Here is a 144,179-nt window from a genome sequence, read left to right on the forward strand (position 1 = left end):
TTAACCAAGTCAGCGAGCATGATCATCCGATCCCGTTAGTCGCCCCTTACGACAATGTAATAAATTTACTGAGGCCTTGAATGCCTTGTCAAACATCTGAAGAAGAGGGACTTTTTGAAATGCATGCAGAGCGAAAGAGAAACTGAAACTGAAATGGAAACACGGAAACCTGGAGCTGTTTAAATAAAGGTTGACATAATGAGAAAGGTAGCTATTTGAAATTTGAAGGTGAATTAATATATATATACCACTTGACGTTTCACATACAGTCGTGTTTAGAGCGAAAACCACAAATACAACAAGCACAAAGACTAGTAATAGAATTGATATGCTAGTAGTAAATGGATCATATACCGAAACAATCTGTACCAATACGCAAAACCAACATCTACACTTACTATAGTAAACAATTAGTAAGAAGACGTTAATACTAACGAGGAACTAGGAGAACACATACAACGTTTACATGCAGGTATGTTCACTCCGTAACGGTGACGTCTTTGTCATAAAAAACATAGCTTTTCCTTTCAATGCCATGCGATACTTCGTCAAGTCAGCCGATCCTAACATGATCGCTTTCGCCTATGACTGTCCAGTGCAACTGCAATGGGATCTGTGTTCGTTTGTTTCTTTTTCTTTTTGTTTTGTTGTTGATGGTTTGTGTGTCGTCGTGCAACTAAAGTCAGTACAATTCCTGTAAGCTAACTCCTCTCCCATGGAGGAAAGGTTTTTCATTAGAATATCGAATAGTTGTTTGATGTTAGAGCCTGAAACACACCTCTCAAAAGCACGTATGATAAATGAGTGAATGACATGACCATGGCGCACTCAGAGAGTGACCCGGCAGCTGCTGCAGCGCTAGGTGTAGTACTGATGCAGTATCTGCAGTCACAAGTAAATCAGGGCTTGTCCAGTCAATAGAACAGTCAGTTTCATATAGAGAGTTTATGGAGCAAAAACTAATATTGTCGTTTGTTGGATTCTGCTCATTACAGATGTATATTGATTTTCTCGACGCTCAACAAGCGTAATGGGTAAAGCATTCTGAAAAAACGTTCATAAAGAGTACATTCCCTTGCTGCGGTTACCGAAAAGGGTAACCTGTGTAAGGCTGTGTGGTATGGTTAGCGAGTTCGCTTCATCTGTTAATCTTTTACACGTTATAACAGCAGGATATGTGTCAAGTTTGTAAGCACCAAGTAAAATTCAACAACTAGCATTACGGCATATGTAGGGCACACAATGGTTCACGTGTTCAAATTTTTAATTCACTCCTGCTCTGAATGTCACCTTTTGGTTGAAGTTTCACAAAAGGTTTCAGACGGCGCGTCATTTCCGCTATATACTCTCACGATAAACCATACGTAACCAAGCTACATATTCAGATCAGATCAAATGTGATTTACCTATGCCATCTTGTTTTGACATCTTAGTGTTGGATCCATTTAATAATTCAGAATGGATATACTGCAGATATGACCTTTCGTTTCCTTGTATGTGAATTTGTTGTTTAACTTCATTCTCAGCAATAACACTGTTATACGACGACCTCTAAAGAATCGAGTCTGAAGCAGACAATCGAGTCTGAAGCAGACAATCGAGTGATTAACACCGTGGGCATCTGCGAAGTTAGATGAGGTGCCATGTGTGAAAGAGTCTATTCATCTGCAGTCCGTATTCGCCAGTTAAGAAAGGCTTTCGTTGCTGAGAAGAATATAGGGGGCGGAGAGGGTCGGCGAGGGTGGGGGAGAAAAGATGTGAGACCATAACCATATAGATTTCTTAAGCCTCGTTTCACACACCCTCAAAATGTGTTATATACTTGATCAATCCTGTCTATGATGGCGTGGTTTTCTTGCCTTTTACACAATTACCGCCATAAAATGACCAACGTATCAGCCATCGTCCTGTAGCCGCGGTAATTGGCATAAAAGAACACTGCTGCACTTGATTCCCTGCGTTGGCGGAACTATGGATAATGGTAATTGGGGAACGGTTGGAATGATTCCGCTCTCATTGAGGATTTCTTCGAATGCTCATTTTAACCGGACTACTTTAGATGTACCGGTGATATATATCCATGATGTTATCTGAAACAGATAAAGTAGTTTTCGTATTTCAGGAATAATAAAACTATTGAATATATATTGATTTAAAGTATAACCTTGGCAAATACAGCAGTTAATAAGAAGTGCCGAACTGTAGCAGGCACAGTTCTCAGATTACATTATGAATTCGGACTTTTTAATGGAGAGATGACACTCTTGGTTTAGTTTAATTCATTCATTGGAATAAATAATGAATATAGAAAAAGTGAACCGGGTCGTTTGAACTTGATGTCAAATCCGATGAATGAAATTGTCTTTTTTCTCTTACTACTGTTTTGCCAGCCGGTTCTTGTCACTGCCGGCACAACCTTGATCAATGGAGGAAAACAAATAAAAGCGTATAAATAGCAGACAAATGTCTTCAGGTTTTGAATAAATCAGAGTGGAAGAAAAATCAACATTGTTTGGTTTCATACTATACCTGTAGCTAACTTGAAAATTTCAAGTTTTCTGCTACTAGGATGCTTCTGCACTGTAAACACGCGGTAACTCAGGGCTACAAGAAACTTCTGGTGGTTGCAACGGATGTTGTTCTCCTCAGCATTGCCATGGCCTCTTGTCTTGACTGTCAGCTGTGGGTGAACTTTGGTCATGGTGCCCATTAAAGATACATTCCTTCCCATCTGATTGCTCAAAAACTTGGACTCATTATATCCAGGGGTCTACTCTTCTTCCATGGCTTTACAGGCTGTGACACAGTGTCCACTTTCTGTGGGATTCAGGCCTACTGCAGTAAATGTAGCAAAGCGGGACTCCTGTGCACACACTTGCGTTCATGTTCTGGACAATGTGTGCAGTAAATAATTATTTTAATTAAGCAGTTGTGGTGAGTAAAATCCTTGAAGTACTGCCCAAGTATGCTAATTTATGATCTTAAAATTAGGATTTTCCATTTAACTCACATAATCATTCTGAATTTAACACCGAAGGTTTTTAATGCCTTCGTACAAAACAGCAATATGCAAAACACACAATTTTCGCATTTTTGTCCCGAAAAGTAGATTGCATTTTCCCATAACTTTCCTCCTGCTTGTTTTATGATTATGGGCAATTAGGCTATGCCTGTGCCAAATTTCAGCTTTCCTGCCAGAAGTGAACATAAATGTCACCAAACAGCTCCACTATCAACATCACTTCTGCTATAGATGTGATTGATAAAACTGCAATGTGATTGAGAAAAGGGTATTCTTTTGAAACATGAATATGAAGTTTCTTGTAAAGGCAATATCCAGGTTCAACACATAACATCTTTGTAGTGATTAACAAATCAAATCAAATCGACTTTCAGCAGTGTTCGCTTTTCTAAATGACTATTTCATTTCATAGACGTAAAAGATTCGTGGTATTGTTTATCACCAATTCGAGGTCGAACCACACTAACGATTATAGAAACAATAATTAATTTCTCATGTCTGATCGCTGATTTCACCCACAGATGTGGGACAAAGTGTGCTACTTTATCGTTCGAGACCTACTCACAAGTTGTCAGCTATAATTGATATGATATTACTGATCAATCAAAAACACCTCCATCACAAATGCTTCGTCAAAATGAATTGTATAACTCTACCAAGATGGCACACAAAAGTTCACAGTAACACAACGCGAATTTGTGTTTTAGCTGGAATACGTCGACAGACATTCACAAATCATTCATTAGCTGTTAAATAAATGATTTTATTTATTCACATAGGTAAGAAACTTTACTATCTCCTACTTTGTTAAATCCTAACAATATGCCATTATATTCAGTTAACTACTCCTGCAAGTACCGGCAAATCTACTGACAACAGAAAATGTCATACACGAGTGTACATCTTTGATCTTACATAGAAGACTGTGGCAATTCTGCGTGGTTCACAGTTTTGTATAAGTATTGTGGCTGAACTAGAATGTATCTTGCGTGAAAGACCACTCTCGTATTCTGCTAAACAGAATTTGCTGTTCATGGAAGGTGTTGTAGGTGTAGGTGTTGTTGGTGTAGGTGTAGGTGATTTAGTTGTAGGTGTTGTAGGTGTTGGTCTATCAATAATAATAACACGCAATAAAACTTGATTCTATATCTGTTGTTATATACTAATTACTTATGATGATTTTGTGACTGTCTGATACTTGAATTTGATTATTTACTCAGGCCTTGTGTGTTGTAATGGTTGGTAGTGCACATTTGTACCTCACCAAAGCGAGATGTGAAAATTCACTTATATGCATTAAAGAAATTTCTTGGCGTAAAGTTAGATACACACAGTGTTATGATTTATGTCAACATTGGGAGATTTCCATAATATATTTACTCTTCAGTAAATCTCACATATTGGTTAATACTTTTAGACATGATAGAATATCACAAAATGTTATAATGTGATGATCACGTATGATAATAATGGAAAACAAAACTGGGTTACGAGGGTAAGACAACTGTTCTCTATGTTGATGCCAGTCCGTGCCGGTCATAAACAATACTCGGCACTCCGAATCGACAATTTTTCGGAAAGTAAGATAAATAGTTCCTACGATTCCTCAAGTTGAAACTTCGAATTCACAATATCAATAAAGTTTCGTCATGGATGACTAATAAAAAACGATAGCTGATGGCTAGACCCTTACATACACTGATGGAGGATTTCCATCGACGCTGGTTGAAACAGTTCAACACAAACACACGCAAATCCAGTTTCTGTTTGGCCAAATATACCTATACATGATGTATCCTGAAATGATATATTTCGTTTTTCGTTCAACAACATTTGAAATTCTACTCTTGACTTCACCACTGTAATCTGTATCGCCCGTCTGTGGATCCTTAAACATTCCCCAAATCGACAAAGTAGACTAGTTAGAAGAATAATGTTACAGTATCATTTACCCAAAGTTACCATGTCATTGTAGTTCGGCCTGATGATAAATCTGACGATAGTCGGCGGACGCTGCTGAAGAAATGACACGTGAAGCGGACGATAAATATGAACTTTCACTTACTACGGCTGAAATCGTTCGTACAGGAGAGTAACGCGATTTCGTGTTTTTGTGCTCCAGAGATTGAACGTACTGGCACAGAACAGACATCAAAGAGACGCCTATTAAATGAAAACAAAACATATTTCATTATGAATTTGTAACACTCGACCGACAACAATGTAGTTTTATCATCATATTAATGCTTGTTATCCCCCGCAACGCGTTTTGCTGGGGGTATTAACATGCACCCTCCCCGTCCGTGCGTCCGCGCACATTTATTTTTTCCGGAGCAGAACTCTAAAACCGTTCAATATTTCTTCACCAAACGTGACACATAGATTGGTCTAGTGGTGTACTGGTGGCTTTTGATGATTTTGGAATTCTGAATAAAATATGTTTGGCGTTTCCATGGCAACAAGTTTGACTTCGACTGAAATTGGAGGTAATGTAGGGGATATTGATGACTGTGTCTTGTTACTTTAACTACTACTGTGTTACTTTAACTACTTCATTATCTTACGCCACGCCAACTGTCAGCTGTTTCCCAGTATAGAGTTGTTTGCAGCTTGAAACTATTCACTGTTTGCGGGAAAAATCGTCGCTTTGTTTCACGAATACATCTTACCAAGCGCATATCTGTGTTGTAAAACGGCCTTGTAACGATGGCCTGTTTGTTACGTCATCTGTCGTCTGCTTTCCTTTCTTATTTATGTCAACTATCCAGTAGGTTGATTTGTTCATGAGGCTGTCCGTGGCTTTGTACATGAATAAAGACAACGCCTTTACATCACCATTTATCTTGTTAGCTTTATTTGTTTCGTCAACAACCCCGGCAGATACTTGTATTTTTGTCTGAGTTGCGTGTGTAGAATCAATCAAAGTTCCAATAGTACTCTTATGAACAAATAATTCATTAAATCAAAACATCAGGTGATTAGGAGGCCGTGCAGCAATTCTTTGATGTGAATTGAAACACGACCGAACTTTAAGTTTTAATAGCCCCAGTTACGTGTTTTAAAAGAGACGCAAAAAGAGTATTAAAAGGATAAATTGGGTTACACGTTTACAATTGTTTAAACAGGAAACCAAATGGCTCACACCAAGCGTCCTTGAATAGCTTCTCTATAGCCTAATACCAGATGTCCGGAACATAATCAATGCAGATTACATTTATCATTAGTTCTTATTAGACAAACCGTTTGTTGTATCACCCAGTGTCAATTACCCTTCTCTCATGTTCGAGTAATGTAAATCCTCGCACAGCTCAAACATTCCCGACAAAGCAATTTTATGTAACTTTGATCGATCTACCTTCAACAAACAGTTCAATTTCTGATATGGAGTTCAGCGCTCATTCATAAACTGCGCGTATTACCATGGGGGATAATGCAAGTGTTAGTGTCTGTATACAATAGCATACAATAATATACAATAGCATACAGTAGTAATGTTGTTTAGTGCTGATGAATGTCAAGCAAACCGGCACGGTAAAGAGGGTTTTAAGTCAAGGTTGGAACAAATTCAGTTCAATGATATCTGTTTGCTCACAATCTCATGATAATTGCACCGCATTACTGTCACTTCTTGGGTGCAATTATGTAAAGCAATCATAACAGCTAGTGTATATAGTAGCTAGTATACCAGGTTTATAGTATAGTATACTATACCATGTAGTTTGTCTCTTATGAGTGAGATGTTGCAATCGTGCCTGTAGTGTACATTCGGGCATGCTTGACTCTTGACTCTGTAGTGCATGTTCCATGTATTCTGCCGTGCCTTGATACTGATCGGAGAAAGAGTGCTTTCAAAATCACAATAGGAGGTTGACGACCACCCATACCACCACCGTTATACCGCGCATATGATTAACAATACCGTTCTCTTCATTAAACGGCATTTGTCATCATACAGTCATCATACCAGGCCATCAGACCAAATCATAATCATACCAAACACGACAACCAACATTATCATGTCATCACACCTGTCATGATTGTCATTCCCCGTGGTCCCTAGTAGGGTGATCTACCATCAGTGGTTAGCAATCACAGCAATATAAGCCCATTTTGATATTGTATTTTCTTCTATAGACAAACTGTTTTAGGTAGAATCACTAGTTATACATTCTTTTCTGTGATATACTAGTCGTTTTACTGTCCCTTGTCGACAGGATTTAATAATATACATATATTCCATTTCGTCGATATGACGTTAAATATTAACTCCCTCACTCACTCATGATTGTCATACATATAGGATACAATTACTACCCATGGAATCGGCTGCTGTACCAGGAATTATCAACATGTACAATCATCAGCATTCCATAACAGATCCCACCATTACACTAGCAAACCTTCAAACCATTGTACCTATCCACCCATCACACTCACATAATGTCGACGACTAAACAGAAACATTAGACATCTTCATGTTTCCTACTGTGCTTGTGCAGTCAACAAAATCCAAAGCACAATACAGCAACGTGGTTCTGCACGTGTAATCATGCCGACAATTTCTATATACCTCCTTCTGGATAGGAGTTTTGTCTCCTTTCATCCACACTTGTCATTTCCGTGAATCAAAGTCATCATCGTTCTGTTCTTGACATTCAAGTCTCTCGTGAATTTGGTGAATCAGGACGTTGCCCCAAAGGAGGAATATAATCCTCTCTTCCGTTTGAAAATAAAGTCAGCACAAAGAAAACAATGGTCATAATGAGGGCATAATCATTAGGTAGAAGGCTAAATGAAAACACGACATTGGGTTATTACCGAACGGCGTGTATATTCACTGAAGCACAACATAACCAGACACTACTCGTCCATGGCATCGGAATTCTATGTCGATCGCTTAGTTCCTCTGGCATGCCTGTGCTCTAAGGTCATTGCAGATTTACCGAGATAATGGTTCGTGTACAGACAACACCATGTTCGTGGGGTAACAGTCGCCAGACTGACTTACATGATACCTTGTGTAAATGCCGTCAAGAGACCAATGTATGAATATGACCCGAAGGAGTCGCTCTATCTCGTGTCCTTGTCACTGCTTGGCGAATTGTATCGCGTCTTCTGAAAGTAAACAAATCAATTGGTGCGAAGTCTCACGAGGAAATCAGTAATACTGTCTGATTGACTGAAACCAATGTCCCATCAGTCAAGTAGACTTAGACCCACTACTGCTGCTAAGCTGATGCACTGAATGACATCGGGGGCAGGTCATAACTGAGACAACGGCGGTTTTATATCTGTACTGGTGGTGTTTGCATACTTCACGCTTGTGCGTTTGTAAAGAGAGTTTCTTTATTCATGAATATGTTTATTTTTAGAACTTGGATGTACTTTTCTCACGTAATGAAGTTTGGAAATGGGTCTTAAATTCGTGTTCGTTTCATAAAACGAAAAAGTAGCAATGTTACGAGAACCGGTATGAAAGGCATTTCCACTAATATTTTTATAACAGGGCTTTGCATGTCTTATGGTGTACGATCGAAACCTGCCGGATGCTTCGGTGCAGTTAGACGCGATATATAGCCTACGCGTTGCTGAATCTGTGTGAAAATGAATCAATAAGCGTCTGTTGTGCTGTTGTGGTGGAGATTTCGCTAGAGAAGTAACGTCAAAGACCTGCATTACTTCGAACCAACCTCCTAATTAACTAATTATACATACTCCTATATTGCACCACCGAGGTATATATGATTACAACCTGGCGATCTGTAATTCATAGAGCAATCTGATATAGTGCATCGTATATAGCATGGGTCTACTTTACGAATCATGCACCAATATCAACAATCGAAGTGCACAATGCGAGGTGTTCCTTTCCTTTATTGCCTTGAAGTAGTTCTATAATCCAATCAGAGGAGTGGATACCTGTTATACACAATAGTCAACCACTTGGTCAGCGTTTCAATATCTTGACGTTTGCTCATGCAGTGCCGTGTGTTAATGTGCTAACCACGATCCTTTCCGGTCTGCATTCCACATGGTAGAACGCCGAGTTGTAACGCTAAGTCTTCAAAATCGAAACCCCTGGCTCCAACGAAACCAGACATGAACTCTACATTAACACTAACTGCATTATTTAATAGTTGGTTCACACTATCTGTGTCTAACATAACCAATCCCTTGAGCCAATCCAGACGTCCAGGTACCTGCACACCTAACAGCTAATCGTTGCGTCAGGCACTCAGTTCACTTCCTTACTAATATCCATGATTCTATTCATCACAAACTTTCGAGCCAGTTCATCACCAATAGCCAATATATTAATCAGAAAAACACAGTCCTCTACAGATAATATAGCCAAACCTTAATTCATAAAGTACCACCAAGTATATACTGGTGGTTGCTGGGTATGAGTAATTCAGCTGTGTGTGTCTACTCTACGGGTGTAATAATTCCATTGTTCCAATGTCTAAATTATCTCCATAACTAGTCATCAGTTCATCCCTGCATTTTATCATCGAACACAATCCAGGGGAACACTTACATGCCAGATGAACAGAAATCGCTGCGGGGGATTATGAAAGGCGATATGTGCTTACAACAGTTAAAAGATTGTTACACATTAGGTGCACTTTTGCAAGTGACGTTTTGACATTCCGGATATTAAACACGATCTATTTGTTTAAGAAAGAGTTAATGCATGTCATAACCATCAACAAATGAACAAGTTAAGATGCTGTGTTATATATTTCTGCACAGTGCCAAAGAAGTTTGTTGCCTGAGCAGGCAGATCAATGTGTCCGAACATTCTATATCTAAAACGTGTTTGATTTGTGGATATGACAAGCGTGAATGTAAGGCGACAAAACTCCTATTCAGGAGGTGCATAGAAACTGTCGACATGATTACACGCACAGAATAACGTAGCTATATCCTAAATTGGTTTATGTTGACTGCACAAACACAATAAGAAAATATGAAGATGCCCAAGGTTTCTGTTTAGTCATCAAATCATTCTGTCTTGGCAATCGATCTGCGTGTTGTGTACATATAACTTAATTAATTCCGCTTGACTACTGGTCAGTCTAGGCGTGATCGATAACTGGACAGTTTCGTTGCTTACAAATATCGGAACGTGAGGTGTCATGCCTATGAACGCGACCTCCTGTCAAAGTGATACATATTACTGGTGAATATTAGTGTTGACCTTGTCAGATATGACGGCTGTACTACATGAGGAGGGTGAGGGAGCTATATTGCTTTTCATTTGCCTAGTCTTTGAAAACATTTCATGGCCGCAATCCCGATCGAGGCCATTGGGACGTCTTGAATTGAATTGTGCTGCCAAGTAAGCTGGAAATGCCATTTTATCGACGATACGACCAATTATTATGAACGATCATTATTAAGAATATGACACCAGATCACTAAAAATTCATTGCCTACAGTCAGAGGAACACCACTTAGACCAGCAAACACCAAGGCACGTTGACATCCACTCAGCCCAGTTGCTGAATCCGACAATACAAATCCTTACAGGACAATGCCACAGCAACATGAAGTCATCAACACCATCAGAACAGATATATTAAACTGTAATCTTTCTCCCTGAAGATAAATAGATAAATGTGAAACACGTTTGGTATGTATGTGCATATATATATATATATATATATATATATATATATATATATATATATATATATATATATATATATATATATATATATATATATATATATATATATATATATATCTGTGTGTGTGTGTGTGTGTGTGTATTTATATTGATATCACGACCAACAATAAATAAAACAAACGATGCATATGGGTAAACACACCAGTTACGGTAGTAAAAATCTAGAGTTGACAAAAGGACGCAACACTAAATGTGCAATATCAACACAAACGTCACGATCCAGGGGAAACTGAACTGGAAACACGGAAACCTGGACCCTCTTGAATAATTAGAATGGAGACTATTCAAAGCATGACATCTCTTTTCACATACAGTCGAGTTTATGACGAACAACACAACAAAAGCAAATATTCCAACAAGTGAAAGACATGGAACATGTACCGAAACAATCCATGCCGACATACAAAACCAACACCATCAACACATACCACAAGAGCCAATTAATAATAACGACCAACACAATAACAATATAAACAACGTTTACATACAGGCATGTGCACTCCATAAAATCGTTCATAAGAAAAAGATGAATCTCATGGAGATTTCTTTTTCATCCCCAAAACACCCCATACCTGAAATAACATACGATAATTCGGTCCTTACAAGATCGCATTCGTCAGGTAAAAGGTATGTTTTTGGTCTTGGTGTAACCAGAATCACCACAATTCCAGTAAGCTAAATCCTCTCCCAAGGAGGAAAGCTTTTCATTAGCATATCGAACAGTTGTTTGATGTTAGAGCCTAAAACGCTATCCACAAATGCACGGATGATAAATGACTCGGCGACAGCTTCATTACCATGGCATACTCAGAAAGTGTCCCAAGTGCTGCAACGCTAGGTATAGCATTTATGCGTTGCCTACAATGACTAGTAAATTATGGCTTGTCCAGCCTAGAGAACAACAGTCTGTTTCATCTAGAAGGTTTATGGAGCAAAAACTATTGTTTTCGTTTCTTGTATTCTGCTCGTTAAAGATGTATATTGATTGCCTCGGCGCTAAACAAACGAAATGGATAAACCGTTCTGACATTAACACCATGTCTAGAAGGCCATATTTTAGGAACATTATTGACCAGATTTATGTTCAGCTGAAAGCGTGCCCAATCTTGCTGGGGTTACCGATACGCGTGGACTTCGATATGGTCTGTGTATTGTGACGTGTCTGCACCAATTGGATTGTTCGCAACCTCTACTTATTTCTATGTTTAAAAATAGTTTGCTTCATCGGATAATCGCGATTGTCTCTACAACCTGTCGTCAAAGTCTGAAGCGTCAGACATACTTATGAACCAGTGTAATAAGAGAATATGATCAAATGTACGACACATACATTTATAGCATCAAGAAAAGGGCTAAGTTGTCATAACTAAGTAAGTATGTGTTAAATCTGTTAGTATTCCGTCTTCAAAAACACACTTCATTATTACCTATGTCCGAATACAGGGTAGTTTTAATAATTCAGGGTGGATATACCAGATATCGGACATAGGCATTCTTGACTTATGAAATAATGTTTGAAGGCTGGAGAATAATTTATCTCACCAAATATTTTCGATACATAAGCACCATGCTGTTTGTTTTGTTTCTGTCTGTCTGGCTGTGTTGTTCAACGTCATGATCAGAAATACTACTGTTATGTGACTTTAGCGAACGTGCCTTGACCAGACAATCGAGTGATTCATATCACGAGCCTCTGAACTGCACAATTTAGAATCCATGCATTGAAGAGTCTATTCACCCTATCATCTTAATCGCCAGTTAGGAAAACAAGCATTGTTTAAAAGACTGTCTGAGTAGGATCTTCAATGAAAAGGGCCAGGACAGTTCGTGTGGGTGGGTGAAGACAAGATGAGGGACAGCAACCATATTGATTTCATAAGCCTCGTTTCACTCACCCTGAAACGTGGTTATATGCTTGATGAATCTTGGGTATGTTCACGCGGTTTTCTTGATTCTTGCATAATTAACGCCATAAAATGACCGACGTATCAGCTATCGTTCTGCGTTCGTTATAACTGGTATAAGAGCCTGCTTTGCCCTGCAAAAACAATACACCTAGTTCCACTAAACTCCAGCAACGGGCACTGCAACACTTGATTCCCTGCGTTGGCGGAACTATGGATAATGGTAACTGGAGAACGGTTGGAATGATCCGGGCTCACTGAGAATGTCTTGGACAGCTGATATTACTGAAACAACTGTAAATATAGCGGTGAAACATATTCATGAAATTATCTGAAATTTACTTTCCTCTTGAATAAAGAAAATGGCTTTAAGTATTTCAGGAATCAGAATAGGACGTATTACGTAAATGTATATTGATTTTAAGTCTTTATATTGAGAAGTATCGCCCTGGCACATGCAACAGTTGATAGGAAGTGCCGAACTGTAGCACACGCAGTTCTCTCATCATATGAATTTACACTTGTTAATTCAGAATAGAAACTGTTTGGATTACCATTAGTTGTGGCAACCCGATTAAACACCAAACACTCCCTTTGTAGTTAAATATTCATTCGTATGATTAAAAACAACAAAGGAAAAAATTAACCAGATCGTTTGAACTCCAATACATGTACATGAAATTGTCTACTTTGAATCTCATTACAGTTAAGCTCTTCTCGTAGGCATTAGTCATTGCCAGCACAGAGACTGGATGGAAAGAGGAAAACAAATATAAGTGCATCAATAGCAGATAAATTACTTCCGGCTTTGTATTAATCATAGGAGAACAAAAATCAACACTGTTTGTTTTCATACTAAGCGTGCAGCAAATTAAAATGAGTGAAAGTGTTCTGCTATTAAACACGAATGCTTATTATAAACTAACAATTAACTCTAAAACCACTTCTACTATAGATCTACGCGCACTCATAGTATTCTTCTGAAAAATAAATATGTCAGTAGTTTTTAAACAAATTCATCGTCAGAGGAGAATGATCTATATAGTGCCGTGCAAATCGAATCGACATTCAGCAGTGGTCGCTCTGATAAATGATTATTTGGTTTCAAAAATGTTTAAAGACTGGGGAAGAGCGGTATTGTGCATCCCCAATAAGAGGTCAACACGTTAGATGCATAGCATTTACTTTATGAAGGAAGCGGGACAAAGGCGTTCTCCCTGCAGTATATCCCTCTGAACCCCAGTTACCGCTGCAGGAAGTAAATTCCAAACATATTACTGGTTTAACCAGAGACGTTACTGAGTAAGTGTATGCTTTTACGTCGAACCCAAATCTTCCGGGTGATGAACTTCTAGCCTAGCCCAACGTTTAAACATAAACATACTTTTCAATCATAAAAGTTTCAAAGATTTGTGCCGGGCGGTAGGTTATCCTAGTGGTTAAAACGTTCACTCGTCACGCCGAAGACCCGGGTTCGATTCCGCACATGGGTACAATATGTGAAGCCCATTTTCTGGTGTCCCCCGCCGTGATATTGCTTGAATATTGCCAAAAGAGCGGCATAAAAACTAAAGTCACTCACTCACCCAAAGATTTGTGAACAAGTATTCTCTTAACCAGATTTATTGTATTGCTTTGCAAACCTATTTAACTCAGTCGTGAGTGACTGACACATTAATGTGAGTGTAAAAGCAAATCGTTGAGGTTAACAACCCGACAAAATCCATTTAATGACGGATTGATAATATGACCGGAACCGGTTATCTTAGATTCTAACCTGGAGTCAGCTAAACCGAATTGTGGAACCTTATATCACTTGAGTGAGCGAGTGAGTATTGCTTTACGTCTGTATTAGCGATATTCCATGGATATCAGGGCCGGGCTTGTGTATGGAATCGAGCGCGTGTCTTTGGTGTGACGAGTGGACGCTTTAAGCAGTAGGAAAACGCTTATATCAGTCAAATACACACGTCACGTATTAGCGTGATGTGGGGGATACTGTCACCTAAGCTAGCAATTTAAATACGCGTTTTTGTGCCCACGTTATTGCTAAGGACACGTGTAGTCAAAATCTGAATGTTTCTAACAGATCCGCATGTAACGTCATCAGCCGGCCCTGACTACCATCAGACGTCCTGAACGGTGAATAAAACTGTATCATGACGTCAAAGAAGACTCAGCGTTATGGCTTCGATCCTTGTATGCCAGGAATCACATCTGACAATTCTGCTGTAAACCCGACGTGTTCATATGGGTCTGGTATTGAAGTCTTCAATCTGCAAGTCAATGTCAGGTTAAATGCAGACGGTGCGAGGGAGGGGGGAGGAGGGAAGGCAGAGAAGGGAGGTAATGATTTAGAAGGGTTGAGAGCCGAGAGACAGACACTGCTTAGGGTGAGATGGTAGGGGAGAGAGAGGAGGAGAGAGTTAGGGGAGCAAGAGCTAATGGTTGAGAGGGGGTGAGAGACCAGAGACAGACACTGCGGAGAGTGAGACGGTTGGGACGAGAGAGGAGGTGAGACGGCCGGGGCGAGTGAAGAAACGGGATGTGATAGCTAAGATGGAGTGAGAGGCGAAAGACAGAAAACGAGGACCAGAGAGGGAAGGAAACAGGAGAGGAATGAAAAAAAAACTGAGAATGAGGAGGAGGGAATAACAACTGCAGCATATGCATGTCCTATTTATTTACATTGTTTCCCGATGAAAGCAAGTGTTTATATAAATCACATGCATGTTCGGAAATAATATTGCTGTGAACAAACACGTTACACACATTATACACGGCTGCTCACAGCTGGTAGGCTTGATGTGATTCAAGTATAATTGTACCAGATGAACCAAGGGAGGGATGACAGATGGAGGCGTCTGATGCGTTTGATGCGGCAGCCTTTCACTTACTGATAGTAAGTTTCATATTCTTATCGTAAGCTTAGGGGGGGGGGACCAGAAAACCCAGTGATCAGCTGCATGTGGCAATCGGGATACGATGACATGTGTCAACCAAGAGAGCGAGCATGAACACCAAATCCTTTCCGTCACTTCCTGAGACTAACGTGTGTTCCCACAGATGAGTTCTAGCCCCTTGGAATTGAACGCTTTACGAACTGATCTACCCACCGCTCATTTCCACATACTGCTGTTGGTAGTACCTGAGAAACCAAACATACCTAATATAAGCCTTGAAATATCACAGCTTCAGGGAAAAACGTTATCTTTGACCACGAATGCACTCATCTTAGGCCGTTGAAGTTTTTTTTAAGAATATGAAATATTTCATTTAGATAGAGAGTGAACCGAATTCAATTACAAAGCATCTGAAACAGACTGAATTTTGTATCCGATAGATATTTGTTTCCGATAGTATTCCAAAAGGGGCATGTCGTTTCAGACGTCTGGTTTGTTCTGGGGTACACCTATATTCAAAATTGGTTGGTTGGAATGTTCTTTTACGCCGAACCCAGCAAAATTCTAACCATAAGGCGGTGTGTAAATAATCGCCTCCGGACCAGACAATCCAGTGATCAACACCATGAGAATCGAAGGATGTAATTAGGGTACATGTGTCAACCCGACCATCCGGTTATTCGCCTCTTACGACAAGCATGGTTTACTGAATTCTAACCCAGATCTTCACAGGTCTAAGTTCCCGATGTGGACTAATACGCGTGTATGTATACTCTTCCTGTACCATAAGTGTATGCTACAGACGTGGATCCCTGATGTTCCAGTGATGTCCAGGGTACCCCAAATGCCGACCAATATGGATGAAGTCGTTATGATAAACCTCAGGTGACATGGCCGATTGTTCGATGTCATGACTCGCAGTTTTGATTTACATAATTCACTAAAGTGTATACTCTGACTCCGTACATAAAGTAGACTGATGTTGACAACTGCGTTACAACACATTTTTTAGCCCTCATATGAGTAGACAAACTTGTCGAAATGGTTTCCGTGACAGAGAAATGAACCTCTGTCGTTTCATTCGACATGATCACATTTACTAGACACACGCATGCACATACGTACACACACATACACACAAGAGCACGCGTTTACATTTCATAGAAGAATTAAACATTCCCAGCCAGAATATTTGTTCTTGAGTACCAGAGAGGTGTACAACCATTTAGAAGTAAATGTCTGGATTTGTAAAAATATGCATGGTAAATCTTAAAACTGAAGCCAAAGATAGTCCCTTTAAAACGTGTTGAACTGATGTTTCAGGCTTTGATAAAGGAGGACTATTTTAGGAATAGTGAGGTCACTTCCGGGTCCATTTTACTGCGGAATGCGCATGTCCCTTGACCCCTGTCAGATCCTTTTGATGATTACGGTATAGATTTTACGTTTGAATCAATGAGTTTCATCACATTGATTCTTCTTAATGTCTCGTAAATTGTTGTTAACACGTGGCAGGTCTTGAAAAATTGATATTTTACAATAGAAAGTACAGAGTCCCCGAAATTATTTATTGACTCACATGATTGTGAAGGAGTATCATGTGTGGAACAGCCATCGAGGGAGTCAACATTGTCGTTTGTTGGACGCAAAGTAGAACTAAATTGACCATAACTTGACCGTATGACCATTCGTTCAAATTGGACGATCTAGATCATGCGTCAGTTTCGCGATGAAACAAAAAGCACTGAACGTGTAATAAATGTTTAAAACAGAGTCCGTTTTACATGTTCGCCAGTATCCAAGGCATGTGGCCGTGATTAACAATCAAACAGTAATGATTACTGATGACACGTATTCACGAAAAGCTGAGCTAGTCCTGACCTACTCACCTGTTAAACACGTGTTTAAACACGTGTTTAACAGGAGCAAATACGAACACATATTGTACGAAGTGGGGAAACGATTATACCAGTGAAGAAAGCAACACTGCGTGTCACCTTGGCTCATCCAAAATTTGATAATGTTCCTTTCGATAAATGTTATTTTTATACTAATGGCTCTCACGTCTGATAATTTTATTTTGCGTGACAGATTGAATATAGCGAGTACATTAGTACCATATATATAGCATTAACGTCAATAAATCAGTGGTATGACATAGCAGCTACAGTAGTCAAATAGGTGGCTTTCACATCTGTTGTTAATGTGCAAAAGTACTTTCCCGATTATGAATGGTGCCATGTGTTTCATGTCATATACGTGTTCCATTTATTTGCATTGTTCATCGTTGGTGGTGTGTGAAGCAGCCCTATGAAACAGAGTACGAACCGGGATGGACATACACTGTATAATGCAATGCCTTTAAGGAATTTATTACCGATAATGGCACGATATAGGGGAAATTTGTTTTAGTTATCACTACGCATTATAACATTGTTCCGTTCTTGATATGGTTTAGGAAGAGGTCAACAGCAAGGTACATACCACAATATATACTTCAGTTCTTAAACTTACCAGAAAAGATAATCTGTAATTCTGAATTATAAGAAGGTTAGTTCTAGATAAAAATACTTATCTGTCAACATAATCATCAGTACTGTACTCAAGCAATATTATGCAAGATAATATACAGAAGAAATTGCCGACTTGAAGAGCAAATATGATTACCAAAACTGACCATTAAATATGATAATTTGAGTTGTTTAATCTGCGTTGATCACAAACTAAATCCAAATATCAACTCAACAAAGATCATTATACATGTGAACATGAAAGACAATCTGATCTCTGCCCGATTCCCACAACAAAATTACTGGTGATCAATGATAGTGAACGATTTTCGAGGGGAAAGCGATCGTCGCAACAAAACAGATGATAACCAGATCCAATGTTTAACTGTTTTTATCAGACATAAATAACCAACGGTGGTCCAATGAGAGAGCAACGTTACCACATGGCACCCAGCGATCATGAACGGATGTCTGGTGTATCCGGGGTCGTCTCAACAAAGTACATGGCGTCCAGCGCTCATGACTGGATGTCTGATGTATCCGGGTCGTTACAACAAAGTACATGGCGTACAGCGATCATGACTGGATGTCTGATGTATCCGGGGTCGTTACAACAAAGTGCATGGCGTACAGCGATCATAACTGGATGTCTGACGTATTCGGGGTCGTTACAACAAAGCACATGGCACCCAGCGATCATGACTGGATGTCTGATGTATTCGGGGTCGTTACAACAAAGTACATGGCGTACAGCGATCATGACTGGATGTCTGATGTATCCGGGGTCGTTACAACAAAGTACATGGCACCCAGCGATCAGAACTGGATGTCTGATGTATCCGGGGTCGTTACAACAAAGTACATGGCCTCCAGCGATCATGACTGGATGTCTGATGTATCCGTGGTCGTCACAACAAAGTACATGGCGTCCAGCGATTTTGACTGGACTGTAGCCGCCACAACGAATTAGTGGCACCAAGGGATCGCGAAAGCCTGTCTGATGTACACATGCTCAGCATAACGAAATACTCATGGACCTTGAAATATGAGGATACCTCCTAAAAAGTGGATCTACCCAGTTCGTAACAAAGTGTGTTATTTGAGACAGTTATTACTAACGGGAAGTAGCCCGTGCCTAGTTAATAACACAGACTATCATCTCAAACACATAATTCCAGGCGATAAAGTATATAACAAGCCCATGTGTCTCCGAAAACAGATTTGTTCCACGTGAAAGGGACCAACAACAGTTCAAGCTACGTATGAGATTTTCGTGTAGAACTAGTCGCCGGAACGCTAAGTAGACTCTGCCAAGAGAACATTAAATGCCATCAATTTGTTTCAACAATGCCAAATCGTCACCAACTCTGTTCGAGTAGGTTCATCCACGCTAATAAATCATAACCTTATCCATTTATATTATGAATAATTCATCAACCATTCTATCAAAATGATCGTTATCCATCAAACTGCTCATCAGTCAACACTCGCACAGTAGTAGTGTCTAATAGCCGTTGGGTAACACAGAGGCAATGAGTTGTTAGTAATTAAAAGGCATGATCAGCACTACAACGACCTACATGTGCAATGAGCACAATAACACGAGTAATAACGTTATCTGTTCCAGCAGGAGTAAACAGAATGGGCTACTTATGCAGTTTGGGTTGAGTGAGTGAGTTTGCAATATTCAAACTATATGGCGGCGGTCTGTAAATAATCGAGTCTGGGCCAGACAATCCAGTGATAGCATGAGCAACGATCTACGCAGTTGGAACCGACGACATGTGTTAGCGAGGAGAATATAGAGGTGAAATATATGCTCATATATTACAAATATAATCAGTTCTAGACGACTTCAGAAGGATACAGATACCCACAATATGTAAAAAGATCAAATATTTTGAACGGCAAAAGAAACGCAAGTTTCGAAAAATGAAATCTCATAAAAGTAAACGTTCATTTTTATGTCCTCTGTTTGAAAACTTGAAAAAAAACCAACGTTTCTTTTGATATTCAGTATATATGCTCATGTAGGTATCTGTTCCAATAGGCATACAAAGCCTTACGTGTACAAGACTAAAAAGGTCGACATTTGCTCATGACGTAAGGAGTTCCAATTACTGTGTGAAGACATACATGTCAAATGAAAACTGATGAAAGTGCCGAATATACCTTGTTCAAAGGGGCCTCAAAAGGTACTCACACAAGGGAGTAGGTAAATATCTAAAAACCCATTATATGCTCCTGAGGGTATCCGTACCATACATGAACAACGATGCACGGTAAAATGTCAATAATATCAGTATGAAATTATATGTCCCCGGTCATAATGATACAACATATCTCAGTGTATAGTACCGAAATCTGAGAATGTTCAACTTGCAACATTTTCAAACTATTTCATAATTGGAAAAAAAACAACAAACAAATCATTTCTGTCGTGAATTTTTTTTTCTTTTGACCTTATGTCGTATGATGGTTACAAATTATATACATTCAAAGGTAGAAAGTCGCACATCAGATGAAACCTAACGTGGTCTTTGTATAGTGTGTAATGTTGTTGTTTTTTCAAGAAAGTTGTACTATTGACATTCAGCAGAGGACTGGCGCTATCGACAGTTAATATTTTTTTTTTTAATTTAATTTTCTTTTACAGTGTCTGTATGTTGCGTGAATCAATTTGACTTCAGTGTATTAATATCAAAAGACCAGAGTAGTGGTACTACTTTCACGAAAAATGAATGAGCGGCGAGAGTTACCTGAAGGCCAGAACATGGAAACCCTTTTTTGCTAACACCCGGTGTTATCAATGATATTCCGGGAGTCGCTCATATAATCTTCACGGGGTTTTGCTTTATCCAATGGAATCGGTTTCGCAGATACTCCAGACATGGTGTTCTCTTGTGCTGAGTTTAATATTTCAATCAGGGATCCGTCTGTGGCCACCATCGTACAATTAACAATCGTCAATGATGACGAACTCTGGCCACTCAGCCTGAATTGCCACATACTCTGGTACTACTTCAGTAAAGATTCGCTTAACCAATAGTTTTACGACTGCCTCATAGATCAATATTCGCTTACACAAGTTCGAACAAGTGACACAGTATCGTGTTCGTCTCATTTCGTCGTAGCTGTTTTTCAGCTTACTAACACCCATGACCAGCTTCGTACTTCGGACTTCGGGTAAATATATCTCATGACATGACTGAAATATTATTTAAAACATTCTTACTACCATGTCGTGACAAACACGTGATTCTGTGGTCCGTATATTACTTCAGTGACACTTCAGCTTGTGTATTCGATAGAACGACACCGTATAGACCATTCGCTGCCGCAAATGTCACTTCACTTAATAGACTTGAAAAATTATTTTAAAAAACGCCTGACAATAGCATTTTTTAACATTAAGTTCAGCACAACCTCTAGGTAAGGCGACCTTATGACACAGTTTGTTTGTTGATATTTTGTTTTGTTTTGATTTTTATATATATACTTTCTTGATTTTCTTGGGGTGTGTGTGTGTGGGGGGGGGGGGGGGGGGGTCCTTTACTAGAAAATGCGGACTAAAAATCTTACTTTTCCATCATTAACATCTAATGGCCACGTCCGTGTTAACTTATCACAGTAAAACTATCATGGATTTAATTCCTAAATACATTGACTACGATTTCAGAGACATTCAAACGATCACTGTACAAATTCAGTGAGTGAGTTGGGTTTTCCGCCGCTTAGCAATATCCCAGCAGTATCACGGCGGGGGACACCAGAATTGGGCTTTACACTTCCTACCAAAGTGGGGAACTCTTGCTTTTGGCGGGACGAGCGAACCCATTAACCAATATCCTATGCGACCGTCTCTTCTGCAAATTCATATTACAAATCCACTAACATTGAGGACATTATTAATCAATCAATACATTAAAGGTTAATTACGGAAGGTACGTATACATTATGTAAGCCGTAAAATACTTTTTTTTGTCGTAGTACATCATGGCAAGAAGCTGTCTTTCCGAGGAACGGAGTCCTAGCAAATAGTTCTTGTGGGCCTGGTAATATTTTGCAAGCAGCTGGTTTACAAAGTAACTGATACTAGTCATGGAATCGTATCGGAATATTTAAAAAAATGGTATAAAAAGAAAAGTGATGCGAAGAGTAGACGGAACAAATGAATAATGTGTTCTAGTTTAACGCACTTATTTTTATAACGTCACTGATGCTGCAGTTAAAGTTACTGAGAATTTGGAAAAATACGATCAACCACATTTCATTCTGCCTTTACCGACTTCGGGGTTTGTAATAAAAAGTGAATAATGTTTTAGCTTGACATAGAAAACACGTTACTTACAGATAACTGGTACACTAAGAATTAGCTTGCCACGCTGTAAATTGTTGTTTATACGCCGAACATGCAGATCCTGGCACCTTAATCGCAATGAGAATATAGTACAGGTTCATACGTTCTCGGTGTCTTGGACATGAACGTAACCAGGGCAAGATCGGGATACATTATACGTAATGCACACATTAATACTTCTAAACAAAAGCGACTCAGGTCAGATCCTTTGACTAAACCATACTAAGGACAAAGTTTAAATGCCATATCGATCACACATCCTAATGGCGTTCTCCAAGTCTCTAAACCACTCCTCTGCGTAACAGGTCTAACAGGTGCCTTACATCAGGCCCGTATTGTACTCGATGATTGAATGAATCTGCAATTTAGTTCATACATCAATACCTGCGTTGCCATGCTTCTTCTTCAAGTATTTATAGCGTATTAGCTATTCTATTGCGCTTACGACCAATTCTGCGACCAGTTGCTTCCACGCACACAAGCCAATGGACGCTGGCTATCGACGTCCACTTCCCACCCCTGTCTGACCGCCGAACGGCTGTCGATATACACATGTATCGATCACAGAGCCAGGTGCCTCGCGCTATCCGTGTGAGGATTCAGCGCCAGCCTGGGTATGCGAGTGCGCTCCATCCTCCAATCCTACCAACACTGGCTGGCTGGCCGCTGCCTTCATCGGCTGCGACTCGTCAATGAGCAACAACCGGATATATTGGCAGTTGAGGAGCGAGTTCTACTACAGCCGGCACTACTGTTACGTCGCTCGGAACTTAACGATTGTATAAAGATCCTTGCCTAAGGAGGATGGTTTTAGGAAAACGTATTGACGTCTCTTGACAAGAAAGTTTGTTTGAGTTATAAACTTTCGTCAAGCGATGACTACAGGCGCTATACTCGCTACCTCTGATGTTTCTTCATTTGGGTGCGGTTCACGAGCGACGACGTCATCGACGACGCGAGGACGGTGCCAACCGAGGTGACACCCCTGGATGAAATGTTCGCTATCTTGATGTTACTATCCGCGAATCTTCTCACGGATACTTCAGCTGAAATTTGGAACTCAGCCTCTCAGGTGGCTGTGGTGGTGGTGTGTGACGCTACCACCTCAACCCACTGTGCCAACAGCGTCGATCTCCTGGACAGCACCGTGGGCTTTCTCAGACAGGGTTGCGAATACAGTCTCAACGGATCACTGTACGTTAAAGATCGGTTGGTTCCACAGGATTTACCCGACTTGGAAGCGTACATCATCACTACCAGAGCTTCTTTTGTGTTGGCGTTTGGGGCCACTGAAACTATCCAAGCAGTATCTGTGTTAGCAAAGGGTCTGGGTCTACCACTGCTGGGTTACATCACGGCTGGCGATAAAAGAGGGGTAAGCATCGTTTCTTTAAAACATATTTTACATAGAAAACATTTTTTCAGGTGCCAAACGGTCCTCATAAGCATGGTCAGTGTTATGAAATGGAACAAACAGATGAAATAATTTGCCTGATATAATCATTTCACCTACGTTCTTTTCCTTGCACTTGAAATCATTTTAAAAAATCATTTCTCAACAAGATGCAGCATTTGGGGATATACAGATCTCCTAAACCCTATGGCAATATCGTAATTTATTCCATGCGGTTAAAACGTGGCAAGCTACTAAAGTACACTATACATTGGACAGACGACTGTGATAAGCGTGACGGCTAAAAGTCCAGTTCCTCACAGACGTTCCCAAAACACGTTGTCGGAAGGGGCATTGTTTGTGGAACAGTACACGCTAGGCCTAACGAGGTGCTGTCTGTTTGGGGCCTTGACTGGCCTCACAATCATTCTAATGTACCTATTGTACACAGCTGTTTCCCGAGGCAAACAATATCAACCTTAGTTAATGCTTTGACAATACGTGATGCTCTCACACCATCACGGAGTAACAGGCGGTGCAAACACTCGTGTTATTCTAGTTTTATGACACAAACATTTATTAGGTATATAGGTGATGAGAGACAAATATGGCGTTATTTTAATATAGACGTCTTGTAATGAGAATATGCCTTTCAATTCAGTATCATCATCAGCAGCAGCAGCAGCTGCAGCATTTTGGTGGTGGTCGTCGTCAACTGCATCCGTATCCGCGTCAGTGTCCGCGTCCGCGTCATCATGACCATGTGCTGATTTTTCGTTTCATTTTATGCATTTATATTTACAGGGTTGGTTGCAGTTAACTGTTTAATATTTATCATACTTCTCCTTAAAAAGTTATAATATTACAATCCCGAAGCGATTAACAGTGACCTCAATGAAACAGTCATCCAAAGTCGATAGTCATTCATACCATTAATATAATTATTCAATTTCACCGAGAAAGACGTTTAATTTTCTTGTTCTAAAATAGAGTAAAATGCATAGGTTGTCTTCATATGTCTGGTTTCACAAAGCGACCTTAACTCTGATAATTAAACTAAGTTCACACCCAACAGATGGCAGCGCTAAGATCGCTTTGTGAAATGAGCCCATTGAACAGGTTCCTGTATGTCACTGCATGACACCCTGTAACTGAACACCTGTCATAAACAGAAGCAAATCCATTTTGGCCATGCGTATTGCCTATTAACAACGGAAATAACAGATTTATAATGTGGTATCAAAAAGAAAAATATATTTATTAGAGAAATAAGACCAAAACTAGAGAAAACATGCGTAAGCCCAAACGAACTAAAACACGCTACAGCATGTATTCAAACGGGCCGCGTGATTTATTTGAAACAGTGTATACTTGAAAAATCGATTTAAAAGCGCAATGTGATATTTGTTAACAAAGTACAAAAAATGATAATGAAAAATAGTATGATTGTTATCATCCCACCGATGGCTCCTTGTGCATAACAAAGCAAATGATATATAGATGTTATTTCACTGATCCAATGTTCCCATGTATCTTCACAGCTGTCAGGAGTAATGTATCGTTATACAACACCGTATCATTACTTCCCTATCGTTCCTAATATCCTTACATGTAAATTATATTTTTCGTAGATGGTTAGATGGCTTAAGCCAACGGCCAAATTAATTGGAAAGTTGTAGTTTTAAAAACATGTTTCTGCATCACAAGGAGAGCCAAAAATCGATTTATTTCTATTCCCCAAAAGTCTTTATTCCTTGATGCTCATTGTGGAACATGTGGGTTCTAATTACTAGTAATCGTACGTCCTGTCGAATCTTTATACCGATATTTTATGCGTCGTTATAAACGTTTTGAGGAGTTCCAATGTCCTTCAGACGACTTTGCTGCGTCTGTCATGAAAAATGATACTTTATGACTCTGTGTGTATGATATCATTACAAAATGATATCAATACAGCATGATGTCAATACAACGCTATTCCAAATCATTGGAACATTGTTGAATGCCGCGTTAAACGACAAAGCAAGCCACAAATCAAACGTCATATATTTACTGCAATGTTCTGGACTTCATTATATTATTAAGGAAGGGTCCCGTGAAGGTCACGGGGTGGTGGAATAGGCCTTCAGCACCCCATGCTTCCCATAAAAGACGACTATGCTTGTCGTAAGAGGCAACTAAAGGGATCGCGTGGTCAGGTTCACTGATAGATGTTGACAGATGTCATCGGTTCCCAGGTGCGCAGATCGATGCTCATGTTGTTGATCACTGGATTGTCCGGTCCAGACTCGATTATTTACAGACCGCCGTCATATAGCTGGAATATTTCTGAGTGCAGTGTAAAACTCAAATCAGTCACTCACTCATTAAGGAAGGTCAAACATAAATTAGAAGATGTCAAGACATTAATCGCGATGAGACGCCATGTCATGCGGATATTACCTGATGTCAAACACGTGACTCGTGCATTACACGGTCCTAATGGCTTTAATAATTTGTACACGACATTATAATAAGTGGTGTCAAACATATATTACATGACAAAAACAACGATCTAACATGATCCTGTTGGACGTCATTACAACGTGAAGTAAGGTCAAACAGATCCAGAATGAATTACATGATATCCAAACAATGATTCTGCAAGACTATTTCATTATGATGATAACGCAAATTAAAAGACTTTATCAAAATATGATCTGGCAAACTACCATTAGCACTAAATCGATACATGCCATGGCGTCACAGATTTATGCATGACATCAAGCACTGGTCCACCGTCAGTCAAACCGTTATTTATGATAGCACTGGGATTAAACGACAAACAACGTTCAACAAATGGGATGATTAGAACGGAACAGTTTCACTGCATACGTGCAGTACGTCTGTGTGTTGATTGCTGTTGCCATAGTGATGCGATGAGGAGACCTGACAATGTTTAGCCTTGGATATTTTACGACACTCATATCGTTATACGTGCGCGTCATTCTAACGCGCAGATACAGGAAGTGGAGGAACGGTTATAAATACTAATGCGGTTATATACCACAGGTTCTGTGCCTTAATAGATCTCAGTCATGTGACACAAGGCAGACTCAGTGGCATCAATCACTCTCGTCTTACGCCACTGGAATGAATTGTGAAATAAAACTGTCATTTCCAGATTGAGTTAAGTGGTTTAAGTTTGCAAGTACAGCGTGTGTTGATTGTATGTTGACGCTGCAATGAATGCAGTTAACACTGGTGTTAATCGTCGCGAACGTGTAATCTGACGCTCACGTGGACACGTAAGACGTCATGAAGACATTAATCACACCTCGGTACTTAAAGCATGATGTATGGCGTCTCAAATAGTCGTCTCTTACACAAACCCTACACACTTGTCAGTGACGTGTGCAAACACACTTGTCAGTGACGTTTGTAAACATGTCAAAACTAAAAACATCTGTGTAAATGCTTAATTCAATGACAAGTGAAGGGTGACATGTCAGTTTCTCTTTGTTAACAAACCTGGACAAACTAATACTTTTTGTCTACAGGTAACCGAAGGGGTGTATTGGTGGAAAGGTGATATCCAAGAAATGCATTATACGGTAGGAAGCTAAATAGGGAGAATACCGTAAGGAGTTGTAAGATAGAATAGTGAGTAAGTGAGTTAGAATTTATCGTCACATCGGCAATATTGGAGCCATATCATGACGAGAACAATTTAATTTAATTCACAGTTTTAAAATCAATACACTGAAAACGTAAAAAACCGTCATCGAAGGACAGTAAATATACTTGGCTATCACAGATATGAACATAAAAATAGCATTGAAAGCTTACGATACAAAACACGGCTTAGAGACCGCCAACAACCGAAGGCAGATTACCATAACAGGGTCCATGAGGACTTACAGTACCTTTGCTACCTGCATGGACCCTGGATATATACCATCCCTTCAGCCATTGGCAGTTATACTGAAAATTAGCCATTATTAAAAACAACAAAGATACTACGATTAAAAGTTTTGCCGTGCTAAATTTACATAGAATGTTTTGGGACTAGTTGAGGACTATAATTTTACAATACTTCAACCCCCTTTGAGGGTACAGCCACTAACAGTCTTAGTTACTAATCTAGACTACCAATAATAAAACATTTAATTATTTACAAGTCATTCAACAAATCTAATTCTTTTAAAAATGCAATGATTAAATGAGCACTTGCATTACTAAAAAGATCCTTCATAGTTCGTGATTGAAAATAGCTATCCCTTGTGATGGAATATTCAACACAGTCAAGCAAAATGTGCAGTAGGAAGTAGGGAGAATACCTTAAAGAGTTGTAGGATAGAATATCTTAAGCTGATATAGTTTAGAGTAGGTTACCTTCCGGCGATGCAATTCTATGACAGGGTACCTTAAAGAGTTGTAGGAAAGAAGATCTTGGGCTGATGTATTGTTAAGTAGGTTACCTTCATGCGATGCATTCACTGGCAGAGTACCTTAAGGTTTGTAGGAAAGGATACTTGGGCTGATACTGTAAAGTAGGTTACCTTCAGGCGATGCATTCTATGGCAACGTACCTTAAACAGATGCATTGTAGGATAGTGTATTGTTCAGTAGGTTACCTTCATGCGATGCATTCACTGGAAGGGTACCTCAAGGAGATAAATGATTGGATGAGTACCATAGGAGTATGTACTGTAGAGTAGGTTACCTTAAGGACATGGACTAGGGGGTGAGTACCTACGGAAAGGCCTTGTGTCCGAGGAAACTGGCGAACCATGGACTTCTTTGAGGTCCTATCCATCTTAGGGTATTGGTTGGAAAATATTTGTTCAGTATCTTTCATATGTCTACTTATGTGGAAGATCCTTGTTATCGAACGACCATGTGAACGCTAAGAGCATTCATTACCTGTCACTCATTACCTCGTCACTCATTGTGTCTTTTAGCTCTTTAAGTCACATTTCGTTCCGTGGCTGGTGGTATTATCTATAAATGTTTATTAGAAAAATACGGGAACGCAATGGGAGATTTTCCGTGATTCTTCTCCGTCGAGGTCTGTACTCGACGATTCCTGCGCGCTGCCGCTGCGAAATACACCACAGTCCCTGCTACTCATCAAATGTCGACGAAGCTGGAAGGTTTCCATTTCTCTATTTTTCGGGCAAGTTGAATATTGACACAGTGAGAGGCATATTTCTTTCATTGACTCCCCTCTCCGATCCATGTAAATCAAGGGAGCTGTCCCAATCACTAATAATCAGACTATCTCAAGTAGCCCTATGCCTTATGGGCCGCAGTCTCGGTGACTAACAAAGTCTATAATTGGCGATTAGACAAAACAGAAAATTGCAAGAAGATCTAATAAGCCTGTCATAGATCGATCTCTCATCTCAAACCGGTCCCAGAAACTATATCGAAGAATCCGGCTTAAAAGTAGTCCTTCCTGTCCCACGGCTTGAGGGCGATTGAGAATTGAGGTTTTGGACATACTCATTGCTTGGCTGGATGGGATGGGTGTTTGAAAAGAAGACCCCCTCTAGTGTAGCCGCTCTGTGGATCATGCGGAGAACATGTTCTCCTTCTCGTACTCCATTATACTTCTGCACATTCTATGATGAATCTTGCAATGACGTCGGTCCACTGTGCTTAATACACACGGGCATAGATCTCTCTGAACAAAATAGATCTAGCCCGAGGTGGGGACCAGTTTACAAAATATAGTTTCAAGAATGTGTCTAAAATTGGATTGCTGGGTTTGGATAGGCCTAGGGGAGCTGTTAGCCAGTGGAGGAGCAGGCAACGAGAAGGGCTCTCAGAAAATCTCGATAATGGGGAAAAGACTAATTTCGGATGGGATACGGCGCCTTCGTTACACTGCTGACGTCGGGAATATTAAAAGCGACATTTCTACACCGCCTTAAATCTCTCAGTAGTGACAGCCATGGCTTAGGGTTGTGCGATAATCTTCCCAGTGTGTGTCATCTCGATGTAACGCGCGACATCCCTGCTGGCAATTTTGTCGGATTTCCATCTGCTTGACAGTATGAAACGATATCTTAATCTCATATGGGATCTCATGTGATCTCACTTCGTGCACTCAGATGTGATATGTAATTTCAATAAAGTACGATTTAAATAGATCGGTTGTCAGTTATTGAACCGGAAAATGCAAGCTGACAAAATGTAAGAAATTCAAAATTACCATGTCACATACACAAATACCTTATAATCCATGACTGATTTTTGGAGACACCAAACATACATTAGTTCTCAGTGAGTACGTGACATAGATATGGCCACAGCACTGGTACACATTATGAGATAATGACATAAAACACACAGAGCGCACACAGTACACATACAGTACACATACCTTACACACAGAGTACATTTACAGAACACATACAGAATACAACGGTACATCACATACAGAACAAATTATATTTATGACATCACGTTCACGAACTGCAATCCTAGATTTACACAAGTCTCTAAGGTAATAGTTAATAGTTTAAATGATGATTTCTAAAACATATAAATATTTTAACAGACTGATGAGACCACTTATCTTAAAGAATGGAATTATCATTCAAGCGTTGGTTCTGCATTCAGTTCGGCCTTGGAGCAAGGATGTGTTAGTCCTTCTGTATCAAATACCTTACGTTCCCCCTTGGCCAAGATCATTTGCCATCATGTGTACCAGTTCCTTTCTTGAGATGTTGTTTAAGTGGTAATGCTGTACATCCACACACTACACATATACTCAGCAATACACATACGTTGAAACACAACATCATGAAATAAATATTTTTACTTTATGAACATTATGTTTTGTACCATAACCATTAATTCACGCTGGTCGGGTGTAGAGGATTACAGCGTGCGCACAAATTGCATTCAGGTTTGTCCTTTCCACAAATGCTGAGCTAGAAATATACTACTCAACAGAATATAACGAGAAGACAGTTCGTCTAAAATGCAATGACCTTTCAACTACTGTATATGTGAGAAATTGAATGGTCTCCAACTTCTGTTCAGTGGCCTTAACAAACATTCCACCGAAACACTCGAGCGAAACTCCCGCACAATGTACTAGTGTCATCAAAAGTATAAAACCGAAGCTCTGACCTTATTTTCACTTTATAATCACAAAGGCAATATAGTTCCAACTATGAAATGGCAACAAAGACGGGAATTAGATATAATCCCATCACACGGAGATTGCTTATAATCTTTGAAAATACGGGCACATACTCGGTAGCAGGGCTTAGTGTCCTTCTGGCGTTGTACGAACACACTTGTCCAACATCCCACTCTCTGTACGTTCCAGACGTTTTACATTAAGCTTGCGTCCATTTTAGGCTAAAGATGGTGTTACTGAGTCATTGACCATAATGTTACTCCAGTACTTAAGTGCTTGCACGTCGGACCCTTCATAAGACTGATAACCGGGGCTTGTGTTTGTATCCGGGTATCTAAGGGGGATAGCTGCCTGCTCTTAGCTGGTGATGACGAGAATGGCCACAGACATGTTTTACACCTGGCTATGTTTTGAACTAACTAAATTATTCCACGTAGCTTTAGCCTTAATGGTATGGTTGTACACACCACACACCACATGTACACGGTCCACTGTACACGTGAAAGGCGCACAAGATTGCTCTGAGGATATGGGTTTTGTTAATTAAAATGTAACTGTTACATTACTTATCATTTTGTTTCACAAAAGTTTATATTGCTTGGTGTTGATTTGAACTCGCATCTTGAAATTTGGCTATGTACGTTTACCTGTCAACAGTAAGCGGGACTTACCTCCTCTCTGTTGTTTTGCTTCCGGCGGAATTTGGCGTAGAATTTGTTAGAAATATCTAGAACTGAATAATAGGTATATATGCATGAGGGATTGTTGCGGAGATGTACGGGGACTATTGACGCTTTGGGTTTACGGTGTTCTGTCTGCTAACATCGACGTTTTACCACGCAAGAGATCTATCACTCGTCCAAGTTGGACTTTCACATCACACATTACACGTCACGTATCACACATCACACATCATTGACCACAACGTTCCACGCTGACGTCACACGTCAAACTTCACGGCACAAAACACACCCACATATCATCTGCCTTGTATCCCAGTTCAAACACATCAAACATAAAAGAAAATATTTACGTGATACGACACGCGTCATTCGTTGCCCTTCACAAATCACCAAATGATGATAATATTACATACTTAATTTATAAGGGGTATCAGACGAGAATAAAAAGGAGATGTATTCTATTAATATTAGATGATATACTATCAAATCGTCTAAATAATCTGATCTTATGACCTGCATGGTGTACTGGGAACCTGGTCAGTCTCGAAGTTACAAAGAGAGTTTGATGAGAAGGCTGTGTCAACGTGGTGTAGTCTGTTATTTAATTGCTATAGGCAAACAGCTAAACTGAAACATACTGTATATACAACCAGAAAAAACGGCCACTGACCTACAGCACTAGCGGGGAGCCAAAACTATGTCACCGACAAAATCAGATGTGTCATCTTGAGTTTCCGTGCAAAATCTCATAGAAAATGTCAGTAATATTAACTTCTTCTGTCCCTCTGTGACCCGACCCCATCCATTCAGGGATCCGTTACACAACAAAGCTTGTGCTAGGAAGCTATTATTGATGAGGTCAATCACAACGATTATTCATCACTGCCGATAACACCCACCTGGTGCACTTGCGCCATGTTCTCCAGGCCTGATTGGCTCTTTGATAGCATTATGGCCGTTTCTCAATAGAGGGAAGCACTGATTATTTCACAATTTCCTCATTATGGAAAACGTATGACCCTGAATGAATAGCAGCGAGTATAAGTATCAGGTATACTATTGACGATGTGATAATACTGTCACACACTAACCTGTATTATTGAGTTTTAGGTTGATAACATGGCGGTGTATGCATATTTACAAATAAATTCTCTTTTTCTCTCTCTCACTCTCTCTCTGTCGCGCGCACACACACACACACACACTAGAAAGAGAGAGTATGTGTGTGAGTGCAGTATGCGAAACAGGAGAGAGTGGTACATTTACAAAATAACCCCATGAACATTCATTGGCCAGTCACTGTGGAGATTTACTGGCCCGAGTGGATTTTTACTAGCCACTGGTTTGCGGGCCAGTGGTTATTTCACACGCTGTGTGCGTGTGCCTGTGTGTTCACTGTTCAAGTATCAGCTGTGCATATACAAGATTTTCCGGGGTTTTCCGGACACCGAATAATAAGTCCTACGTTTCACAAATGAAGTTGGCCCAGATACATGTATGTCATATTGTCAGTCCCATAGCACGTCAAACTGAAATGCTGTTTGAGTTTATTCAACACAACTGTAGGCTGATTTCCTGTACATCTCATAGCAGAGTTTGTGGTGCCAATGGTTTCTTTCTTCAAATCAAATTCTGGAATCGACGCTAAAGGCTTCTGTGTATTGCAATGAAAAGACTTCAGTAAGATTAAGAGAAATGAAAGGAAGCGTGTGATCTGTTTGGCCACACCATGGACACCTTGATTCCCCAATATACCTGTTACAGCATTGCAGGTGTTTCTTTTCAGAACCATCTGACCAATGGATCCAATAACACCGAAACAACCGACAACTACATGCATAATCCGTTTCACGTCAACATCCATACATACGTGGTAAAGACATCTTCGACCACAACTATTATTGTCAATGTTTGGCCTTTGCCCTGTCAGTGAACGCTTGGTCAGTTCCTGTTGCTGATGCCAATAAGTATTAGGACAGGTTGAGGTCCATATAACCTCGGAGGAAATGGATACGAAGATCTTTCTTGGATTCTCCATGCTTCTCATTTCTTGTCACACAGTTGTATACATGACTGTTTTTATTGTAGTCACCACTTGCCTCATAACGATGTTTATCCATACACCACCGAAACATCGCCCTCACTGTAATATAGCAGCTGTTCATCCATAGAGTTATCCTTCCAACATGCTCCAACGTTTCAATGTTCCTCATCATACCAACTTCTAATCTGCCACTTAAAGAAGGTCTTCGAAAATGTTGACTTAAACGTGTTGGCCAATGTCCGTGATAATGCAACACTTCACAATGCATTCTGTGAAGCTCTAAAGGTTAACCCGTTGCGTTCAGGGTGCATAGTTAAGGCATGTGTTTATTTCGATAAAGACAGTAATTACGTAAACGAGACAAACATGTGCTGAATGATTATAGTCCTCTCAAGTACATTAAGAATATGTTGTTGTTTGGGAAAGAAGATATCTTGTTCCTTTAAAACAACTTGCAATTCCTTCTGTCAATAATGGGAGTTAGAGCCCAAGCTAATGCATTTTAATTCTTGAAATCTGTTTTGTATCGATTAACTTAACTTGAGAAACAACGCTGTACTATTGCATTTACTCCCAGACGGTAAATAGATCCTTCTGGTCTCGGGGGAGCTGTTGTATCTCCAGCAGACACACGACGAGACCATCATTGAAATGGGCAGGATATAGCATTCATTGAGCTCATGTAAGTTTATATCAATTGATGATTGGCTTCGAAATACGACCAGTGTGTTCAATATCAGTTTCGATCAGTCCCAGGATCAATCGTCCATTATGTTCAATTTCAATGTAAGCACTCAATTAGTTTTAAATCAGATTACCTTCAAACGTTACTCAATAATACATGCCTTGCGTTGATCGCGTTAAGCCACAAGATTGTCAGAGATTGATCACGGTTCTTCTTGCAGTGTCTATCTACAGTCGCTGTAATTGTCCTAAAGTCATTATGTGGTGTGATTGTCCCCAAAGGGGCACCTGCTGTTGCCTACTTGAATAACCTCTTGCCCCATGATCAAGGCCTGTCTCTTGAGGTCAGCCAGTTGTCCAGACAGGGCGGACTGATTTATCACAGGCTTTCTCCATAAAATTTTCTCAACTCAGATAGAATTAAGGTCCTGTTGTCTATATGGAAGGAAGCCCTTGGTCTCAGAAAACCCGGACCCTAATACAAATGTGCTAACACTGAATTTTCCTGGAATCTGATCATTTAGTCAGTGGAATATGCTTGCTATGGTCAATATCAGATAGATATTTTGATTGCAAGAGTTTGACCTTTTTATTTTATTTTTTCAAAACAAACAACATGCACAGTGTTTCTTGTGTTACGGAAATGTTACCAGAAGTTAATGGTCATGCATTCGGAGAAAGTTTGTCTATGGGGATGGTTATTCCTATCTACTGAGAATCCTCGTCACTATATGATTGGAATACTGCCGATGGGACGTAAAGCAAATCTAAGTTCAACTTTTCGCTGTAGAGTAAATGTCTTCATACAACGCTGTAGAGTAAATGTTTCTCCAAAGAAGGTCGACACGTTACATGGGCGTTGTCCAAACAAGGTGTCCCCCCCTACATGTTATGGTGTTTCCTCAAGGTTGGCGTTTGAAAACAATCATACAAATAAAACAACAAGGAGGGGGTTCTCTATTTTAAAGATGACTAACAGCAGATAACTGTAATAGATGCAGTTAGATGCACGTTCTATTCAAAATATACCTTTGCCAGTATCTGTTCCGTCGTGAATCATGATTCGATTTGTTTCAGTTGTATTAATTCCATTTAGTCGTAATTCAACCAAGTAATCGCCGAACTTGGCATGACTGCGTGTACATTCCCTGGTTCAATCAGTAAATCAAAGACATCAGTTCCCATCCCATGTGCACATGAATTAATTGGAATCTTTCTTCAGGCCGTTTTCGTGGATTGGGGTTTAAATAGTGTAATATTTCGGAATATCTTCTGAATGTCTCCAATTAGTATTTGTAATCTCAGTTACATCTGTATGAAACATTACATTTTTTTCATTTTAGATATATGATGGACGAGTAAACAACTTCACATAAAGTTACATTATGGATAACGTGTATTATGGTTACGCTTGCATCAAGTTACAATTAATTGGTATAAATGAACACATATATTTACTCATATTGTACATTTACAAAGGCGGAGGTCTCGTTAATCATGAAAAAGCCGTAAAGAAAAACACCAATCTTGCACTCAACCGTTGCCGTCTTGCCCGCATTCATTAATCCAATTACTGAAGCGAATGCGTGGGTTTCTTGTGTAATGTCTGTTATTCAACGAATGGTGAGAATGTTGAATGAAGTAAGAAAAACGAACATTACTGACCTAAATACCTTCTTGTATCCCACTTGCACTCATTGGGAGGAAAGTTTCCAAAACTATTCAACAACTGATGATCACAGCCGGATGGGGATATTTCTGATTAAATACAACCATTCTTTCAGGTTTTCCTTTTATACAGGGAGTCAAAGTAATTGTCTGTAATTTTACACCTTCATAGTTTGTAGTTGCATTGGAACCAAGGAACCAGTGCTAACTGCATGTAATGACAGTGTTTACTGTGAATCGGTTCTGGCAGGAAAGGCATACTGTTCCATTAAGAGTAAAGCATTAGCAAACGAAACGTAAACGGTTACAGTGCGTTATTGAAACGAGAATTTGTTTTGTTTACAGTACCAAGTGAGTGTGTGAATGGTGTTTTACGTCGCATTAGCGTCATAATATCGTGGCAGATTATAGATATAGATTGGATTTATGTTCTCATGTGTTGAACCACAATCATACCCCCATTTCAGGACTATCGTTGCAAAGAAGGGAATGGTTGTAAACAGCCTATTCTCAGTGAGTTTCAGGTTTGATCAACATTTTTAAAGTTCATCGATATAGAATACGAAGACTTAACAGATCATTTAGAAAATAGGGAAAGAGAAACTGCTGTATAAGGTTTCCTCATGATTAACACGAGCCAAGTACGATTACTGGTACTTTCTCAAAGATAAAACGCATACCAATTTCCGACGTTATATTACCTCCCTAATCATAGACTTTGGCGATCTTTCACAATAAAAAGAGCATGGATCGTTACAAGTTCTTGAAGTCGTAAGCGAATATTTCATCATTAGCTTGTGGTTTTCAGCAGTAATGTAAGATGTGCAGAGTCCTGTTAAGACGTACATAGCTATTTCTTTCTGGTGTTTAAAGTTTAGAGGGGATCTAGTCAGAGAACGGAATATCAAAGTTTAACACATTAAATGATGGTATTTATGGTTTCCTAACTGGTTCTCGCCCTTGGTCGGATACATCAAGGACTCAACAGTTATTCAGTATTCAGACTACGAGTGCTTGTATAATTAACAGTTAACAGATCAAACTGATTAATAGAGATATCAAGTGTCAAATTAATAACTCTCTCTCTCTCTCTGTTTGTCTCTCTCTCTCTGTCTCTCTCTCTCTGTCTCTCTCTGTCTCTCTCTCCCTGTCTCTCTCTCTGTTTGTCTCTCTCTGTCTCTCTCTCTCTCTCTCCCTCTCTCTCTCTCTCTCACACACACACACACGTGGAATAGGTGTGATATCTCTAGAATAGGGTGCGAGTTATCCGACATTTCAATACAAGTGGCATTTCGATGTACAGTTTATACCTTCAGTCTCATGGGATGTCTCAACTGGAAATCACACCGTCTACATATATTATGTCGACTTATCTGGAATTCCCTTCTATCAGTGTGCCTATGTAGAGCCATGATTCCGACAGGGCATTTATTGCCATCATGATGTTACACCGTTCCAGATAATATATCGCGTTGCACATCTGTGTTAACGATGCTTGACTATCTATTACGCTTAAGATTATAAACTTCTCTGTCTGCAATTCCAATGCCTCCAAGATCAGAACGACTATCTGTAGAGCTAAATGTGTGCCGCTATATACATATCAAGCTTATACATGGAATCCCGGTACTGTCGATTTAATCATTGCAGTTGAATGACCTCACTGTTCCCTCACACATAATGGTGTGGGTTTCATGCTTCAGTGATGTTTAGGTCGCAAATAATGACTGTGGGGAGTCATTTAGGCGGTGTTGGTGTAGGCGGTGTAGGCGGATGTTGGCATCACTTGGGATCATATCTATATATAATACAATTGTCATAAATCAAATTAACCACCGAATCGCTGGTTTATCAGTGAGGTAGGATTCTCAATGTAAAGAGACACGGCAATGTTTCAGCCATATTTGCAACTTAAACAAGCTATAGATCTATAACGATTAAAAATTAAATTATGAACATCTGTCAACGAAGTGCAGTAAAACAACTAGATTATCACAGATAGATATTTAAAACTAGCAATTATATCTAAAACAGTTTAACTATAGAGGACGATACACCATAAAACGGGTACCGGTACCGTTATAGATCGCCAGCAACTGAAAGTAGACCACCATGGGGACTTACAGTACCTTTCCTACCTGTATGGACCCTAGCTGGATTTACATCATCCCTTCTGCCCCTGGCGATTGTTACGGATTGTAGGATAATTTAGTAATAACTAAAATTCTGGTATATCAACCACTTGATTGTCTGGTTTGTTTTACAACCCAATGTCGCTTTGCAGATGATCTTCAGTAACCTATAAATACTTACCTTGAGTGAGTGGCGGGTGTTAATAGTACATGTTTACCTTTTCGCAAAGACCTGGTGTCATTGTTGATATTTGGTGGATTTTGAGAACTTCCTGATCCTTTATGCCAAATGGAATCTGTTTCAGGGGATAGTCTAAAATGGATTATTATTTTTATATGACGTTAAATATTATATTTTAGTGGCTTATATATTTAGTATATGTGTAGCTTAATGTTGGAGGAACGTGCAGGGAAATCTGATGAAATATCATCTCATTTAGTATCTCTGGTCACCTTTAAAGTTGGGACTATGTATTTTTGGCGTGAGGTCAAGAGTACTATGTTCATCTGAACTCACTTAGTCACCTTAAGTGTAGTGGTAAACGACGTTAATGTGAGCTATGAGAATTACAAAAACAATGAATGAAAGGTAGAGTGAATGAATGAGTGAGTGAGTTAATTTTTAAGCGGCATTTATCAATATTCCAGGAATATCACGACAGGGTACACCACAGATTGGCTTCAAACATTGTACTCCTGTAGGGAATCGAACCCTAGTCTTCAGACTGACGAGCGAACACTTTACCTCAGGACTACCTCATTGCCCCTAATGAATGAATGAATGAATGAATGAATGGAAAATTCCCGAAAACAACTTATATTAATGAATTATTTCATTAAGTGAAATATAATATCCAACAATAAATATTTCACCCGAAAACGTTAGACGTTATCACGGCTGTAAACACGACACCGGCTCCAACATACATCTGTGCTATCAAGGTCAGGTACATCACGTTGTCAGTATATTCTTCTGTTTCATTTTTAGCCACAATTTAACAGAAGTAGAACAATTAGCTTTGCTAGACTGTTTTACATGATTCACGCTACACCAGGATACATGTTGGTATGCGACGGGTGCGCTCATGATCCGCTTAGCATGAGCACCTCACAAGGTTCTTGCGCAAATCTGTCAGCGCCCGCGCATCTCTCCACAGGTGTAACCATGTTCACCTCGGATAGGCTCTAAACTAACCTGCTGACAGACAGTGACCAGGTGTGGGTGGGGTCAGGGGGTGGTCTGCATGTTGCCATGTGTTTATACAGGAATCAGTACGGTAATAAACTGCCTGCTGTGGGTCCTGACTAGGTACACGGATGTCCGCTCCCCTATTGGATAAACATGTTTCTTGTAGAATCACAACAGTGAACCGTTAGGAATGTCATCGTATTAGCGTCACATAAATAAAGCGTTCCATGTCTGCCCCGCTCCTTAGACGTGTTAGATCGGACTGAGTCTGACAAGTGGCTTCAGTGTAAACAGGATCTGTCTTATAGTCCGCTCATTTGAGAGGTGACCTACATTCATGATATTTTTGTTCTTAAATCAGAAGTCATAATGTAAAATTATATGATCTATTTAGCAATATCAGTCCGTCCGATATTGTCCCAAACAAGTTTCATGATTAAGAAGACAGATCGAAATAATTTCACAAATATTTGAGTCTCTGGGATTTCAGGTTTTAGAAACACTATGCTAAGCTCAATATCCGCGATGTTTAATAATTCCATGTTTGACACGGCAATTATTTGTTCAGCTGCTGGTGTTCGGCTATTGATATCAATTAACCTGACAACGGATATTTTCCTTGCCCGCAGAACAAACTGTGTCATAATGAGAGCTACTGTTCATAACGAAACCTTTTGTTTGAGTTCGACTCCAACTGGTAAAAGAAGGGCCGAATTTGTTTTTATTATTCTATGTGCCCTGCAATGACAGAGTATCTGTAGCCAAATGAAACAAGAGTGTATATTCTTTAACCTACCAAGCAAATGTATACTTCGGCTTGTACAGAAGAAACCTTATACAAGTCACCGAGTAACACATTTCCAACCTCAGGCAGTCGTTGTCATAACATTGGTTGGTCAAACTATTTATATCTAACGTTGTGGTATCATTTCGCAGTGTATGACTGTCTACAATTAGAGTTGGGTATTCATATCGGTTTTCAATATCGACAATTTCTCCAGGACTATTGCCAAGACCTGGAGACGTTGCGCCGAGCGTGGGTTAAGATCGGTAACATTGATCTTCGTTTTCTTTCAAACACCTCGTCCTAGGTCCATGATGTTCACAGATACATTCAAGCATATAGGTCATACCTTGATGGAGTTTTGTTTGTTTGTTTGTTTTATATCAAATAGAAACTTATTAGATTTGAAACGTGTTGGCGTTTCTTGTAAAAGTCAACCCGTGAAGATCCGTGTTAGAACTGATCTTCAGTAACCCATGCTTGTCGTAAGAGGCGACTAATGGGATCGGTTGGTCAGGCTTGCTGACTTGGCTAACAGATGACAAATTGCGTGGGTCGATTGTCATATTGTTGATCATTGGATTGTCTGTCCCAGACTCGATTATTTACAGACTGTAGCCATATAGCTGGAATGTTGCTGGGTGCGGCGTAAAATTAAACTCACTCACTTGTAAAAGAATCTAGAGATCTGAATGACTACTTGCCATTTTCTGAAATGACACAAGCCAGCTTGTGCAGTTAATATGAAGTCATTTGCTTGTAATGACACAACCAGTCACATAAACAAATGCAATATACATGTATGTTAATACTTGTAGGCAGGCTATATTTACCCTCCCCTAAAACACCTGTGTTAGCATTTATTACCAGCGATCACTGATATTATTGCCACCGCTCTTTGCCTTTTACTGCCCACGGAGTCGGATAATCGGGAATAGTTATTGCCGGGCGTTTTCTACGTACATGTTGTAAATTGGTTAAAACACACTAGTCGTACCAAGTATGTGAGATACATCTTTCGACCATGTGGTGTGAGTGAGTTTGGTTTTACGCCACTTTCAGCAATATTCCAGCAATATCTCAGTTGAGGACACCCGAAATGGGCTTCACACATTGTACCCATGTGGGGAATCAGTCCCGCTAGGCTATCCTACCGCGCCATGACCATATGGAAGATACCATTTTCACACGTCACTATGTAACCTATTCTCTGTTCGGCATTACACAATCTCATTTGAACAAGTTGTTGATTTTTAGTTTACTATCCGTATAATTTTCCCTTTACACCAAACGGAATTTGTTGCTAGGCTAGGGAGAATCGAGGCTTTGGTTTTTTTTGGTTTTTTTTGTTGTTTTTTTTGCATTTACGGTCTATATTCACATTACGCGATGGTATATCAACGTCGAAACGCTCTTCGAGTGAAACTGATTCAAAAGTGTCGACGTAGATTAATAAGTGAAAGAAACCCATTTATACTCTCCCAGAGAATGGACTTTTGGATACGCAGGAAGTTCAATTATAAATGCATAAAGATAATTTCCAAGTGTCATTTTATTATTAGAAAACTCATACTGAAAGCTTTATGAACGCTTACTTGAAAGGGCATCACTTATACAACTTCTGGGGTGGGGTGAGGTGAGATGGGAGGGGTGGGGATGGGAGGAGATACGACAGAAGAATGAAGACAACATAACAAGCTAATATCCCGCTGAACATGCCGACACGGAACTCTATTCATGTGATCTAAACGAACATGTCTAACCAACGCAATCATAAAAAACATGTCTTTACCGTTTCAAAGAAATTATACTTGGCATGAAATTCTCCAAACCGTCGTTAGATATTGATTCTCTTTACAAGTATCAACAATTGCGTTACTGCTAGTTGTGATTGTTCTCGACAGAGCTATGCGGGGTTCTCATCATGCCTAGCTATTCACATTTCATCTGCGTCAGCCACTTTGTCTCTTTCATGTTACTTTTTCTACAGCAAATTGAGAAATGTGTAATGAATGACGGCAAAAGCTGCTGTGACAAAGACTAAGCGTGTTTATGCTCCCGCTACTGCTGATGGACTAATACTGAGTTCGGTGGCACTATATCTGTGAAAGCAGATAGAAAACAGGGCTTTGATTACAGCACTCAGTGTAATGACTGGACAACCGTATCTCACATGCTGCGTGTGAAATATGAGTTGCTATTTAAATGTGACCGTTATTGATGTGGACCGAGAACGCAAAATCGCAATCTGTGTTGCCAGACTTCTGCGGATTACAAAACCAATGCTTTTGTTCAGTCATAACGCACACCACTGTTGAAGAACAGTTTCATCGAAAAGGGATAAAATGATATTCACGAGGATATTATTACTCTTCGTGGATACTCCTGATGCAGTGACCTTTTTGTGCCGTCCTAATGAGCCATACTTCTTATAGGATTGTTATGCCTGTTTGTTACTGGCTTGGATTTGGGGTTATAAATGAAATTACAGGATTGTGGATTTAGCCAGTGATTCCAGTCTTTAATATTCATTCTCACGCAGAGGAGAGAAGGAATGAATAGAAATGTATCAGATTCATTGACAGAAGTAATGAGCCACAAGCGCTAAATTAACGCAATGTGATTATTGATGCTAAGCAATCAACACCAACACACATGGCTTGTCATTCGTATTCATACGTTGTTACACGTATTGTCAAGTTTTCATGAATATTTGTAATTCTCCAAACACTGGCATTTCCTTTCATTTCAATCTATACGCTGTTAAGTTAGTATGCACGATTCAACATAACCTTTCAAGTGCTTTATTAACAATCATAAATATTGCAAAAGCTCTCATAATTGTGTGACTACATTAACCAATGTTACACAGTTCTATAAACTAGCTCATTTATACTCACATTCTCATACAGTTACATAAATACACAAGTATTCCGGTTAAAATTGCCGTGACAAAAGGTAGAAGAAATGCATAAGAAATCCCATCAGAACCAGCAAAATATAAAACTGAGGAGTCTACACTGTTCAGTATTTTGTATTGACCAAAAACAAAGGCAAGATACAAAGATTCACAATAGTGCTTTCATGTACAATGCAGCTGAGTCAAATCTAAAGTGATGGGTCACAAATATAACTCACCCAAATCTTGGTTTGAGAGTGAGCAACAGTTATACTGAATGTTACAAGGCGAGCGGTCAGGCAGCGGTCATGTATGTCAAGCGTTGACGAAAGCAGACAGGTTGATGCAGTCCAGTTAATCCATGTGTGTCCGTTTCCAACATGATAACCAGGCTTTACATACAAAGTCTCCGATTCCTGAACATTCGAGCACGATACGACCATCGTCATTTACATAGAACCTTCTCGTAGCGTCGTGTTTACGTTTCTCGTAGGCGTGTCGCTCAAAATACTAATAGCACTGAATACTTACGATACGAAATGTGACCCATAATAAGTATCACGAAAACTCTAAACATTGTGGCCAAAGAATAATTATCACCCAATCAATAATACAATGTACCGAAAATACACTCGTAACGTAAGAAAAGCGTTACAGGGTGAGGGTTGCATATATCCATATACTAACCCAAGCTTATAAGTACCAATGCATAACAATTCATTGTTACGCCTTTAAACACTGGGCGTCTTTCATGAATAGTCCCACGACTATAACATTTGTGAAGGTTTGGAGCCTGGACCAGACAAACCAGTGATCACCAGCATGAGCCTCGACCTACCCAGTTGCAATACGATGACGATGGCATGCGCCATCTGAAACTGATCAACCGATCAAGTTGGTTACTTCTTACGACAAACGTGGTTTACTGAAGATCCATCCCACCCTGGATCTTTACGGGTCTGGACTACAACTAGTAATGTGGACTAGCTATAGCTACAGACATTGGTAAACATAGGCGATATTGACTACCTGCTACAAAGACCAATAAACCATTATTCATGCAGATTTATTTCTGGATTTCCATTCACTGACTTGTTACCTTTCCTTTCCAAAAACAAAGATACACCATATATCACTTACTTTGATATGTGCCCGAACACTCACCCATACACTGTTACACGTATTAGTTTCCTTCTATCAAAAAGCCACTCTATCAATCATTAACACATTAATTCCACAAACACTTCACTACACAGCATATATGCATTGCCTCGACTTCATGTTACATTCCAAACTGACAACTGTACAAGCACCTGTATCATAAAGTCGCACTCACAAAATAAAAAGACTGTTTTCCATAAAGTTTGTCTCAATGAAGTGACACATTCTGTCAAACATATAGAACAGAATTCCTCCCTTCAACATCGACACTCACGCTGTCATATTTCTACATGTACCGCCCCCGCCCCCCCCCCCCTCTCTCTCACACACACACACACACACACACACACGCACGCACGCACGCACACACACACTGCAACCCTTCATTAGGCACATATGCTTCGGCATACATAAGCAAATCTAGTCACTCTGCTACCTTGCCGTCCTATATTAAAGACATGGTACAACTAATGCAAACCACAGCAGTTGGACTGAACAGGACTGAACATGTATGCCATTAACACACATTACTGTATCAGTCCTCGTCAATATCATTACGAGTAGGAAGGGATACATTGATGTTTATGTATGAGGTATGTGTTGCCCCTTGTCTCATTTTGTATTAGATTCCAAGGAGTTCAAATTACATCAACCATTTGTCACAAATGATGGCAAAGGTATCTTAAATTTGGTGGTATCTGAATACAGTCATCATTTTTGAATAGAACATATTGGCAAGAAGTAGGCATCCCCATGTAAACTAAGTGAACTCCCTCGTTCCTTATTCTGTTTAGTTACGCATAGGAAGACCTTTTCTTGGAACGGCAAAGTTAAAGCAAGGGATTATAGCCAAGACGTTTAACTTAACCTTCAGGGACATCGGAATTCTGATATCGTTCGCTAAGGTTAAAACGCCAATAACTTTCCACCTGACATAGGAATAAAGGAGATTCTGATAGATCCTCATCTGTAAACTGCTCCTTTTTTGGTCCAGCAATCTTCCAGCAAGTTTGGAGGACGCCATTTCTATGAAGATTCAAAGAACTTCATACAGCTCTTGCTGCAGAATTGTTTACTCAAGACAGGTTGGCAAAATGACAAGGTAATTTGGCAGGAAAGCTTAACGTAAGCACCAAGTATGTCCATGTTCTAATATCGTTCAATAACCATCAAACAGCCACTTCGCTTCCATGATATAGAAATAATGGAGACATGTGAGTGAGTCTCATTTTAGGTTCCGTGCATGAAGATCCAGTATGACAAAAAATCTTCACAAGACTGTATGACACAAGGGATGATTTTAACTATCCAACAGTCTACTTTCCATCATGTCAAGCAATATTGCACAGGTACAGTCGAGCATTCACTTTGAAGCGAGATTTCAAAGAAAGTCATGCCACTCAAGGTTACAATATTCAAGGCCTCGGGAAAACCTTCAAAATAGTTGTGGTAGACATGTGAAGGATAGTTTGGAATTTGACAAAAATGATGTTCCCCTTTGTTCCTTCTTTTGACTCGTACCATACATTCCTGATCTCTGTTTAAGGTATAGAACTGACTAGTATCCTCTGCTTAAATCATCCCCCAAAATCTGTTAGCATATGCTCATTATATAGTCGGCATTGTCAGTCGACTCTGTTTTAGAAGAGTTTTTGACAGCATGCAAGGCCCCAGCAGTGCTTTTCATACAAGTGGAGGAATTTCCGGAAGAGATGCATCAGTTGATGATGACGGATGTTGTTCGGATTTGCAAGTGTTTGTGACGGATGCTTCTGGCGGGCAGTGTACTCGCATCTTCATCGCTGAGTATCAGCAGTATCTGACACAGTATCTGAGTCAGAAACACATTCCCTTGGTTTGGTCGGAATCGTAGGCCCTGCATCTTATAGGGATTTCTTTTAAATTATGGCGATGTTCTCTGAATTAAAATAGTTTCAAAAATAATAATAGCCCATTTACCATGCGCATTACTCCATACACAAACCATGCTCGAAGCGCCCAAACAATCTGATCTTTATTACCCCGATTAACCCAAGCAACCTGTTACGCGCTAGAAGATTAGTGGTTACAGGACTTATTCCATCGGGTACCCATTTTCTGCTGGGTGAACAGGGGCAATTTTGAACAAACTCACTTGCCTCGAGTGACACCACATGTATGATGCGCTTCGTTGTGGGACAAGACTGAAGTCCTAGAAACTCTCAAGCTGCCAAACACGGTCATCCATCCAAAGACTGTCCGAGCTCGATGGTGCTTAACTTCGACTGATTCGTGACCTGAGCTTCGAGCGCATGACCACACGTCAAATATCGGACGAGAGGCAGCACAAGGTCAAGTAGACTGATTTATACAAATAATTGTTCTCTTAGATATTCGAAAAACAGTATGAACAAGTCCCTGTCTAGAAATATGTTTTATTACATATAGGCTATTTTCTCACATGAAGCCATATGTCTGAAACTATCTAATTAAGAATACACCTGTCAAGTTTTTGAAGAAAAATATTTTACATTTTGGAATAATTTGATTTGCAACTTCCTTGGGAGATTTCTCTCATTATATAGTTATAACATTTGCAAATCTTATTCCCTGGTGGCATCTACCTTGCCTCTTCCAATTATTGCATATGTTCTTCAATAACGATATGGTCTAAATATACATCCCACATTTCTGAAATAGACCTATTTTACAGAAATACCATATGAGATATATCTAACCTTATTATCTCAAGCCAATTACTCGTGCCATGGACGGGCAGGTCTTACTACAAGAATGAAGCAGTAGCCCGAACCTTCTCCTTGTCTCTGTTTCATCTCGCCCTACTCCCTCTTAATCCACGCGAAATCATCAAAAGATGCCGCAAGGGATATGTTTGTATCTTAAGGTGCAACCGGGAGGTGATCTCGCAATAAATGAGGCCAGTGTAGAGATGGGAATAATTGCTGTCTATAAATACGCCGGTGTGTCTGTGCGCATTGTTCCTCTGCCACCGGTGTCATCAAGCAGAAACGTACAGCATCAGCCGTGGGGAAGAGAGTATTCCTGGAGCAGCATGCCGCCAGCCATCATCAGGTTCTTTGTTATCCCAGTCACAATTATCTCTAACAAAACTTTAATTCAATTAAGTTATCAGTAGCTGCAGCGTCAGGCCATGCGTCATTGGTGTTCCAGGCTCTTGTTTCTTCATTTAGATTGGATTTGAGGAGTATTTGGGTCTGGACGGGCACCAGAGATGTTGTTCTACCAGATTTGTTAGTTTTTAAGGCCACAGTCGGTAATAGTGTGGAATCCTGGGCATAGTTGAATGCGCGGTGGTGTAGCCTGGTGGTTAAAGCGTTCGCTCGTCACGCTGAAGACTCAGGTTCTATTTTCCACATGGATACAATATGTGAAGCCCATTTGTGGTGTTGCCCCGTGGTGAAATTGCTGGAATATTGCTAAAGGCGGCGTGAGACAATACGCACCCTCTCACTCGAAAACAGACAAATATGGCGGATACTGATACAGGATGTTTAGCAAAGTACACAAAATATGGTGTTTATAACAGCATGGAACATACAGATTGTTTCAATGAAATAGTCGACATATCAATGAGCGGTACATGGCCATCACTATATTTCATTTGGCTTTCTATATTTATGTTCCGTTTGGCTCAAAAGCGGACCGGTAAATTGCAACGTAACTCGAAAACTACTGAACATACCATACTCAATGAAACGTAGATCGTAATCAGAACATCATACCAACTCTATGGGATTTTTGTAAAATGTTTTTCCTTAAAATAAAAAAAGTTGTTGAACAATCTATCATTTAAATATTGACACAGTTCCCTGTTCAAATAACTTTCTCTGCGCTTGTGCACGTGGTTCTCGGACACCTGGCTGTGCCTTTCCCTGCACTCTTCCGTCGAACCTCGTCAATACTTTAATGATGTTAAACAACTATTTTATTATCATGACAAAAATTCTGCAGAAAAACTCACCGAGTTGGTGTGATGTTCTTATTATGATCAGCGTTTCACTGAGCATGTTATGCTGATTAGGTTTCGAGTTACATTGCATTTTATCGGTCCGCTTTTCAGCCAAACTGACTATACAGTATACAGTAATGTAAGGTAATACAAATATTTCCGTTTGCTCATATGTGTAAATAGTTTGAATAAATCACATGGTACTACTTTTGTAAGTTATTTTTTTTTGCAAAATAAACGCATGTTCAGTCTGTGATAGCCAAGCATATTGAGATTTAATACGGTCCACGGGACGAAATATTCACATGATTAAATAGAGATAGAAATATATTTGTTAAATATTGCCCCAAAGTATGCGTCGAACATATGGTTCGTTTATGAGGCCAGATGGGATCTTCAACACGATGCCAAACACCATCAAGCTTCATGCATTATAACACTAGTAAAACATATTATGTTTGGAATTATTTCAGGAAAAAGAGCTCTAGAATTAGAAATACAGTGAGGAGGATATGAAACAATCTATCATTAAGTAATGTTTTGCAGTTAAAAGACTAAGTGTTTACATGACATGTCTTACAGATGCACTTAGGTGTGCCGGTGTCACAGGAAATAGATACTACTGATTACAACCATGTGATTACTAAGTCCAAGAATCGTTTTGGACATTTTCCATGTACGAAGGACAATATTCACCGAAGCGGTTTGCATTGGATTTAGCGTTGGTATACAAGGGACATTTTGCGAACTACTTTTTAAAGTGATCTTCAAATATTATTTTAGATGGTTAATGATCAGTGTTTCGCAAATCAAACAATCTATCGATTTTTTTTCCGTTGAGACGTTTTGCGTTTATTTTATCAAGTGTTTACTCGTGCCTGTTCCTCGCTGCCTTAACTTATTTGTATTGAGGTACAATATAGAATTATTAAAATACGCAAGAGAGAAATTATATCATAAGGCCACGCTATTGATACCGCCAGTTACATACCTGTCGCTATGTCTACGAAAATAACAAACCGAATATTCGCCTCCTTGTTTGACATATATGTAGGACAGGTTTCCATTAATGCATTAATTTTTAACTATTCACTATTTGGAAATAAATTACAAAGTTCGTGAAAGAGACAAATTGAATCTCTGTTTTTATGCTTACTCACGGTTTCTGTGTCAACAGCATCCGAGTCAACAGGTGTATAATATTTCAAACGTGCATCTATCAAATATGTCACTGGCATATGGCTAAAACGCGGTGTAATCTCCTATGACTGTAATGCATGAAAAGAATTACCTGTATTTGCATTATTATTATTTTAATGAATTGAAGTTTTTTTACTTTCATGCCTGGGACATTGGGGACACACGATGGGAATTTGAAACGTCAAGGAGAGAAAATCGAATGGATCCATTACGGATCCAATCAATCTCTACCGAAACATGTAAAGGAGAAATGGAAAGGAAATTTTTATGATTGGGTCACTGAAAATTGTATCAGGTGTTCCCGAAACGTGTTAGCCCTGAGGCACGACATTACGAAATTCTTATTTCTAAAGTGATTGAGTTAGTGAGTTTAGTTTTCCGCCGCTTTTAGTAGTATTCCAGCAAATCGTGGAAACCAGAAATGGGCCCAATTTTCATAGACCTATCATACAACTAATACAACTGAAGTCAGTTGGCGGAAGCGCAGAACGTAGGTAAATGCAAGGGTGGCTGAAGAACGAGTCAATATATTTGTGATCACCATATAAAGAGGTGACCATTACGATAACCGTCTGTCTATGAATAATGTTAAGTCATGAGGTACATCGCCTCTCAGCGAAGGTGAAGGCTGCTGCCGTGATAGACACTGGCAGATCGCTGAACTGGATTATCGAACACACCGGAAGTCATTTCTGCTTCTGGCCCTTCAATATCCGGCAGAAGGAAAAAGCTAACTTTGATTATTTGATCAACTCTCGGATTGTTTCAACCGATTTCTCCCTTTCCTGTGTGACAATGGTGTGCGCTTGAACAATTTCAATATCATGCGGTAACAACCGCAACCTTTCCGATAAATAGGGCTTATCACCAGACCAGATCCATGACGTACTTCCTGTAACAGCGCTCTGTTGTGGATACTGTTACATGTAATACGGCGATAGCACCCTAACAACATTTCATAGGATTTTGATGCCATTACTTTGAAAAGAATCAGGATTACAAGACACAAAGTCGACATCACGCAATGTCACTTCAGCTTTAATATTTGTGACATTATTTAGTTACAATATTTCACATCGATTTGGATGCTACACTGATATCTGCCACTGTAATGAAAATCATGATATGTTTTGTTACCTGATACGTCACTGCGCTAAAATCGGAGACTTCACAGGAAGAGCTCGGATTAGGCGAACATGCCCCAGTGTCGACGAGTCGCATCATCACTTTCTAGGTTACAACATCAAAACGGCCATCAGTGATAAAGTAGCAAGCACTGTAGCGCTAAAACTATGGATGGTTTAAAGTTATTTTAGTGCCTTGAGTCATATTACCTAGCTTTTTCGATGTTTGAATGGCAAATCGCACCAAGTGGGCTAGTAAATATTTTGTTTGTTCAAAATAGGAATTAGACAGGTCAAGGTAATACCTGATATCGGTAATGTGAAGATATGTATTTACCCTTACAACTATAATTACCATTGCTATGTGTGTTTGTTTGTTGTTTAATACCACACTCAGCAATATTTCAGAATATGGCGAGAACCTGCTGAATGTGGATGTATAATTCACACTCCCATTGACCCGTTTCATATAATCAATTTACAGTTGGTTTGGGGAAATACGCAAAATGTCCACAGCACTGATCAACTACATAAAATCGTTTACAGAAAATGGAAGATCCTTTGTTACATCCATGTCCTGAATGCGAGCGTTATTCATCTCTAAGATGTAAGTATTTATATGTAAGGGACACAAACCACATGAGAACACCGCCTGAATCGAGTGCATGATCCAGGTTATATTATGAGCATACGAGTATGTTTAGAAATTACCATCAAAGGGCAATGATACCAGGTGTTCGTGAAATAGTAGCATCATGAGCTATCGCCGTCACCAGTAAGAAACAAATGGCCAGTTGAGTGTTCACTTGAAAAAACGAATGGGGAAATAGAGAATGGGTATCATTTTTGTCAGATTTTGGCATTTCTACCATAAAACCTTAAGAGAGTTTCACTGAGGTCTTGAGTGTTTTAACCTTGAGCAAACATGAACAGAGGGTCTCATGGCGCTCTTTGAAATTTCGTCAAAAGATCATTCTCGATTGTAAATCAAAGTTTGTGAAATGCAAACACCAAAGTCTTAATATTTTGATATTGTTCCATACAAAGGTAAAACAGACAACTGGAAAATTCCAATTATCCCTCTTGTCATACAGCCTTGTGAAGACGTTTTGGGTTCTTTGAATTTTATGTATAGATGTAAATATGTAGCACATGAAGTGATCTCATCGTTTTGCTTTGTTACAAGTGGATAGAACAATGGAAGAGAATTGGCTATTGATGGCTATATCAGTTCATCGGTATACCTGATGCCTCAGTCAGATTTCAGACCGAATTACCTTGTCACGTTTTTGCCAGTTGTAATTCTGATTCATTTGCACCATAAACCAGATCAGCACGGATGGAAGCATAATCATTCCCATGGAGACCATTTCTTGTGAAAATATTTTCCCCGGAATTTACGTGGATATTATAATTGAAGAACTCCACCATTTTCATATTGTTTTCATAGTAAACGTCAATTGACATTTTTTTCATTCTTGGCAAATTGTTTTAAAAGTCTGACGATATTCAAGTCTCAGAGTGTAACATCGTTTACTTAAACCATTTAATCTGAAACATTTGATGTTGTATATCTATGACACACTGGCATGTGCAGAATACATGAGGTCAACGTCTAGGAAAATCTAAATCGATTACTTCAAAGGCATGGGTCATTCATGCAAGAAAACATTTCTTACTGAATATATTGTGTCTTGTGTCTGTGTCTGTCTGTATGAACCTTGGTTATTTATTAACATAACATAAAATAACTGTCCCATGTAAATATTAACAAAAACCGGACACGAAAATATGTGATACACCTACCAATCCTTTCAAGTAAGTTTTAATCAAAAGTATCTGTTGCTGAAACAAAAGTTTCAATACATTCATAAACGATACCAAACCATGTACAGTTTGACAATCCAGCGTCATTTGTGTAATACCATGATAGAAAGTTCCTAGGAAATCCTCCCTGGGCTTCTCGTTACGGGATTTTGTGGTTGGTGACCCCTTGCCAAGTGTCGATAATGAAATTATTCCCCAGCATCCCACCGCCTCCTCACACTGTACTTCTTCTCCATCCAGCTTACGTCAACGTCTACGGTACGGTTATATAGTCGCTCTCTCGACTCGGCAATCCACAATGGCAAAACGATGACTTCGTTTTCTCGTCACATTTGGACATCACTAGAAGATAATTTACCTCCCTAATGTGCCCGCGTTTAATTCTGTATAATATTATGGAAACGAGCTCGGGTATCAATAATAGCATCTGACATGTCACTGATCTGCAAAGGAATATGAGTAATCTCAGTTTAAGTGCAGACAAATAGTTTACTGCTTTAGAGGCATTATCATCCAACAAATTACTAAACACAAATTGCTATACACAATTTTCAACTCATGGTGTATCGTGTATTGACGCTTGTGTGGACACTTGGGGATAGCCATCACCCAGACATCAGTTTCCATTTTTTAATCCAATGTATGCTTATACTTAAAGATACACATGGCAGTTTAATGGCGTTCCGTGACACTTTGTAGATATTAAAGATAAATGACCCTAGTGGCAAAGAACCAGAGTATTGATGTTTCTTAGTTTGACACTTTTATCCCTTCCATGAATATAAAATAAAGGATCCTAATTTAGGTGGAAAATTACAAGATTAGGCTTTTTGTCCCATGTTTTGGGAAGTTAAATTTATGAAATGAGACTGAAGCCACAAATCCCGCTGTATCCCAATGAGTGATCTTCGATAAGATGAAGTTTAATAAAGTCAGTTCATCAATGATTCCCCGAAGCTATGTTAACGCCGAACACTTGGCTCCTGTGCAGCTTAACCTCAGATACAATATTGATATGTTCAGTCACGCGGTTTATTAATGTGTTCAATGAAACTCACACAGAATATTCAATAAAGAACATGGCAAAAATAGTGAGTCAATATAAAAAATTAGGATTAGACGTGCAAATAAGGTTTAGGCAACAAAGGAACGTCTCTCCAAGTATCAGAGAGCAGAATGGTGTCAGGGGGCTAACATTAAATGTTACTAGGTCGTTGTTGTTTTACCAAATAAATGCTTGGACTTTGGCAAGGCGACGTAATTTGTCAAGACCAGATTCTTGACAAATAGCGAAAATTGCTTAGTCTGCAATGCGATCACGAAATTGTAAGTTAAACAGATCAAAAGTGTTTACTTTACTTTAATTTGTTTACGGCATTCACTCGGAAAGCCACGAGTGTAAACTGATCCTGAGACGTTGAAGTACCAACCTATTCCAATAGTTTATTTGTTAAACGGAGGGCACGTGCAACTAATCCTAGCCATTTGAAAAGTTGAAAAGGGGACTGTGAGCACGAATACCTTGCTTTCAGTTGCCATCACTGATTATGTGTGATCTACTCGTATTTTCCACTGCTACGATAAGATGATAATGGAATGAATATCATATCAAAAGGGTGCAAAAGTACGCGGCACTTAATCCGACTGTATATAGTGAGTGAGTTTGGGTTTATGCCGCTTTTAGCAATATTTCAACAATATCACTGCGGTGGACACCAGGAATGCGCGAGCCTGCAAATAATCGAGGCTAGGTCAGACAAAATCCGTGTAATTAAAAAAATATTAAGCGCAGATCACATGACGAGGAATGTAGAGTCTAGGAAAGATATAAGCATTGAATTGTGTCTTAGGAAACCGTCTAAACATCCCAAGCCGTCTTCGTGTGAAATAGAAATTCATGCATTTTTCTGACTGAATAAAATGGAGGGATCTAACCCGATTTCACGTTTCCTAATACGAGGACTATATTAATGTTTAGTCGATATGCAAATATGAGCGTCCAGTATTCTGAAGCCATACATGAAAAATGGCTTTGTTGTAAAATCAATGTAATCACAGACAATCGCTGCTCATGCTGTGGTCATATTGATATCAATAATAGCGGTGAGTGAAGTTAGATTAGAATAAAACGCTCATTCTGACTAAACCCGATGTCAAGCGCTGTTTGACGAGCACACAGTAAAGAATAGAGACGCATCATCCTGTCTTTGTGTGTAAACCTGAAAAACACAGAACCTGGCGCGTACAGACACGCACGTATGCAGGCAATAATTGTTCCATCTGAAATTGTCGTTAACCCATAAATCTGTGTCAATTAGGGCTATCAGAATGAATTCGTTTTTCAATCATTTCAGCTTTTCAGAAAGAAAGCAGATAACTGCGTTTGTCTAACACGGTTGTATGGATATATATTGTGGTGAAGTATGCAATAAAGGAAACCCTATTAACAGCATGGAGGCTTACTGAAACATATTTCACACAAAAGAAGTTAAGAACACATCACATGGCAGATAAACTCAGTTAATATGTTCAATGACTTCCCTTGAGCAGAGTTTCTGAAGGTTCAGCGGTACAAAGAAAACGGGAATCTTCGACCCTGTTTTTATCTAAAACTAGTATATACATATCGTAACCTTCCAATCACAAATATACATTACAAATGTCTTCGCTCCAACCAGATCAATATTTGATTTCACTATCCAATCCAAGCTTCCATTATACAGTTGTGTCTCGTGGTTATTATCTTGGACTGACATCTTGGCTTCAAGTAGGCCTTGGATTCTCGGCAAAATCCTTGCAAAACAGACATTCAAAAACTGGAATGGCCAGCAGTACCGAGCCTGGGGTGACAAGTGGTTGCTGAACCTAAATCATACGACAACATTGTCACAGTTGTGGTAATGCATTACAGAAAGATATCATTGTACAAATTGTTATTTTTATTTCTGAGAAAGTTCTCGCGGAATTAAATTCTGGGAGACAGAACGTTTGTAGAATTCAGTTTTTCTTCTTAACATTTGCATAAAATCGATATTCCGCAATAATATTGATGGAACAAAGGAACATATATCTGCCTGTTGTCTACTGGAGTTGAAGTGTTTGGTATCAAAATACAATGCGAATCCTTCAGTCTATATATCAGAGCCTTTATCGAGATCGTATATCTAGATGAATCACATCGTCTGACACTCACAATGACAATGAATGGCGTCATTCCATTAGGTTCGTGCGTATGAAGCCGAGTTTCTTAATGCGTTTATGAAATATATGGGGATACTCAAATAAATCTTTGGAAATTACATCTTTTCACAGCCAACAAGGTTTTCAATACGTCCTGTGGCTATCGTTCTGTGGCCAAGTGCCTGCAGCGAAAGCTTTGCTCGTGTCGTTAAACTGATGCCCATGTTATGTGGAACTTCAGCACTTCAATGTCTTCTTGGATCAGTTAGTGTTGTCACAGTACTGTTGAAGGTTTTGCAGACAATAAAGCATTACGCACAATATTGACCATTCTCCATAACCTCAGCCCTTAGCCTTGTGCGCATAAGACATCAGACCTGTTCTTTCTTTACGCCTAAAAGATGGAGGCGTGCTCAGCCATCGGGTCTAAAAGAATAGTGATTGCATACCACTACACACGTTGGGTAAAAATTCAATTGGGCTTTCATTGTGAAAGTGTATAATGAACACTCTTGTTCGCTGAAGTCGCGCGAGGCTACTGGATTCAGATGGATTTCGTTTGTGTGAGCCATTTTGGTTCAAAATAGCTCAGTCGCTTCAGAATCTTTTCTGTCTTTCGCCAAGTAGAAAACATCCAAATAAAAAAGCCATGGGAACAATTATGACCAAGATCTCGAGATAGGACAGGACGTTGGGAAAAGAAAACCTAATGCATATCCACATAGGCTTACATTGTATTGTAGAACGAGGACATTACCAACCTATCGTGTGTGGCTGTATTACTAATTTTTTATATATGTAATTCAGCGTGGTGTTAAAGTGCCCCAAGTAACGGTAACTATATTCACATGATCATAAAAAGTAACAGATCTTTCATAGTCACATCTACACCTGAAAAAACAGTGTCACAATAACTGATCACCGAGTGTGACTGAATTACAATTCAGTAAATAACATTTCTTAACATTATAGACAGCGTTTTAACACATGGTTTTCGCATTCGTATTGATGTTGTTTCTGCACCTTGAAGCTGACACTGCACTTTTTATCGACACGTCGTTGCAATAAGGAACAACATTCTAACCCAAAGTATAAAAAGCCTAAAACTCTCTTTAAGGTCGTTGTGTAGTGACATTCACGACAGTAATGAGTTGACCTTTAAAATGTTCTATATTTCCTCTGCATTTTTCTTCAAGAACGTCATGTGTCTAGCCATACAATCATGCATGAATTGTAAGAATATTTCATCTCAGTAAGCACAACAACCGTGGTATTGTGTCGAGGGAACGACTGTGAAATGTCTCGAGTAACCGTACCTGCACCCAGGAAAGTAATGATAATTGAAAGTAAAGGTGGTGTTCAGTATGTGAAGGAGTATAGACAAAAGGTCAAGTAGAATGTCGTCCCTGTACCTAAATATGTGACACAATCGCATCAGTGTAAAACCATGACGCCATTCATTTCTACATTTGCTTCTCTCTTGTACATTATGTATCAGACAACAAGGTTATCCATACTGATATTTTTTCTGATTGTTTTCTGTTGATGATATCTTCACCGTTGTTTAGCCGACAAACACAGTCCGTTTCGGTGGCTAATTGACCGGTCATGTCGCCTGAGTAATTACAGAAACGATTACTAAATAGTATGCCATAATAAATAACAGTGAAACAGCAAAAATATGTGAACATTTGAGTAGTCTATCTGGTGTTGCGTAGAATCCCCTGGTCTTCATATTCATACTAACTCCGATATTGATCTTTGGCGTGTTCCCTAATCACAGTGCTAATGGATTTTCACAGGTATTTTTGAAGTTTAAACATTGTTACGTGGTTGCTTCCTTCTACATTGTACCCGAGAGGGTTCGGGTTAGAACTGATCTTTGGTAACCCTTGCTTGTTGTAAGAGGCGACTAACTGGATCGGGTGGCCACGCTCGCTGACTTGGTTGACACAAGTCATCGTATCATAACTGCGTGCAGAATTGTTGTTGATCAGTGGATTGCTTGGTCCAGTCCCGATTGTTTACAGACCGCCGACATGTGATTGTAATATTGAGGATTGCGGCGAAAAACTTAATCAATCAATCAAAACCTACATTGTAGAGCCTACATTGTAGAGCCAGGGCGTGATGTGGATGAACTATCCCATATGTTAAGAGTGTCTTGCTGGAGACAGAACTTTACCATGTGGAAATCGGGATCTTTCACTATTGAATTCGTCTTTTATGAACCTCCCTGTTCTCCCGCATTCTCTTCCCATAGAGGTTACTTGTCATATCTTCCTACGAACGACTGTTCTAATACGGCTATAATTCGCGTTTCTCATAAAAACCCCTAGCGGCAAAAAATGGCAGCAGATTTATTTCCCTTTTTTCTGTCCAATCAGAACACATGTTACATCGACCTAGATTCAACTTGACAAATGCAAGCAATGTGGAGAAACAAATATGACATGACTGAGTTCTGTCTAGAAGAAACATTTGAGTATCGCGCTTGGGAAGAGGTTCTAGTTTTCACGATGCATCCGGAAATTACTGAGATCTTTCGAACGATCACTTTTGAAACAAGGTCGCTGTTTGCACTACTAAATCTGATTGCCTCCAATCACGAGTCTTGAACACTCGCATCATGAAAGAGTCGTATTAGAACAGAGGTTACGTGAGAAGATATGACAAGTAACCACTGTGGGAAGAGAATGGTTCTCCCGATAAGTCTCGCAAGGCTTAACCAGGATGCGTGAAATGGTGTTCCTCACGGCAAGTCCTTAAGCACAGTCGTCAGAGACGCAAACTTTGGTCATCATCACACCTCACCGACATGCCTGTTCAACACACAGTATAATAATACAAAAAGGCTTGTTCAATTTTACATACTGATTATGATATTACGTTAAGACCTTGAATTTTGGATTCATTTACACATGCATGTTTCAACATACAGTATAAAAGTACACAGAAATCTTGTTCAATTTTACATCTAATTTTGACATTTCATTAACACGTATATGTTGAGTGTTACATTTGTTTGGACATGCCAGTTGTACATCTGATTATGATATTACGTTAAGACCTTGAGTTTTGTATTTGTTTACACATGTCTATTTGAACACACTGTACAATAACACATATTCAAATTAATCTGGTTAGGACACCATTAGTGCCATTGTGTTACGTATTGTGATGCCCGCTTCATCACACCGTATAATACTTACAAAAAAGGCTTGTTCACTTTTGCATCAACTTTTGACATTACATTACGTTCTGTATTCTGTTCAGTTTTGTATTTGTTTAACCACTTGTTTTTTCAGACCTTAATACTAAGAGTTCTATCTCGTGGTTGAAGACTGTGTGAAACTATACGTTGTTCATTACATAGCGCCAAGATGTTGCATGAGCTGTCCAAGAGGAGAGAAAATAGCTTCAGTTTATTGATTATGTAATTATTTCATTGTTGGTACGAAGAAGGTAATTACATCCAGGAAAATGGTTCCACTAGCAACGTGGTGGTTTGTTGACTACGTATTCAAGAGATAAGTGTGTTTTTGTATTAAGCTGGCAGAGAGGGTCGTATTTATAATATGTTTGGGAATTACTTCCTAGAAAGCTGCAACAACCTAGCTGTAGCCTTCTTCCAGTCATATCAAACTCTCCGAGGTAAATACCCTGTCAATCATTCGTGGTTTGGTCAATCGTTTTAAACTTTGTCAATATCATTATTTCTGCAGCAATGCAAGAAAAACCGTCGTCTGTACGTCCATGCCTCCGATATTAGTGGGATCAAATTTAAGCTGAGTGACATGTCGACGAAGGCAGTCAATTGGCCATAGGCTGAAGAATTCACCGCAAACGAAGCGCTCGATATTGGAGGAGAACGTTTTTGTTCCCTCGCGATCCCATCGACAAATAGTTCAATACGAATTTCAGAAGCTGACACATGGAAACTCTAGTTAGGAAAACTTCACAGTTGTGTTGACTTTTCTAGTTTGGGTGTATGGACGTAGTAGAAGACGGGGCTTATTATGGGATTACGTCCGTCTGTGGGAACAGGATATTGAGGCAATAGATCGAGCAGAGGATTAGACATGGTAAATGGTCCCAGCCAGTGCTCATATATGACCTGGGAAATATTCTTGTGAATCATCACAATCCGACGTCCAAACGTATGATTAGCATCAGTGCAAAACGTATGCATCCGACTTTGAAATTGTCCTATTACCTTTTTAAAGTACTCTTCATCCACCCAGTGGCCCACCCATCTATCACGTAATTAATTGTCCATCCATCATTCGTAAGCTTATTGTATTGCCCTGTTCATAATTCTATCATCTAATCCTCCACCCATCTTCCATAAATCCATCATCCATCCATCCATCCATCGATCTGCATGTCGGCAGTCCCATTTTTCCATCCTTCACTTCCTCTCATTCGTTTCGCTACATCCATTCATTATGTATCATCTATCCATCCTCCATCTGTCAGTTTTTCATGGAATTCCGTCACCCATCTATCCACATGTATGTCTGGCCTCCATCTTTCTGGTTAGATATCCATATATCAACCAACCATCCGTCTATATATCTGGTCATCGAGGCATCCGCTTATACATCACCAAACCCTATCAACTAGTCCTGATAGGGTATTATTAAAATCGGTTATCAGCGATTGTGCTTAATATAGCGAGCTTACAGTGAGCGCCATGCATTGATGAGTTTTGACATGATATCCTCATACGCCTTAGAGAACGCTATGAGGAGCCACACTAACAAGTTGGGGAGCTATAACAAACCTGTAAGACAACGCCATAACCCTGACCTCTGCTCCACAACGGCCACGCACGCCGTCGTTAGTTGCCTTGGATGTTGAGCTCTTTAGTGTAACGTGTTTTGTAACTGACTAACCTGATTGGTTCTGTTTATCCCTTGCTGTATATACATTATATCAGGTTTCTCTATCGCGTTAAGGGCACTGGACTTTTGGTGAGTCAAGTATCTCAGAATGACGCAACGTATTTTTTTGTCCGGAAGATGACACAAACACCATCCTTGACTGTTGCCCCGAGTGTTTGCTTCCTCCTGGCGTTGACTGGCTCTGCTGATGTAGAGGTCACTGTTGCAGAAGCAGCCTGTGAGGATGCTGTAAACATCCTCCGTTTCCTAAAGGGGCGCCTGAAGAGGCAGATCGAGAGTCAGGTGGTGCACAGTTCCACTAATGACCTGCTTATGGACGCTTCTAGTCCTCAAGGCGAATAGCGACCATGCTGTGCACTATATATACTATGGATGTTTTTGCCCTTTTAAGTGTGAAATGTTTGCCTTAACGTTGAATGCCTGTACGGAGTCAATAGAAATGATCTTTCGTGTCACGCCTATGGGTTTAATGGATGTTCCAGATGTAGGCTAAAGTCACATTCTTTCCACCTCATATATGTCGTAGATGAGAGCACTAACCAAGCATGTGACCTCCATAGACATGACATATGTGGTCAATATTTCACATGTATGGAGATAAAAGGCAAGCATGTGACCTCCATAGACATGACATATGTGGTCAATATTTCACATGTATGGAGATAAAAGGCAAGCATGTGCCGGTAACAACCTTTAATTTTTTGATAAATAAACTTAACTAAATTTATGTGTCCTTTGTCAACATGGATATAAGCGGTCAACGCCTCGCTTGTCATCTATCAAAATAAGCATATGTGGAAAACACCTAGTACACGTATGTATGTAGATAATGCTATATACGAGTCCTCTTGAAACACAACGCCCTCACATTAATCCTGGTTTGCCGTGTTTATGTAATGCTTGCGACAAGGCAGTATTTCATCTAGATACTATGATGAATACCACAGCTGTTCCATATGGATGTGTCGAAGGTGCAGGGTAATATTTTTTTCAATATTTTTTAACCCTTCAAACTCACTGTATCCCAATCTAGTACGCCCTGCTCTCAGTCCTTGTCATTCAAGTATTCGAACAGCCACATACCATAATCAGTCACATTATTTTCCCCTCTGGCCGTCTGTATAACCCATTCTGCAATGATAAAGTCTCCTTTTCAATTATAAAGAAACTGTTGGCTTCTATCAAACTTACATATATTCAGAGACTCAATCATGCTTGGTGAGTTGTCAAGCTAGGCTACAAATGACTGTCACAACGTGTTGGACGGATAAGTCATCTCATAGTCCAAGCAGTTAATGCGAGCGACCAAATCACCAATAAGAATTCTTCTATTGGCTTCTGAAGTTTTGTCCATAGATTTTAGGCTCCAACTCTAAAGAGTTCGCTAGTAAATTACCAAGTTAAGCTAGTTCCCATCGGGTTTTTCATCGGGTTTTTCTGTAGTTAAAACTAATTATACGTTATCGCATGTCCCAGAACCTTTACAATCAGTGCCAACGAGCGGTGCCGGGAGAGTCATTTGTCCCCTAAACGGTGATATATTCCATCGGAAGGGTCCCTCTCGCACGGTTCAATCACGATACAATCTTTCAACATGGCCATAAAGTGTTTAACCATGTTAACACTGCCATAAAGTGTTACCGATACACACTAGAACACCAAAACCCGTCACAACATGTTTTAACTCGTCCTTTTGCAAGAGTTATTGCCGCGTCTTCTTCCACTGGCAACAACAGCTCTAAATATCGTCGTCCGCGAGACTGTTCTTATCGCACACAGTTACAGATGGAAAGTCGAATATGTCAGACTTGTCTGTGCTGCAATAATAATGCGAATGATTTTGAATATGGAAGCATGAGTTGTGGTTTATTAGCAATCATACAGTTCGTTGCGTATTTTCACCCTTTGCTTGTTGGATGTCATGATGTGGATACATGTCAGTTTCAAGTGTCGGTTTTCTGTTATCCCTGTATTTGAGTGGAGTATTCTGAGCACATACTCCAAAGGGGACGGGTGCGTCGTAGATTGAAAGACTCAGTGAGACAGGTTTAACGTCATTTTTAGGATTATTCTGCTAATGTCAAGACAAGTATGACCTTTGGACCTTGGATTCCTGTGAGAAATCAAACCCAGGCTTTCGAAGTGTCAGGTCCTTGGTAAGCAAACGGCTACCAAATTTCACACTGTGGGCACGTGGTGGCCAAAATGGCAGACGACGCGATGTTTGTCCAGCTATCAGTTGTGGTTGTTGTAACCAGACTGTACCGATGCTCACGATGCATCAACCACACGAAAGCGTCATGTCGTCACTCCGATCTCAGTATGTAAATGGCGACGGCCTGAACAATTGTCTATATTGTCTATTTTTTTCGAGAAATTGACCACGTAAAACTGGATCACTGTCAATACTTTCCTGTCCTCTGGCCACCGAAACATCTAATAAGACAAGTTATGCACCTTGAAGTGGGTGGGTTGGAGTCCCGATACTGTGGAATTATGTTTGTAGGTTTGTCAGTACCATCCCAGTGCTCAGAGCTTTCATCAAAGTGACAAACATATTAGACGTGTAACCACTTTTGGCGTTCTCCACATATAAGGCTGACATGTCGTGATAGATCTGGAGTACTGCTTAGAACAGCATTAAATCTACTCACTCACTCACTCACTCACTCACTCACTCTCTCTCTCTCACTCTCTCTCTCTCTCTCCAGCCCTGTAGCTTCGTATTACCGTATTGCCGTTGGCTTCGTAAAGAATATTATAACGCTGCATCATACCGCTCACAGTAAATTGATCAGATGAACAGAAACTGCTGTCAGGCTATACCATACCATACAATATGTGCGATGATGAACTGGCCGAACACTTTGTTGCGCGAAATCTGATGAAACCTCTATTTGGCTTGTCAGCTATTCAGCAATATACTGCTACATTGATGTACTGTTATGAGTTTGGCCTAACGTATTTTTCGTATGTATGTCAGTTGTTTCTCATGCATATAATTCATAATCTTCCCGATCAGAGACGCTTTAAGATGGCCATTTTGTTTTTCCTCTCTGTTTACGTCGGTCAAAACCAACTTTGAATAAGAATGCCGTTCTTTAGAGGAAGTCACCAAACGTATATCCTATTGTTAGCAAAATAAAATGAAATTAATCTTAGTACTTAGTACTTAACTATGAGCTAATCAAACACACCAATGTCATATATTCACACAGTCATCAATCGTTTTCTGCGAGTAAATATGATCGAATTTTTGTGTACTTTAAAAAGTGGATGGGCAAACAGTGCCCCATGGGCGAGGATGTCTAGTACATTGTTACCAGTAAGGTTTGTTAATATCCGGTAGACTTAGTGTCATCATCTCAAAAGACATGAAGTAATTAACACATCTCTCATTAATGCTCGCAGAAGTGTACCGGTAAGCCAATGCTGACGGTGGTAATCTGTCACTGTTATTTGTCATGTCGAGCGACAGTAAAACCAACATTAATGTCATCCATCGAAGGAATTTGTTTACGCAGCAATTTAGGCCATCAGATTGTTCTCATTGCCTGACGACACCAACCTCGCCGGACAACATGTCCACGCGTTCCACTGACCGCTGAATCAACAGACCAGCTTAATCTGTACATGGTCTGTCACATTTTAAAGGGGATTGGGTTGATGAACTGATAGTATGTGACGTCATTGGGCGTTCTATTTAATCCTTTCATTAACATGTATTCTAGTTGAAGGTATAACGGGAGACTATTCTGAGGTTGTGAGTTATATTCATTCTACGAAAAGGTTAAAATATCACATTCAATGAGGCAGCATTCACATCAGTTTAAATATAGCAAAAATGATCACAAGGATACCTACATGATTGGAATGACATATGCAAAGTCCTCTTAACCTCCACTCTATGAATAACTACGAGACTGGTATAATATAGTCTGGTTCATAATTATTGAGAATTTTTCTTCTTACTTTGAGCTATCCTAACACCTCAACTGATTCACCGATACTTAAAACTAAGTAATGGTATAAGGGAGGTAACTCATCTTGGCCTACTGAGTATAGTACAATTAGAGTTACCTCCCCTGAATTTGTAGCAGACGTCATTTTCCTCAGCACTGTCAACAATGTCTGCTGAAGATAAAAGAAGGTTGATTTTTGAGTTGTGTAATCAAGGAATTGATGATGTAAATACATTGGCAGAGAGAACAGGAACTCCTCTTTCTACTGTGTATAGGATTAGGAAGAATTTTAAAGAGGGAAAGGATTTTGGGCACCAGAAAGGAGCAGGGAGACCCAGAAAATTGGACTTCTCAGATCGCGTCCGGCTGGGAATTTTAGCGTCTAAAAAGCAAAGGGCAAGCATCTCCAACATCAGGTATGAAATGATAGAAAGGGGATCAACAGTTGTATCAAAATCTACAGTTAGAAGAAATTTTATTGATCTTGGATGGGAGAAAAAGACTGGAATTCCTTCTCCTCTCATGAAACAAGAACATAAAGACAGGCGTGTTGAGTGGTGTTTGGCACATGAAAACTTTGACTGGGAAAATGTGATTTTTACTGATGAAAGCTCAATATGGGTATATCCCGATAATGTGAAAATATGGACAAAGTCTGCGTCAGCACCGTTGTATCGACGACCTAAATACAGCCCAAAGTTTCATCTATGGGGAGGGATATCCTTATTAGGAACGACCCCGCTGTGTGTGTTTGAGGGAAATCTGACAAGTCAACGCTACACTAACATATTAGATAATTTTCTCCTTCCAAGTGCACATGTGTTTTATGGAAATGACTGGATTTTGCAGCTAGATAATGATCCTAAACACACCGCAAAACATGCCAAGCAGTGGTTTCAGGAGAAAAATGTGACTGCATTACCATTTCCTGCATATAGTCCTGACTTAAATCCCATTGAGAACATTTGGGGGATGATGAAGGAATGTGTGAATCCAAAGGGGTTGACAAAAATTGAAGACATGAAGAGAGAAGTGGTCCGATACTGGGACAGCATAACTCACGAGACACTAACCTCTCTGATAGGAAGTATGCCTACCCGTCTTAGACTGTGCCGTGAAGCTCAAGGAGACTTGATAAAATATTAAATTGTTACCTACACAACATGAAAAGGTCAGTTCACTTTCACAATACATTCAATTTTATCTGATTTGTTCTCGTTTAATAATATGAAATGCTTTAGCTATTCTCAATAATTTTGAACCATACTGTATGCTTTCAGATTTACGGTGGTTATTCGATGTTTGACTCTCTGATATGTCAGAAATTTTAGGACAACCATTTTTAAAGGTGAATACATGTGGAAATATATCCATTATTATTCAGATGATAGGTAGCAAATACGTCTGTGAGAGTACGTGTGTCATCACAGATTTTTATTCCCTGCAAAGCGTTTTGCGGGGTGTATTAAAATGCACCCCGTCCATCCGTGCACACTAATCTTTTATCTATCAGTGAGTGCAGCCAAGGATGAGCGTGCCTTTTGTCCTGGCGTCTTATATCACTGACTAGACTTGGCGAGTACAGAGGTAGATGTCCTAGGCTAAAGATTACAACGGTTAAAAAGTAACTAAAATTACTTGGTGCTCCTGTTTCAATGAACCGATCAATCTTTTGTTTCGAAAGTGCCAAAGAGCGATGGATCGTATGATCGTGATAGAAGACAATACCATTCCTACAGCATCGAAAAAAAACCTCGTTCCCATATGCCAAGTTTTGATGAAACGGAATTCGAAAAAGAAGTAATTAACTTTGTTGTAGTAATATTGATATCTTGTGATGTTGTGGACCTCTAAACCTTTCTGTGGTTGTGGATCAATGGGATCAATGTCTCCCAGACATACAACACACATTTTTTTCTGCTTCGAGATATCGGAATTATATTTTTCAGTTGTAAAACCTACTCCCTCAACACAGGTACCGTTTACGAATTCTGAAAACACTCACCACATCCCTTGTTTGAGAATTCTTGATTTCTTTCTTGACTACGGAGAAAAAGCGACTGGTTTTGATACGATAAGGCTTACAATACTAACCATGCAGAAACAAGGAACTGTTGTCAAAAAACATCCTTAAAAGCCCTTGAACTGCTTGGCGTAGACATCAACTGCGCGTGCGCTAAAAACTTATTTCCGGTATCAGTAGTGGTGCCTCATTGATCTCGTAAGAGGTGGATCTCCTTTACAGACTGCTTCCACTCTGCTTGACAATCTCTCGTTAAATTGCAATACCCCTGCATTTTTTTCAGCAATGATTTAAAAGGAGGGTTTGATGTAATTGTTTATCTGTTCCACATCACAAAATAGGAAATGTTCACTTGGCTTCCGGAGTTGAATATGGCGCCCTCTGGCATCAGGGGAAGTAATCGGGCAGATAGTTCCTCTATTTAGGTTCAGGAAGCATTGTGATATGAAGCTGACATCCATGGTTCTTTACACGGCTTCAAGTTTGACGTTTCATCTGCATCTTTTAACAACTCCGTGCCTCGGGTAGCGAGCAAGCCATAAGGCAGGGTAATAAAGTAGTTGTCCTCTGAGGCTCTGGGCAGAAGCCGCTTGCCTCAATTCTGCTTTTCATGTTTTCATTCAGTTCTTTTTATTCCGCCTGCGGACATATCTGATTAGTGAGGACAAAAACAGTTTCAGATACTGATGTGACCATTTCGGTATTCATTGAAAGCCACCATACATTCTAATGACTACATTACTGATATTCACCAGTTTACTGAGTACTTCTATCTCTGGTGAACTGAAGAAGGAATTCGATTTGCTTATACATTGAAATTAGCCATAATACGTTGGTCCTAACTGTACAGACGAGATGTCATATTCCCCATCCAGGACACTGCTCTGTCGTTCTTTCATCTGATGTGAGAAGCACGAATGGAGTACAAAGGTTCAATAACAGCCCAGATTGATGAATTAGAATACCCTCTAGCCACTGCAAGGAGACGTTACATCATTTATCTGGTTTGGGCAGAAGTCTCTCAGTCGCTTTAAATCCTATGGTTACTATGGAGTCCTTGGCAGCTGAAGAATAATATGACCGTGCGTGGTGAAGTGTTAATAATCGCCATCTATCATGAGCTTTAATACTGGGGTCCATGAAATTCCCGAATTGGTTAAATGTTATTAGAGTCAGTGTAGTTTCAGATAGACAGGAAACCGAACCACCACCCTTCTACACACAATGACAGGCGTAAAGAACTCGAGTTAATTCATCTTTTACTTTAAACTTAAAACGTTCCCAAACTACCCTGTAGGCATCATACCTGCATCTTGTGGCAATCTTGTTAGACAAAAAATCACCATGGTCATTGTTAAAGGTCATAAGGGACACTTGTATTTCAGTCACTGTCGAGTGGTTGACTGAAAAAAGTTCGATTTTTGTAGTTTTCGCCTACGCTGTGACGCTGTCAGGGCTTGTCTGTCCTGTTTCTGTGGAAGAAATCAGCTGAAATTCAAGCTGACATGGTTTTGTTGTGCCAAGTAGCAGATCAGAGCACATGTGTCGCAATGGTATCTTGTACTGAGTTGTCGTTTTTAGAACTTTCGAACAGCCTAGGTGCACATATGTCAGAGGGTGTTTCTTGTGTAAGAGGAACTGGGATAAAATACGAACAGATTGTCTGAGAAATTTGACTACAATCTTTCTTTCATACCTTTCATCGATTTGTTCTTTCTTCTTGTTGGAATTCCGTAAATATTTCATGTTAAAGACTAGTGAACTCAGGCCAGATGTTACAAAAACAAAAGAGAAATTTTAGACGACATCTGATGAGCTTCTCGCAGTATGAGGCCAACATCACCTGTGGGTATACTCGGCATGTATGTCATGTATATGCTAGTGTAACTGTGATATATATATATATATATTGCCATGACCATTTATAAAAATACACAATTTTGTTTATTTGTTACAGGTTGCATACTCCGATGTTTACGTGTCTCTTAATGCCCGGATGTCTACCGAGGGCGCCGCCATGGCCCACGTGATCGGCGAGTACAACATGCCTCAGACGGTAGTGTTAATTCAGGACAAGTTTCTCAATGATGGATTCCTGACAGGGTTTGAATCTGCTGGAAAGGGTACAGACATTGGTTCCTTTAAGTACGAGGTGATATGGGACACCATCACGGATGATAATCTGGAGAGAATGCTCACGGAACTATCTATCACAGGTTGGAAAATCATCGTACTCCACTGCTCCCCGAAACTTATGCAGACTGTCGTTCATGGCGCCATAAAGTACCGGTTTTTTGGCACTGGGCATGCCTGGTTCATGACTGAAAAAGCCTACACAGATAGTCCAGAAATCTTATCCTCCCTCCCAGAGGGACTTCTGTCTTTCCAGAGTTACAGCCTGACGGGGATCTCGGGTGTCCTCCTCAGCGCTCTAAAGACTATTGCCCATGCGTGCCTTTGTCAGCTCAGTGAGCTGCGTTCATTTATGGATGCAATCCCTCTTGTGAATAGTTCTGATTCCTGTCCAGTTCTAGAACCTCAGCTCGCCACAAATCAACTCCTAATGAGGTGAGGTCTATAGCTTGCAGCCACTAATATGTCCAATAAGGAATGAAAGACGTAACAGTAATATCACATGTTGCACCGACATTATGACCCTGAGTGGTCTTCCTACCAGATTACCCAGTCTTGGGGTCACTGGATTTATGTCAACCGCAAACAGATTATTTCTCCATATCAGTGGATAAATTATTCGCAAAGTTGCCGTTTATTTACATCCACAACTTCATAATTACACACTTTACATAATCATTTTCCGTGAAAGGTGCACCGACGCGGCTTTTTATCACAAACAATTTCCAAACATCATCATATTTACCAAACACTATTTAGTTATTTAACATATTTGAAGAATTTCAGCACTACTCCAGACCGTCTGAAGGGTAAGCTTCCCTTATGACTAACCTGAGTATGGCTCTATCCTTCTGCTTGTCAGTGCAGGATTTGTTTGATGCGCTGAAACTCGTAGCAGATGACGCAGTGTAATTCAGTGATCAAACGCACGCCATCCATTTTCATGCAACAAATTCAACGGATACCTACAGCTGACTCTGCTCTGCTAATAACTATTTCACATAATCGACTTGCGTTGCCATTACAGGAATGTCAGCTTACTCTAATTGTAGTTTCACTAAATCTATTATAACATTCCTGAGGGTGATGCACAGTGACGCATACACCTGTGGAAACGGATGATGATGTGCAAACACTCTCCGTCACATCTCACTGGACTCTTACGTCAGAGGAAAGAATTATTCTGATCTTATTTCATGCACTTTGGATTTACACGTTAATGTGGATCATGTTGTTTGCTCAGATGACAAGATTCTGTTAGGTAACGTTAAACCATGGCAGATACAGATTCGTCCATCAAACAACCGGTCATACATTTGGATATGTTGAATATGAAGGTAAGTGCTATACAGGCGTGAATGACAGTGATTTGGGTTCAATCCTAATTTTGAACTGTAACAGTTATACTACGGCGTGCTTGCTTAATGTTAGAGGAAAGTGATGTAGGACTCTTTTTGAGAATCCTTATAGCACTTGCTTCGAACTCACAAACAACTGCAGTGGTGCTCAATCTTGAAGTTTTATGTTAATGTCATGTCATTGTAACATTTTAGAAGTGTAACTGAATATGGACCAATCATGCTATCAAATATGCACATACCCCATCGTTCGATGCTAGTCTATGTGTTTCAGGGTACAGCACGCAGATGCAATGATACAAGCGTCATTGCAGGTTCCTACGACACATTCTAATCCACGAACTCGAAGAAGATTGAATCAAACTGAAAAACAAGAATAAACTTTTTTAACCAACTACAAGAACGTTTTTCTTGGTGGCTTTTTAAAAGACATTTGATCCCTTTGAAGTGTGCTTAAAAGGAAAGTATGAAAGAAACTCGACTTTCTTAAAAGCCACGACCTTAATTCAACATCTAGACGAGGACAAAGCGGTGATTCGTCCGCGGGCAATATCAGATATCCACCTCTGGTGACCTCATCGTAGGCTAATATTTACTTAACGATGCTAGTATAGCAACATAGACAGTTATTGTGTTTAACAACGACGAACTGAACATAACATGGTATCACCGAAGAGTTTAACCTCGGACACTTTAAACTCATTTTTTTGTATAGTGTTCAAGTGAATTTATTCTATATATTTCAAGGCATATCTAAACTAACCATTTAGAACAATGCCTAAACTCTCCTCAATTGATACAATGTCAGAACTGATAGCATATCAAAACTGAACAACAGAATGCTTCAAGATTCTGTCAAGTGGTAGAATATCAAAATGGAAGATGTCAATGGAATAGTTTAGTCTCCGCCATGTATTCACTTCCGTCAATTTGTAGAATACCAAAATTAAAGATATGAAGATTAAAGATGTTGAACGGACACATTCCATGCGAAAACAAAGTTGTCTGTCTAAACACAATGGTCATCTTATGATTAGTGTTGATATTAAAATCATACAATACGTATAAACTAGCTAAATATACAGCACTAAAATGGGCTTTTTTCAGAAAGGTAAGTATAATGTTATAATATAATTATATGATATGAAAATAATGCGATGTACGCACATGAGATGAGCATTAACTTCCTGCTTTTACTTTAGCCAGTCGTTTTTAATTCTACTGAAGCCATATGCAGACTAGTATCTGATGTACAAAGTAAAAGTAGACTGCAACTATGATAACCTGTCCTGCAAAGCAAGTACACGGTTCCACATTACAAAGTACGGCCGCAACTGTGTCGTCTTTTTATCCTTATCTCTAAATCTCAGAGGTGCCATTTTCCTGCTTCAAGATCCTGTCAAGTGGTAGAATATCAAAATGGAAGATGTCAATGGAATAGTTTAGTCTCCGCCATGTATTCACTTCCGTCAATTTGTAGAATACCAAAATTAAAGATATGAAGATTAAAGATGTTGAACGGACACATTCCATGCGAAAACAAAGTTGTCTGTCTAAACACAATGGTCATCTTATGATTAGTGTTGATATTAAAATCATACAATACATATAAACTAGCTAAATATACAGCACTAAAATGGGCTTTTTTCGTCGTGTCGTCTTTTTATCCTTATCTCTAAATCTCAGAGGTGCCATTTCCCCTAACTATGTAAAGCAAGTCGGCTTCATATTTGTTCTCTCTTTTGAAGGAATCTAGCGTCACCTTACAACTGTGAAAATGCTAGCAGCTCTCAAGTGAGGTCGCCATCTGACGTTCCCAGCCTCGACGACGTCGCCTTCCACCTTTACAACCTACGAGAAAACCCAAGGACAGAGATGGTCTGGAACAGCGTTGGCTACATAACTGCCACTGGCGTCACAGATCTCAAGACGGTTCTCTGGCCAGGAAGAACTATCTATGGTCCGGCTTCCCATACGGACAAAACATACAGGGTGGTCACCCGACCTGCGAAACCTTTTGTGTTCATTGAAGGTCCAGTTGAGCATCCATCAGAGTGTTTTGCGGATCAGCCTTGTATTGAAATATTTGATAATTCCCCTAGTGCAATAGCTTCTGTGATAGAGACCTTCCTAACCACCAAGGGATACAACAGGACTAATTACCGTGTTCATTGCTGCAAAGGTTTAGCATTGGATTTACTGGACAAGCTTGCAGTGGATCTCAATTTTGAGTATGTGATCTATTTTCTGAATGACACCGATTATGGAACGTATAAGAATGGTCAGTGGTCGGGCATGGTGTCTGATATAGTAAATGGCGCCGCCGACCTCGTGGTTGGAGCATTTAGTGTAACATCGGAGCGTCTTTCTGTCATGTCCTTCACCGAACCCTACTTCCAGAATGACTTCGCTATGGTGACAAGTGCTAGTGGTAGGTCGACATCCATATGGGCATTCCTCAGTCCCTTTTCACCGGAGGTATGGATCTGTATACTTGTGAGTTCTGTCGTAGCAGGGATAGCTACTTCAACGTTAGAGTGGTTTAGCCCCTTTGGTCTCAACCCCAGGGGCAGGAGAAGGGACAAGAACTACACGCTGGGGTCGGGGTTGTTGATGGTGTGGGTGCTTGTGACGGGGCACACCATCAACGTCAAGGCGCCCAAGAGCTGGCCAGGGAAGGTCATACAGAATGTGTGGGCAGGCCTGGCTATCTTCATAATGACCAGTTACACGGCTAACCTGGCCGCATATCTGGCTGGTCAGTCCGCTGTTGTTATGATCAGGAGCATATTTGACTCAAAGGTGAGTAACCGTATCAACATGTATTGAAAATGATCTACATGTGTTTATAATAAGTTCAAACAAATTCCCCATCCCGGATAATACTGTCTAAGTAACGTATAGCTTGAAATACTTTCGGGATTGATTATCGTTCGGGATTCGAACCCACACATCCCGAGTCTGGCAGCCCATCGACAGCGCGCAAACTGCAACTACCACAAGTATTTAAGTTGCCAACTGATAGTCTATATCAGGTACTTCAGCCTCCCCTCTGACAAGTGTAAAATGGCATGCGTCGTAAGTTGTGATTGCAAAATGCGTTTTAGAAGATTGAGTGCCGAGAAGGTGCAATCTCAATTTGTCAAATATTAAATGTTATCCACACTACTACTTCTTTCAAAACGCATAGTGTGTTCACATACATAATATGCATATGCTGTATATTCCCAATTACAAAATCCCTTTATGTGGATTCACCACAATAGGTCCGCTATCGAATCAGGCGTATTTATTTCTTTACGGGAACGGTGCTGTGACTAGTAGTTAAGGTGTTCCTCCTCACTGTGAACTCCCGGGTTCGGTTTTACTATTGTGCTACGTGTTAACAGTATATGATGGAGCACAAAACGCACTCTGTTCCACGAAGTACGATGAATTGGTATCTAAAACGTCCAACCGAGTCAGGCTCAATCAGGAGTTTAATCCAGCTGATTGGATCCCAGTTCTACTCCGGAGAGGGTCAGTGGGATAGACTATACGAAGGCCCCAGTTACAATTTGTGAAGTCCGGGTGTCACCAGGCCATAGGAATATGCGACGTAAGAGCATACTCACTCACTCACTCACTCCCGAGTCTCCACGGGCCCTCGACCTTTTGCACTATAAATCCTGAAGTGTATGAAATGATAAGAAATTCACATTCCTCTCAGCTGACTAAATACTACCACCCAGTATCCGAACTGTTCCATGAACAAACATGGACTAACATGATCCTTATTTGGTCAAATACGATAGCATTTTTAATGTTGCCTATAATCTGGAACGAAAATGCGATTCTATACCACAAACCGTGAAATAATTGCGCCATAATTGACGAGTACATTATTCTAGTAAGAAGAAGTCTTCGGCTAGTCAATATTCTTGAGGAGATATAAACTTCTTGAACGGGAAGATGAGACACGGGTCAGAGGTAGGCAATAGATTCAGTCAGATTAGATATTGACAAGTATTTAACTACTACTGCTGGAAATCAAGAATTTGTGTGTGAGGAAAGATTAGTTGAAATGGCAGCTATTAACTCCAGTCTTGCCTCTTCCTAAATTACGTGTACGTACAGATGTCAAATTGGTCAGTTCCGTGCGCCGAACCTAGTCTTACCGTCATCTTCCAGAGATAAACGGTTCCTCGCTGCCATAAGCATTAACTCCTAATTCTGTCTCAATGGACTACACAATGCGCTCTCTTGATTGGTCCCGAAACAGTGTGCCGGTGAATGTATTTACTGTGGTACTGCCATTGAGTGTACGAACTCGGGTATTTTTATTGCCTGCTGGAAAATAAACCCTTGCCTTCACTTGGGGATTCGGAAAATATTGACCTAGACCTTACAGAAACGTTCATGCTTTTCATGAAAGCTTAAGACGATTCTGTTTCATGTCTTTCACACTTCGGGGCGCAGTGTGCATATGAATAACAATCTCAGAATAAACATGGCTCCGTTTACAAGATGTCGGCTAGACAGGTGCATACTTTTCGAAGTCTCTCTGCTCGATATGGTGCATGTGAAGAGGTCCCAGCTGGATCATGTCTGGCCCTTGCACAGTCCTTAGGATCTCAGTCGGGGTAGGAGCGTCTAGCTGATTCATCTTCCGCGCTTGGGCCAAGTGAGAAAGGAGGATCGCATTGCAAAACTAAATATTGAATTTTTTGCTGTTGAATAAAATTGCTACTTCTAGAAAGGTTTTGATGAAACGTTATCCCCGCTGCATATGTCAGTGGAGCCAGGTGGCATGGTATTCCGGTTCTATCACAATATTCAAATCACATAGGAATAGGTGAGATCTTGCTTGACATGCTGTACTTATTTCTTCGTTGTGTTAGAAGGCACGACTACCATTGCACCGAATGTAACCACCACTTCAAGGCTGTTTATCACCAGTGCTTGCGGACTGTAGTCGATATGGCCCAAAACATATTAACAAACTCAATCAATACATTTTGGTTTATGAAGGATTAAGTCAACGAATATCTCAATTCTTTACTCAGTTGAATTCGAAGACGAAATATTTGTCAAACCCACGTCATATTTACCATAGCTAATACGGTACAAATATTTGCCAGTTTCCGAGATGCAAATCAAGCAGCTTGAACTATTTGCTTTTTACATAAGTCCAAAGCACTTGGGATACTCTTTTTACAATGGGAGATCGAATGAATCTCCGTTCCCTTATGTAAATAGTTGTCAAGCGCAGGGTCTGAGTTACAAAAGCCGGAGTTGTGGCTTAAACCCATCTAGACCTGAGTTCAGAAGGAGGACTAATGAACTGGGACAGCAGAGATGAGCGTATGCAGGAGAGGGGGGAAGCATATCGTAAGATGTTTTGGTGGGTATTTGGCAATTGAGGATGCGCTGGCGGCAGGAAATATTAGCAAAGATCAGAATGGGTACGGTACTGGAGTATGCACGGATAGCTGGTTTCAAGGAAGACGGCAGATTGTATGCTCAAGGAATGGCAATGGGTAGCATGATGTGTATTTACTAGTAATTAATGCTAAGTAGGGTGGAAGGGATCTTTGTAGAACAAAGGCGTAGCTATCACTATTACAAAAAGCTCGGGGTTACACATGATTGTTGCTTAAAAGGTTGGACAAGCTCTCAATACTATCCAAATGCAAAACTTTGCAACCCATGGGGCTTACACGAACAAACTAGAGTGCGGATGTGTGACAGGATTTAGAAAGCATTGTAATAAAGGCTATTGCGAGCCTAGTTTAACACGGGGATTCAAGGAAGTGAATGATAGAAGGGGGTCTTCATTGAAGCGTGTAGGGAAAGATATAAAGGGGGATTGGCAGAGCACTACTGGCAGTGTTTGAAAGAGCGTAGTGCAGGAAGGGTACAAGATGTATGTATGGTAGAGTTCACAGGATTGGCGGGGTGAGAGGTACAGGAAAGAACACATAAGAGGTCGACTACTGAGTCAGAAGTCGATATGTGAAAAGAGAATCGGGCATATAGACCTATCCCATCCATAACACTTCAGCAGTGATGAATGGCCGGTCTTTGATCCTAAATACCTAGTCAGTGTCAATAGTTTGTGATGCCATGTTTGATTGTGGTTGATGTGTATAGCACCAGTGATATGAAGGGAAGCTTGAAGACTCTAAGCGATCACATGAGAGCTAAGCTCGAAATGTCCATTAGTAATTACTCCAGCTGAGCTGAAATATGTTCGTCAGAGATTGTATCAACAATTTGGACTTCTGATAAGCATGATTTAAGTGTCAATAAAACGTCACATGGGGATTAGACTGTCTCTGGGGACTATCAATGTATGGTTATTGCATCCGATTTTACATATTTCAAACACCACTGGGCATTACATATGTAAATTGAAACAAAAATACCATCGCGTGAATAATGTGAATGGACGAGTTGGGTTCGCTCAGTGTGGGCTGTATCATAAATTTTCTTGGAAACGAGCTGTAACGTTTTCTGAATTCCAGCCAATTTGGTTGTGACAGGGGCAAGGTAAGTTAGGGACAGGTTTAAGTTCACCAATTCGGGAACTTCAGATATAAGTATTAATTGATAGGGACTAATAACCAAAGGAACATATTGAAATCTTCAACAGATTACGTTTATCTTTATAATATTTTCCGCCGTTTATGTTTGATATCAGGTCATTTTGGGGATAACTTAGTTACATGGAGGTACAATCTCCAGTGACACATGCATTTAGCATTTTGAATAAACCAACAAATACAGGCATACTGCTTACAAACCAAGGATCTTGACAAAGTTTTTGTTCGAACAACTTGTTCGCACTTCTCAGGCAAGCCTTCCTCGGTTCCATGCAGAATGGTTTATTACGACAGATACGTTCATGCAGCACACCAGTGGACCCCTCCACTTACTTTGAGTTTTGTCATAGACATAAGGGTCAGATGCGATGTTCGCTCAAATACACAGAGATGAGACTCACCGAAGAGACTAAATTAACGATCGCTGATAAAATTTCAACCAAGAATTCCATCTTATGTAATGATTATGTATACAGCCGGTCTGTAGTGGTGCCTTTTGAGAGAAACAAAACGTTTGGGTAGTCTTGCACCTTAACAAAGAGCTAGATTCATGTCTCCTCAAGAATAAACAACTCCATGTTCTGTTATATTACTTGACTGAAGTGATGGTAAAGACGGCATAAAACTGGCTCACTCACTCACCTTATTTAGAGGTGAATATATATCATAGGTATATTATTAGCTGTGCGCTAATCTACAGGCGACGCTTGTGTTAAGCGCTACATGGATTCCAGTGGTCAGGCAGGAGTTTGGGTTCTTCTAAAATCGCTGAACATGTCAAAGTGATAAATACGAGGTGTTTTTATTTAACACCGCACTCTGTAATACTGCAACCCTTATTTATATGACGGCAGCATATAAATAATCGAAAACAGATAGATCATGTAAAATAAAATGTGAGAAGATGTATCTTGCTGTTTCTCTTTATATGTAGATAATGTGTCTTTATATAAACAGTCGCGAAAAAAAACACATGCACCCTGGCCTGTTTTCTGGTAACTGAAGCTTAAACGCACAAGAAATAATTATCAACATCTAATACGGGTAAACGATATAGCATGCTTTATACAAAAGAGTAACTCATTAGTTAGTCGATTAATATTTCAGTCATATTTATGCTTAAGTGTCAAGTGTTGTGTTTTGCTTGCCTGTTATTTACGATTCCCATGAACCATAAAACGTATTTGGGTGACGGCTACCAAAGTTGTTAAAACCATCATTTGGTAGTATTACTTTTTAATAAGATATGTTTCAATAAAGTATATATTCTATTTAGTTGCTGTCCAAGAAAGTGTCGCTGATCAAGTCGAGTGCCGTTGAAGCCTTCTTGAGTCGGATCAACCCTGATTTGTATGACCACGTCAAAACACACTACACACATTCAGCAGAGGAGGCCATTCTCAAACTCAGGTACTGTATCACTGTCGTGCTGTCACGTGCTGCATGACACCGGAACGATGTGGGCCTCCTTACACAAAGCAAAATCACTGAGGTAACCTTAATGCAATGTTGGGAGTTAAGGTTAAGGCTGCTTCGTACAGGAGACCCTGGTTGTGTGTCACGTGAATATGTAAGATGTCAAGTGGATATGTTTTACAGATATATCACGAGGTTATTATGTGCATGCCCAATAGATAGATGTTTTAATGGTTATGTCTCACATATTTACCACCGTATATGTTTTATAAATGTTTCAAATAGGGATATGTTCTTTTGAGCCATGTAGTGGTTGTCCTGTACATGTGCCACGTTTCAAATGCCTCTAGATGCGTCAAATGGATATGCCCTGTAGATCTATTAACTGGCTATGACCTGTGTCATGTGGATATGTGTCACTGATGAGTCATTGGATATGTGAAATGTATAGCTCCTGTATCGCGTGTGATATATGTAAGGGAGTGTCAGGGCTATACACAGGGAGCTTGGACCGGTGAAAAGACATCAACATATACCCCTGAAGATCAGAGGTAGAGTAAGTCTTCATCATTCTATGCTTGCCAAAAAAGGCGACTATTCCTGTCGTAAGAGGAGACTAACGGGGTCAGGTGGTCAGGCTCCCTGAATTGGTTGACACTTGTGATTGGCTCCCAATTGCGCAGATCGATGCTCTTGCTGTTGATCACTGGACTGTCTTGTCCAGACTCGATTATTTACAGACAGACGCCATATACAGAGAATATCGTTGAGTGCGGGGTAAAATTGACCTCACTCACTGAACACAAATCCAACAAGACGTTTTCACACATATGTAATGGTAATAACCTAGACAGGCTTATAAAATGATGGCGAAGTCTCGGGAGTACTTCATTTATCCGCAAGAACGGGTCCACAACTTCAAGTTGACATAGGATAATACCTCTGACAACTCCTGCGTCCGTCAGTGTCAGCACAGCAGAACAGGGGTTCCAGTTACCACACTGATGTGCCTTCATGGCGGCGAAGGTCAAACATGTCGGTGACATGATCCTGGAATGAAATGATAAAACATCTTCATGTTGACGTTACGGGGACAGTGAGAGCTATGTTCATGATAAGACCCTCCGCTAACATTGATCAATGCCAAACATTGAGTTATTCCATTTCTCAGTCCCACGGGACAAGGGTGATTTATGTCGACAAGAAGTCATACTTCAACAGTATACTGGGAACAGACGCATTAACGGCTAATTGCAATTCTGGGTTTCTATTTGTACAAGTATAAGATTTGGTTGTATTAAACTGGTTTTGGCTGTTGCCACTGTGTGGTCGAAGAGAAATAGAAGATATCTGAGTGTAGGTTTTATTGAAAATGTAAAGATCAACGTTGCCAGTTTATATTCTGGCATAGCCAGATTGGTTACAAACATTCATATTTGGATAGTATTGAGGTCGTGCCCAACTTTTATTGCAACAACCATGTGTATTCCCGTTTCTTTTTAAGTTATAATAACCTCGCCCACGACCGTCTCCAGGCTGCGTCATACCAAACACGTTACTTGCTGTTCCTTACCTGGCGCTCTGCATTAATAGGTAAAATCAGCACTGGTCGACTCGGAGTCATAATGTGCCTGTGTAGGTTATTCGAGTTACTTAGTCATGGTATCTCAGTGAGCCAGCTCTTTAAAACCGGGTTAGGTCTGGGCTAGTACAAGCAGCCACACATTCCCACGCATGCACGTCGTCATTTGTAGACCCTTTCGCCAACAACTGGTGTGGCCATCACTGACTTTCAATGGCCCTTTTTACAGCCCCCGCTGTTTGGTCTTTCACGTATGGAAGTATTAGTGCCATAATCTATGCTCAATGAAATCTGTTCCGGCAGATTACCAAAACTGATTATTTTCTGCAGTGGCGATTTATGTGCATTGGACATGGTCGATGAGGTTTCATCATATGTTGTCATTGGTCAGGGTATGTTCCTGATACAGTCTTTATGCCCCTTTTTATCCCGGTTTATCACCCCCCCCCCCCCCCCCCCGGCAAAGTTTACTGAAGCAAAGTGGTTATATTTTTATGTAGTCACTCTGAGAACCTGTTGCATGTGTAGCCCTATCGCTAAGATCGGCTCGATTTGTTTCCAGAGTTACGTCCCTTGGGTGTCACAGGGGCCTAAGATCGTGTGTTCGTCTTGCAGATTCCTGATTGAGTTTCTGAATTTTCCAGCAGCAAACCCACACTCGTGGATTTTACACAGTTGAGAAACATCTAAGTCATGCATCAGTTGTACATCTGACAGATATATATTGATAGCACTGGAATCCTGCCCTTTAAGGTTCATTTCACTCACATCCGGCGTAAGACTGCGTTAGTATTGCTACGGATGAAGTGACAACCCAGTCACAATAGCCAAGGCTTATGCGTTCAAGAACAGCTTCCTCTCGACAGATTCAACTCAAAAGGGTTTGCTACATTTGCCATGTTCCTCTGTGTGCACCCAGGCAGAGTCTCATCTCTGCTCAGAGTGCATTGGATCGGGGATGTCAACACGCATCCCTTCTAATGGAACTACAGAGAGCATGTAACCATGGTGACGTAATATGCCTAACATTATCGTTTGTGGCGATGATAGTCAGCAGAGAACTCGTTATCACCCTGTTCCTCCGTAATGACACATTGATGCGATCCTAAACAGTTGTTGGGACAATAATCTCATTTGATGACCTAATCGCGTAAAACGGGGGAATTACCTGCCAGTCACGACAAACGGAAATAGAAACAAATGACATAGAAGTGAAATACGCCAGCGATAGCTCTAACTTCAAAACTTTTATTGCTGATAGGGTCATCTGGACATCACACACAAGCTACAGGCCCATATCCATTACCCGTCATAAACAGATTCATTACAATTTTCATGTTGGGTGTATTGAGCCGATGGTGGGCCTGGTCTGTCTGACCCTCCCCACTTTCCACTACCCTCTCCTGTTAAATAACCAGTCTTTGAATATTAATGCATTTTTCATTGGTTGATGCCACTATAGTTACAATGAATACATTTTGGTGGAAACCACTCCGACCACTTCCTATTGCGCAGTGTCATTTTTTCATAGCTCGCTTAATCTCACCACCCTATAATACATGACCAGTTCCTGGTTCTCTGATGACTCTCAAACGTCGTAAAGTCCCGGTAAGTACACAGTCTTCAGTCATGTTATTTTCAGTTAAATGACGCATGTCTAGCATTAGGGTAACTTCGAATGGTTTGAGGAGTTTTGTATTGACATTAATAGTGACATGTTTTTTTTAAGATGGGCTATTGGCCTTGTCTCAGATCCCCTTTCAAAATGAGCAGTTGGCTGGGTATAATCAGATAAATCATTTATAGCTATACTATGGAATCATACCACTTTGTTTAACAGGTGAGTGTACGTCTTTGGTCAAAACTTTCTTGGACTACTAGCAGGCCGGGGCTTAGTTCCTTGTTTAGCTCTGAATGAAGAACAGCAAAGTCAATTTTAGTAATTACCTATTTATAGCTCCAACTTGGGTCTTCCAGTAAATATGATTCTCATTCATTCAATAACACATCAGTTCGTCTTCCTCCAAGCCTGACCAACTACCACGAAGCCCTGTAACACCAACCTTCGTCTTCATCTTATACGGGAACCATAAACATGCCCCTAACCATGAATGGCGTTGCCTTCGTAATCATCCAGCTTCTTGAGTAGAAGGCAACTGTCACTAATACATAGCTGAAAGGTCCTTTATCGATATTATATCTAGACAATCCTCTTTGACATCAGTTCAGAGATATTTGCCTGCGACCATGTCCGAGCAGAAAGTAACAACAGTTCCAGAACAGAAGCGTGGGTCCTTCCCGTCAAGACTATAAACAGGTCCTAATAAACACTCACCGACTGGAAGGAAAATAACATAAAATTACTTCCGGTCCCTGATGGTTTGTAGTAGGCACTGTCCATTAAAGATACCAACTTGTGGATGGCGAGGACTCTTCGATGCTGATCCGACATTTGACCCAACCACCGCGAATAACTTAATGGTACCTAAAGGATGGCATGGCGGACTGGCACTCCCAAAGGTATCATGGATGAAGTCTTAATGTGCTTCTATCGAAGCCTATATAATCCAGTTGCTTAGCTCATAATAAAGTTATATTGTCTACAGGTCAGCTACAGCCGCGGTTTATAGTTTTTTTGTTTGCTACTAATGCCTGCAATAGATTTTAAAAGTGTCTGCAGAAAGCTAAAAAAAAAAGAAAGGCATAAACGTCAGTTCGATCGAGACTGTTTTTCTTCTAAAAGAGCTCCACAAATGTAGCACGTTTCCTTTTGATGTAGTTGTTATTCAGCTCCGATTGGTCATGGAGTCAGACGACTTCCATGTGGGGTTCCTGTACTGGCGCCAATTTGATACGGGCAGTGCTCTCGATGTCTGTCAATGGGATTATTCGTTATGCTAATCATGTGTCTGCGCTGTGTCTGGTTGCGCGTTCCACCGATCTGATTTTGACTAAGTTAGCTACGAACGCCTGCTGCTGTATACATTCTTCGATGACTTCCTAACTATACACTTAAGGAGCATTGGTCAGTCGGACCTTGTGTCTATTGCACAATGTCGTTCCCGGTCGGGGTCCAGCAGACATCCGTGCCCAGCATGTTATGGATAGAAAACTGTCGTCCAGACAAGGTCGTCTCTATCCACATCACGTTTCTTGCTTGACAATGGTAGAGACGTCTTTGTGGACAGCGTTTAAAAGATATTAGTCCTTGTTATATCAACACTTGAAGTAGCATCAGGTTCGCCCTTCTTTGTCGCCATCCAATGTCAGTGACTGATAGCTGACAACCTATTGTCTAGGTAACGCCATGTACATCCATGATGAGATGGCCAGTGAGGAAGAATGAGTTTGGTTTGATTGGTGCTGAGGTTACAACATGACGTGCTTGTTTATTGCAGGCATAAATGTTAGACTAAACATACTGTCACCACTTTAGTTGACATACTGGGGATAAATGTGGTATTTACACAGTGCCTGGTAGTCTTCAAATTTCATTCATAATGACCTGAAATTAAGTTATAACACGTTATAAATAACGGATAGTATACTCGTAGCCAGTAATACAGTGATATATCCTGTTAATGGCAGAATGAAGGCAGCATGTACGTATTTATGTATAACAGATAACATTCATTAACAGAAGTGACCATATTCTTTCCATTACCATAAAATATCTGCTAAAAGCATAAAAGCTGAGTCCGCTGTCCGATTCTGAGAGTATCATTAACACGAGACTATAAACTAGAAATGAAACCAGGTGTTAGCATGAAGGAAAGAGTGAGTAATACGCCACAGGGGGTGAACCAATCAAAGGTCATGGCATTGCTTTTGTAGAATGTTGGCAGACAGGCGATTGTCTATGCTTCTAGCACATCGAATGAGAGGAAATTGTGTCAAGCGAGTGGACAAGCTGTCACATCCCAAATATTATGAAAAACACTTCCGACCTTCAGGCAAAGTGACCATAACAGGTACGTGGCCAGTGGTACCAGTGTCAGAGTTTGATAGTCTCAATGTGTGGTTGAAAAGTGTGGACCCGCCTCCTGTGGGCACGTGGTAGTTGTGCGCGTGGCTGGTTAGACCACATGGTTTCAATGTCAACAATCCAGGCGGGGAAGTGTCTCAGCAGGATGAATGATGGCTGTGCCTCGCAAGGAAGTGTCTAATTCGGGCACTTGGTAACATGGTGACAGTGCAAGCATACGCCAAGGTCAAGGTCACTGGATCCAGACAGATTATTACGACGACGATACATGCGTAGGATTTGAGGTCAGCAGTCTGCCCAAATAGTTTAATATTTCTTTTTAAATCCAAGTGGAAATATTCAACAGAACTATATGTTTTCGTTAATGTTTAATAAAATCACATACACAAATGGTTTCAACAGTTATCTGTCCAGAAGCAGTCTTAAGCATTACGACAGTAGCTGTCTTCATCGAACACTAAACATTATACATTTAAAATCTATTTTGAACAAACCCATGGTCATTTATTACTTACTCATCCACAGTAACTGACATCTAAATGATTAGGTCTTATATCTTACCCAGGTCGAATAATATTGGAGATGGTATTAATTGCTCTTTGTCAAAATTGATCTGTGCCTGATAAGGGAATGTGTCAGCAGTGTTGGACTGGGACATCTGAAGATACCGAGCACACATATTGGTAGTGTTGGGTAGACGATGGCTCGGGTACGTGCGAATGTGACGCAAATGACCAGACGATACAAATTTGAGCTCGATACTGTATTCCAAAAGGAATGCAAAAAATCAAAGTATACAAATAACAGTATTGAGGCGTGGGGTAATGAATTCACAACACACATGTTCTAAGGCTATTTGTCTCTTTGCACTTCGTTTAAGCCAATATAGCATTACGGGGTTTGTGTGTGTTGTGACCTAAATGTGTAACATGTAACCGAGAACCTCAATGAGGAAATACTGAATGTAAAAAGATCGGGGCAATGAGTTCCATGTTCCATGATTGTGTCCATGTCTGTGATACAAGTCCATGCTCGGTGGTAGCAAGCTTTGTAAGTGGGTTAGGACGTTATTCCATAGTAACTATGGTCTCTCCTCGGCGTTAGAAGTGTTGGCTAAACATTGAAATGTCGTTATTTGGGCTCTTTATAGATTTCCTGTCCAACTTGGATTCTATGTCTAGCAGAGTACAGATTTGATTTAATCCGACAGTGCACGTGATGCAGTGTCCCTGCGCGTGCAGAGAGCCGCGAAGACGTACAATTTGCAAATTTGTCATAAATCGAGTTTATTTTAACGGGTCAATCGTTAACAACATCAGCACCAACAACGTCTAAAGTAGTTGCCTTTAATGCGTTAAGCACCTTAATGCAACGTGTGTTAGTGAACAAACCTCACTGGCCTTGATGCGTCTATTCTGAGGTTCCGATTAGCGCTCTGATTCCTTGTCTCTCCAGCGTGAACGTGATTCCCATAGTAACCATATCGTTCACCAAATCCCCATTGTCAGACTGACACCCATCCATCTAAACACCATTGCTCTGAAGTCAATAAGAGCCTGATTTGGTAAATGGGGTGCAAGTTTGTTCTTGAAGGGGTGGGGATGAATTTTGGTGTGCGAGTGTCAGCGTTTTCATAATGATATTGTTGTTGCTACTGTTGTTGTTGCTACTGATGTTGTTGCTACTGTTGTTGTTGCTACTGTTGTTGTTGCTACTGTTGTTGTTGCTACTGTTCCACTAAAGAATAAATGCAAGTGATGAAGCCAAGGAAGAAAGAGATGAAGAAGAGAAATTAAAGGAAAACATGTGACAATTTATTCCATTCATTTTGGAAATGTTGCGTCTCGATGTATATTATTTTTTCTCATATACATTGATCCTGGCTAGAGGTATGCTCGCAAAATGGAGTATCCCCTACTAGTTTATTGTATATGTTTAGTATTTGCCCAAACTGTTGAACATCCTTCGCCACGGATATTAATATCTTCCATAACTATATCATACATGTCAATATATGTTTGTGCATACTGTCAACAAGACTGACGGGTATCTAAAGGACCTTTTGAAGGTTCAATACTCTTCTGGATGCCCATTGATAATGAAACTACGATATTCTCGTTACTGGTTAAAAATATTCAAGGAGTCTTTTGAATACACACATTTAGTCGGATATCTTCACAAGAATGGCCATTGTGAAAAAAATAAGCTTGCGGACTCTCTGGAAGCCGAACCTTCAAAACTTCAAAGATTCTTCTGAATGCATAAGCAGGTTGTTGTGGAACCTCCATCAGAATAGCCAAGTAGTGCGATGACAATGTCTAAATGTCGACACCAGTGCTGCTATTGAGCAAACAATAGGCGCCCCATGTCATCAGACAAACAGCAAATATATCACTCAGCTCAATCCTCTTTGACCTTTCTGGATGTTTAGACAGGAAAAGTCTGACATTGCTAATCTCACCCTGTGCAGCGATCAGAATGCCAAACTGATATTGGGTATTGCTTCGTTGTATTTAAGCTGCAGCGTTATCGGCCACTCAAACAGACAGTTCTAGATAGCCAGTTCATCTCTTTCAGCTAGCTATCAACAGCAAACAGTCAGCTGATACTCAGACAGGCACGATGGTCCATCCAGCGTGCTTCACGACACTGCCTCTAAACTAAATGGTCACATCAAATAAAGGTTTCAAAAATTTATCCTTTGCGCTTTCAGTGTTATTGAAGTTGTTTAATACTCAACCAGCCAGATCAGACCTGGTCACTACACTCAAATAGATGGTGTAATTATCCCCCGGGACATCATCAATGTGATGAAAGATTCAGATTGATCAATGTCCTTCACAACGATGATTACACGTAGGGTAGACATGGTAAATACTAGAACCATGTTCCGAGTGAGTAAATGAAGCATAAAGAAACATCAGTCCCTGAATCGTTAGAATAATGATGATTCATTGCGTCACTTTCTTTATGAGTACGCTGATAAAGGAACGGTTGTACTTCAGAGCGTCGTTTGAGTAGAAGTCTTGCATGATAAATGAGTGATATACAACGTTAATTGCTGGGGTCACAGTTTTCGTTGACCACTGTTATGTACAGTTGTCGGTTATCTAGTTCTTGTGTCAGGTTTTGTTTCGGGCTGTGTACGTATGTCATGTACTTAGTCAGTCTTGTAATTACAGTTGTGGAGTTGATGAGCCAGTTTGGGGAACCATCGATTGTTAATCTCAGGGGTATCAGATCATTGCGTATTCAATTGGCCCTAGCGCTAAACTGCCTTGTACAATGTAAGCATTAAAATATCTGTCTGATCATGGTTATAAGAACATACGTAACGGAGATTTGTCTCATGTGCGGGTTTCTAAAGAACAGTGGTCTGAAGTTTTTGAAAAGTTAAGATCTATCTAGTAGCACCTAAAGTAGAACTACCGTCTTTTTAAACAGACTGTGAGGAGCCGGATGGTTGAAGTGTTCAACCTTAAGACTCATTTCTGGTTCATCCATTTCATAAATATATTCATCATTTCTGGTGCCCCTTCGCCGCGATGTTATTGTAATATTGCTAAAAGCGGCGTAAAACCACACTCGCTTACTCCCTACTCACTCCAAGCTTTCTGTGTAACAAAATGATCTCGTCACGATGCGGCTAAGATATTGCCGATGTGACGTTAAATATTAACTCACTCACTCACTACAAAATGATCTATGTATGATCAAGCATATTCAAACGCAGTACAGAATAGCCAAGTTTTATGTTACTTAATCTGTCACGAGTTGTAACTACGAAAGATCTCTTTAACTTTATTTGACCGTCCAATAGCACAGTACAATTGCACCGCAGGAATATTGCAGTCTTGAAGAATTGGTTCCATCGTGCAAGACCATTCCACTGAACATTCGTTCATATTCATCTGAAACTACAATTGTAAATCATTACAAACTAAATTCCATCTCGCTAAGTGTTCTCAGATTTACTGCTGCCATACATAAAATAAAATAAGTGCATGAATGTTTTTACATTGTAGGACTGTGAGTGTTCAATGGCTGCTCATACGTTAGTCCTAATAGTCAGCAAACATAGTTTGGAGACCTTTCTCCAAATGGAGATTCGTTCATCTGTGTTAGCGGTTTTCGAAAAGCATGGTTACAAGTCCATTCACACACATGTGGAAACATATGTCAGTTAAAACTTGCTTTCCATATTTACGACTACGGTTACCCGTTGTAGTTCGGAGACGCACAGAACGTCACTTGTGAGAAACATAGAAACCAGGGTCTGACAAGGTTGTACAGAGCTTCCGTTCATCCGATACGTGCAAGAACCAGGGAAGATATATCTAACCTAAATACCAGCAAGCATAAAGCAGAGTCTTATATTACAGCTGTCGATAATCCTGGCTTTGGGAATCAAAGATTCGATGAACTTCCCCAAATTGAAGATTACTGACAGCCGAACGGTTTCCATATCGATGAGCGTTTGAGAGATGTTGTTAAGTAGACTTTCATGTAGACGTCGGTAGACGTCATGTAGACTCCGGAAGTCCATCGTAACTTAAACATACACTTACGACGGCCTTGGTGCTGAAACCGTACCATCATATGTATTAGCTTTGTGAGCATGTCTTCTGTTTGCCCCTACCCTGGATATTTAACCGTGGATAATTGGGCGTATGATGGTTCCAATTCCGGTCGACTTTTACCATGTGTTTTTGGATGATGGGAGAACATCAACAAATTATTTCGGCAGTAATGTAAATATCACACTTAACATGTATGTGATGTCTGCGTGAAGAGACGGATTGTAGTAGATCACTTGGCTCTGCAACTGGGGGTCGGTAATGGTTACTTCATGAATTGACGCCGTTGACTCTCGACGTCTGCTGTGTACAGAAACAAATGAAGTGTAATTAATATACCATGATGTCTTATTTCGGAGGATCTAAAGAGAAGAAAGACGTAATTAAACTTGCCTGAACTGGAATTGCGTATTGTCCACATCTGAGAAACAATGTTTGAACGAGACTTGGGTGATGTCTCGTGAGATCTCGAAGTCTACTTGATCCTTTATGACGGAATTGGTTGATAATGACCTCTCCCTTAGGTCGTAACGCCATCTAGCGGAGACAGCTCTGTGCATCGCACAGCCATATTCCTTAATTGAAATTGTATTTACAAACATGAAAATGCCCAATGTAAAATAAATAAAGGCAATAACTGCGAGTGATATTCAATGACCCCGTATAATTGGATGGTGGCGGTTCTAGACACTTTGAGTGTACACCATTGATTCCATAAACCCCGTTTCCACAAGAGCAAATTTCAAAATCAAACTAAATATTTGAACACTCTAAGTATTGAGCTGACTTTACAGTTCGCATTCAACAACAAACCCTGAATAATCTATAAAGACGTAGATTCTAAAGAGTGCGAGTCTGATGGGACATTTGAGAAAGTTTTGATTTTTGGTATAGCCATCGGGGTTCGGTTTGCTTCTAACAAAAAATGATTGGTTGTATAGAACGCAGATTTGTTCATTTCTGGGAGGTAAATAGCGAAAGCAAGACTGTCTTTGAGACGGCGGTGGAAAGTGTCCATGTTCGATAAAACGCTCCGATTCAGTCAGAATCAATGCACCAGGAGTTCCCGATCTTGTTTTCGAAGCGACCGCCGTATTTACGCCGAGAGTCTGGCCTGTGTTAACATTGGGATATCAGGCTGCAGAATTAGGACCGCTATTCGGATCCAGTGGATGTAGATCACAGGTTACGTGGATACTTTACACCTAGTTGCTACTTGCGTCGTACATTAACGTGCTTTGGTAGGGTAAAGAACACCAGTTACCCTCTGCCATGCAAAGATTCAGCAGAACACGTTTCCTTTAGGCTTGTTTACACTTGTGCGCTTGTACTATAGATTTCTGGAAGGATATTGGCTGTTCGTGACGATAAAAGCGTCCGGTGTATTTGAAACTGTATTCGTTCTTCCATTTCAAGAAACTGAAGACATCGTGTCGAACTGTTCTTAGGAGCTGCTCTTCAAATCTTTTCCAAACATTCAGTATAATGACAGATTTTTTAAAATTATATTTGGTAAAACTTTATAAGCAATCGTTTTCCACAATTTACGGGATGAAATGTGTTTCAAATTAATCAATCCTTAATTTTTCAACTCATATTTCAATCGCAGAGTATGGTTTTGCTCTATTTGCGTTTGCAACACACTACGGGAACTGTCGACAATGAAATGATTAAGCATTAAAACAACTTTGGACAGCTTTCGACTGTAACTGGTTACTGCCCTTACTCAAACCATTTTTCACCCAATTAGCCGTTGTTTTTCCAGAGTGCGTTACTGGTTAGAACCCGCAGCATTATTAGAATAGCCTTTTTCATATTTGTAAACCAGAAATTAGGAATTTTATGAAACCGGTTATCCTGTCATCTTAATATATGCTTGTACTTTAATTACAGATAATGCGTGAACATGTTTTTCATGCACCGTCTGGTTCCTCGGGGTTTGCTAAATGGCAACTTACAAGATACTAAAGCCTTGGAAAAACGCTGAAGTTTTGTCATAGTATATTCCTGACATCACAACAGTATAGTACAGCTTTGAGAGAACTGGTCCAGTTTTAGCTCAGAATATCGATGATAACTCAACAGTATAGCACAGCGTTGAGAAAACCGCTTGAGATTTATCACAGTATATCACAAACAACTCCACAGTAGCTGTTATGAGTTGAGAAATCTCCTTGGGTTTTATCACAGCTTATCGCTGGTAACATACAGTACACTATAGTCTTGCTTAAGCAAACTCCTCAAAATTTATTACATTATAATGCTGCACATAATTTATACTGGAATTACATCTTGTAAAACAATTTACAACATTGTGGACGTATATAATCGTTGAATATATATCACCTCAGTCGAGGGATGCATGTCCCATTCGCCAAAGATTATGAGGGCTGGAAGTCCAGATTTACGAGATAAGAGCAGACAGTGGTATTGTACCACACGTCAACTTCAACAGACGCCATTAGCAATTGATGATTTCTTCCTTTTCCATATAGGCTAATGAGAATGAACGATACTCCTTGGACAATTACTGTGATGGAATCTGAGCAAATGTCCTTGAGATCCTCTATACAAAAACATTCCCATGGACGGGACGTATTTGCAATAACTTGGGAACGGGACTGCCTTTACAACTCACTGCTCACAATATGAAAAGAAACATTTTTCAAGACTCGGACAGAGGTATCAATGTTCGATGTTGAAAACGTCTGTTGTTGTCCTTGCCAGACACACGCAACAAGTAGTTCAGAGACGCATCACATCCTGTGAAACGGAAGAGTCACTTCTTTCGAGCACACAAAAGAGAGTCACACTTTGATGTCGACAACGAGGGTTCCTCTGGCAGATTTATCATATACCGTACCATAAAGTGTTTGTTTGTGTTCCCTGTTTCTCGCAGTAAAACATGGCGTCAGTGAGACACTTCATTCCCGAAAACCAATAACCGATCGATAGTTCCCAATCACAATCTATCAAGGGTAAGCAAAGTACCGGAGTGGGGATGGGGGTAGGGGGGTGGAGGGAGGGGTTACAACTTCGATATGAAACAGACTTACATGAGTAATTTCTTACTTTAATTTTTCAATTAACCTCATCTTATATACTTATTCCATTTTTCTTTAGGGCGTTTGATACCACTTTTGTAGAAGTCTTCAGGTTGCCCCTCTAACCACGCCTCTATGACATCTTCGTGCCTTCCACGTAGGACAGATTTCAGGTTCCTGAACTAGAAGTAGTCGCTGGGCTAGGGTTGGACTGTAGGCTGGGCGACTTAACTGTTCGAATCCACATTTACATATTGCAGCCTGTGCAACTAGAGACTTTTGAGCTGGGGCATTGTCGTGCAAAAGCAGAACACCTCGTGACAACATTCCATGACGTTTCCGTCGAATGGATTTTCGCAGTTCTTGCATTACGTTGGCATAATATTGACCATTCATTGTAGTTTTGTGTGGCAAGTAATCAATTAATAATATGCCTTTGGCATCCCAAAGGATAGTGGCCAAAACTTTGAGCGCAGATGACCGAGTGCGAAACTTCTGTGGAGGTGGGGAACTGGGGTGCTTCCTCTGCATGGATTCCGGTTTAGTTGCAGGGTCCCAGTGGCGGATCCATGTTTCGTCACCTGTCACCAGATGAGAAAGAAATCTGTCTTCATCTGCATTATAGAGATCCAGGAGTCCAGTTCTCTGATGGTGATCTTGAACTCTGAGGTTTCTGGGTACCCATCCTGCAGACTCTTTGGACATTCCAAGATGATCATGAATTATCTTTTCAACATTCTTAACCGATATCTGGAATTCCAAAGATAGTTCTGACACTTTCACTCGCCTGTCTGCTAAAATTCTTTTTTCTATAGTGGCAATAACTTCTGGTTGGGTGACCTCTGAGGGCCTGCCTGACTGTGGTTCATCGTCTTTGGACTTCCTGCCCCGTTTAACTGAAGAGACCAGCGACACACTGTGGAAAAGCTAGGAGCATCCTCACCCATCACATTACACATGCGATTATGTATTTCTGTAGCTTTGCAGCCTTCCTTTGTACGGAGCTTTACTACAGCGCGTTGCTCATGTTTGAGGGAATCCATGATTATGGAGACCCCTCGGGCAGTGGAGCATTTATATCTAAATTATTGTTGTGTCTAGGAATTGGTATGACACATGTCAACATTATGTTTTAACTACGGTAACACCTGCTAAAAGCTGACCCCGTAAATGTAAACACAAATGCCCAGCTTGCAAGACTTATTGAACGCACCTCGTAGAACGAAAGTGCCGCAGTTAAGGAGTGTTAAAGAGTTCGAAAAATAACATTCATTTTCGTCGAAAAAGAAAAACATATTTCAATGTACGTCCAAACAAAGAATTTTCACTAAGTACATAATTTATCTCTATCTGGACATATGGTGTAATTTATTCGTGTTTGTTTTCGCCATGTTTTAAACGCATTACTTTCGTTGGAACGTACACTATGGCTTTGAAGTTTCTGCTGGATGTAAAGAAGGAAAGAAAATGAGAAATGTTGGCATACGAATAGAACTAATGAAAAACCAAGAAAAACAACCAATTCAAATCGATCATTAAGCTAAACAAATGATTTTGCTCCAAAATCATGTAAAAAGTTAACAAGATTATTAAAGAACTAATGAATGTTCTTCACGAAAGGTTTGGTGACTTATTGGTTCCATAATTAGACGATGGTAATACCATATAAGGTTTTGCAAGGATGGTCGATTATTCCTATTACACATACACGCGTGTGCCAGTGGATCTGACAAGCTTGTATTGAGCTTCTGTACACGGTATATGTGAAACACCCATGGAACGTCTAGCTGACCTAATTACCAGTGTGAATACAGCAGAGCTTCACATTACAACTGTCGATAATCCTGACTTGGGGGATTATAGTATCGATGAACTTCCAAAAATTGCAAGTTACTGACATCTAGGAGGATTCGATATCGGTGAGCGTTTGAGTGGTGTTGTTAAGATTTAAGTGGACTCACATGTAGGCGTCGGTGGCACTCCAGCTGTCGATCGGTAAAGGTAATTAAATGAGCTCCTACAAAGCCTGGTGTAACGTTCTCAGGCAATAGATCAGCCAGCCGTGAAGCCTTTAGTTGCATGGCTGCCGCAGATTACACATCGAGACACAGTCGGATTTGAGATGATTGTGACCTAGTTGTTTAATATATTTAATCGAAGACCATACCAGTTCACTGGTATAGAGTTATATATGATTGGGGACAACATGTGCCTTCGAGTGTAAATCGTTGTAGTCCGAAGTAGCGAGTGGCAAATTCTCACAGTCTGGTGGGAGATAGGCAAGTGGCGAACCATCAATAATCAACTGAATTCCATCGAACAAAACGTATCACATCCTTGTCATTCATGTGCTGTGGCATATATACCCTGTGGCCTTTCCTCCGAATTTTCATTCGTTTGGGTTGATTGGATTTCTTCAAGGTTGACCAAATGGGTGATAAAGCTACAAATTGCGATTTGTCCAGTACGTAAACGACATTGGGATTCAGCCAAGAAATGTCGTGTCACAATAAACCAGTTCAGTGTAGGGACGTGCTCAGTCATCAATGGCTATTATCAGGACCAGAGGGCAGCATTTAATTGTTTTGACTGACCATTCTCACACCCTTCAATCCAATTGCGTCTTTGGAGTGGTCACTTCCAGCCAACCATCGAAGGGTTTCAATAATGTTCGAACATACAGAGTTGGACTTGTCGATTTCTGGGATCAATCAGTTGATTGACATTGTGTGGCCAGTGTCAACGTCCACATTGACCAACGCTGGCCACCTCATCAGACCGTCTTTGGATGATTACCTACTACTTCAGCCAACTGTACTAATAAAGTTCCAATGAGCTTGTATGTCTGCGAAATCAGGGACTGGGGATGTCAGGATATGTAGGCCATGAGCTCTTCGGATCAAAATGCGGAAAGATGATTATGGTTGCATCGGGACTCAAATCCTGGTCACCAACCTCACAGACATAGATAACACTTGGGATCGGTCAACCGATTGGGTAATGGCTTTTGGACATGCCGCTATCTTCACAGAGATACCACTTATTTAGTGAATTATTAGTGAAGGTGACAGAGGAAGGTTTTCAGGTCCAACTTATATATGAAGTTGGATTAAAGATTAAAGTTACTGTTCGGTGATCAAATCCTGTCAGAATCCTTGTAACTGAACACCAAATGTTGAGTTATTAATTTCCCATTGCATTCTAATAATACTGTAATTCAGTACCAGATAAGCTCATACGATTATTAAGATTGCATTTGTGTGGCCTTGTTTTGACTTGAGATTTGAAGACCAAATTTGATACCCCCAGAATTGAAGCCATTTTCTTATACCGCCAAATGTTGGATATTGCTGAAACTTGACTGAAACCTTCACCCTCTCTCAGCTGGAAATCCCTAAGAAGATAGCGTGAGTTTCACTCCTGGCAATTTCTACCCTGGAATTTTCAGTATCGCCGCATCCTGTAATCCTATATCTGTCCTTTATGTCCACGCATTTAAGCCAAAGCTGTACCGACTAGCACATACTGACCAACAGAAAATGAAACAAAAAAGCAGGTGGCAACCTAATTCAATTCTCCCCTTCTTCAATACCATTCCCCCGATTACACGACTGCTCCGTCCAAAGCGTGTGTTGAGCTTCAAAACACAGAAGGTTAATCAGAGAAATCACTCCACTGACTTGATTGATCGAGGCCCAGCTTGACAATGGGAGAGAGTCGATGATATTGGGACGCATGCCAAGTACCATTTACCACAGGGACATTTCACAGTTGTACCTTCAATCTGATAGCTCATTGACGTGTTTAATTACCAGGTAATAGCACCTATCATGAGTAATTATCACCCGCTGTGCTCAAAGAAGTATTTTACACCCAAAAGTCAAGGCATAACGCCATATTGCCAGGATCTGTGGTATCGATTCAAGCAACCGCAGACTAATTCCTTTTGGGAGTATTTGAATCGTACGCCGTTTTAGTTGGACATTGGATAATTTATACTACACTTCAAAGTGGGAGAAGAATACGTTATTGTCGTTATTGAACTGTCCTTTTGTTGCCCTTTGCACATTACACTGGTTTAGCATGCAGGTTCCCATCTGTTAAATAATTCATTTTAATATGTGTATGTTCTAAGTTGATATATTGAGATACCTTACTTTATGGGTTGCACTATCCAGTATTTCTAGACCTGTGTAGTATCGAAATTATCGTTTTTCAGCTTGTAAGTTCAACGTTAGTGAGTATGGTTTTATGTCATTTGTGGCAATTGTAAAGCAACACCGTGCCTAGTGACACCGGCACTGGACTTCTCATAGTGTGCCAATGACGGACATCGAGTGCCTTCTGGGGTTGGAGTAATTTCACAATCTCAAACTCCAAAACATTTCACCATTACTACCGTATTTTACAGGATGCCGTGCACCAAAATATTACATTATATTGCAAGATTCTGGCATCTGGACGTCCACACGTTTCTCTATCCAAGCGCATTTGTTCCAAAGTGACTTGTTCTATGTTCTATCTCCACTTTACTCGGCTGTAGAAGCGTCTTTTTGAAATAGTCTCCAACTGTTGAAAACATTCGTTATGATCCATGTACCGTTTGTTGCTGCTTTGGCGCATACACCAGTGTGGTTTATCTAAAGTCAGGGGTATCTGAAAGATTTGTTTCTTTGTTTTGTAGGAAGAAGGAAATAGACGTCTACCTTGACGACAGCCCCATCCTGGAGTACGCCGTCACACGTCTTGACCAACACTGTTCTGTTCGTTTCGCCGGGAAAGGATTCGGCGCTGATGGATATGCCTTTGGTCTTCCTCGATTCTCCTGGATGCAGGTATGTCTACGTACATGTTTATTCCCATGCTTTTACCTTAACGCCACACCAAGCAGTAAAATGGCGACCTTAAAATCTAGTATGGTCAAGAAAATCCAGTGATTAATATGTCAGCAGCGAGGCACCTGTCGGAGTACAATAATGTATGATCAGCGAAGTCACTTTGTCTGACCACCCGATCCAATTGGTCGCTGCTTAAATTACTGGGGACCTGTTCGACTCCGGAAGCCTCGTTTGGTGCGTATATTGTGTAGAAGCTATTGTTTCTAATATCCTACATGCAATGAAACCTCGTGTGTCCTGACTCACATCTTCTAAAACGCTTCCCACGTCAATGAATTTCCATCAACATTCTGAAGGAGACATTACTTCAGCTGCTATTTCAGACGAAAACCCCACTTGCCTTTGCGTGTATTTATGATAATGCATGTATGTATGACTGTGCTGACCACGAACACCAGATATCATCACAGGAACAAGTGAGGGAGTTGGTTTTACGCCGCTTTGAGCAATATTCAAGCAACGTCACAGCCGGGGACACCAGAAATGGTCTCCACGCATTGTACCCATTTGGGGAATCAAACCCTGGTCATCGGCATAATTGGCGAACGCTTTAACGATTTGGATATCACACCGCCCTATTATCACTGGATTTCATATGGGTTCATAAACATATCATGCTTATGATATCGTCTCATCTGTACAAGGGACTTTGTTTCAGATTGTATATGATTGTAGACAGGGTTTGGTCGCTTACCAATCTCCAGATAATTATTCAAGGTTTTATTTATCTATATGTTTTCACTAAGATTAACAAGGCTTTTATGAAAACCTGTGATTGAAACAGGACGATTACTGAATACCACACAACAGGTCATATGCTGTATATGCCATGCCGTATATGACGTTAAAAGGGATGAGGTTCATTAATGAATGTAAATAAGATATATCCCAACGTTAATACCATAACCTAACTTTGCAAAACATCATCAAATGTCCTTAAATTACAAAACTGTAATTCCTTTAGATCTACCGAAAGATGGGCGGTTAGGTAGCCAAGTGATTAAAGCGTTCGCTAGTCACGCCGATGTTCGATTCCGCACATGGGTATGAAGTGTGATGCCAATGTCTGGTGTCCCACGCCGTGATATTGCTGGAATATTGCCAAAGGCGGCGTAAAACTAAACTCACTCACTGTACGAAAGATTCTTACTAACTAATTCAATACATTGTCATGAAACTGTACATAGCTATGAAATGAGTTAGTTACTTACTCATCTACTACTGGTTGTAACAAAATGAGACTGAAGCAGAGGAAAAATACCCGCAGTCGGTATGGTATAAACACCAGGGTCACTTTGGACAGCTGATATTCCGCAGAAACCCTCCACTCCTGTGTCGCCCATGCCAAACCCCCTTTTGATCGTCATCTTCCACAAGACGTTGGAAACATCTGGTTCTCTTGATTAGTCAGTTTACAAAAGAAGATAAATCTAAGAAATCAGATTAGATCGAGTTGATCAACGATTATGGAGACTTGACTATATGAACTGTATGAACGCACGATAGCGTGACAAGGCATTGCATTGATAGATTATACCACACTGGTTCAAGACGGTAGAAATCGATTTTAATTTAGTTTTGATTCGCTGGTTGTAATTGCTTTCTTTTTATTAGGTTGAACTTTGACCTAATTTAATTGCGATTACACGTCCCAGTGCGTATGTAAAAAAGACCGTCGTTCAACCAGGGTTGTGAGTGTGTTTCTTCTGATATTATTCAGGACAATTTAACGTCTAGCTCGACATGGATGGATTTGGAATATGTTAAATGCGGTGGCTGTGTTCAGGCTCTAGTGCAGTGATATGTACAGGAAAAAGCAAAACCTATAAGGGATAGAGACATGTGTGAAATCATGGCATGAGTACGGGCTAGAATTGGTTGCGAGTAAGCCTTGAGTGAGTGGGTGAGTGACTGAGTGATTGAGCGATTGATTAATTGAGTGAGTGAGTGAGTGAGTGAGTGAAGTTTGACGTCGCTTTTAGCAATATTCCAATAATATCACGGCGGGGGTCACCAGAAATGGGCTTCACATGTCAGCAAGCCATGTCTTTAGTAAGAGACGCCTAAAGGAATGTTTGGTCAAGCACGCCGGTTAGGCTGATTCATGCATCACAGCTTTGTAGATCGATGCTCATGATGTCAGTCACTGGGTTGTCTGGTCCAGATTCGATCCCTTGCGGACCACCGTCAAGTATTAGAGTTCTCTGAACAAAATGCAAGAAGTAATGATTACATGAATAGTATTGACAGTCAGGTAGTCGGTTGTGTAGTGAGCATTTTGAACAACACAGACGTAACTGCAGTCCCACTGTTCCCAGTGCCAAATGGTTCACGGTACAATCGCAAAAGCCATTCCCTCTTCCATCTCAAGCCATTAAGCCTATGCCTTCTCCCGGTTCAATACTTTTTTAGACCATGTGACCTCTGAGATATTGAAGATTAAAAGTTCTGTCCATGTACGACATGCACTGTGTCCATTTAATCCTGTTTAGTCGCAAGTTGAATATAACAACCATGAGTCCCCGTACAGCACCAGGGCCTAGATTTTCAAAGCTCTCTTAGCGCTAAGATAGTCGCAAGGTAATATAATGAGTCAAAAAAGAAACTTTTCATTCTTTCTTACAGGCACTATAAAAGAACAAGAGATGGTAAGATGGTTAAATTGTTATTATTTCATTGTTGAGATGTACTCGACACACTGACAATGCCACACTCAGTTCCAAAACATGAGTATGCAGAATGTCAAGTCACAAGAATCAAAATTCGAAATTTCTCAGTGTAATATTATGTATGGCCGCCCCGCGCATTCACCACTGCCAAACACCGTCTCTTCATCGACTGCCTGATGCTTGGGAACACGTGGTTGGGGATTCTGGGCCATTGCTCTTGCAAGGCAGCGCCAAGTTCCTGCAAATTCTGAGGTTGGTTCCTAAGACCACGGAGCCTTCTCCCAAGTGCATCCCAAACGTGCTCTTTTGTATTAAGGTCAGGGGACCTCGATGGCCAGTCCATAACGTTGATTCCAGCGTTATGAAGGAAATTTCGTGTCAACATCGCTGTATGCAGCCGAGCATTATCATACTGGAACTGTAGACCTCGGCTGTGAGCCGCCATGAAAAAAGAACGAGTTCAGGGGTTAGACCAGAACGGTTGTTCCCACAGAAAGCACCTAACACCATGCAACTTCCGCCCCAACTTCCGCAACTTCCTATACACAACATTGGGCATACCGTTCACGACGTCGTCTCGAGATTCTATGCCTGCCGTCCGCGAGTCAGAGGGTAAACCTGGATTCATCGCTAAAGACGACTCGATTCCAGTCTGTCTGGGTCCATCGGAGTTGACATTGGGTCCACAGCGACGTTGACGTTGATGAAATGGCGTCAATAGTGGCCCACGATATGGAATGGCGATTGGCAGCCCGCAACCGATTGCGAATGGTCTATGAGGACAGTCGACCTCTAAACATCTCAGACCTGGTTCGTGTTGCCGGCAGAAATCTGTAACGTAGGTGACGTGGGCGAATTTGACGGTCTTCTGTTCGTGACGTCACACGTGGACGAGCCGACCTTGGGCGATCAGAAGTGGTGCCAGTTTGTTGTAGACGACCTCGCAAGTCATACACAGTACGACGGCAGCAACCCATTGCTCTTGCGACGCCAATAACTGATCTTCCCGCTTGCAACATGCCAACGGCACGTTCACGTTGCATATTTGGCAATCGTGGCATTTAAAGTACCCTTAGAATTGTGGCTTAAAAGTGTTTCTTTTCAATTTTTGAGGACAATGCAAACGCGTGCAAATGGAGAAAACTTCGATGCGAAGATCACGTGATCGACTGCACGTGCAAAACCTGCTTTGGCACTAACGTCAGTTGCACGACGAGTGGATGGGTTTGAATGGGTTTTGCTGGGTGAGTGGTTTTGAGTGGGAGTCGAAAGGTAGGGATCTCATTTCGGAAACATAGATGTATAATCAAAGAAAAATTATAATTCATTTTCAAATTTTCAAATGTTTCTTTTTGGACTCAGTATATATGACACTTACGACTACCTTAGCGCCAGGGGAGCTTAGAAAATGTAGACTGCAGAAGATGCGAATGAACCTGGGCATTTTCGCATACTGCATGTTAGTTATTTGCTGTCCACGTCTGGTCAAGCTAACCTTCAGTCCATCTCCACAGGTCCCTCTCTCCAATCGGATACTGTCCTATTCGGAATCTGGCTATATCCAAGACCTGTCCCGGAAGTACCTGAGCCGGCCGAACTGTGAGGGTCTGCTTGCTAACAGCGCGGTGAAGTATGGTCTGGAGCACACCGGGGGGTTATTCATCATCCTGTCGTCCACCCTGGTGCTGTCGGTGCTGCTGGTGTGCCTGGAGCACTGTGCCTACCGCTACATCGTACCATGGATCCGGCGTCAGCCCGCCAGCAGCTGGTGGAAGACGGAGGGTTTGGCCTTCATCAGTCAGGTGAGCAGCTTCAAACAGAATCCTGATGGTTTTACTAACTCGCGTGAGACAACCTCCCCTGCAATCTGAGGAAAAATACATTAATAAATTATTGCTAACAAAATTAAAATATGACTGTAGTGCTATGCACAGTCACATGGTGAATGGAACTCTGCGCATAATGCATGTCCTCCGCATCATCATCATCACCATCATCATCATCATCATCATCATCATCTTCTATACATTTAACGTCACGATATGTCTAAAATACTGCTAATACGACCCAAACTTTTAACTCACTCTCCATCATTGTATTTATATGACTATTTTATCCTTATGACATTTTCCTGTAAATGATTAACGTAAAAGCGACGTTGACATATGAACTTTGTACTGTTAAATATTTAAAAATTTTAAAAAACGACTAACGGCCGTATATAAACTTGACCATTAAACACCAACTTCGCATTAAAATTCATTCCTTTTAATAAACTAAGTTGTGTAAGAACAATCTGTTTTTGTCTGCGACTACTTCAGCTGAAAAAAAAGTCATAGACACAACTTTAATGCGTTCAACGAAGCCCCTACAATGGACCCAAACTTTCTTTCTTAGTCCGTGAACCATCCAGGTTCACAAAGCTTTCTTAGCCTGACGACAGTGACTGGCCAAGGGCCAGGTTGAGCGCTTCGATCGTGTTCAGCGATCGTGGTCAGGTGTAGCGCTGCGATTGAGCCTTCTTGTAAACGGTAATGGTATGTAATTAGTGAGACCCTTCTGTCAGTTTAGTACCCAGGGATAACCTCCTTTGTGTATCGAACTTGTACGGTCTGTACTTACCCTTTGGAAACTTTGCTTTTGTGAATCAACATTAATCACATCCAGGGGTGGGGTGGGGGTGTGGTGGGGGGGGAGCTTTATGTTATACTTACCTAGACTCATCTGCCAGTTTAGTGTATTGTACTAATCACCTTTCTAAATAGATAGATTTTTAGGGTCGGAAGTTCCCGTTCAGCAAACAGGTACGTTTAGTAAATATAGATCAGGCAACTTCACTGTCTCTGTAATCGAATCTGGGGAAGCTACGACGGTGAAGCTTTGATGTGCTGATTATAGATGCTCAATACCTCACAACTGAGGCTTTGGCTGCGTGCCACGTGGTCATAAATTAAGAAACACGTTTCCACCACCGTCATAGACTGTCTATACAAGTATCAGCCTAATGTACTGTTTCAGTATGCCGGTACAAGTTGGATATCAACTTTTGCTAGCGGATAATATGATAGGGTTATTACGATGCCAGTCAATAGGACGTCAGAGGACGAATATAGATATTAAACATAATGTTGACCCAGACTGATGACCCAGGCCGGTCAGTCATCATTTATTTACAAAATAGAAACAGATATCATAGAGGATGTAAATTCATAATGTATTGTGATATTCTTCTGGACTTGCTTCTGAACGACTTATACGTTAATCAAACTTTCTTTACTATTATAGACCTAGAGCCTTTACATCCACATACTGACATATAACAGCAATAAGAACCCCGGGTAGTTTTAGATCATCATTTCAAGTATCCTCGTGGTCAGGGACTAGTTAGTGGTTACAGGGGTCGTTCATCATACCCCAGTACAATGTGTGAAACCCATTTCTGGATTTTGTAGTGGTGCAGAAGATGTTGCCAGGCGTAAAATACGCTCATTCACTCTCTCGTGTCCATTTCTTGAATTCACTGGGATACATTTCCTTGTTATGATGGAAAAGCCGCAATAAGTCGGTGCGAATCCTGGCTGCAAGAGCTGCATGATCCCAAGGGAGTTGAGACCAATAATACAATGTTGCCATTGAGATTGGTATCCAGTGATCGAGGAGAAATGTCCAGCGTGTAAACGTCATGTGTATATGTGGCTATGTAAATATTCCATAATGGTTTTAATTTTAAATTTCCTTCCCACCTTTTTCATTCTGTCATTGTCCTAGACTAACTCTAGACAACGTTAAGACGTTGTGAATTTGGAATCAGAGATCTTTAAACAGCACCAACCCATGAGAATGCGCATACACCCAGGGCGCTTAATACGTGAAATATGGAAACGACCGACCTCCCTTTGCTCGTGCATATAAAATTCGCCAAGTTATTGTGTGTACGGAGAGCGTGGCTTCAGGTACTAAACCACTTGACACAGATAGACGGTTCTCCTGAAGTCGATTAGCCTTCTGTGAACTGCCTTACCCCGTCGTGTCCGTCAGAGACAGAGACGATAGGGGCGGGGGTGAAAGCGTTCGTTGACGGTGACATCACTGTTCCATTAACAACGTCTGGTCACAGACAAGGCATCAGGCCGCTTTGTGCTGGCAGCCAAGTCAACCCAAATTGCGTCATCAGCCGGAACTCATGCATGGCTTAAGTAGAACGTGTGGGTGACACTATCATGCATACTGGCCAATGTGGCTCACCGAGAGCTCCGAGCTCTGGGCGCTCACTCACGTCAACGGTGTTTTTTAACAAGGCCGTTGATGAAGCTGAAATTCTATAGTGCATCCTACTTACAGGATTTACTTGAGTGCCAGGCTAATCTATCCATATTCCGTTGATGGAACCCAGTTGGGATTCACATATTCGAGATCAACAAACACTATGGTAGGAATTGCTGCGAGGTCATACGATGTGTGACTTCCAAAGGAAGTGCAAGCAATTTTGATACTTCTCATGCTTCTTTCTCGGCATTGACTGAACAGGAACCAGACTATCATCGTTGAAGCTGAGATTAGCATCTGGAGGTCATCCAGACAATACACGAACATCACCTGAAACAGACAGAAATTGTATCACTCTCTTACGTCCGTACACTGAAAAGGTATTTCTTCCTATTACTTCTCGTCTGGTGGCCGGGGCAGACGATCCTCCCTCTACAGTGCAGCCAATCGTATCAGACATCGTCCAATGTCTACGGATCATCAGCACGTATCAGAGGATCTTTATTTGGGCTTAGATATATTTGACGAAAGGAATCGATCTTATTACTGGTATCTAAAGTGCTGTTTTATGTCAGAGTGAATTGTGAGCATGATTAGCGTCTGTGTTTTAGATGGTTATGTATTGCTTCGTAAAGCACACATATACATGGAGAATAAATAACATGAAACAGGACATCCTATCGGGAGCTTGTCCAAGACTCGATCGATGTTTATGGTAAAATGATACATATTTTGCTCATAGCGTCCTCCCTTGTGAAACATTCAGGACACGAAATAATGAAATAGACAACATGTGAAGACAAAGATAACTCGTATGACGACCATAGAAATGAGTGAATTGCTGGATTAGGTACATGTTTACAGCGACAAGTAGAAAATACTAATGAACAGGCGTACACCCTAGGTTCTCAAAGTTATATAATTATCGTGACTCATGTTCCTGAATGACTGCTTCTCACGACAGGACCCAGCTTCCTAAGACAATGAACCTGGTGAATGCCTGGAGGTGGCAGAAGGAAGGTCAAACCCTCCATTACAATCAAGATTGATTTGAAGGATATCCAGTCCAATTTTGGAGCCACTTTACAAGCAATAGCACCGGTCTTTGGTGAATCTCTTTTGCTGCTAACGCGACTTGTATTCGTTCATTTACCGCCGTGTGTCTGTCTTGATTAAAGCGCTGACGACTGTCACACTGATTTTGTTGGCACGTGCTCGATACCCAGAACGAGGTGAAATCAGAACCCCCTACCGACAGATTTACTGCCTTGTTGGATCTTCTCATACATCAATGTTATTTGCCATCAGACTGGCGTTGTAATGAAGATGCATACTGTTGTCAGTTCGGTCGTATATAACATTATGCCAAACTCTAGTTAACATGGACACGTTATGTTTAATTTAGCATCTGGTTTACTATTTCCAGAGACGTGTTGATAATGAGATTATATTTCAGAATTCGACCCACGAGAGGTACAAGGCGCCAGGCTTATTAGATTTCCGTCACTCCTTTTGCTGTGGACAATTAAGTCTGTTAGTGAGACTAAATATCCCGTTACTTACATTACTCGTCTCGAGAGACAGTTTTGTCTGTCAAAGGTTTTGAGAACAAATGTTACATGATGGCCCGTCCATAAACCTAAGCTCTGGCCTCAATAGTAAGTACAAGCTTATTTGACCTGTGTAGTCAACGAACGTCTGAGGGCGAGGATAGCTTGGAGAGATGAAAGACTCTTCCTTTGAAACACTGTTCTTTAGATCAGCCATTGATTCCGTCTGTGAAAGACAGCTATGGTAAAGTATGGTGTTCGGTCAGACACATGTTCTGCAGAGCCCCGTGTGAACAAGTAATGCTGTCAAGGTGATAAACGGGATAAGACAAGGTGGTGGCAGAGGTTGTTATTTTTACATCGTGATGCCTGTGACCATCTCACATACAAAGGGTTTCAGAGTGTCCTTATGTCACGGAACATGTTAAGTTGCATTCTTTACTGTGTCAGACAAGTTGGAACTTGTATATTCATTTCAGTATAGTATCAGCAAGCATTTTGTAGCAAATCTTCTGGTGGACATGGGGTTGGACAATATTTTACTCTAAATATTGTGTCAAACAAGCTTAAAAGAAAACCTCAGATGGCGTCATAACAAGTGCGACGCCAAACGTCATACGCAGTGCTACAGAAAACATATTGTCATACGAAAGACTGCAGAAAGCATAGCGTCATACGAAGCGCTGCAGAGAACATAGCGCCATGCGAAGGACTGCAGAAAACATAGCGCCATACGAAGGACTGCAGAAAGCATACCGTCATACGAAGCGCTGCAGAAAACACAGCGTCATATGAAATGCTGCAGAAGACATAGCGTCATTCAAAGTGCTGCAGTAAACATAGCGTCATTCAAAGTGCTGCAGTAAACATAGTGTCATACGAAGAGCTGAGGAAAACAGCGTCATAAAGAGTCCAGAGTGCAGCAGAAAACATGGCGCCATACGAAGCGCTGCAGAAAACACAACGTCATACGGAGTGCTGTAGAAATCATAGCGTTTCTAGCGAAATCAAAAGCTGCAGAATGCATAGCGTCATATGAAGGAATACAGAGAACATAGCGTCAGATGAAATGCTGCAGAAAACATTGCGCCATACGTATCGCTGCAGAGAACATAGCGCCATACAAAGGACTGCAGAAAACAAAGCGTCATTCAAAGTGCTTCAGAAAGCATAGCGTCATACGAAGCGCTGCAGAAAACACAGCGTCATATGAAATGCTGCAGAAAACATAGGGTCATACAAAGGACCGCAGAAAACATAATGTCAAGCGAAATGTTACAGTAAACACTGCAATACAATATGCTACGACAAACATAATGTCATTCAAACTGCTACAGTAAACACAGTCATACGAAGTGTTTTAGAAACTATAGCAGTATTCAAAGTGCTTATATAAACATACCATGAGGCAATGCTGCAGTACTTTTACGTAAACGAACATGATACTATTTGTAGGATTTCTGAGCGGGTACCAACGTTTGTGCAAACATACACTCGGCCATCATTTGTTTGAGTGAGTGAGTGAATTTAGTTTTAGGCCGCACTCAGCAATATTCCAGCTATATGACGGTGGTCTGTAAATAATCGAGTCTGGACCAGATAATCCAGTGACCAACAACATGAGCATCGATCTTTGCCTTTGGGAACCGATGACATGTGTCAACCAAGTCAGCGAGCCTGATCACCCGATCCCGTTAGTCACCTCTTACGACAAGCATAGTCGCCTTTCATGGCAAGCATGGCTATTCTACCCCGGGACTTTCACGGGCCTCATCTGTTTGAAAGAAATAAGTATTTCCTGAGCAAAAGATATGATCTTTGATGCAGAGACATGAGCATGAGAGACAGTATACTGTTCCACTTGCACGTATTATCAATTCTAATCTTGCATTTCAGGAGGCAATAAATAAACGCAGCTGCGCTACATCCATGAACAAGGTTATTGACTCCACTAACTATCGCAAAGAGATACTGAAACAGATCCTGACTATGATGTAGAATGCCCATTAAACTCATTAAGCATCATTCAGCTGAAATAACACAAAGCATAAACATATAAACAATAGTTTCTTTGCCAAAACCTAAAACATAACATGAAAAACCAAAAGAAACGTTACCAGACGTACTGAAAACAGAACAAGACTAATATTTGGAGCATCACTGTGTCAACACGATATTCATCCTGTGAATGGAAGCAATATTGTTTGGACGATGCGTTCATTTATTTAGTATACAAACGATCAGCCGTGAAGACTGAAAGCTACACACTAACCTTCCTTATTTGCTGCATAATGGCACACTTCCATTATCGTTGGATTACGGGATTAGACGCCACTTTTCTCGGTGAGCCTGTGCCAAATATTCCTAGTTACAAGGGCTCTAATTTCACAGTAACAAGTGCTACATAGGTGATTGGGATGACCAAGCAATGTTTCCGGTGAAGTCTTGCTAATACAGTGCCTTTTGCAACAGCGATGGGATAGTGCGATGGTCAGTGTGGCGCTGTTCAGTCCTATTTCCTTCCCACAGCACCAAATCATCTCCAGTTTCTGTTATACCAACCTTCCAAGCCTATCCACAACTGTGTTCTGGTGTCCGGTCTCTTCAGGTCTGTGAGCACTGACACCATACGCCGTCTTCTGGACTCTGTTCAGCCACGGGCGAGATGATGTGACCGTGATAATACAGTTTACACGTTAATGACCGACGGTTAACATGTGAAGCAGCAGAATAGCGTTATATCTACTATATTGATAAATGTATACCTTAACAGGCACCAAACACTTCACTTTTAACTCGAATTCCACTGATGGAATTTCAGCACCTTCACTACTGAGCAAACGGTTTAATGTGGCAGACATGTTTCATTGATCTTCAACAATTTTGTAACACTTCGTATTTAGGTCCAAGTTTTAAGTCTTGTAACGTTTCTTTAAATGGGCAGGATATGTAAATACTTACGCGGTCATCAACAGTCTTGAGAAATGGAAAGTACATTCTTCTAGCAGGAGCGCACATACATCGAACTGACTCGTCTTCTGTGTTTGTTGCAGCGCATGGTTTTGAGAAGAAATATTCCTGTGCTGTATACAGTTGCCTTATTATACCTATGTTTACAGGGTACTGTTCTAAAATCGCATATATCTCTGCAGTCTATTAAGATTAGTATGCAGTGAGAAGATTTTAACTTTCATTTCATTGGTTGAAAGTTTTTATGCATCATAACGCCAAAGGAAAAAAGTACATTTACAGATGGCAGAATTTTATTTCGAAAATGTAAGTAATAGCCCATTGTACTTGTCGCTATCTAATAAAGGTCTGTGAGGGAGGGTGGCTTCGATTACCAAATGGTATTACGAACTGCTAAATACCCATGGCAGAATATTGGAAAATAATTATGCACGTAGCATAAAACTCATTGTTTCCGAAGGAACTAAACAAGTGTGATTGAACATGGTCTTCAAAAGAAGACATGTCATCAGAGTGCAATACACTTGGCGCCATAGGTCCATAAAGATGCACTCAAATGGTATCAAATGACATTGAACAGAGAATCTTGAATAGGAATCTTTGCAAGTTTGTTGCAGCCAACATTATTTATGTTATATTTTGTACGAAAATTAGGATCATATAATTTTTTCACCCTTGCCTGAGACATCTTGAAGTTAATTGTGTAGGAGGTTAAGCAAATTGATGGGAAGAAATTGGAGGTAAATATCGTTTAGTAATTTCCATCGCATTAATGCTCAATACACCAATGCCTCATTCTCTAAATGCCAAAGTTGTAATCACCAGCCATTAAGCCGTTTTTTACTTCTAGAATATTTGAGAGGTTAGAGAAGAATATATGCTCAAAGGCTGGCTGGATGTCGCCATGTAGATATGTATGTCCCCAGACAGTAGTGAAATATGTTCAACACACAGAGGGGCAACACTTAGTGACTTTCAGCATGAAATAGCCATTGCACCATTGGCATTCCTTGTTGAAAAAAACGTATAGACCTCATTTATGCATTTGAGGAATGATAGTCGTGTTCCGTTTGGTGATATTTATGTCGGGTTCTTAAGAATGAGAAATTAATATTGCTGGCGCGATGATGTCTCCTATCCGCTATCAACATCTTGAATAGCTACTCATGTCTTCATCACTGCGATGGTTTCTGCATTATTGGCTGCTAATGGGTCAAGTCGAAATTTGTCACACTTTGATGCCTACAGTCTGTCGACTGACTGTGTAGCTAGACTTGCGTTATGCACTATGAACGATTCTGGTGGACGTGTTCGCGAGTTGTTGTTTCTTTTTATTTTATTTGTGTGCGTGTGCGTGTACGTGTGAGTGCGTGCGCGTGCGTGTTGTCATGCTTAGGTACGCGGGACATCAAAACAACAAGTGTTTGCGCAGCCTAACGTAAGTAATTACGATATGATCAAAACAACAAGCACGCATGTTTTTGCAGCCAATCTCGGGTAGGTTTGTCGGGTATGATGAGGGTGGTGCACTATGCTATATGTTTGGTCAACCGGTTACAGCAAGTAGTGTGTTTGGTGTTAACGACAGACGTAACAACATCCCAACTTTCTTTACATATTCGAGACAATACAATCAAGTGATTGATACAATGAACACCGTCTTAGGATGTCTCCGGATAGTCAGAGGGCTTGACGAATGCCATTGTATAAAGAGACCGTAACTACCATACCTTAAAATACACTTCGAGTAGTCCGAGTACTAAGGTTACTTTGTGCAAGAGCACCCAGGAAAGAGAATGCCATTCCCCTCGGGTCCGGAAGCGGGGGGTCCTGTTAAGCGAGTACAATTAATGAACGTAAGTTTCGTTTCACATAAAAATCGTCCGGAAGGCGGGATTGCCGGATATGTGGGGTCCGGGTAAACGGGGTTCGACTGTATATCGTATTACAAATTGACATGCACACTGTGCGTGTCCTAAGTGTGTCCACATGGGATTCCACATGGCGCGATTTGTAGATGTGGTACTATATGATGTAAATAAGGTGAATATCCTGAACAACAAAAGTTTCGCAAAAAATGAAATCTCATAAAAGTAAGCGTTCAAGTTTATATCTTCTGCTTAAAAACTTGAGTTGCGTTTCTTTTGTTATTCAGTATAAATAGCTGTTGCGAGTCATATTGTGGATACCTTGTATGATTTATACCGGTGTTGTTTCAGAGGCTTCATCGAGTGGTGCGGAGCGAGGTGCTGTACTCACAGAAACAAGCAGCCCAAGAGATGATGAAAATCGTCAGAGAGAGGGATTTTACCAGACTCATCCAAAAACAGGAACTGCAGAAACGGGTGTGTTGTACATCAAGTATATGAACAACGTTGTTTTATAGTCCGTATATGGTCTGGTGTGCGTAAAACTTATTTAGTAATCACGGTGGGGGGAAGCAGGGACTGCTTTCATGAAGCAACCTTTACTAAGGTTAACCTTAACTCCTATTCGTTAACAGTGGATCAAGGTTACCATAGTGACTGACGATCACCTTAGTACTTTGTGATAGGAAGCCCGGGAGTGCACACGGGTATGGACGGGTAACCCGGATACCTGTGATGGGTGGTTAGTGAGTTGGATCCGGGTACCCGTCTCAGTACCCGTCTCAATACCCGGACCAGTTGTGATCATGTGACCATGTAATATGTTATTCTATAAAGTGTTTTCCGGGTAGAGTAGTGTAATAGGGCTAGGGGTACCCGGGTAGAAAATATGGATATGTCCCAGCCCTACTGCACACATTGGACGCAGGTGGGGAATCGAACCCGGGTGCTCCGTGTGACGAGCGAACGCCTCAACCACTAGACTACCCCACCGTCCTAAGAAATAGGAAGAATGTGTAGATGATGAATTAAACTACTTCTCATTTAATCGCTTCATCGGGGATTTTTAAATGCATCACTAACGTGCATGGAATTTTATTTGCTGAAACATTAAAAGAACAGACTCTTGTAATACGCTGAAATACGTTGAAATACCTCATATAAAGATAAAAGGGGTTGGTTCATATGTTGAGATGCTGTGCGGTACATCCCTTTCATGTGGAAGTGCCAGTTGTATGAAGGATATTTCATTTCGACCATTGGCCTCCGATTGACACTACCTCAGTTTGGTTCATGCTTGTTTCCAGGGTAAAAGTGACTTCACTTTCAAGTGTCTGCATTTCTTTTAGGACCATTTTGTATTTGGTTTACGACGCTCCCGTTCCAAAAAGTAAAATTGAAATTAAAATTTAGAGAAGAAATCTTTTTCCTCCCATCGCGTTTGTTAACGAATTTCAGTACTATGAGAAAAACGTTCAAAGTAGATCGATATTAGAAGGGAAGGAACACTTTCAGTTGTCGTTCATAGAAACACTCCGAAAAGAACGATTCTTTCATTTCGTTTTTTATTCCTCCCCAGCTGTTTTTTCGGTTTTATTTTCAATTTCGTTTCGACCATCAACCCCACATATTTTATTGGACAACCCGTAAATCGGGTAATTGCGAAAGAACTTCAGCATCAAAGAAGAATACATAAAAAGTGTGTGTCCACTGTCAAAGACGTCTCGCCCTAGTTCTCAATCACAAAGTCATGTCTCGTCGAATTCCATTATAGACTTAGTGAAGTCGCGCTTCGCGTTTCATACCAAACACGAAGTCGTGCATCTTCCAATGTTCCACATAGCATCAGTAAAATCACGCCTCGTCTTACGTCCCAAACACGAAGTTGTGCATCTTCCAGTGTCCCATATAGTCTCAGTAAAGTCTCGTCTCGCCTTCCGTCCCAAAACACGAAGTCGTGGAGGTTCCAATATTCCATATAGTGTATCCTCAATAAAGTCGCGTCCCATCCTAGTCCCAAACAAGAATTGGTGTCTCACCCAATGTCTTCAATGTCTCGCCAAACGGGCAGTATATATAGAGTTGCACTGACGTCCCCTCTGAAGTTTCTTCTCACCAATCCTCACACACATGATGTCAATGATCCCCAACATATAGACGCCAGGGAGATTGTGATTAAACTCAACAGGGTGATCCCCATATCGGGAAATGAGCACTGGGATTAAAATTCCCGTATTTTATCATATTTTCTCCATGTAATAGGCCTAATACCTTAGTCGTGGAAGTAATAAACGTTCGACTCAAACTCAAGCCTCGCTCAAGGAAACGTTTCAGTCAGGCCATGGGCAAAGAGAGTCACTATGTCGCTAGACCTGGACCGTGTGGATCAACCACTGCGTGTGAGTGGACAGGAGATGCACGATATCTCACAAAATACATTCATCACCTTTCATGGTAATTAGAACCCGAGAGGTCCGGGATAGAACAGACCTTCAGCAATCCATGCTTGCCACACAAGGCGAATATGCTTGTTGTAAGAGGCGACTAACAGGATCCGGTGGTCAGGTTCCCAGTGCTGTTGATCACTGGATTGTCTGGTCCATGTCCGATTATTTACAGACCGCCACCATATAGCTGTAATATTGCTGAGTGCGGCGTAAAAGTAAGCTAGCTCACGCATTTGTGGTATTTAGTATCATTATTCGTTTATCATACAGTCTCGCTGTTCGGCGTGTTTTCGAGGCTTTAGGGTGTATTATATTATCCGGTTTGTTTGTTTATTGTTTAACGCTGCACTCAGCAATATTCTAGCGATATAGTGGCACTCTGTAAATTATCGAGTCTCGGCCAGACAATCCGGTGATCAACAGCATGAGCATCGATCTATTCAACTGGGATAGGATGACAAGTGTCAACCAAGTCAGCTAGTCTGACCGCCCGATTCCGTTAGTCGTCTTTTGTGGCAAGTATGGGGTGTTGTAGACCAATTCTTCCCAGGATCTTCACGGGTCTGATCTTGGGGGTGTATGATGCTGTATATTATTGGAGACCGTAATGTTTGCTTTGTTTTGAATTTTTTCAGCGGATGCCTCGTAAGAAGGAAAAGACGAGGGCAGAAGTGTTCCAGGAGATAACGGCAAATATCGTCAGGTGGGTTCAATATAATATAAAACACATCTTGCTGGGTCATACAAGGATTTTTAAATTAACAATATGGCAGTATTCTTTATGCGAGTTCTAAACGGAAATAATTGCCCTTTTCAGTTCAAATGAACGATGTTCACATATTAGAGTGAGTGAGTTTAATTTTATGCCGCACTCAACAATATTCCAGCTGTATGGCGAGAGTCTGTAAAATCGAGTCTGGACCAGACAATTCAGTGATGAACAGCATGAGCATCGATCCAGCATTGGGAACTGATGACATGTGTCAACCAAGTCAACCAACCTGACCACTGACCCGATCCCTTAAATTGCCTCTAATGACGAGCATAGGTTGCTAAAGAATGTTCATCAAATAACTGATTTAGGGATATCATAATCATTTGCATTTACAATTAAAGTGAGTTTAGTCTTACACCACACTCAGCAATATCCCAGCTATATGGTGGCGGCCCGTAAATCATCGAGTCTGGACCAGACAATTCAGTGATCAACAGCATGAGCATCGATCTTCGCAGTTGGGAACCGATGACATGTGCCAACCAAGTCACCGAGCCTGACCACTTGATCCCGTCAGTCGCCATGAGACAATAAGTGGGAGAATGGATGAATCGATGGATTAATGAACGAACGAAAGAACGAATGAATGAACGAACGAATTCATAACTATACGGGATAGCGGTAGGGGTGTGGATAATCAACGTGATTCAGTGAGGTGGTGTAAGTGAAAAACATGTTCAAGTGGCTGGTTGATGACATACAATTGCCCGAGGAAACTAAGACACCACAGATCAATACTGAGATATCTCAAAGACAGGACCAAAAACCGTAAACACAGGTGGCCGTAACGGACCGACAGGCCAGATTCCCACCAATTCCGTCCCCTCGCGTCTAGCTGCGTAGGAGATTCCCGCCACTTTGGCTGATGGCGATGTAGCGAACTGTTATCATGATACACTCTGAAGACAGTCTTTTAAGTAAGGTACTTTCTCTTCCTCCCCTTTCCATTAGCCACGGGATACAGTTTCAGAAATAACTCCTTCTGATTGAAATTTGTCGCCTATTTCTACGACTAATGATTTGTGAACGCGGAGACCTGCCACTGCAGCCCCTGTGCTGTTCTTCCAGCGGTCTCCCATTACTTACACAAGTTCACAGAGTCAGCCGTCATCGTCCACCCAATTTCCTAAAAACCTGATCCGTAGATTGTAGATTCCGTGGCAAGTAGGTATAATAAGCCCCTTTCGCAATCACAGCCATCACAGACTGGGCATTCCGTCTGAAAGCTCATCTACGGACGCCGACGCAGCGTGGTTTGTGACGCTGACGCGCCGATCTTAGCGGCGGAACGCCAAGGTTGAAAGTTCAGATGACAAATTGCCATCTTGACAGGCGCTCTGTGAGGTATCGATATCTAGTTGTGTGCGACCAGAGCCAAGTTTCAATCCAACGGTGATATCTCAGATCAGGACGTTTGGTCTTGGTTGCAATAACACTGTCATACAGGCGACGCCAAGCCCATACAGGGGAGAAGGTCGTTTGCATTAAATTAATCAAGAGCGGGCGTTGTCCAGCTTGGCGGTGATGGTCAGTTCAGGGATGGTGCTATCTGGTCTGTCCTCCCTACACAGAATTGTGATGAGATTTAATATACCATCATGCAGTACTGTGTATTGCTTCCTCCTCTAATCCGCATCGCCCATATCTTAATGAAATAAAATCACTTGTGCCCGAAACTACTCAATAAAACTCGCATTTCTGTGAGACGAATACTGGGGTTCATCTGGGGGCTAGGGTTATTGTGTGGAAACTACAGTGTGTATTTACGAAGGAACATATTTATCAGTGGACGGTAAAAGAAGATTAGATTCTGTCTCTTATTTCGGCTTTTAATCCGCGTGGGTCTTTGGGTCTCATCCATTCAGAAAGTTATGTGGGTACCATCTTCCTTAAACGCTTATAACATTGCATTTCTAAACTGATCAATACCTTTTCATCCAGTAAAGTCGCCTCATATTAAGGCTGCTTTCTAAAGAGCCATTTCAATTCACAAATAAGACATAACTATTATCGATTGCAGCCATATCTCTCCTTTTGTCCTCATTTACACACTTGTATAATGTACACATTCAGCCTTCACAAGCCACAAACAACGTAAAATTACCTGAGCTCTCAATGATAATGAACGTATTACCGGCTCAGTAGACCTGTTACGTAACAGCGACGAATTATCACAATTTAAACGCCAGTGCTTCTTGATGATTCAATCTGGAAATTCAGTTGCCACAGATTAATGTCAAAGCATGTTTCAACATCAGTCTTTCCAAAATAAAAAAACCCAACAAATCTTTAAATGTGACTTGATATCCGATATTCCGAAGACGCATCCGTACTCAAAATGTGTATAGTGAATAAATATACGTATTCTGTATTCATTCCGAATATATTAGTCTGCAGGTATCACGTTTTTGAAGCATGTTGATGTGGAGAAAAGACATAGATGTACTCTATGAAACACATGACCAATGTCATTAAAGAACTGAAATGGAGAAAAAATAAAGACGCATTTCGTGAAACAATAGACCCAATCTAATCAAAGAAATTATTTGAAGAAAAGGTAACGATTTACTATTCTGAACAGCAAGAGAAACACTAAGAGAAATCTCATAAATGTAAGCGTTCATGTGTATGTGTTCTTTTTGAAAACGTAAACAACAAAGTTGTCTTTCTTTTGCTGAAAAGCATATTCCAGGCAACAATGTATGCAATGTTATTTTCAAGAACTGATATGACGAAAAACATATATATATATATGAATCATTTATGAAACAATAGAAATTTTAAAGAAATCTAATATATCCTTATCCCAGTCTGCCCTAGTTAACAAATCTGATTACATTGACGATAGGGCTAAAATGATGTGGACACGCACCTAAAAGATAAACAATAATATTAAACAAAACGTGTATATTAACAAATGTTGTTCGAGTAGCATTTGTATCAATGTGTAACGTCATTGCGATCATGTATTTTTCAGTTACCACCGAGAAATGAAAAACGTCGTAGACTCTTTCGACTACACTGGAGATCATGAACCTGATATCACTGCAGATGCTACCGTAGACGTAAACAGAAAGGACCCATCCCACGATGATACCGCCAACAATAACGACATGGCCAGTCAGTCGTACAACCAAGACAGACGAGGTAGCGCGGCCACGTTACAGGTTAGAGTCGAGGTGGAGGAGGATAGGGAGGGAGATGCTAAAAAGTTGGAGGATGAGAGTGAGGACCGTTACCCCCCAGTTAGCCCCGTCTCTCCGTGCTTACCGGAAGACGCTTCAGAGGCCGCCTTGTCTCAGGATTCCGCCGTTAACTCCGGGAGCGAGAGTTCCCCCGAGAACAGGAAAGGCGAGATTTGGGTGATATCAGATGGATGTATCAATGATCCAGATTTGGTTGCACCTACTAGGAAGTTTTCCGATATTGGTCCTCTGAGACCCGATAACAGCGAACTCCATAGCGGAATACGGAGAAGCATGAGCCACGAGTACCAAACAGGAGACTACTTTCAACGCAATCTGAAACTGAAGGACAACAGAGTCAAGTCGACTCTGCGACGTCACGCCATGTCCGGTTATCAGTCGCATGTCCCCGTGGACTATCTTGACGAATGTACAATCGAGTCGCTGTCCAAGGAGGACCTGTTGCTGTTGTGGAAGAAGTCGGAGTTAGAGTTACAACGACGGCTGCGTGAGATACAGACGAGGAACAAGACCATGGCCTTGGCTATTGAGTATCTGATGAAGAGCCAGCAGGAGGAAGTTGGAGAAGAAGTCTGAACATTTGTGATACAGGTCTGAGTTTCTCCTCCAGTGCTTCGTCTGTCTGAACGACGTTGTCAGGTTCGTCCCACTACCTGCTTGGTCATTGACTGGTCAATGATTGGTCACTCCAGGACCTCCCGAACACAGATCAGTCAAGTTAGTACCGACGCACAACACGTCACCAACACGTCCAGATCTCGTTACTGCGTGAATATCATTTGTTTGTCTTGTGTCTGTTTATCCCTACTCATGAGATTGTCAAGGGGCACCGTTCACAAGAGTCTGTTGAGTATATATGGCGTGTCTGGAGAGGCATTTCGGAAGTATTGTGTGTACTACGTGGATAATAAAAGACTGAGTGAAAAGAATGATAATATTTTGGGGACAAACGTTACCCTCAGAAGGAAGCCGTGTGTTTTGGTTTCAAGGTATTCTTGATTTGCATCATGACATCAAACGACATTAGACACGTTAATGAATTTTTAAGTCTGATTTGGTAGTCACTAGTCTGTAGCATATAATTTCTGCATTTGCCTAAATAATGAAATTGCAGTTTCACATATTAAATACAGCCTTAATTATTACTGATATTTAATGTCATCTCTTCAGACAATACCAACAAAGGAACTGGCCCTGATTACCAATACACAGCAACCGCAACTTGTGAACAAGTTATTGATTGGAATCGACAAAACAAATGTTACAAAAAGTGAATGTTATGATTACATTCGGTTAAATAAAAAAGGTGAAATGTTTCTTTGGCATCGAAGCGTCACTTCTACTTACGCGCGTAACATTTTGTATTGCCATTTAAATACATAACTATGACTTTGTCGCGTCCCCATCATCCATTTGTCCACTTGAAGAGTGAATATCGGTAAGAAAGAGTGTGACTGAATCTACAACTCCTCAACACGTGGCTAAACTTTCCAAGCTGTATTTCGGAGACAAAAAAATATAAATGTGTTCCTCCCTCGTCATTTTTTTATGTGAAACATTTTTTGTAAAAAAAAGTCCTACCGCCCTAGTCATTTTTAAAAAAAAAAGTGTGCCAGAGAAACATTTACTTTTTATGCACCCCTACAGGACATAAGACAGTCACCGAAACACTACAATATGACGGTCCAAACACACGATTCATCACTATTCAATAATCTTTTCTTGTTTGTCATATGTTTATGAGACACACGTGCATACTTTCCTTTCCCGGCAGCTTCGTATTGGACACGAATAAAATAAACATATTGTTAATAAACAAATAAACAACTTTACGTGTCAGTCATCGTGCGGACTGGCCTAGATTTACACAACAGATATAGAATTCATGAATATGCAGTCGGAATGTTTGTTGGTGGTATGTTTGTTCTATCACGGAAAGAAATGTTGGAATTGGCTGTCGAGAACAAATAATCTTTGATGTATATATAAGAAAACAGAAAATGACATGCAATAACTGTGTCAATCGTCAATAACTGGCATACTGTTGTAAACGAGATTCTGTTCTATGTCTCGAAAACGGCAGTTGCCCTGATATATGCATATACAACGAAGGTGTTTACCATGTTGAGAAGTATATGCCCACACTCCATAACGTCCCTCCATGACCCTTGGTTGACATTATTATGCAGTCAGGCATCCTTAGTCGGCAAGGAGCAACATCTTCTGTACCTTTGATTTCGTGTGTCTCCGCTGATTGTTGTTTCTATCACTGAAACAGTAGTGTACGTTTCTTTGTGGACAGTGTCCATTTTTTGGATGGAACTAAACTGGCAACATTGTGTATCTTTGTGTTCTATGTGACAACGCCTTTCAGAGTATGAATTATAGAAGGGTTCCGAGTATGAATTAGAAAAGTATTCGGTGTATATATATTTGGAATTGGAATTGGATAATTGTAATCACAACTTTCATGGTATGAATTATACAAAAAGAACGTTCGTGGATCTTTGACCCATTCTGTTAAAGTCTGTCTGACAGCAATTGTTACTGTGTATCTTTTACATGTACAGTCTTGTAATTGGTTGGGTTGATTTTGACACAAAAATGAAGGTGAGGTGAGATAAGCATCGCTCACATGAAACGTTAGAGGTTGTTTTAGAAAAAAAATATTGAAACGATGTTCTAATGTAAACATTCGTGCTGTAAACAACTTTCTTTTACGTGACCTTCCACGATTCTCTGGGTAGCGTACTTTCGTGTACATTCAGTCAAATGTGTTTTCATGTTTGAATAACTCTTCCATTAGTATTTATTTTGACGTATGTTGAAAACAATAATGTGATCTCTTGATTTTATTCAGAATTGTTGTCTCTCACAGTTCATTGTTGGTTGCACCCTTACAGGATGAGAGCAAGACTTTATGAATACTAGAGCCTTTAAAATAACTCATGAATATTTCACAGTTTCGAATAACTGAAAGTTTTAAGCAATAAACGTTTGGATGGTCACTTTGTGTGATATTAGACACGTATTGACCGACATGTAGCAATCACATGGACGCCATATTAAACCACTTCAAAATGACCCACAGAATAGATTGGTTTCCAAAGTGTACCTGAGGCTTCGTGGTATGACTGAAAATAATCATCATCAGAATATTGACATTTTGCCACGTCTTAAATATTATCTGAACATAGATATTTTCCCGAGTCCGTTGTGTCATACGAAAGTTAAAGAGTACATTTCCTTTAGTGACACAGTCACTGTGCGTTTTGAGGTAAAGAGCATATCCGTCGTGTCCTATCCGTAGAAATAGGTACTAAAATGGTTCATATATGTCGCTTTAAAGATTATACCATTCATGAGAACAATGTTCTTTAAATGGATTGTTTGACTTATGATTACAAATCGTTTGAATATTTTGCAGTATTTCATTGATGTTAAACAACATATTATGCTATGCTTTAATGTATGTGCAATCCAAACAATCAGCATAAAGGTGCGTCAGGATATGCCTACTATGAAAGTCATCAGGCCTGGTACGTTTTTAGGGGACTATATGTATGTAACGAAGCAGAGATCTCCATATAGTACAGGGGTTGGTTTCTATGGCAGCTTGTTATGACGTATCGGAACTGTGTTACTTATTATTATCAAGATATTTGTATAATTATCTTGTTCTATTTTGAAGGGTATGTACTATTGCAGTTGTATGTGTTATTGCAGTTAACTGCTTTTCAAGAGACTCCCGCTGTGTACAGAGCATCCTAGCTCATTGTTAGATACTCAATTTTAATCATACGAATCGTCTTCAAATAGTTTCAGCATTTTTATGTTTTACATACCTCGACATTGGCTTGTTTGTTACACTTTTTGTGACAATTACAATTTTTCAATCGTCACCATATTGTGTGGAGAACAATATTTATGTGATTTTAAAAGATTGTTTACACTGATAACTTCATGTAAACACGTTTGTAAATATTCATTATTTAAATAAGAGTCATAAGCTACATTACACATGCTGTATTGCATATCAAATACGATATGCTGTTGTCGTTGTTGTCATTAGAGTGTATAAAAGGTTTAACATTTTACAACTAATTTTTTAACCCCATACAGGTCATGATGTACTTTTTGAAATCCCAGATTCGAAATGAGGATTCGTGGCTTGTCTGCATCCTGCATCCCTCCAGTCTTTACTCCCATGCCGTGTTAGAACTAACTGCTATACCGTTTAAAGCGGCGAAGAAGCACTTTCGCTCACTCTCTCTTAACACACAGCAAACCATTATCATGCATTGGTTACAGATGGACTCTAAATTTCGGACTCTGCTTCTGGCTCCAGTGACAATGAAATAATCAGTTTGAACACTTAGTAAGGTGAGCTCCAGTACCTCACCGTTTCCCATAATTAATCAGGTTTGAATGTGTTTTGTCTCCATGATATATTAGTTGAAATTCATCAAATGTTCTACTTGGTACGTTGGCTCCTCTGCCTTGTCCTTATACAACACGTGTCCGCTCACTCTTGATTAATGTCCATACTGATTAATACCCCTACAAATCGTGATTGGTGATATCAACACTTACCGGTATTATCATGGTAGAACATGTCACACCTGGAAATGGTCCTAGTTTTAACGAGACTGGCCATTGCAGTCCAAACTCGTGTTAATTGGAATCCTTTACCCAAGAAACTGACTGTCATGGGTTCAAATCCAACTGACCTTCAGTACAATGCATGTGTTCTAGGGCTTCAAGTCTATGAAATGTCACAGTTGGCTTTCTCATGTTGAAACACTGTTCAAAGCGTCTTGACACCTATCTCACCCAACTGATCTCCGTTAAAGGATGACACTGTTAGATGGAGTTTTATTTGTGTACATACATATGTTTGTTATGAAGGGAAATGTTCTAAGTAATAGTTTATATCTACAAATATTTTGACTGTGATTTTCCCCGGAACCCGGGTTTGTTTGTACATATACTCGAATGTAGAAGACCGCATGTATTTCGCAATAAAGACCTTCGTACAACACAAGTTGCCTTTCCATTTACACTTAATGTCAAATATGAATCCAATCTTAGTTCATCTAACGTACGTGGAATTACAACTTCGGCGGGTTCTGTGTGTAACTTTCTCAAGATTTGGTGTACACGCTGTTTAACGCCGAGCTATATTCCAGCTATATGACCTCGTTCTGAAAAATGATCTTAGTTTTTTAGCTTCTAAGAATCTAAGAGGTTCTAGCAGAGGTGAACCTTCCTCAGACAATCGGGATAATACTTTTTTCAGTTTGATATTTTTAAACATTGTAATGCAAGCCTCGTGTTTCGAGCGTGATCAAAGGTTGGAAAATTAATGACGTGCCCATATTCTTTTAAGGGTTCGCAGGATCTGCGACTGACGTCTGTATGATTCTATCACTGCAATAATACTTTAGTGATGGCGTGAGCAAAGGTCTCGATCAACCAGATTTGTGAAAATGACCACCCGGTCGATTTTGTCGTCAGGTACGACAATCATGGGATGCATAGAGGTGAGTTTTTTTTCTTAATAAGAATGCAACTGAGACAAACTGGATTCAGTCTAAGTAGATTTCATTTATTGCTCGGAACAACCGATTTCCTCTAGTAGGAATAACGTGCAGGATAGCTTATATGAAATATTGAGACGATACCTAATAGTGAGCTGACTTCATCGTCTTAAGGTCATTTTGTTTCCTTCTAATACACCTGTAATTAATTTTTACGTACTATGTCTACCGTTGAAAAGGAACACATTATATGAAATTATAACTTCCATATTGCAGTGGTTTCGGTGTAGATGCTTACATGGTTTTCAGGCAAGTGACACCCCTCTTGTAACTTGTAACTTGTAACTTATAAGGAATTCATACACTCTAACATCTTGAAGGCAAATAGGGGAAAAAGACTTTGGGAAGATATGAAGGATGCATAACGACCTAACGTAATACCAGTTTTATCAAACGATTTATTGATTTTGTATCAAACGAGCGAAAGCGAGTTTCACGAGTTAAATAAAATGATATTTCCTGGAAGCGAATTTAGCATTCTATTTATTGCTCTCAAATATAAGCTGATCTAGACTGTCTTCAGCATGGCGGCTCTCAGTTTCCGTGAGTCAAGCAAGGTCTAACTGCATTGTGACGTCATAACTGTAGACCATTATGACGTCATACTTCCGACATCACGCGATGTTATTATACATTATCTCCTATATGTGTAATAACAATGTACAATTATCAAAAAGTGATATTTTCAAAGGGCGAGTAATAAAGCAATATTGACCTCGTAATAAGCTAGATAAATCTGCCAAATGTCGGATAGTCTTTAAATATGAAATCATATTCTACAAGTTGATGCCAGTCAATGACACCCTTTTACACTCGGAACTGACCTTTGATAAAAGGAGTTCCGTTATGTCTTCCTTTCTTATGGAAATGACAGGAAAACGTCTGTATAACAACAATAATTATGTATTTGCCAATGTTCGCTTTGGATTAAGTAGCACTAGCTCAATGATTAGAAATGTTTGTGACAGATCTAGTACTGCTGAAAAACGTCCTGTCAAGTTAGATGTCTTTGACTAAACACAGATGCCTTCCTCATCAGTGTAGGTGAAGCAACTAACTATATTCTGCATCTGTTTTTATGCTGTTGTTTTTAGCTAAGCCTTGCCTTTAGATAAGATGATAAGTAACAATTTACATAATTTCTAATCAATATAGATAGAATTAAATTATTGTCATTTTAACAGACGGACGGAAAAATCCTATTTGCTTATCTAGACTTTATTCTTCTTGATAGAATTACAATACATCCACGGGCTTAGCATTTAATACAGCCTTGGAGTAAGGCTAGGTCGAGTGCAGCAGGGCGAACACTGCAGCGGATGTAGTTTCGTCGTTGGGTGTCAATGAAGACGTTGACGATGATTGCAAATAGGCATGCAAATGTCTTGATCAGCTGATCACATAATATTTAATTCAAAGACATCATTATTTAGTTATCTGTGCTTGAGGTGCCTTTTGTCTTGGATTTAAATACCTCTGTCGTATCGTCTGGTTTTCAGTATATGAAAGAGTTATTCTGTATCGGATAGACTGATATTTAGTTTCTTAATAAAAAATATCGTTATAGAAACAAGGAGTGAGTGAGTGAGTGAGTGAGTGAGTTAATATTTAACGTCACATCGGCAATATCTCAGCCATATCGTGACGAGAACATTTAATACCAAAATGAAATATATGTCTATTATAAAACCTGTCAGCGAAGGACAGTAAAACAACTAGGATATCACAGAGTAGAATATAAAACTAGTAACTATACCTAAAACAATTTATCTATACAGGACAATACAATGTAAAAATGGGCTATAGATTGCTAACAACTGAAGGTAGATCACCATACTAGGGACCATGGGGACTTACAGTACCTTTGCTACCTGCATGGACCCTAGCTGGATTTACATCATTCCCTCAGCCGTCAGCAATTTGTGAAATCTAGCCATACAATAAAAAGACGCATATTCTACGATTAAAAACCTGGAAATTTAGAATTGACTTTGCCTGTTTGAGGACTTACGTACCCTCTCAGGAGGACAATAATTTTACAATACTTCAACCCCCTTTGAGGGTACAGCCACTAACAATTCTAGTTACAAATCTAAACAACCAATAATTAAAATACATCTATTTACAGAACACGTTATTCAAACTTCTACCAAAAAATCAATTTCTTTTAAAAAACCAACGATTAAATGAGAATTAATGTTAGTAAAAAGATCCTTTACAGTTTTGACATTAAAATATTTATCCCTTGTGATGGAGAATTCGACACAGTCAAGCAGAATATGCTTGACCGTGACTCTCTCATCACAAGGGATACAAAACGGAGGATCCTCACCTTTCAATAGGTATGCATGAGTATATCGTGTGTGGCCAATACGACATCGTCTTAAAATAACCTCTTCAAATCTGGACTGACAGCCCAAGTAGGTGTAACCAATATACGGTTTTATTTCATGTAATTTATTTATACCTACTTGGGTGTCCCACTTCTTCTGCATCAGATCACGGATGTAAGTTCTAATGCTAGCTTTGTAATCAGTGTAAGGAATAAGAAGTGGTGTCACAGATTTGTTGAGTGCTGCCTTGGCAGCAAGATCAGCCATTGCGTTACCGGAAATACCTACGTGACTGGGTAACCAACAGAATACGATGTCGTATTGGCCAGTAGCAAGATTATTATACAATTCAATAATTTCTATTAAAAGTGGATGTTTACAAGAAATATTTTTAATCGCCTGAAGGCAAGAAAGAGAGTCTGAATAGATTATATATTGTTTACGTTTAGGGTGTCTCTGAATATACCTAAGAGCTGTCAATATGGCGTTTGCTTCTGCAGTAAAAATAGAACTGTTATCTGGAATTCTAGAAGATATTGTTCTGGATCCAATGACAGTGGCACAAGCCACTGCGCCACCGTCCTTGGATCCATCCGTAAATACGGGTTTGTAATTGCTATATTTATGTTTTAATTGATGATATTCTTGTTTATATTGTAAGTCATTTGTTTCTGATTTTTTAAATGATGTTAATGTTAGGTCAACTTGTGGCCTAACCAATTGCCAAGGAGGAGAAGAAAGAAGACAGAAAGGAGCTATGGTTTCCAGCTCAATGCCGGCCGAAGAAAGAAAGGGTTTAATTCTGTGTCCGAGAGGTGGAACAAGAGAACACTTTTTGTTGTATAAGTCCTCGTAGAGAGGATTGAAAACACAGTTATATGCCGGGTTAGATTTGTTAGAGTATAGTTTTGTAGCTTATTGTAAAGATAGTTTTATACGTCGCTGAGTGAGAGATGGCTCATCTGCCTCGACATAGAGACTGTCAATGGGAGACGTTCGAAAAGATCCAAGACATAATCTTAGACCTTGATGATGGATAGAATCTAACATTTTGAGACTGCTTTTACAGGCTCCACCATATACAATGGAACCATAGTCAAGTTTGGAGCGAATGAGTGATCTGTATAAGTGAAGTAGGGTGGTTTGATCGCCTCCCCATTTTGAATTGGAAACAACTTTTAACAAGTCGAGTGCCTTCAAACATTTAACTTTAAGGGATTTAATATGTGGCAAGAACGTCAAGTGGGAGTCAAATATAAGACCCAGAAACTTGGCCTCTTTAACAGCTTTAATAGGTGTGCCGTTTAGATACAGTTCAGGGTCCTTATGTGGTTTGTATTTACGGCAGAAATGTATACAGTTAGTTTTAGACTTAGAAAATTTAAAGCCGTTTTCCAAACACCATTTATTTATCTTGTTCAGACACAACTGCATTTGCCGTTCAATAGTATGCATGTTTTTACCTCGACATGAAATGTTAAAATCATCCACAAAAAGCGATCCATCAATTGAATCGTTTAAAACCTTTGATAAACTGTTTATCTTGATGCTAAAAAGTGTAACAGACAAAATACTGTCTTGTGGTACACCCTGATCCTGACTGTAATGATCAGACAGGGTAGAACCCACACGGACTTGAAACTGTCTATCATTTAAAAAGTTGGCTATAACTTGAGGCGATCGGCCTCGCAATCCGAAGTCATGTAAATCTTTTAAAATCCCATGTTTCCAAGTGGTGTCATATGCTTTTTCTAGATCAAAAAAGATCGACACTGCATGCTGTTTATTAATTATGGCATTCTTAACAAAAGATTCTAAACGCACTAAGTGATCGACTGTACTTCTGTTTTTGCGGAAACCACACTGAATATCTGTTATTAGGTTATTTGTTTCCAAGTACCAGACAAGTCGATTATTTATCATGCGTTCCATGGTCTTGCAAACACAGCTAGTAAGTGAAATTGGCCTATAATTGGAAGGGTCCGTATGATCACGTCCAGGTTTAGGAAGGGGAACAACGATAGCATCACGCCAAGACGAAGGAAATTGTCCAGATGTCCAAATATTATCAAAAATATGTAACAGCGTCTCGAAGCATGTATCTGGCAAGTGCTTCAGGAGTTGATAATGTATGTTATCAGCTCCTGAAGCAGTATCATGAGCCTGATCAAGAGCAGTATGAAGCTCATGTAACGAAAAAGTTTCATTATAGTCTTCCCCATTATCTGAATTAAAGTTAATAGTTTTGTTTTCTTGCTGTTTTTGATATGTTTGGAACTTAGGTTCATAATTTGACGAGGAAGAATGTTTTGCCAAAGTTTCACCAAGTTTATTAGCAATATCAGTTTCATTAGTTAATAACTGGTTTCCATCTTTAAGGTGGTGAATACTAGATTTGGAGCCCTTACCTTTGATTTTTTGGATCATATTCCAGACTTTAGATATTGGTGTACGTGAATTAATGTTTGATACATATCGTTGCCAAGATTGGCGTTTGCTTTGTTTAAAAGTACGCCGTGCTTTAGCATTTACAATCTTAAATTTATTCAAATTATGCACCATGGGGTGTCGACGGAAATAGTGTTCTGCCTTTTTCCGCTCCTTTCTAGCTTGTTTACATTGATCATTGAACCATGGTTTGCGAATATGTGGAACTGCAGAGGACTTTGGTATACACTCATGAGCAATAACATTCATTTCATCACAAAAACGTTGAATAGCATCAGGAACATTATCAACAAGTTCAGGTTTAAGCCTGTCAACACACAGAGTTTCATATAAACGGCAGTTAGCCTTTTTGAAGTTCCATCTTGATGATGGAGGAACATCAGATGAATTCACAGGTTTTAGTAATGTTGGGAAATGGTCACTCCCACAGAGGTCATCATGAACTGACCATTCAAATTCGTTAAGAAGGCTTGAATCACAAACTGATAAATCAAGGGCTGAATATGTTCCTGTGCCAGGATGTAGATATGTGTTCGACCCATCATTGAAAATAAATAAATCATTTTCGGAACAGAACTCCTCTAGTATTTTAATATTTAGCATTAGTAGTTGCACCACCCCAGAGTGGGTTGTGGCCATTTACGTCTCCCATAATAACACAGGGTTTCGGGAGTTGGTTATACAAATTTTGTAGTTCAGTCTTCTGAAGTGTTGAAGACGGTGAGATATATAAAGAGCATAGTGTGAGTGCAACGTGTAAAGTAAGTCTCACGGCAACAGCCTGGAGACCAGTATTAAGAATAATAGGGCTCTGAATAATATTCTGGTTTATAAGGATAGAAGCTCCTCCAGTGGCCCTCTCGCCCGGGGGTGAAAAAGAATGGTAAGCATTGAAATGGCGTAGGTCAAAAGTATCCGTCTGCTTGAAATATGTCTCCTGCAGACAGACTGCTGATGGATTAAAGTCCTGGATCAATAGCTGTAAATCATTGAAATTATTTTTTAGCCCTCTGCAGTTCCACTGTATGATATTATAAGAAGAAACTATCTTTTGGGGGGATTTATTGGGGATCTACCCCGCACCTTTTTGGAGGGCGACAGGCTATGTGCCCTAGAATGGACGTTTTCAGATACGTCCATGTCCTCCAGAGATCCATATCTGTTGTGTAGCTGTATTTTATTTTCCGACCCTTTCGGGGCTCTTCCACTTTGTTTTTTTTTTGAGGCCTCATGCTTCAGTTTACTTTTGCTTGATACTGCTGACTGAGTATCACATGACGATTTAGATTGTGAACGCGACTGAGAGGATCGCTTAAGATCAGATGAAGACTCTGACTGCTTTTGTGAATGACTAGGAAGTGACTCCGTAGTTTGAGACGATGTGGTAGGATATAACATCTGGGGAGATTCACATTTGACCCAAGTCAAATTTGTTTGACAGCTTGTGGATAAAGTAGATAGTTTATGGCTGGATTCAGTTGATGTTTTGATTACAGAAGCATAACTGTCTGGAAGCTCAGATCTCTTGACAAGTTTTTTGGCATCCGAGAAACTGATGTTTTGTGTAAATTTAATCCTGTTAATTTCCATGTGTTCTTTCCAAATCGGGCATTCTTTTGAAAACGATGAATGGTTTCCTGAACAGTTGGTGCACTTTTTAAAGGTACTTGTACAATCTTCCGTTTTGTGTGACTTCTCACCACAGTGAGCACACACAACGGACAATGTACAAGTATTTACGCCATGGCCGTACTTCTGGCATTTAAAACATCTGAGTGGATTGGGAATGTACATGTCAACCTTGATGTTGCAGTAACCAGCCTTCAATGATTTTGGAGCTGTCGGAGACGAAAAGGAGAAGAGATAGGTATTGGTGGGAACACTTTCATTGTTTTTACGGGTCGAAAAGCGTTTGACATAGAGCACACCTTGATCTTTCATCTCATATGCAATGTCAATTTCTGACATTTCAGTAAATAGTCGATCGCGGTCCCTGATGATGCCTTTGCTTGTATTTAAGGTCTTATGAGCAGAGACCGTAACTGGAACGCCAACAAATGATTCGGTACTCATAAGGTTGGCTGATTGCTGTCTTTTAGAGCATTCAACCAGCAGCGCACCTGAACGTAACTTTCGTATGTTTTTTACTTCTCCAGCAATACCCTGAATACCCTTGGATATTGCAAATGGATTCAGCTTGAAAGGTGTCTTGTCAATAGTTTCTATCACTAGAAAACGTGGCCAAAAATCAATTGATTTGGACGATCGGATGTCATCATCAATGGGATCAGTTTCAAGAGGACGTTTGGTTTTCTTAGTTGGGGTTTCGTAAGCCATGTTTAATATTTATATTTTCATCACCCGAGCTCCCCACCCACCACGGAGTATCACAAGGACAATGCTAAAAACAAGTGGGTCTCCAACTTGCAGCACCAAGGATACTCGGATGATATACTCCAGCAGAAGAGTTATAAATAACACATCCACCAGATTGGCCCATGAGCCACCGCCTTCTGGGTATAAGACTCTAGGCAAAGTTCCAAACATCATAATGAAGATCTTTAACATTTTATATAAACAAATGTGCCAAGTCCAAAAGTAACTCTTTTCCAAATTAAAACTGTGTAATGACATAAGTCCATACACAGGGCTTGGCGTGACCAGCCGATTGATAGAATCGGGCCGATTCTACCACCCGTCTAGGTGAAGTCGGGGCCGAAGTGGTGTGTTGAGCAACAGGAACGCTGGTCCTGCTCCCATTGCAATCAACCACCAGGATCCCCTCCTCCACCGACACAGGGACGCAACCCACGGCAAACAGGTTGGTGGACCAAATATCCCCCCGGGTCCACTACGGGGGTGTCGGCGAGCTCTTAGCATTACCCAGCACCCACCACGAGGAGGTGGCTCGCCACGGGTGCCTATAGAAACAAGGAAGAATTGGGTACATGCTGCATTTAAGGCTTTAGCGGGCGGTAAGGAAAAGTATCTGTTACAAAAATAGTAAAACGGGGACTCGAACGTGTCAACAAGCACGGATATGCAAATGAATGAGCAAATTGCAAGAATATGTAGACCACAGATATACACATAAGACAGACAAGATCAAGGTCTTTTGAGAGGAAATCGGCCAATTAAATGTTTCAGGAACTGATCTGCTTGATGTACTAGACAGACGGCTCATCTGTTGATCTATAGCAGCCGAGCGACGGACCGGACAAACGGTGTTACGTTCTACGTTAACCGTCCCGTCTAGTACGTTCATTTAAAGTAAGTGGAAATTAATAAATATTAACGTCAACGTCAGAGGACAACCAGGTTCCACCATATGACAAGCTCCTTCAAGTGAGGCGAAACAATACGACCTGATCACTTAAGTACATGGCATTACAACAAACAATACATTTCAAAGGACACTAAACATGAAACTGCAATTATTAAACATATTCAGTAACGGCTTTACCGAGTGTGGATTTTTAAAAAAAAAATATTTCAAGGTATAAAATCAATTTGTCACTCTAGTGTCAAAAATTATTCCAAGGTATAAAATTAATTTGCCACTCGAGAAATCTCCTTCACAATAGAACTACTTTCAAAAAGTAAACAAACAAATCAAATATACGAAATTTGCTATCTTTAAAACATCCCTGTAGGTAGTGTGTACTTGCGTACATGAATGCATGAGTGAGTGAGTGAGTGAGTGAGTGAGTGAGTGAGTGAATTTAGTTTTACGCTGCACTCAGCAACATTCCAGCTATATAACGGCGGTCTGTAAATAATGGAGTCTGGACCAGAAAATCCACTGATCAATAGCATGAGCATCGATCTAGGCAACTGCATGCGTGAGTGAGTAAGAAAATGTCCTTACTATCTAACTATATAAACTCAACAACCTTCAACCAGAACCGCACTGCTCATTACACATTTTGTGTAATGTACTTTAGCTGTACTGCACAAACAAGTTGACAATCGGATCGATGCGTGTTACACAGGGATTTTCCCAATGTCACCATCACCACGTACAGGCAGCACCGTGTTGATGGCTTGGTGTAACTGTAGGGAGGGGGGCTGACAGATACTCCCAACGGAGCCAAGTTGTGGTTATTGGCAGATAAACTGGCATGAATAAAACATCCAGCACATCATTCCGTGAGCCATGCGTTTTAATCAAACTGGGCAGTTGTAGTCAACAACACAGAAGCTTGATCACGACAGTCACCAAAAAAGAGGACGTAAGTGTCGACACCGCTCCACCACGGGGAGATTGACGCATAATCAGTGAGGTGATTGCGGTTGGATTCAGACCGTATGTTGCAAGAGAAGCACGACATGAGTCAGCATGTTTGGGAAAAAGATCAGAAATGAGCTCATCACTTTCAGCAATTTTGGTAATTATTCGAGGTTAAACTAATCCAGTGATTAACGTCATGAACATCGATATATCCAATAGGAATACGATGATTTACTTAAACCTCCCAAACCCATCTGTCAAGCAAGGCTTGCTCAAGACCATTTTGACCAATTCACTGTAAGATGTTATTAAGGCATGGGATTAAAACTGGCACGAATTCTGCATTAAAACATCAAGTCACCGGATCCTGGTCCTTAGGCATAGCCGTCATATGCACCTATGAAACCACCCAACATGATTTCAGCAACATGGTGGCAACAAAACAGTTTTAGATTCAATCTTTACATCGATATCATCTACAATATATAAACATGCGCTCGGTGAATGGGATTACAAAGCTCCTAATTAATAATAATTCATGAATTTCATGAATTCACAGCGCATCATTCATAGGCCTATGCTACTTGCACGTAGCTAGGAGAAGCATGGGAGAAGTGAAAAGTCTTTAGTTGTAACTTAACAATTTCAAATGAAAAGTCAGATTTTAGGCTCTCGGGTACCTTTTTCATTGTTTTGTGCTTGCATAGCATTGGCAGCAGCAAATGTTGAAACCCTGCACTGAATTTCAAAACACTTTTCAACCCTTTGTCTCGGTCATGAGTGTGTCAGATTAGCAACCTCTGCTGCATGTTAGACTCTGAAGGTTCGTGCAAAACATTTTTCTCCAAATCAAGAGAATAATTTGGTATTTTCAGTTTATGTCTAACGGTCTCATTTCTGAAAGTGCATGTCACCAGAACATGAAGACGTTCTGAAATCCCGAGGTGAGATTGGTTTCGGCCAGATGTACCACATTCCGAATTGAAATCCTATGTTTGTTGTTGGTGGACCCCGTTGGCGTGACTCCTTTAATCTGTTTTAAGTTGCTTGAATAATTCCATTTAGTGCTTAACACTCAAATCGTTTACTGAAACCATTCGCGCCTCCTTTCAACTCGTTCTACCCGCTCTTATAACTTTGCTTATGTCACTTCCGGTTATGATATTTTCCAATAACGCCATGTGCTTCTGATTACGTCATTTGTTCATCCATCCATGTTTAGATTCACACAGTGAGTCTTTGCTCTTTGTGTCGTGCACGATATATATTTTTGTTTCCTTCCGACCCTCGCCTTGCCAGCCTTGTACTTTTTTTTCTTTCTGTCTCCAGTTTGTTCATTTTGGGCACACGGCCTGTGAGTGAGTGAGTGAGTGAATGAGTTTAGTTTTACACCGCATTCAGCAATATTCCAGCTATATGGCGGCGGTCTGTAACTAATCGAGTCTGGACCACACAATCCAGTGATCAACAGCATGAACATCGATCTGCGTAATTGGAACCGATGACATGTGTCAACCAAGTCAGCGAGTCTGACCACCCGTTACCGTTAGTCGCCTCTTACGACAAGCATAGTCGCCTTTTATGGCAAGCATGGGTTGCTGAAGGCCTATTATTCTACCCCGGGACCTTCACGGGTCACACACGGCCTGTAATGCCTGTGTATATATGCCCATGTCAATAAATGTCAGGAGTGACCTGAATCGTGTAGGCTGCAATCATTAATACTTGGACAAGATTCAAAATTATGACAGAAGGGCCGGAATCTGTTTAACTTTTCTGTTTCTCAGCAGATAGGAATCTTCTGGCTTCGCCTCAATACATGTATTGCTTGCTGTATCTGCTGTATTTGCTGCTGGCAACATTATTGCCCATTACTGCTGCTGGCAGCTGTAGTTGCCCATCCTAACAAGTTCTCGCCTCTTTCCGTGACCTATCAAGCTTTGCGGAATGGCACGAGCAGTCACGAATGGCTGGTGAGGGGCTATGATTGGACGGCGTTTTTTCGTGCAGGGGTATTATGGGAAGCGAAAGGGTCGAGACTAACGTTTAGGCTGTGAAAACAAATGACTGCGTTTACATCGAAGAGAAATATCAAAGAGATGGGAGCTTCAAAACCTGAAGAACTCTATTTCATGGATTTTACATGATCCTAACGGTTGAGGGTAAAGGAAATTTATACGGTCCAAGGACTGTGAGACAAATTATAAATGGGCACAGACAAATGTAAGTAATGAGATGTAAGTAACGATCTTGCTTGAGCTTCTTGTTTACGACAAGTAATAAAACTACATATACTAGTAGTTGCAATACGAAGATGTCACAAGTACCCGTGAAGATCTGGACTGATTTTGTATAGTATTTGTATTACCTTGCTGGTCTAAACCGAAGGGAACACTAAGTATATAGTTTATTGTTTATGCGAGTGAAAAAAAAACAGAAAAAGGTTTGGTTAAGCATCCCACCATCATCAGTTTTTGCTACATTTTGTAAAAAGTATTCTGTTAATTTTGTGTGAAATAAATAGCTCAGTAAACTAATGGCAGATTGAACAGAGAGGATTGGTTTCTTTAATTTGCTCCCAAGTTTATTAGTTCGATATACATTTTAGAAATAATTGGAATGTATGAAGTGAAGGTACAAATAAACGACGCGAAGAAAACAATTTAACTCGCTTGAAAATCCAAAAAAATATTTCACATCACAGATCCAGTTGTTTCATACAGACAAGCAGATTTTACGCAGAGAAATACAGATGAAAAACAATCATCCTATTTGGTTTCGTATTCAAACATTTCGCTGCGAACTCTAATCGATGGAGTGAGTGAGTTTAATTTTACGCCGCACTCACCAATATTCCAGTTATATGGCGGTGGTCTGTAAATAATCGAATCTGGACCAGACAATCCAGTGCTGCGCAATTGGGAACCGATGACATGTGTCAACCAAGTCAGCGAGCCTGACCACCCGATACCGTTAGTCGCCCCTTACGACAAGCATACTCGCCTTTTATGGCAAGCATGGTCTAATATCTAAAAATATGGAGTTGAGATTCCATGACATTTAGAAGACTTCCCTCCCGAAGTTTTCTCCCATTCACCTCAGGGCCATCTTCAACCTGCTTATAGAACGATCTCCTTATGAGAAGGAATTTATTCTATAAATAACGTATCTCCGGTTCCAAATATATACGTTTCATAAACCACAATACAGACGTTCGTAAACCCGCTCTACATGCTTAAATTGGTCCTCATCAAAAGGAATGGTCTGGTGTAAGTGTTTTCAGCTCTGAGAGTATATATAGACATAGAAATCTTGTGTGTCTACTTGAATGTGTTGACACTATTGGTGATGGTTGTATCGCGCTCTCGTTGCGCTTTCCTTAATGCGTCATGTCAAGGGGAAATAGTGGATGCTGGATGGCTGCTTGAGAGTTGATCAAAGGACGTGTCGTCATCTGCACTTATTACAGAGCTTCCCGGGAGAGAGCTCGGAGGACCTGACAATGTGGCATGCCGTTTAAGTGCTCTCTGAACCACGTCATACTTTTTTTCTTCACACTGGAATACGTCACAATTTTCCTGCGCAAGTAGTATTACCTTTTTTTGAACAAAATATAAAAATGTAGATGTGAATGTACAGTCAGCTGGACACCGAATGAGTAAATATGAAAAAGTGCTTGGTATATAAATATAAATGTTGAAATGAAAGTGCTTGATTAAAAAGCATTGGTGTTAAAAGGAATCTGTGAAAATCGCAACTTTTTAAAAACATTAAATGAGTTGACATACCCAATAACGTAAGTGAAGTATTTTTGTTTTAACATTTTGATTTAAATGTCACCGATGAATGAGAGCAATGAGAGCTTACGATAATAGTTGTTATTCTCAACCATAGCCTGGTCGGCGTATGCTTTTGGACATTTCAAGGCTTTTCAAAACTAAATATCAGACTGAAGTTGTGTCACAATACTTGAAAATAGCTCCAGATATGCCTATTTACCGCCTTGCTGAATCTACGTGGAAATGCAAATGGGAGAATAGGGCAAGCAGTGGTGGAACAGTCATGCCTAGTCGGGATCGAATCTCGGTTTGCCTTGAATATATTTCAAGGTTCGTTCAAAGCAACGTTTAGCTCGACTCACTCATTCACTGGTTTATTATATAGGGAGATCGGACATACAGACCCACAGTCTTCAAGCAGACCGATATAAATATCACAGCCGATTTTGCCGGTAAAGAGAGTCATGGACCCTTACCAGAAGACTTTAAGATAACACGGAACACGTTACCAAATTAGGTCACGTCTTGACACAACAGCAACAAAAACAGGCTGACATAATGTACCATGTAAAACAAACAAATGAGCACCATTCTCAGCGTCTCTTGAACAAAGTCCACCTCAATATTGTATTACACACAATTCCTCGACTGCTGCTGACTCGTGAAGATCCAGGTTAGAATTGGTCTTCAGAAACTCATGCTTAGGCTACTCCTGGGAGTAATTGTATTGTCATTGCGTCAAGTCATTGCATTCCAATTGCAACTCGATTATTTCCGACCGGATTTAAATAAATAATAATTAGAGGCGTGCCTTTGAAAATTTAGATCTTAGATGCTCATAGTTATATATGTTAGAAATATCCCTAACTAATTTTGTCCAGTATACATATTACAAGCCATTTATCATCTAACATTGGTATACATACGTTCCTGGTTCTATATCAGACTCAGTGTTATTGTGACGGTCGAGAACTATAGTTGGGAAAAACACGATCACACCAGTTCTCGGTGACCTTATTTGTCGACAAAGAAACAAACAAACAATATAGACGAATAAAGTTAAACAATGTTATTTCCCAGTGTCATACAGTTAAAAACGGTCAATAGAATCGACCATTTTGTAAGATGAGAGGGAAAATACGAAGGTTATTAGTATAACCATGTCCTTATCTCCAACCCAATCATTAGCTCCGCAAACAACAGGTCTTGCCTTGAGAACCCAGAAATGTCATCAATCAAACGTGATAAACCGCTAGGCCAGTGACAGGGAAAACTAAATGACCATGATGGCGAAACGTCTTTGCAGCGTCAACGCGACACAGCGGTGGGAAGTTCCTCAGTCAACACTGAACATCTGTGACGTCAGTCCATGGACCTTCTGTTGGCGATGGGAGTGCCCCTGACATCCGCAGGTCCCGAGGGCACCTTATCCGACCTGGGTACACCAGAGCTCGCTGCCATCCCTTGATTAGCGTTACGATGAGATCCGGCCTGACGTTGATGACCAGTACTACCTGTTATCACGAAGCACTCAACAGATACCGTAATATCGATGGACACTCTACGTTGTAATTCTGCTTTCATTTTAGTATTATTACAGATCTGGAAAAATTACTCTTATATATTATTAACAGCATTTGATGGATAGCGGGTTTAGGATCTGATGACGACAAGAGTGGTTTCATGTTTTCAACAGTATTATGTTCATCTAGGATTCATTATAAACTATTCAAAAGAAATTGCGGATCACCGGATTCAAGTGCGTTAGTGTAATTACTAATCTGTCAAGGCAGCGCAGGGCAAGGATTCGGGACACGGACGAATGACGGAAATTACACTATTTGGTTGGGCTGTTGGCGTTTCTGTTCCTGGGTAAATTTTAAACACACTATTCAAACCAGTCCTGTCAGTCGAAACATTGCTTGGTCACTGTGCAGTTGGTGGTGATTCAACATAACATCGTCGACATTATTCCCCAGCTAATAGTCCGTGAGTAGGAAATGAGACCTGAGAGCAGGATTGCATGGAGTCGGGGCTTTGTAGCGTATATTTTACAAGCACTTCAATGAGAAAATTGTTTCGTAAGGTTGGGAGGTCGGGAGTGCATTTCATATGGAAAAAGTCCTTTTAAACGGAGGATACTTTCTGTATTATTCATTATTTCAGTGAAATCTTCTCAAATCATGTATTCAAGGACTAAATGCTAATCGAATATGTGTGAGCAGAGGTATGGTACTTAATTGGCGTGACCAACAGCTGGCAACATGGATTTCGCAACGTGTTAGAAATACTTGATGACAACGCTGAAGCCAGTTTTGTCCAGTTTCTTCTGCTGATTTCATGAAATAACAACTCATTTTCATGCCTGCAAAAAAATGGCTTCTTGGTTGTGTATTTGGTTCTGAAACTGCAGGTAATGCAAGCATGGAATCAGTGAATATTACAGCTTAAGGTTTTACGTTGCTTTCATTAATATCACGGCTGGAGAAACCAAAAGTGGGATTCACACTTTCTACTCATGTAAGGAATCCAACCTATAGCTTCTGCGAGACGAGCGAAGCTTTAACAAGTACCCAGCCAACACAGAGACGTAGTCCAAACGCTTTCAAAATGTTTCCATGTTGTTACACAATCCTAAAAACGTTCTAAAACATAACTCTGTGAAGGATTACTAAAACGTTACATAAACAAATGCTGGAGACACATAATGGAAACCTGAATTAAGTATCATGAATGAAGGTTACAAAGAAGCGTAATGGAAAGGCATACGTTCTCTGGGAATGTTGTCGTACAACCCTAATCTATCGCGAGGCCATGGAAACAAGCTTGACAGTAAGTTTTGAAATACTACCTGGTTTATGGGAACTATCATCTGTTTTTTCACTTGGGATCTGGGAACATGAGGTGGGACCTGGGAACATCACTACGTCCGTATAACCATGTAGGGATCGGGACCTATTTCTTTTTCCTTTTCCCACAAATAGATTTTACGCGGAGGCTATCTAAAGAGTCGACCCCTTTGATCACTGTGCACAATCTGACAAGACACATACCTCAAGTGCGCAGTCGACCAGTAGGAAATCTGTCTTTGTCTTGATTATTGACCAATCAGATATCAGATTGTGGTTTGATGCGGAAAACGAAGCGTATTTCCTCGTTTACTTTAATAACATGCCAAGAGACATTTGAATGGAATAGAGATATATGAAAACGTAATGTCTAAGCTGTTCCTGGAAAAGTTCTAAAGTTGTAGACGAAATTGTGCACTGTCTATAGTAATGAAGAGATCAGTTACCGAAAAAAGTCCGAGCTGATATTTGTTAACAGGCGAATGATCATCGAAGTTTAATAAGTCTTAAGGCCTAAACATGATTAAGAGGTTATGCTTCAGATCACCAGTCGCGCACTGTATTAATTCTCGAGCCAAAATTAGGAACTTTTATTCTATCAGATGTCTTAGTGTAACCAAATTTGGTATAAAAAGCGTGTCATTTTGGGGTTCGAACATGATTGAAGATGTATTCTTGTATACATGTTCGAAATTTGGACTTAAAATTGGTATCGGCGCTTTTCTCAGACACTGTGTTGCAGGACTTTCGCACTCGTCTTGCATTGAAGATTTTGTATCTATGTACACAGTCTTGGTGCATTATTCTCAAATGCAGACAATTTTGACTTTCATTCATGATCATTTCATTTGAAAGCATACCTTTGAACCTTGGCTAACAAAATGGTTCTTCTCCTGGGAGCCAGTGATGTGTAGGCGAGGATAAATAAATATTTAAACCTGCAAATACATGTGTAACTTATCTCTGAAAACATTACCCCAGTTGAACCAAGGATTTTCCACACATAACAATGTATATGTTTTTAGAAATAGAAGGTAATGGCGCTAATATTTGAACCTTGACCCTTGTCTGAGGATACGGTAGATCCTAATGCTTGTGCACAGAAAACCTGATGTTAACGGTAAACAAAGATTTGGATATCGAGGGTACCTTCGTCATCAGCTGTACACATGATGCGATTACAAGACACAAGTGATGGCGAATTCTACTGTTAACAATCCATACCAAATTCTTAAAAAGAAAGTTTACACCAAAATGTAGCTCTTCACATGCATGACATTTGCTCTTGCCTTTCAGCAACCTGACGCGTGATCCTCGTGGAATTTGTCTGCATATGGTTTGCAGTTGGTTCCTCCAAGTTAGTGGAGCAATACATCTTTGATGTAACCATATGTATTTATACATAACATATATTGAGTGCTTTAAGTGAATCTAAACTTTAGATGGGTGGTACATACTTTAATGTTTTAACTATATTTACCAAAAATGGTCTTGAAATCTTTGAGGATTTAACACAAGCTTTACTCTCATCTCTCCTGGTATTAATCTGTTCCCCGAACCGTGTACAGGAACATGTGATCATTGATAAGTTACTCAGTAAATAGTGACCTGATATTATAACAATATACATCTTGTTTAGATTGACCTGAGCTACTCAACATATGCATGACCCGGGAGGTCAAAGGGCACAAACGGCAGGTCGAGTTAACTTAAATAGGGTAGCAGAGCATGTTATAAATGTTGCTTTCGTGCAAGTATGCATACGTCGGAAACATTAAATCATCTGTAACTTCTTTTTAAAAGAAGGTTACGACGTTTCTGAAAATTTCTCGACAATGAGATGTCAAACGGGAGCCACGTCTCAGCTGTTCGGACATGTTAACAATCAACTGACAAAGATGCACCTCTTCTCAATAATAGACCCAACCAGTTTTGACACTGTCAAGCAATACCTTCACTTGATTAGGTCAACCTGAACAAGCTGTAATGATTATATTTGACAAGTCAAGGTCATTCTACTGCTCTCCTAATAATATAGTTTATACAGAGCAGAAAGGAGGACGGCAGAAAATTACTTTTGAAGAGGCTAAGCCATATTACCGCAACCTACTGGATTGCCTTTTGCCAAAAAAACATACGGCTCTGTCCCTTGTGAATGGATTCTGAAGTCTCTTGATTTATTGACCTCCCTGAGCGATTTCTTTATTTACTCACGTTTTGAATTTGCTGGTCGACTCAGCTTGAGATGTACTCGCACGGGCAGGTGCAGACTTCGAAACCTGTTCAAACCAGAGGGGGAATATTCCAGGAGGACGCCTTCAGTCCTTTGATTTTTTGTTTGTCTTTAAATCCTTTGAGTTTTCTGTTCAATAATGAGTATATCATTCTTGACCCCCGGAACACAGATCCCCAACGCCACTTACTCATCTTTTTACATGGAGGACATTGAGCTCCTGGCTAAATGAGATACCGATATGAAAGAGCAGGTTTGCCTTGTCGAGTCCCTTTCTAATAATATTGGCATGACATTTGGACTCGACAAAAGTAATACCCTTCATTTGAAAAACGATGCAAGGTAACTAATGATGGATCGGTCAGGTTACATAGGAGCAGTTATTAAGCGGCTTGTGGAAGGTCGGTTCTGCACCAGTCTTAGAATCCCGAATGCTCAGATTCAGAAAATCTTCGGGTCGAGTACATATCTCGCTGAAAGATAATCTGGGGCTCAGAGCTAAAGGGTCAAAACCACCAATACTTTCGCTGTGTCAGTCATTTCCTATTTCTTTGGAGAAGTTGATTGGATAAAACAAAATATCCAGTGTCTTGACCGCCTGACCAGAAAGATCATGTCTGATAGATCCCATCACAATCGTTCCTCTCTCTATCGTCTATATATGCCAATCAAGTTGAGAAATGTGGAGGCTCTGCATGATAGAATTTTATTGTGTGCGTTTGCACATAAATATCAACTGGATGATCCTCTGGTGATACATGCCAGGACTCACGATGAAAGCATGGGATTCCACAGCTATCGTAAGCTGTTGGCCAAAAGTGGAAATTTGAGTTTGATTTTGTAGATGGCAACCTACTGCTGGACGGTGTAGTCATTCACGAAGTCTGCTCGGAAATACTTTCATCCAGTGGCTGGACGCTGGTTTCCTGCATATACACTGGGCGGAGGTGTAGCGTAATGATTACAGTGGTTTGTCCCACTGAGGGCCCGAGTTCCTTTCCCTTCTTGAGTATGTGTGACGCCCATTCAGTCTAAGTAAACTTATCCTCAGTACTTTTCGCTACACTCCACCACTGAGTCTAACAAAACCTTATGGGAGGTCGCGTCAGGTAACCTTTGAGACTGACCAATCAGAACACAGCTTACCAAATCGCGAAAGTGCACATTCGCACATACCTTATGAACTCTTTATCTCGAAAAAGTTCGTATACGAACGATTCCGAAAGCTATTTAGTGTACGATCGCTTCCGAGTGACGCACAGAGCGTACGTACAGCCACGACAACGGTGAGTAAACAGTCGCTGAAAATAGTGTTTTTGACAATATTCAAGGATGTTATCTTGCGGAAATATTAGCTAATAGTAACCATGTCAACAGAAACCCCAAAGCGTATATACTGCAGGTCAAATAACCGTGTTATATGCTGATTTTTGTTTGTGGAGAGATCTGTGTCGGTGACCTCAATATATTGAAAGTCCCTCCGATCCCTAAATAGTAGCCGTTGTCTGATTTAACCGTCTCGCATTTGATTGGACTGTCATCGGTTACTAAAAGATTACCTGACGTGACCTTCTACTAGGTTTTGTTAGACTCAGTGGTGGAGTGTAACGAAATACACTGAGACGAAGTTTACTTAGACTGGACGCCCATTTCTGATATGTTTAACCATGGCACCGCTGGAATATTGGCGTCTGAACAAACTTACTGTATGAAAAACACTGCACATAAGTGAGCAGAGTGATTCATGATGCTTATCAATGAATCGTTTCTTTCAGGCGCAGGGTCCATGGCACTGTCTGAGTTTGGCGTTGCGTCCCTTCATCACGAAGAACTTCAATACATTGCGTTTCCGGGAGACCGATGGGTCGAGTTTGTCCAGTGGTGGTTCTAGTGTGGATCGGTCCCAATTTGGCCCCCGCCGATTGTACTCTTGGAAGAGGTTCGCTGCTAGGGCCAGGTCGCGTTGGCCTGTTGCAGCAGCGACCCAGCTATTTAGGGTTGGTACACCCTGTGCCTCCCACTCTTTCTCATAATTCCCCAGCAGGCCCAATGCTGACTGCACATGACTGGTAGGTTTTAGAAGATAGGGTAGATAGAGACCCCTCATGCACGCCCTGTGTGGTTCTGTCATAGAGATATTATATCTTAGTGCTTACCCACCACTTATTCCCTCAGTAGGTAGGTCCCAGAAAAAACTAATCCCGGCTGACAACTTTCTGGGGCAGTGTGCTGTTCAAATGAGACCAGGTGATGGTAAAGTATTGCAAAACTTAAGTTCAATTGATGTTGCAATGTGTATTTCATGGATCACCAAGTGCTTTTCATCCCCCATAATCTATTCAGCAAATATCAGCAATAAAATATGAAATACCTTTTACCTGTACTTTTAGGACACGGGGCGGCAATGGTGACATCCTGCAAGATGAAGTAGATGAAGACACCATGTGGATCTTGAAGTTCCCCCGAGGCAGGACGACTGCCAAGAAGGAATCCTATAGACAGAAATGGACCAAGAACTCTCAAATAAGTCAGCGTACAACTAAACTCACTCACTCACTCTACCACTTTGACGAAACCCTAGGCATGATGCCGGCAAACCCTGGAGACTCAAAAAGACGTTGACGAACTGAGATTGCACTCACAATGATAACTGCTTGCTCGACCGAGTCACTGCAGCCTGCGGCCGGTGGGGTAGCCTAGTGGTTAAAGCGTGTGCTCGTCACGCCGAAGACCCGGGTTCGATTCTGCACACGGGCACATTGTGCGAAGCCGATTTCTGGTGTCCTCCGTCGTGATATTGCTGGAATATTATGTTATATGACTTAATTCAGTAGGAAGGCCACAGGCCCATGTAGAATGTTCGATACAATATAAGACGACTGATGTGCGCAATACTAGTAAGAAAAACAATTTTTGTATACATTTACAATAATAGTGTGTTGCGTCGCATCAACGCTTCCTTAATATATTTTGCATACCTATATAATTAGTTGCTGTTTTCACATTGCAGAAGGCGGGTTAGAAAGCTGGCATCTTTACAGACAATATTTAACATGTATCTTGTTCGTACATCATTGTATTGTGGGCAAATAAGCATGAAATGAACCTCGTCTTCTAAAATATTTTTACAAAATGGACAAAATCTTAATTCTCTTGGGATATTTTTCCTTCTGCCTGTATTCTTTGTAATGTTTAATTCACCTAATCTTGAAAGTGATAAATATCTTCTTAAATCTCTATTATATAAAGTTGACAAATATGATTCCATGTTAAACACACTTTTTACACATGAATAGAACTCTAAATTAGAATGTTCATTTAACATCGAAAATATACACTGGATGTTACAATCTTTGACTCGTTGAGAAAACAGCTTAACAAATAACAATGTTCTGAAAATTCCACGCATAGCTAAAACCATAAATATACATCAATTTCTTCACTTCAGTGACCCATGACTTCCGGTTATTATCGTCCATGCTTTTTAACATAATATAGGTTTGTTTTGGGATATCTTGTTTCTTCCATAATCAGTAGTTTACACCAGTATTTAACACATCTTATTATAGAGTCACAGCAAATATAATGACGGCCGCATTCAGCTAAAACAGCTGCATTAGTTGTGTTATTACCAACACCAAGAACATATTTACAGCATTTCACATGAAATCTTTCGAGAATTAACAACTCTTGAAAACCCCATATTTCTGAGCAATATAATAGGATAGGCTTAATTTGTGTATCAAACATCTGAAATAGGACAGTGGGAGAAAGGTTTTTTAATTTATGATGAAGCTGTTTGATAAGCAGGAGGGCTTTATGAGCTTCATGAGCGAGAGTCTGTACGGCTTTTGACCAAGATAATCTGCTGGAAAATAGAATACCCAAGTAGCTGTAATAGGTTGTGGTTTTCAGCTTTACATGGCTAAACATCCAATTTTCGGTCTTCTTTAATTTACCTCCATTGCGAAAAACAATTACCTCTGTTTTTGTAAAATTAACCTTTAAACACCATTTTGTGCAAAATTTTGATAAAATATTAATCTTTCTTTGTAAACCTATAACACTGTCAGAGAATAGACATAAATCATCAGCATAGAATAGTAAAAAGAGCTCTAAAACATGAACTCCAACAAAAATACCTCTTTCGTCCGACAATGTAAGATCCTCTTCAAGTTGCGTTACAAACATACTGAATAGTAATGGACTGAGTATACATCATTGGCGTACACCACTCAAGGAGTTAAAATATTCCGAAATACTACATTGTGATAGTTTTAAAGCTGAAATAGACTTAGTGTACATATCACGCACTATTGAAAACATTTTACCCCGAGTGTTGTTTCGAGAAAGAACATACCATAGTAAATCTTTATTTACACAATCAAACGCTTTATGAAAATCAACATATAAACAATAACATCGACCCTTAGACTTAGACAAATATTTTTGGATTAAAGCCTGCAGGGAGAAAACAGTATCAACAGTTGAATAACCTGATCGGAGTCCAGTTTGACATTCTGGATTTAAATGATATACATCAACAAATGATTTCATTCTTTCATTTAAAATATAAGTGAAAATTTGCCCCCATATGTCCATTAAGGAAATACCTCTCTAGTTATTAACATCATTTTTGTCCCCCTTCTTGTGTAGTGGGAAGATTATACTCTATGACCATGCAGAGGGAAAGTCTCCAGAGTTAAAGATACTATTAAACAGTACATGTAAATAAGGTATTAAAATATTACTTCCGTGTTTCCACATCTCTGGAGGTAGTCCATCAGGACCACATGATTTGCTAAGCTTTAAAGCTGATAATGCATTTGTTATTTCGTTTATGGTTATCTCTTTATTTAGAATATTACTAGTGTCTTCATCAATCGATGAGAAAGCATTTTCAAATATATACTGTTTAGCAAAGGTTATAAAGTCTTCGTCTATGTTAACATCCTTAATATTCAGAATATTTTTAAAGTAGTCAACCCATTGCAAACTGTTGATAGATGTAGCCTGCG

At 40.3% G+C, this 144,179-nt stretch overlaps 1 protein-coding gene across 1 annotated transcript; it reads left to right on the forward strand.

Moving 5' to 3' along the window:
• Positions 1–23,386: 23,386 nt before the first annotated feature.
• Positions 23,387–116,550, forward strand: LOC137290913 (glutamate receptor ionotropic, NMDA 3A-like). The gene is made up of 9 exons (XM_067822116.1): positions 23,387–23,767; positions 68,318–68,928; positions 71,600–72,653; positions 77,712–77,845; positions 95,724–95,874; positions 100,121–100,408; positions 109,612–109,737; positions 112,343–112,410; positions 115,460–116,550. Exons 1-9 carry the CDS (start codon positions 23,387–23,389, stop codon positions 116,262–116,264), a joined length of 3,618 nt encoding a protein of 1,205 aa, XP_067678217.1. The 3' UTR covers positions 116,265–116,550.
• Positions 116,551–144,179: the final 27,629 nt, after the last annotated feature.

This window comes from Haliotis asinina, chromosome 7, assembly GCF_037392515.1.
Source record: "Haliotis asinina isolate JCU_RB_2024 chromosome 7, JCU_Hal_asi_v2, whole genome shotgun sequence".
Lineage (NCBI taxonomy): Eukaryota > Metazoa > Mollusca > Gastropoda > Lepetellida > Haliotidae > Haliotis > Haliotis asinina.

Coding starts and splice junctions, on each gene's coding strand:
- LOC137290913 (XM_067822116.1), top strand. CDS start 23,387: ATGTTCGCTATCTTGATGTTACTATCCGCGAATCTTCTCACGGATACT. Junction 68,929..71,599: donor ACAAATCAACTCCTAATGAG/GTGAGGTCTATA, acceptor TCTCTTTTGAAG/GAATCTAGCGTCACCTTACA. Junction 77,846..95,723: donor GAGGCCATTCTCAAACTCAG/GTACTGTATCAC, acceptor TTTGTTTTGTAG/GAAGAAGGAAATAGACGTCT.